The sequence below is a fragment of the Polypterus senegalus genome, chromosome 11 (assembly GCF_016835505.1).
Source record: "Polypterus senegalus isolate Bchr_013 chromosome 11, ASM1683550v1, whole genome shotgun sequence".
Lineage (NCBI taxonomy): Eukaryota > Metazoa > Chordata > Cladistia > Polypteriformes > Polypteridae > Polypterus > Polypterus senegalus.
The window spans coordinates 65,795,669-65,939,847 of record NC_053164.1 but is presented as its reverse complement, the minus strand read 5'-3'; the positions used below and the strand labels follow the sequence as shown (position 1 = coordinate 65,939,847).

Genomic DNA, 144,179 nt, shown 5'->3' with positions numbered 1-144,179 from the left:
TTTATAGCCCCTGACCCGGAGGTATTCCTGTCCCGACAGTCCATAGTTCCTTACTCCTTCCGGGTCAGGGCAATCAGTCCTTTTCTTTAACCCGGAGCACGTCGTTCCTTCCTGTCATGTGACCCTGACGTACTCCCGGGTCATAGGGCATAAAAGAACCCATAAGCCCCCCTACAGCGACTCCTGGTGGCCCCCAAGGTATCCAGCAGGGTTGTGTTAAAACACTACAAAGTCCATAAGGCCCTGCTGGACCTCGGGGCATGGTCCTGCTGTCGGGAGAGCTCCTCCTGGCGGCCTGGGGTGTGAACCGGCATGGGAAGCCGGCAATCCTCCACAGTCCCTCCCCTTAGCGGCGACTTCTGGGCGGAGCATCCAGCCCGAGGGACGTCCTCCTCCAGGAAGACGCGTCTGCCGGACCTTGGCTGCGTTGTCCCTGTCCTCTAGTGAACCTTGGGGGAACGACGTACCTTCTGTCCCCCCGGGAACAATGGCGCCACTCGTGGCCCGGCTGCCGCAGTTGAAGCATCGGCGAAGACCTCCTGGTTGTCCCCTCTGCGAGACCAGAAACACCTCGGGAACTCCGTTAGCGATATCTCCGCCTTTCTCTGCCAAGGAGTGTTTTACGGCCGCTTTACTGCTCTCAGCCTCTCTCCATTATATCGGAGACCCACCTTTTCTTTGGGGATTTCCCGTTTGATCTGGGGCTTGGCTCAGCCTGAGGCTCCCTATGGAAAAGAGAGAGCCTCTTTGCTGTTTGCACGCCCATTGTTCTGTTTTGTTTCGAAGGCGGCGTCATTAGTACCGCATCGCCCGGTAACAGCACTGTTTAGCTGTACCTGGGAGATTGGCACTTCCTCCGCCCCTCCGGTAACTAACGCCAACGCCTTATTACATCGGTCGGGTCTGGAGTGGCGACTCGCTCTGGAGCCACGCCACACGCATGCCTCGGATCGATCGCTTCCTCCCTCCCGGTCAGTCATCACTCCACGCTCCACTGTCGGGTTCACAGTGCTTTGACACTCGCTGTTTATTAATAGCGGGGCCGGATCGCACTGTGTCCCCTTATGATATACGGTACAGATTTCACTTACCTGCACCGCTAAATCACTCGAGACCGGGGCTTCTCGGCCTAATCGCCGCAGGTATTCCACTAGTCCTCTCAGCGGCGCCTCGGCTGTAGCTCCCAGCTCCTCTACACGAGCCTTCAATTCCTTCACTCCTTGGAAGAAACATACACGGGCTCGAGGTATTTTTCGAGCTGTTGTAAGTCCATAAAGTTAGTTATTTCGGCCGGGGTTAAGTCCGCTTCCGCATTTGATTTACCTACCGGCCGGAGCCAATGAGCACGTCCGCTCCTGGCACGTGCTCTGTTGGGCTTCGAGGAGGCTTCTGGGACATGGAGTCCGAAGAGGAACGGGTAGCCTGCCGCGGCGGACTGCGCTCTGTCTCTTTTAATTTGTCGGCAGACCGTTCCTCTTGATTCTTTTTAAATTGTGGCGCTGCTTCGCTCGCCGCCTCCTTCCCTTTCAGGAAGCTCAGACCCGTCGGGAATTGCTGACCTCACCGAAGGATCCTTCCTGACCGTCTTCCGGCTTCCATCGCGTGAGGTCACGTGGTGGCTCTCGCCGTATGGGCTTCTTCTCTGCGGACTCCTAGACTGGCCCGGCTTCTTCTTGTCGCGCCATCTTGCCTAGGTCTGAGGCGGGCGGGCTCTTTGTCCGCTTTGTGCAGACAGGCTTCTGCAAAACAAGAAAAGAAAGGCTCGGCGGTTCGAGGGCTCTCCCAGCACTTACCTCGGAACGTAGCCGATCCCTCTCCAACTCCCTGTAGTAATCTTCGGGAGTCTTAATCCTGCAAAGTTCCGGCTGCTCCCCCGCTCGGATTTGCTCTGCTTCAGCCTGTTCCCGTTCTTCCTCACCGCCTGTCAGGTAAGCCCACAGCGTTTCCAGCCCATCTGGGACCGAAGTCTTTTGGGTAGATCCCGTCTTCTTCCCAGATTTCTTCCCCATCACGGTCTGCTGTATTTTACAGCTTACAATTGCAGCGCTCTTAGTCGCGGGGGGAGTTTTCACCTCCGCGGTTCCAAGAGGGACCTCCCGGGGTCGTCTGCCCACACAAAATTTATTTTTACTGCAGGTCCCCTGCCAACAGACGGCCAGAGTATCCTGCCGACTACGCCAGTGTGGCAGTAGGGGGCGCTAGTGCTCCCTTGAACCCCCAGGTACAACTCCAGACACCGGGTGAAAGTCCAGACCCTTTTTATTTTGTTCTTCCGTGCACCAAGCACCCTCCACACTACTCATACAATAAACTCTATCAATAAACACTCCTCCTCGCCCAGACACTTAGCCACCCTTCCTCCCAGCTCAGCTCGTCGTCTGGACTGAGGCACCGTCCTTTTATAGCCCCTGACCCGGAGGTATTCCTGTCCCGACAGTCCATAGTTCCTTACTCCTTCCGGGTCAGGGCAATCAGTCCTTTTCTTTAACCCGGGAGCACGTCGTTCCTTCCTGTCATGTGACCCTGACGTACTCCCGGGTCATAGGGCATAAAAGAACCCATAAGCCCCCCTACAGCGACTCCTGGTGGCCCCAAGGTATCCAGCAGGGTTGTGTTAAAACACTACAAAGTCCATAAGGCCCTGCTGGACCTCGGGGCATGGTCCTGCTGTCGGGAGAGCTCCTCCTGGCGGCCTGGGGGTGTGAACCGGCATGGGAAGCCGGCAATCCTCCACACAGTCCAATCCCTCACACTCATGCGAACAGTGCTCTTCATCCAGGGCTTCTGATTAGTGTAGAAAAGTGCTAGACACACACAAGCCCATGTATAACAGGGGTGTCCAAACTTTTTTCACTGATGGTCACATACAGAAAAATATACGAAGGGCTGGGCCACCCATTATATACCTCAACTGCAGTATATTAAGTTAGTAAAATCAATCAAATGTGGGTAAATTATGCTTCATAATTGAATAGATAGATAGATAGATAGATAGATAGATAGATAGATAGATAGATAGATAGATAGATAGATAGATAGATAGATAGATAGATAGATAGATAGATAGATAGATAGATAGATAGATACTTTATTAATCCCAAGGGGAAATTCACATAATATGAATATGCTTAAAGAAAAAACAGCATTACATCTCTCCATTAATGGGTTTTCAATTACTGTATTACCAAAAGTGTTGGTAGCTTATTCTCATAACAGCATCCTCAGATTGCTTCTTAGTCAGGATGGGGATCCCCCCTCACAGTCCTGTACAGGGTGGTCCAGATCTAACTATGCAATTTTCATTACGCTATAACTTATTAAGCTTATTTCATAGAAAATTCACAGCTGAATGGAGGACAAGTGGGACATTACATGGAAAATCAGTGAATTAATTCAATGTAAGTCCATTTTCATTAATTACAAGATATTTCAAACAATTTTTTGTCTTGCATTGTTTTCCTGCATTGCATTAAAAGTTGCATAATTAGATCTGGACCACCCTATATGAAGGGGGTAAATAATATAGAAAAGGATGGGTATATTTCAACCTTGATATGCAAATAAGTTATTGAGGTTGTTAGCATATCAACTAATGCTTATTAGAAAATGTTTTCAACTTTATATTGGCTGAATTTATTAGGTAATTTGATTTATTAACACATGAATACTATGTAATATATATTTTAACTCACCTATAATGGAAACAGCAATGCACTCAGTGGGAATAGTGATGCTGCAATTTGGACTGAAGGATGGCTTGCAAGTCAGGAGTAAGTTGGGTGGCTGAAATGTGAAGGACATCACAGAGATGGCTGTCAGTCATTTTGGTTCTCAATCTGCTTTTGTTCTGATTTAACAGAGAAAACATTTGCTCACATATGTGTGTTGAGCCAAACAGACTGATCATTCTTTTTGCGTGGCGTCCCCTCAGAAAAAACTTGGCCTTTTCCAAGCTCTGGTAGAAGTCGGGTAAGGAGAGAAGCTTATGTTGATTCTTCAGAGAATCATTAGACTGTATTTCAATAAGTTCTAAATGCAGACTCTCTTCCACTTCTTCTTGATTCATCAGGAAGGGAGTTGAGAACAGCTTGATTTCTTTATCAATGACAGAAAAATCTTGGGAGCACTGGCTGAATTCTGTCATGAGAGATGTAACCACTGACAAATATTTCTTCTTATTAGCAGAAAGCCTGGCCTCTGGAAAAGTATGCTTTCATGTGTGTGTAAAAGTTGTGGGACAAGCTGGTCTTTGCCTTGTAGGCTCTTATTCAGTTTGTTCAGATGTTCAGTAAGATCAACTAAAAAAGCTAAGTCTGCCAACCATAGAGGGTCACTCAGCTCATAAAGAGGTCAGTCCTTCTCTTTCAAAAACTGGTCGAATAAAATAAAACCTTTGAAGCATGGACTAATGTTGTAACTGGCTAATGTGGCATTTTCTTGTGTTTTGATTGCATGGCAAAAATACTGTTGTTGAGCTGGCGGACTAGCTGCCAGTTGCTTAACTTTCTGTTCTTGCTTGGCACTAGTGCAGGTTGGATGTTTGGTTTCGTAGTGCTGTCGCACATTATACAGTACTCTTTCATCACTGCAATAGTTTCATTGCAAATCAAACAGACACACTTCCCCTTGATTTCTAGGAAGCCTACACAAGTAGACTGTAGAGCTTCCTGTGTTTGTAGTCCAAAATTGGAGTACTCAGACAAAACCTACATTGGTTAACTGTTAATGCAAAACTAAGAGAGGCATTGATGTCATACTTGCAAATGTTCTTGTTTTATTACTACTTTACCTAAACCACATGGTAGTTATTGCTGCAATTACATGTAAAATCTTTGCCAAGTTTAAATAACTACGTCAGTTGAAAAATATAAAAGGTTGAAGCTGTACTTCATTGAGTCATTTTCTGTATCTAAATAAAGCAATCAAACCCAGAATTGGTCAATATTTAAAAAATTAAACTTGTAGCAGCAAAATTTAGAACTTGCAGATTTCTTTTTGTACTCTGTGGAAAGACAAAGGAGAGAATTTTAGTAGTTCATTAGAGATTTAATAAAGGTAAGACATTAATTATACAGCATATTGTTTACCAAGAGCGGCATGGATGCGCAGTGGATAGCGCTACTGCCTCACAGTTAGGAGACCTGGGTTCGCTTCCCAGTTCTTCCCTGCGTGGAGTTTGCATTTTCTCCCCTTGTCTGCGTGGGTTCCCTCCGGGTACTCCGGTTTCCTCCCACAGTCCAAAGACATGCAGGTTAGGTGCTTTGACGATTCTAAATTGTCCCTAGTGTGTGCTTGTTGTGTGGGTGTGTGTATGTGTGTGCGTGCCCTGCGGTGGACTGGTGCCCTGCCCAGGGTTTGTTTCCTGCCTTGCGCCCTGTGTTGGCTGGGATTGGCTCCCTGTAGTTAGGATATAGCAGGTTGGATAATGGATGGATGGATGGATTGTGTACCAAAGTCAAACCCAGCAATATAAAGAGGTCATGATTGGTAACAATGACTACAGAAATTAAATCAGCTATTGGATGAGCAGTGCTGCCTATTTTTTTTATATTATTAATTTTTAAACAATTTATTAAATAAAGTAAAGCATGTTGATTTAATTTCTGTGTTAGATTTTATTAAGCTGAGAAAATATGTACAGTATTTTAAACAACTATAATGTTATTTATTTTGCAAGCACATTTGTACAGAACAGTTAGCTGGTTCTTTTCACTTGATTTTTGAATTGAAAAGAGTTATTATTCTTTACTTTTAATTTCTATTCTTACAAAATTGTTGTTTTTCATTTTTCTATATATGATATTAAAATCAATGCCTACAGTTTGCATTGGTTCTAATAATAATTGCCCACAGCAGATGTATAATCATTGAAACTAATAATATTAAATTGAGTAATCAACAACTTACATTTTACAAATCTAACAGCACATTGAATGCAAAATAATGTTATTACATGAGGAAAATCATACTTATTACATTCCAGTTACTATGATGTGTAAAGCCATTATACACTGTAAGCAGATTCCTAAACATAATAAAAAAAAAATTCATTATTCTATTTTACTTTTAATTACATTTATTAGTGGCACCTTGCAATCGTTTAGTAGTCTTATGTACTCCATTATGTCTACAAAGGATTAACATTGTAAAAATTAGTGTCACTGTACTCATCACTTTCCTTTTTGCCTTTTTATATTCATTTTGAATTTGTTACAAATTTATAGCTATTTTCTCCTTTAGCTTACCAGGTTTGTTTTTTAGAATCATAAATAAATTGAGTAAATTACCAAACAACAAGGTAGATAGAAGTAATTTGGGAATTTTAAGAGTGAAATTAATAATGATTGGTGTTCTGTAGTCGTCTTAATGGTCTTTCTTTTTAAAGTTTTTGTTATGTTATTCTTTTGATAATCTTCAAAATATTTAGGTGAATAAAGTGAGTGCTGCCATATTTTCCTGAACAAATGCTATATATAACATTAACTGATTAAATTAAAAAAAAATTCTAATTAAAAAAAGGATGAGCTAGTCATCTTTTTCAAACAGCAGTTAGAACAGAGGTTAGAGATCTTTATTGTTACATACACTGCAAGAGCACAGTGAAATGTTTTTGTCCCAGTTGCAGGAAGGGGGATACAGTGCAGGGAAGTATCTACAGACAGTAATATTGAATGAGAGAGTAATATAATACATAAATAAACACAGTAAACGTCAGCTTCTTCAACTTCAACTTTATTTTCATATGTACTCAGCACAATGAAAGTCATATTCTGCAAGTCATCCAGCAATAAACAAGAATACACAGCAACAGACAAGAATAAATAATAAAGAAAAACACATCAGGTGCAAAAAAAAATAAAAACCAGAAGTGTGCAAGTATGTAAATAAATTAACGATTCAGTGTAAGTTCTGCAGGTATATAGTCTGAAGAAGGCATGAGACATGAGAAAGTCTGCAGTGCTGAGGTGAGGGGCAGTGGATGGGTTTTATTTATAAGCCTGATGGTATAAGGGAGAAAACTGTTTTTCAGCCTTGTTGTTCTAGCTGATATGCTCTTGTAGTGTCTCCATGATGGCAGCAGTATGAACAGCTCATGTTGTGGGTGGGTTGTGCCCTTAATAATGTTATGGGCTCTCTGGAGAATTTTGGTGTTATAGATGTCCTTTACAGCAGGGAGTGCTGTTCCAATAATATTTTGTGCTAAATTTTACTACCCACTGTAGAGCCTTGCAGTCCCATGCTGTACTGTTCCCAAACCAGATTGTGATGGAGTAGGTGAGGATACATTCAATCCTGCATCTGTAGAAGTTGCTGAATATAGTGCTTGGCATACCAAACTTCCTCAGCCTTCTCAGAAAATACAAACACTACTGGGATTTCCCCACCAGGTCTGTGATGTTGTAGGTGCAAATGAGATTCTCAGAGATATTAATACCAAGAAATGTAAATGTGGCCACTCACTCCACCTCAGTCTCTACAATGTACAGTGGTGGGTGCTGCCCGCTCCTCCTCCATGTGTCAATAATTATCCCCTTCGTTTTGCTGGTGTTAAGAAAGTCATTACTGTCCTGACACCACTTCACAAGGCCAGCCACTTCCATCCTGTATGATGACTCATCGCCCCTTGAAATCAGTCCAATGACAGTGTTAATGCTGGTGCTATGCTGGGAAGCAATACAGTCTGTGAGTGAAGAGCGTGTACATCATGGGACTTGAAACACATCCTTGTGGGGTTCCTGTATGTATGGTAATTGTTTTGGAAATGTTGTTTCTCAGACTGACTGACTGAGATTTGTCTGTTAAAAGGGCCAGGACTCAGTTGCAGAGAGAAAGTGGCACACCTAGAGTGGGAAGCTTGATGGTAAGCTTAACTGGTATCACAGTATTAAAAACTGAGCTGTAATCAATAAACAGTACTTCAGCATAACAGTTCTTATTCTCTTTTTGTGTAAGAACTGTACGCAATGTTGTGCTAACTGTGTCCTCTGTTGACATGTTTGGTCTATATGAAGCTGTAGAAGGTCATCTCCTATTATTTTTGAAGTAGTATGGACAGTCTTTCAGAGGAGTTTGCGATTCTCTCAAATGAGGACACCGAACTATACCATGATGTAACTAGTCAAGATACTTTCATTAGTGCAACAGTAAAATCTCACTAGTGTTTTGGTTCTCACCCCAAAGCACTTTAGCCTTCACAGGGAAAAGAATCTCCGCTCAGCCTTTATCATTATGCTGGTGGTTTAGACAGACCAGACAGGAATTTGGTGATAAGGACACCCAGGAACCTAAAGTTGCTAACTGTCTGAACAGAGGAGCCACTGATGTGGAGTGGAACGTGACTACCTTTGCTCTTTTGTTTTTTCTGAAGTCAAAAATGATCTCCTTTTTTGTTAACATTCAGGGAGAAGTTGTTGTTAAAGCACCATACAGTCAAGTCTTTTATCTCCCTCTTGTGGGAAGCCACATCATTGTTGCTGGTGAGACCTGTAGCTGCATTTCTCCAGGGTTTCCAAGTAGTTCAAAATAGTTTCAAATACAGCTAACATAAAGGCATTCCAGCAGTTATGAAGACTCGTTTCCAAAAAAAAAACTTCACAGCCCAAATATCATTTTTTTTTAAATTTCAGTGAAACTCAAAGAAAAGAGTTCACACAAAAAATAAGGAAGAAATTTGATAGTTTATGCTGAAAAAAGGAAAATGTCTTGTCTATGAAATTCTATTTATTTTTTCAGTTTCTAGAGTACATTTCTTAAAGTTTCTATACATTATTTCATACATAAGGACCACACTCACATACGTACATATGGTAACAGTAACATTCAAAACTATATGCCCTTAATTCCCTATCTGTCTAACAGTTCATGTTTTTTTCTGGATGTCTAACTGTAATCTGAGAATTATTCCATTGTCACACAGAGGTAAACATTAAGAACATTCTATTACTTTTTAGCTTAAGAGGGTAAAACTGAAAATTCCACTATCTATGTTGAATTCAAATTTAAACTAAGGAAAAATATATGAATTTGCCATTAACTTAATGATGCTGCTCTGCTTGTGCTTTTCTATACAATCATAGGTGAATAGACTGTGTTGCAGTAGGCCGAGGCAGCAGCTTTGTCAGACACTGATGTTGGTGAACAGCATGGATGAGTTATTTTTGCTAGTCTTCACTGGCTGCGGTATGCTTGTCAATAAATGAAGCACCTAGCCGCAAATGGTCTCTGAGGTGTCTGAGCTTTAGCATCACACCAAGCTAGAAGGCATAGTGGTGTTTAAGGCAGAACTATAGTCACGTAACAGTATACTGACTTGTTGAGGTGTTTTCCTTTCCAGATGTCCCAAAGCAGTGTGGAGAGCGAGAGACACAGGCTCATCGACAGTTCTGTTATGCTGGTATGCAAACTGTAGTGGATCCAGGGTAGCAAGGATGTTGTGGCTAATGTAAATCATGATGGGTTTCTCCAGACACTTCATCACCATGGAGGTTAAGCGATGGGCCAATAGCCATTCATGCAGGAAACAGCAGACTTCTTTGGCATAGGAACAATTGTGGTTTTCTTAAAACACTACTGCAATGTACATAAAGACAGAGACAAGCTGAAGATGTCAGTGTGCACCCATGATAGTTGAGTGTCGCATGCCTTCTGGGCTCGGGACAAGATGCCATCTGGGCCATCTAACCCACTACTTTGTGGGATTTAGTAGATTTTTTTATAAGTAACTTTTACTTTCCATACAGTGTGTAGCCGACCCGGACAGAGACAGGCGGACATGTTGTTCTTCAACCACCACACGTTTATTATACAATACTATTTACAATAATGGTCACTCAGACCCAGTCCAAAATCAGTGCACAAACCCCAAACACAGTCCTGGCCACAAATGCCTTCTTCTCGGGCCGCCTCCACTCTCCTTTCTTGCCTTGTCCTTCTTCCACCCGACTCTAGCCTCGAATGAAGGGAGACGGCCCCTTTTATCCTCTCCCATCCTCTCTTCCTGGTGTGGCGGAAGTGCTGAGGGAACAGGTCACCCAATGCAACCCGGAAGGCGGCCCCCACGTGATCCATGGTGGGCGCAGACTAACATCCGGTCCCTCACGGCATCCCGGCCGGGTCGTTGCCCCTGGCATCCCTGACAACAGATACCATTTGTTAACATATAAATATGGAAAGGATTGTAGCAAAGACAAAATATCAGCTTTGCCCTATCAATAGATTTAAGCAATGTAGGAATCCCTGAACATGATTTAACCACTTTCAAAATGATTCATTGGGTGTATGTCAGGATAAGAATTTCTGGACATGATAACTCACAAGTAAAAACTCAGTGTTAATGAAATAAAAACCAAAAGCTGATTTTGAGGAAAGATTCTACTGTAGATTTTGCTATATAGAAGGCATACACACATGGAACAAGTATTAGGACAACATCAAAATTTCAGTTTTCCCAAGTATATTTTGACTATTTCAGTTGAGTGATGTCAGTCTATTGTGTACATGTTTGTCTGTGTGTCAGGATATGAGTATGTGGACATGATAAGTTTGATTTTAAAGTGTTAATCCAAATTAAAATTATCACAGTTACCTGAGATATACTTATTTGGTAATGCTTTGCTACTTTAACTCAGTCAGAGCTCAAAACAGTATATTATTTCCAAACCTTATTATCTGAAATAGTGCAGAAAAGTATCAGATTTTGAACTGCATTAATAATAATAAAATAATTAATAGAATAAAAACAAATTATTTTCAGTTACACTACAAATATACCAGAGAGTGCATTGTGAAAGGGTTACAGTAAACAGAGCTTTATCCTGCACAACACAATGTCATAGGACCAAACACAGAGTGTAATAGTAAAAAAACGTGGCACTGATAAATGCTTGAGGTTGCGCACACAGAAAATCGATACACTGCACTTAGACAGTTCTGTGCAATGGAAATTCATAAAATAGAATACAATTAAAATAAAATCAATACATTAAGTATTTGCTAAAGTCTGAATAAACCATTGTTGCTAGCACTAACCATGGTTCTAATATTTAATAAGTCATATGACAGCAATTTTGGATGCTCTCTTGAACTTAAAGATGAGCAATTGATCTTTAAAAATACAGGCAAGTGATTGATAGACGGATAGATAGTACTTTGTCCCAAGAGAGAAATATAGTGTTTTACAGAAAATCAAGAAATATTACTACAACCTCCTTCAAATACACACAATTAAAGAAAAAAAGAACAAAATTTCTGACTTGGCTAATGATAAGAAAGCAGTCACTGTGAGGCATTACTAATAAGTATTGCTGGAAGAGTAAAGGAGACCCATTGGTGTTTCCTGACACAACACTACTCAATAATTTGTTAGATGAAAGTACTTAGATCCATCAATCCATTATCCAACCCGCTATATCCTAAGCACAGGCTGACGGGGGTCTGCTAGAGCCAATCTCAGCCAACACAGGGCGCAAGGTAGGAAACAAACCCCAGGCAGAGCGCCAGCACACACACACAGACACACACACACACATCCAGACACCAAGCACAATTTAGAATCACTGGGTAGGGCGCCAACCCACCACAGATGTATATACAGTAATCCCTCGCTACTTCGTGCTTCGACTTTCGCGGCTTCACTCTATCGCGGATTTTAAATGTAAACGTATCTAAATATATAATCAAGGATTTCTCCCTGGTTCGCAGATTTCTGTGGACAATGGGTCTTTTAATTTATGGTACATGCTTCCTCAGTTTGTTTGCCCAGTTGATTTCATACAAGGGACGCTATTGGCGGATGGCTTAGAAGCTACCCAATTAGAGCATGTATTACATATTAACTAAAACTCCTCAATGATATAAGATATGCTTCCTGCACAGTGCTTGATTGTTTGCTTTTCTCTCTCTCTGACATTCTCTGCGCCTGACGGAGGTGGTGTGAGCAGAGGGGCTGTTTGCACAGAGGCTGTTTGCTTAGAAGATACGGACAATCCTCTAAAAAATGCGACCTTATCGCGGTGCTTCGGCATACTTAAAAGCCCAAAAGCACGTATTGATTTTTTGATTGTTTGCTTTTCTGTTGCGCGCTCTCTCTCTCTGACATTCTCTGCTCCTGACACGCATTCTTTGAGGAGGAAGATATGTTTGCATTCTTTTAATTGTGAGAAAGAACTGTCATCCCTGTCTTGTCATGGAGCACAGTTTAAACTTTTGACTAAAGGGTGTTATTTCATGTCAAGAGGGCTCTAATAATGTTAACAGTGTGGGAGAGTTTTTAAGGGCTTAAAATATATAAAAATAACCATACAAACATATGGTTTCTACTTCGTGAATTTTTATCTATCGCGGGGGGTTCTGGAACGCAACCCCCGCGATCGAGGAGGGATTACTGTATTATATACATTTCAAATTATATTTCACTAATTCAAGTTTAATCCCCATTAAGTGTAAAAGGAGTAATGTTACACAACAGATTGTTACACAAAGAAAAGAGTGTCATCTTTAAGCATGTACTTCAGCATAAAAACATGCCTATTCTGTATAGTTCACTATGTTTTTTGTAAAACAAAAGAATCCACTTGGAAGGAGTTTTAATTAGCATTTTCAGATATCACTGATGTTTGTAGTAATTATGTATTTCTTACCTTACTTCCTTACAGTTGCCGAAAATCGAACTGGCATTAATGGTTCCACTCATTCTAACATGTAAGTCCAATATTATTATTTTCAAAAGTATAATTGACCTTTTTGAAGTATTTAGAAAATACTACATTATTTTTCTTTGTTTTTATATTTTTGATATCTTTTCACAAGTAGAAAGTTCTTCATATATATATATATATATATATATATATATATATATATATATATATATATATATATATATATATATATATATATATATATATATATACTGTATATATATATATATATATATATATATATTGTGATAGATGGTGGTCGGCGTCTTTATCTGTTCAGGATGCTTCCTTAAGGGAAGGACAGGGGGTAGATGGCTTTTGAAGTGTGCTATCTCCCCCAAACTGTTATTTGGCAGCCCCCCATGGAATGTAACAGCCCTTCTGAGCCGCATGGGGCTATATGGGACTTGATATTGGTCTGCTCAGCCCTGTTGGGTTCCATGGATGCAGAGCCCTGCACTGGGCTTCAACCGCACCTGGGAATTATTCCAGACCTCCCTAATGAGGTCCTTCTGTGTGCACTTAATCTATCTATCGTATATACTTGTGGATAAGTTCTCCCATGGATAAGTCGGGACTTGATTTTAACATATAACTTTTTGGTATTTTATAATGTTGGTCGGATAAGTTGAATATGGAAAACTCACGCTATTGGTCCAAAGATATTATGATATGCTAACGCCCACCTGAGAGAGTAACCATGGAGCACACTGTTTTTTTTTCTATGTATTGTGCCTACGTGACCACACGGTAATACCCAAATTATTCAGAAGCAACCTTTGCACTGATTTGTGTTTTTTGTATCTTACACCCTCATACACCTTTATAGTAAGAGCATTCCTTATCTACGATGGAGCGTTCGATCAGGAGAAAATATGAAGCTGGTTTTAAATTAAACGTCATTGAAGTAGTGAAAGAAACTGGTAACTGTGTCTGAGAAACTGATGCAAGATTGGAGGAGGCAAGACGATGTAAAAAAAAAAAAATAAGTGTCCCATTTTTGAACGGTCGTATAAGTCAGGATCTGATTTTATGATCGATTTTTCTGGTTTCTATCTATCTATAGAAACAGTTGTGAAAGAGAGGGGGAGGTACTAAAACCTAAACTTTGTCACAACCAACACAGACACGCTAATAGTTTCAAATGTAATGATTTATTCTTTCCAGTACCTTTACAGGCCTTTCTAATATCCTTAGTATATCACAACACACACACACAATAAAGATTTTTTCCTTCCTTCTCTGCCCTACTCCTCTTCCTCTAAGCAAATGCTTTCCTCTGCCTCCCAACTCCAATTTGCTTGGAGGAAGTCATAGCAGCTTTTTTTATCTATGACCTCAGAGCCTACTGGAAGCCTTTGCAGGTCTAACAGAAGTCCCTGAAAGTAGGGATCACTAATCCGGGAAGTTCCCCTGGCAGACCTCACAGAACCCAACAGAGCTGCCCCACTGGACTACAGGTCCCAGCATGACGTGCAGGTGTCCGTGTGGGGATCCCAACCCAGGGATATTGCCATCTTGTGTATAGGGGAATAAAGGAACCAAACACTGTTGTCTCCCCGGGGTTCCTGTTCCTTCTTGGCTGGAAAGCCTGTCCACCTGTTTTTCTTTATTATGATGTCCGGAATGGGCAGGGAATCATCCTTTCCCATCTGTCTATTCACTGTGGTACTCACACAGTCAGTATTGGAATGATTTCAATGAAAGATAACTTCCCAAGATAAATACCTTACTTCTCACTATGAAAGACCTGTGTGCAGCAAATGCCGCCACGCACCAACAATGTCATGCTAATGACACAAATAAAGAGACACAACATCCATATGAAGCAAACTCCACAGCTCTGCAATGTGTGAGTGAAACACCTTAGCAACAGAGGGCACGGCTTGAAGTTTTCCCTAAAAACATTTTCTATCTGGAGATATTTTCTTGAAACAAAGATTCATAGGACTCATTTGCCAGCGATATGGCTAAGATATGGTATTGCCAGTGTGTTCTTACAAAAGCCAGCAGGGCAGCAAGCACTTTTTATTATAAGGATGTACTTTTCAGCTTTATGTGTGGCACTATGGGTGCTAAATATCTCAAATTACAAAGAAAAAACATTTTATATGGGCATCCTACATATGCAAGTCTCAAGGAAACTTTAAATTCTGATTTTCAAGATTCAAGTCAAGTTTTAATTTAAAATGATTACATTCAGCAAGTCTAGTAGAGCTACAGGGTTTAATTAAGCAGGTCAACTTGAGTCACTGGATATAATCAAGCTAGAGTCAGACAGTTTGTTTATAGCCCAGCAGATTAGACTGTTTAGACCATTACAGATATCCAAGCAGTAGTGTACTGTAACTTTGTGTTGTGCTTTTTATTGTAGAATTCAAACAGTCATGATTCAAAACTAACTTCACTTGAGATTTGTTCTTCAATTAAAGAAGTGATAAACCTCAACCTACGTTGTCCTTTGGACGCTCATTTCTACGGTGGCCCTTAAGTGCAGTGCACAAAACCAAATTAAATCATGCAAATACAAGTGAGACAAAATAAAAACAAATGTCAAACACACACACACAAAACAAATAAGACACACAAAATAATTGAACATGCAGAAGCAAATTAGAAAACACTAAAACAAATTAGAAGTGCAAATACAAATTATAAAGTACAAAAACAAATTGAATATACAAAAAAAAAACAGAAAGCAGAAAACAAATTGAAAACATACATATGGAAAAATATAAAATCTTTGGCAAAACCTAAATAGATAATCCACTTAATAAAAGATGATCTCATTTCCATTGTGGAAAGTGTTTGCTACATAGAAAAATATAGAGACGAAAACTACCCGCACAAAACAAAGCCACATTCAAAGCTTTGCTTCAAAAGTTCATCACTCTAACCTCTCTGTTGTGTCCTAATTAGCACTAATGTTGGCAGATTGTTTTAGAGAAGAGCCAGCGCTTAGATAACAAAACTAAACAGCAAACGTGAGAGTTTTTATAGTTTTTAATTCTAAATCTTGGACAGCAGTAATAATTTGCCACCATCTATCTACTATATAATAAAAGAGTGAGGTCTGTGAGTGCAGTCCCTTAGAGAAATCTGATTTGTCAGTTTAACTTTAATGACGCGATTGAAAGTGCAAGTGTGAGATAAACATTCTGAGAAAGTTGCCTTCAAAGATGTTGAGTATAAAAGCAGACATTTTGAGAAAGTCGCCTCAAAATGTCAGGGTATGAGAAGCAGGCTTTAATGACACATACTTAAGAAAGGAAGTGCTGGGGAAGAGAAATTAGTAAAGGCATAAAAGGCATGCTGAAAAAGTCACCTTTAAAGTCAGAAACTATAAAACCAGACATTAGGAGAGAAAGGTGGCTCCAAAATAATGACAGAATCAGGCTTTATGGGAATGCTTGAGAGAGGGAATGCTGGTGAAGAGATGTTCACACACTCATGGATACAGTGGAGAGGCACTGATGGTACACTAGGGCAAGAGATAGCAAAAAACTTTTTAATTATTTGATTACCTGTCTAAATCTTCAATAAAGTGGAAACACTAATGTCACACGTTACAATGTTATGTAAATAGCAACCAGCATTGTTACTAACAACCATATGTCTGTCACCATATGAAATAATTCAAAAAATAGGGACACCTTTTTATTATACAGTATATTACCTTCTCTCCCTTATTGACCAAAGGAGCAAATACATGGAACACCAGGTTTACTGGTTTGCATCTCTGTTAGCAGGGCATGTTGACATTCTGCACTAACTTCCTCAACACAAGGTTACCTGGCTGTGTGAGTGTGGTTCACTTCAGTGTAATATGTACATGGAATGATTTTTTTGAGTCAGCGCTATGTGGCTACAACAGAATTTTCATGACAAAACTGCCAGTGTTTCTAACAACCTTATATCTTTCCCAATACTCTTTTCAGCTCTTGTCCTCATACTTTTACTTTGCTGTATTACAGAAAAACCTGAAGTGTTCTCACCATATCAACACATTTAATATTGCCATTAACATTTCTATATTTAGCACTGCCTTTCTTTAGTGCAGGTTGAAATTCAAACAACATTTATTTATATGGCACATTTTCATAGAAGCAATGTAGCTCAAAATGTTTTACAAGATGATAAAAAGAAAGGCATATGAAATGATAAAAAATAAGATTAGGCAATAATGTAGAGCTGAATAAGTAACAAAGAAAAAGGTAATTCCAGATGACCAGGAGGACAGAAAAAAAAAAACCTCCAGTTAGGATGGAGAAAAAAATAAAATCTGTAGAGGTTACAAAGAGAAAAGACCACCCAGATCCCTTCTGGGCATTCTACCTAACGTAAATGTTCTTAAATCAGTCCTCTGGTTTTTCTGGTTTCACATGATAGTATTTGATTATGCTAGTCTTGTGGACAGCTGGAACACCTGCCTTTAATACATCAATGCAAGAGGATGCATGGTGCCACAAAATGTCATTACAGAAGAACCGGAAAAGAATAGTAGAAATTAGTACAGTTTGCACATCCCTAATTAATATAATAATTCTATGCCCATATAGTCTATCAGTAATACAAGTAAAATGTAGGTACTGTGGACACTAGAGGCGCTGTTGCCCCGTGAAACCCAACAGACAGATGTCCAAGACACACATTTAAAAGCACCAAGAATAATTTAAATATTTTTCTTAAATAAAGTGCACAAAGCACCGCACACTCCACAATTCTCCAATCAACAATAACAATATTCAATAATCACAATCCTCCACTCCCAGCAACTCCGTCACACTCCCTCCCAACTCCAGCTCTACCTGCTGGGTTTTCCAAAGTCCTTTAAATAGTTCATGACCCGGAAGTGTTCATTCTCCGGGTCAAACATCACATCTTCCTTCCTCAAGTATTCCGGGTAGGTGTAACAGGAATAGTTCCCAGGTTTTTGGTGAGCTGCCCCTGGTGGCACCCACGGCATCCAACAGAGCTGAAGAAATGGACTCCATGTCCCATGCTGCCCTGAGGGAATCTAGGGAAACTATTTCCGTGCAGGGGAGCTGGATGTAAGGCCCTGAAAAGGCTGCTTTTCTTCCTTTTATCTGTTGAGGGACATCCCGGCCAGACTGAAATGCTGGCTGTCCATCACAGTACTCCTCCCCCAGCTGAGCATCATGATGTGAAGCAGCCAGCCCCGCTAGGGTAATCCCCGGGATGGACTGTCTGCTCTGACCAGACCATGGCTTCTTTCTGAAAAACAGGAACAGGAGAACAACGGGGAGACATGGCACTTATGTTTTCTTATAACGACCTCCCTGGTTCTCCCTGGACAATCTCGCCATAAATGGCCTGGCCGATTGCATTCGTAACACAGCCGCCTCCCATATTGCATTGCCCTGCGGGACTGGAGGCAGTGTTGTAATTCCCACGTTGCTCTTTTGCCAGCTGAGGGTGGACTGTCTCCCCGCCCTTGCGGAGAGCGTCCCCTCCAGACATGCTCTTTGTTAGGCGTTCCCTGCTTTTCTTGCGGGTTCTCCTTTTCTTTCTGAGGCTTGCTTACAGTTTGGGTCTACCTATGAATGAGAGACAGACCCTTTACTGTCTGCACCCCTTTAGTTTTATGTGAGACCTGTGCCGATGTCTTAAGGTTTGGAACTATCCGTAAGTCAGCACTATCCCGCTGCTCCGATGGCCCCTCTCCTTCCACTGGACACTCAGTCATCACCCCCTCATCAGCTGTGGGACTTAAGATTACTTGGCAGCCAATACTAGATAATCACGTTTCCCTTGTAATCTGGGTCCCAACTTTTTGTATGGTACCGAATTTACCCACCTGTACCGCTGAATCTGTCATCCTTGGCAACTCCCATCCGAAGTGGTGTATATAATCTTCAACCCGCCTTAAAGGTGCCTAGGCCGACACTCCCAATTCCTCTACTATCTTTTTAATTGAGGTTATGACCTGAAAAAAAGCTCTGCACAGGCTGTATTAATTTTTCCTGCTCCCGCATATTAAAGTCCCCTTCTTGATCGGCTGGAGGCAAGCTCGGCTTCTCAAACGCCCTGCCTTCCAGCCACGAGCCGACAGGCTTTTCTTGCGCCTGCACAGTTTGGTCTCACACAGCCTTTTGGGATTTGGAGTTCTGGAGATTGGCTTTGAGCCGATCGCAATCCTCCTGACTCAATTTTTAGGCGGATCGATCGGTCACTCCCTGAACCTCGTTACCTTTATTTGAAGCATGCAACGCTTTGTCCGTCTTCCCCTCCCTTTTCAGGAAAACTGCGTCCGTCAGGGTATCTTGACTCCAGCCTACAGGCCGCAGTTGACCTTCTCTATCCTGTGATGCTTTGGGGCAGGTAAAGTGTCCATGGCTGTCCGACCTCATGCGGAAGTCCTTTGTGTTCATATTCCCTTCGTAGAGCACACAACTGTCTTTGGGATGATTTGTCGTCTTTATTACGACCTCCGGGTGTTTGCCATCTACAAGGTATGAGCACGAGACAAAGTGGTTATTTTAAAGATGTTTTCAATCCCTCCCCAGGCACATACCTCATCATGGTTATTGGCACCCTGAAAATTTTCTTCCCTTACGGAGGTGTCGCTCCATTGCTCCTTCTGGGAGCAGGGAATGTCGAACACCTGACTTCTCTCAGCACTGTCAGTCAGTTTAATTTTTACCTTTCCTATGATGGACTGGCGAAAAAAGTTTTGGCTGTTGCTGTGTGTCGCTGTCTGTGGGTTCTGTCCAGTTAATTTCAAAGGTTTTTCTGACCAAACAGACAAACAAGAATCCTGCTGACTACAACAACAACAACATTTGTTTATATAGCACATTTTCATACAAAAAGTAGCTCAAAGTGCTTTACATAATGAAGAAAAGAAAAATAAAAGACAAAATAAGAAATTAAAATAAGACAACATTAGTTAACATAGAAAAGGAGGCCAGGGTGGACAGAAAAAAAACTCCAGACGGCTGGACAAAAAAATAAAATCTGCAGGGGTTCCAGGCCACGGGACCGCTCAGTCCCCTCTGGGAATTCAACCTAACATAAATGAAACAGTCCTCTTTGTAGTTAGGGTTCTTACGGAGTCAATTGATGTTGATGGTCATACAGACTTCTGGCTTTTAATCCATCCATCATTGTTGGAACATCACGGTGCTTTGAGTAGATGGTGGTGGTTGCGCCACCACCAAAAGGACACCGGAAAAGGAAACAGAAAAGAGAGTAGGGGTTAGTACAGATTTTAGAGCCACCATGAATAGTTACTATAATGAGTTGGATATACAAAGTATCAGGATTTTAATTACAGTGAAGTTATGAGAAGGCCATGTTAAACTAATGTGTTTTCAGCAGTGTTCTAAAGTGCTCTACTGTATTAGCCTGGCGAATTCCTATTGGCAGGCTATTCCAGATTTTAGGTGCATAACAACAGAAGGCCGCCTCATCACTTCTTTTAAGTTTTGTTTTTGGAATTCTAAGGAGACACTCATTTGAGGATCTGAGGTTATGATTTGGAATATAAGGTGTCAGACATTCCGATATATAAGATGGGGCAAGATTATTTAAGGCTTTATAAACCATAAGCAGAATTTTAAAGTCAATCCTGAATGACACAGGTAACCAGTGTGACATCAAAACTGGACAGATGTGCTCAGGTTTTCTTTTTCTAGTTAGGATTCAAGCAGCTGCATTCTGCACTAGTTGCAAACGATTTATGACTACACCAATTCTGGACACTAGAGGCGATGTTGCCCCAAGAAACCCACCAGACGGATGTCCAAGACACACGTTTAAAAGCACCAAGAATAATTTTAACATTTTTCTTAAATAAAGTGCACAAAGCACCACACACTCCACAATTCTCCAATCAACAATAACAATACTCAATAATTACAATCCTCCACTCTCAGCAGCTCCATCACACTCCCTCCCAAATCCGGCTCTACCTGCTGGGTTTCCCTCAGTCCTTTAAATAGTTCATGACCCAGAAGTATTCCTTCTCTGGGTCAAATGCCACATCTTCCTTCCTCAAGTATCCCGGAAGTACTGTGGGCTTCCGTCCTCATGACTCCAATGTACTTCCGGGTTGGTGTAAGAGGAATAGTCCCCAGGTTCTTGGTGAGCAACCCCCCATCGGCACCCACAGCATCCAACAGGGCTGAAGAAACGGACTCCATGTCCCATGTTACCCTGAGGGAATCCGGGGAACCATTTCCGTCCAGGGGAGCTGCCATCTAGCGTCCCGGAGAATGTAGTACCCTGAAAAGACTGCTTTTCTTCCTTTTCTCTGTCGAGGGACATCCCGGCCAGACTGAAATGCCATCACAGTACGAAAAAGACAAATAATGGGATTTTAGCAGTTTTTAAAAATGATCCATAGTACTTGCCTGGTGAATTTCTACTAGTGAAGTATTTCAGATTTTGGGTACATATCAGCAAAAGGCTGCCTCTTCACTTCTTTTAAGTTTAGCCCCTGGAATTATAAGCAAAATTCCATTAAAAGATTTATGTTTACAACTTGGAGTGCAGGGTGTTAGGCATTCCAAAATATAGAACGAAGCAAATTATATAAGGCTTTGTACATCATTAGTAATATTTAAAAGTATATTCTGAGTAACACAGGTAAAAAAGTAAAAACACTAAAACTGATGAGATGTGCTCAAGTTTCTTTTTCTAGTTAAGATTTTGACAGCTGCATTCTGCTCTAATTGTAACCAAATGATGTCTTTCTTACGTAGTCATGTTAGGAGTAAAAACCGTGAACTAATTTTTCAGCATCTTGTAATTTAATAAGATGTCTAACTTTTGCTATATTCATTAAGTAAAAAAATGCAGTCCTAGTAATCTGGTTAATTAAAAATAATTAATAAAATCTAGGTCAGATTCCATAATTAACCCTAACTGTTTAAGTCTGTCTTGAATTAAAAAAAAGGGATCAACTATATTTGCAATACCCTTGCTATATTCATATTTGCCAATCACAAAGATCTCTGTTTTTTTCTTATTTGGTTTAAGAATGTTACTATTCATGTGATCGGAATTACTGCTAAGACATTGGATCATAGAGCCAAGTGCATCACGGCCATCAGGTGCCATTGATAAATAAAGCTCTATGTCATCTGTATAGCTGTGGTAGCTCTCTTTGTGCTATGAAATAATCTGGCCTAAGAAAAGCATATAGATTGAAAAAAGCAGAGGAGACAGAATAATACCTTGTGATACACCATATATAATATTATGGGTCTCTGAATTACCACAACTCACAAAAATTTCAATTAGTAGTTTTTAAGATGGGTCAGAATAGGCTTGAATGTAGCTTATCTTTCTGTAAAATTTAAATCAATTAATTTCCAAGCCCATGTTCACTGCATCAGTTGAGGGTGTGGGTGCATTGATTTTACTTAAAGGACCAATTCTCAGGAAAAGTCAAAATCCTTGAAAACTCAACTGCTAATCCAAAAACCTTAAGTGGTGAAGCTGTGTTCTTACCTGATTAAAGCATCTCCTATGAGTAGTTAACAGTTTATTACAAATGCAAATTTAATTTCCTTATATTACTCGCTCCAGTTTCCTACAGTACAATTTAAAGGTCTCTAAGTCAATCATTTTGATCACCTAGTTTTGCCTTTCTTATGTTGAAATTGAGTCATTCCAAAGACCTAATACAAGGAAGCAGGTTGGTGAGAGGGGCTCGCTTGACCACACTCATCAAGCAAGCCAGGAAACGGTGTCACAGAGTGGCCAACACTCCTTCATAAATGGCAGATATACCAGTGTAAATAGCTAAAGGCATAAGGATAATACACGTTTATATGATTGTAAAAGTGATGATTTGTGATGCCTTATTTTGCTGAAATTCAGACAGATATATTTTAAAAGGGGTTACTACATTTCTTTTTCTCACCAAATTCATTACACATTTTTATATAGTTCTGGTTATAACTGTTTATTAGTATATTTTGGTTGAAATCTTTTGCTTCTTTTCCTTACGGGTCTAAAGGACAATTTGAAAAGAAAACATGTACTTTTGTTTTGTAAAAGGTACATGGAGAAAGGTTTTATTTCACAAAGGAGTGATAACTATGTCAAGGTCGCCATCTTCTGGTCAAAACAGTAGGCTAATCAAATTACCAGGAAAGATAGTTACTGCCTTGGGAAATGATAATGGACACGGCAGTAGTACTTGACACTGAAGATTTTTTTTCTGTTTTAGTAAATATTTATGATTGCTACACATGTAAAGGGGAATAAAATATTTTTTCTGAGCTGAAAGCTGTTTACCCAATAAATTATATGTTAGTTATAGGAAATTTTAATTATCAACAGATGACTTAATGGACAGATATTTTTCTGAAATATCTATGGAGCAGCTAATTTCAATGAAACTATTAAAATATTTAACAACTGTAACTCTTTGCTAGATATTTGGAGAGCTTTAAAACTTGATGGAACACAGTACTCCTGCTTTAAACTAAACGGTTTAAATTGATTATAGATAGAGAGCACTTAATTTGTCCCAGGTTGGTTAGGTAGGTATTTCTGTGATTACTGAGATTTGTTAATTTGTTAATAAAGCTTCCATTACTAATACTCCATGAACCAAAAACAGAAAATAATAAAAATAATAATAATAAAGTCTTCTGAAAAATATCTGACCTATAAATAAATTAAATAAATAAATAAACAATGAAGAACTTCTTTATATTTCCCACTTCCATGTGGGGTTGATGTGCTTGATCAACGGGATCCACACAAATGAAAAATACTGTATTAAAATTAAAAGATTAATCAGTGAAGTAAAATATTATTCAAATTTAACAGCTTATCACAATAAGTGGGAAAATGTAAGATTAGGCAATTAAAATCAGCAAAATTATGTATAAGCAAAAAAGGGAATTTTAAAATAAAATAACACAAGATATCACCAGGTTGACATTAAATGAATCATTAAAGGAGCTAAGAGAGCATTTTATAAGATCCTGAGTCAAATCATATGAAGATGGGGAAATAATGTATACAACTTCAGTAATGTTGAAAACAGAAGACAGGAAAGGATTGCCATTTACAGCTTATATATTAACCAAGCTGATGATATAGCCTTGGGTAAACAATTTCTAAACCCAATCTACTCCTCAAATAACGTTTTTTTTTCCAAAAATTAAGCACCATATTAGACTGATTGATGTAATCTTTATAAAATAATGCAAGTCCAAGATAGGCATGGAAGAAGTGAATTTAGTAGTTAAAAGAGTTTTATTAATTGGGCTGCTACAGCTCTGTGACGTCACGTTGACCTTGCAAAGCATCGTGGGGTGCTAAAAAAAAAAAATGACTAAGGTGGCCGCAAGGAAAATTTCCAGGAAAATATTCGGCAAACAAAGTCACCATCAAACACAACATAAACACATTGGAGAATTTTGTGGATCAAAATTATCCATTGATCTTTTTGTCAAGTAAATATGAGGCTGGATTGTATTACACTCAGTTGAGAAATCAAAGAACAGAAACCTTGCATTTTTTTTTTGGTCTTTCAAAATGTTTTTACAGTAAATTAAGAAGTGTTGCTGTGGCAAACTCCTCCCCTCCTTTCTATGTCTCCAAATTGGGTTATTTTCTCTTAAACAAATTCTCAAAGGCATTCATAATATGCGAAGTGAACACCACCAATCTGAAGTCATTTTATGCTTTTGGTGTGTAGTTTTTGATATTGGAATAATATTTGTCCGTTTCTAGAATCTGGGCACTTGCTGTAAATCCAGAGACATCTCAAATAAAAAGTGGAATATCACAGAGAGATGCTTTGCACAGGATTGATGCAGACATCCACTTATTCTCTCTGGGTTGAGCTTTTTTATTTCAGTTTGTTAAATGACCTTTCTTAAATCACTCTGGTCAGAGAAAAGCTGACTCACAACTCCAGTTCTAAGTCTGGTCTTTTAGTAAATAAAAAATACTTTTGGATGAAGCACCTAGTTGTTTTTTGTCACATACCAGATATGAATGGTGTTAACCATAACTGGTCCTCATGTAATCATGGTCTGTATTTATTTTGAATGTTCTCCCCATGGTTGCACAGGTTTTTGTCCAAGTACTCAAAGTTTATCTTTCACAACATTAAAGATATATGGTACCTGCTAATTTGAAATTTGGTGTGCGTGGGTACAGAATATGTGTGCAAGGCTTCTAGGATAGACAGATACTCAATTCACAGTTAGTTCCTGTTAGGATATACTCTGTCCTACCCCTGACGCTGTATTGGACTGAGCAGGTTGAATAATGTTAGACTATGTTAAAGTATAATATAGGGTCAGGGAAATAAATGAATGGATGGATGGTAGATGAATCATATAACGTCCTGTAGTTATGTTTTTAAATGTTTTCATCCTGATTGCCATGGCATCCTGATCAGATTACAAAGTACCCAAACAGTCATCAATGTTACATACTATACATAATGTAAAGAGAGAAATATGAAAAGGTAATTTTTGAATCTGGATTTCCCCCTTTTTTGCACCAACATGTTGGGTGATAGACTGGCTCCCTTTGTGCTGCGACAGACTCCTGATCCCTGAAAATGTGAATAGGATAATGCAGTACAAATACAGTATACTTTACAAAAATAGGTCCAGGTATTGACTTCATAATGTATTTGCATCTCAATAGATTTTGTTCAAAAAAAGATAAAGATTACAGTTGACCTCCAGGTTCAAAGTGGGGTGAATCCTGAGGATCCAAAAGTCACTGATGCCATCTTAAACCAGGTATGGAACTTTCTTTGTAATGTGTACCAGTAATTCATTTTAAACTAACTATATCCCTTTTTAGGTAATGGATTGATTCAAATAATTGTTTGGTGAAACCATAAATACAACTATAAATGTTACATATTTTAGCTAAAGAATCTGTTATCAATATTCAGAAAAAACAGACATTTTATCATCAAAATTAAAAAAGCAAAAATTAAGATGTATTCTGACAAAATAATATTAGAATCAGAAAAATTCCATAAAGTTTTCAGGCTGTCAGCCTCATTTGCTGTAAAATGTGTCAGAAAGACAAATGAGAGATCACTTATTTTCTTTTCATTTTAGACCAGGTTTGTGACATTTAATTAATACAGTAACTGTTTTTTTTTATATAATAAACAAGGACAAGGATAATAACATTACAATTCATTCATTCCTTTTCAGATCAAGAATGCTCTTTTGAAGTAAAATATAGAAAATATTACCTGGCAAAAAAGAAATGGTTTTATTTTTACTAAACAAAACAATTAGATTCTCCTTTATTCTGCATTTCATTATTATCCCAAGAAGACTACATTATTTTTTACTCCTTGGCTGCCTCCAAATATATAAGACGCTTTATTTTTTTTCTCACTGAATCGTGTGCCCTATTATCCTAGCCCATCTTCACTTGTACACAATCTAAAAATATAATTTAAGAGGATTCTGATCTTATAATCTTAATTTTTTTGGCTCCAAAAGCTGCATTGAAACATCTGCTGAAAAATGACTCTCGTCTGACCTACTTTGCTGTTTCAGGTGGAGCTCCTTTTTTCAGCCCTACCCCTTCAGGTAGTGTCCAAAGAAAAGGTCTACAAAGAACTAATGTTAGTTCTTAATGGTGGTTCAAGAAACATCTTTGACAGTCTTCTATGACTTCACTGCTCTGCTATATTCACTCAGCTGAATTTGTAGGGGACATCCTACTTTGGGAATGTAAAGTCTGATATCCAGACAACTTGTCTAATAAACCTGACAGCTTGAGGGTTTCTTGGTTATGATTGGCTTGTTGATTATGGAGGCATATTTTGGACAAAATAAAAACATAAATATGCAAATAAATAAAAGCACTGTTAAATGTAGAAATTAATAACAAGAAATACATGAATACAAAAGTAAAACAAAATATATATTTTGTCCCATTTTGTGTTGTTTTGTTTATTGTCACATTTTATATAACTTTTATTTATTCGTATATTCAGTTGTTTATTAAATTTTGTTCAGAATGTTCCACCATAGTTTCTGTGCAATTTCCATTGCTTCATGGGGTTTCTTATTTGTCTGGGGATTTTTTTGTTCTGCCTGTGTGTTGACATTCATAAACCTTTCCCATGTTGTAATTGGCACTGACAATTGAATTCTTTCAACAGCAGGTTCCAACTTGTATGACTGGGTTCAATACATTGTATTCTTTCTGGTGTTTTGCTTGCTGTTTCTTTTGTAAGGAAAGAATAAATCAAACCACTTTTGTTTGAAAGAATCTAAAGAATCAAAAATTGCCATTGTCAGAGACTTTCGTGAACTTCATTGTACTCTGTCAAATGCACTGAAGTAAAATGAATACTCGTAGTTTTGAGTGGAATATAATGGTGCGGTGGTCTTTTACATATGCCTGAGGGCTAGTGAATTGTCTACAAACTATACTGGATGGATTATTGTGAGCAAAAACTAGCAATAAATAAAAAAAATATATATACACAGTTAGGGCCCCACTGCACTGGCCATCATGTTTACCCTTATACTTTTGCTGCAGACTTGAAAAAAGTGCCTTTTTTGTGAACTTAAATTTATTAATAAATTCATATTTGCTCCTACTGTTATTATTACACTGCCTGCAAAACACAAAATTAAGAAGCCATTTCAAAAACAATGTTTGTGTTTTAATTAAATGAAAAACAAAAATATTATTTGTTCTAAATAAAATCAATGTTTTACTAGTTCCTGAATTTCTTTTTTTTTATTTCATTGATTTTATTGTTATCATTCCATACAAATAGATCAATTTTTACAAAAATAAGATTGAAAACAAATCAACCCCCACCCCTGAGAAAGAGAGCATGACCAACAGAGTAAAACTTAAAGCTAGTAAAAACAAGTAAATCGATGATTTTAATAAGTGGATAAAGATAAATGGAGAAGAAAAAGAAATGGGGAGAGAATCTGCTTCGTCAGTGCTTTAAGAGCTTAATCTAAAATATTATTGATTAGATCCTGCCAGGTTTTTAAAAAGGTTCTGCACAGATCCTCTAAGTGAGAATTAGATTTTTTCTCATTTCAAATAATATAAAACATCAGTTACCCACTGACTTAAAAAAGGAGAGTTAGTATTCTTCCAGTTGAGCAAGATAAGTTTACATACAAATAGTGTATTAAAGGCAATTACAGTTTGTTTCACCTTCTCCACTTTAAGCCCATCTGGAAGTACACCAAACACAGCTGTTAATGGGTTAGGAGGGAATGTGTCACCAAGGCTGTCTGAAAGGCATTTAAAGATTTTTGTCCAGAATGATGTTAATTTGGCACACACCCAAAACATGTGGCCCAATGAGGCTGGAACTTGACTGCAACGTTCGCAGGTTGGATTTTGCCCTAGAAATATACTGGACAATTTTAAGCGAGAGATGCACTTGATATATAATTTTGAGTTGAATAACTGAATGATTTGCAAATATAGAGCTTGAGTGAATTCTCTGCATTGCTACCTTCCACTCCTTTTCTGAGATGTTGAGTGAGAGAACCTTTTCCCACTGTCCTCTTGGATCTTTGAAAGGGAGGGACTGTAAAATTGTTTTATGTATTGCAGAAATGCTGTCTGAGTCCTCAAAATTGAGCAATATTTTTTCCAGCATAGAGGAAGGTGGGAGGTGAGGAAAACCAAGCAGGATCTAATTTGAAGATAGTGTTGCTGGAAAGTTAAGGCATTGTCTATGTTCAGATCTCTAAGTGATTTAATCCCAAATGTTTTCCAGATATTAAAAACTGCATATGTTTACAAGGGTTGAAAAGGGTGGTTCTCGTGCAGAGGTTCCACAGATAAAAGCTTCTCTATCTTAAAATTCTTCCTACATTGGTTCTATATTCTGAGTGAGTGACGCACAATTGGGTTGTTAGTATACTGGCGATAACTTGCATTTATAGGGGCACAAAGCAAGGAATATAAAAAAGTACTGCAGGATTTTATTTCTATTGCGGACCAAGCCTGTGTATGTTCATCTATTTCTCTCCATGTCCAGGTTTTATAGCTTGCATGTTTGCTGTCCAGTAATAATACTGAAAGTTAGGTAGAGCCATGCCACCTTCCACCTTAGGTCTTTGTAGGATCATTCTTTGGACACGTAGATGTTTTAAATTCCAAATAAATGAGGCTATGGTTGAATCTAATTGCTTAAAAAATTATTTGTTGATGTATATTGGAATGTTTTGAAATAAAAAGAGAAGCTTTGGCAGGCTATTAATCTCAACAATGTTAATTCTTCCAGCTAGAGTGAGATAAAGGGTTGACCATCTAAGCAAGTCTTGCCTAATTTTTTCCATACATAATTTTGTTGATAAAGAGCTTTATGTTTACTTGTGATGTTTACCCCTAGGTATTTAAACTGATCTGCAATGATAAAAGGGAAGGTGTCCAAATCTAATATCGTATGCTTGAGAATTCACTGGGAAGAGCACACTTTTATTCAAATTAATTCTGAGACCAGAATTCTTTTGAAAGTCTGTTAGTGCTGTTAGGACTGCAGGCACAGTATTTTGTGGGTCTGATATATACAGTACCATATCATCTGCATTTAGAGAAATTTTCTGTTCAAGTCCTTCTCTGATAATCCCCTTTATCTGATAAGCATTTCAACAGTGAACTGCCAGTGGCTCAATGGTGATTGCAAAAAGTAGTGGTGACAAGGGGCATTCTTGTCTGGTACCATGTTCTAGTTTAAAGTATGCTGAATTAATTTTGTTCATACAAACTGAATAGAAAAACTTCAACAACTAAAATCCAAGTCAATTTAAATTAAAGAAATATCATATGTTCAATTAGCATTAGTGATTTCTTAACCCAGCCATAGGGGATGCACAAGCCAATGTATTTCTTCGTGCCGGTCCCAAGACGGGAAAATGGGCAGGGTTACGTCAGGAAGGGCATCCGGTGTAAAAACCTGCTGAATCAATATGCAGACAACAATACAAATTTCCATACCAGATTGGTCGAGCCCCGGGTTAACAATGACCATCACCAGTACTGTTAGCCAACAGGGTGCTGGCGGAAATTGGGCTACTGTTGGCCGAAGAAGGAGAAGGGGGGGAGACGTGTCCAGAGGCAGGAGGAGAGGAGGAAGGTAAAGAGATTGGAACTGAGGGTAGGAACTTTGAACGTTGGCAGTATGACTGGTAAGGGGATAGAGTTAGCAGATATGATGGAGAAAAGGAAGGTTGATATATTGTGTGTGCAAGAGACTAAATGGAAAGGGAGTAAGGCCAGGTGGTTCAAAGGAGATTCAAATTTTCTATCATGGTGTGGCTGGGAGGATAAATGGGGTAGGGGTTATTCTGAAGGAACGGTATGTCAAGAGGATTTTGGAGGTGAAAAGAGTGTCAGAGTAATGATTATGAAGCTGGAAATTGAAGGTGTGATGATGAATGTTTTTAGTGCATATGCCTGACAAGTTGGGTGTGCGATGGATGAGAAAAAAGATTTTTGGAGTGAGTTGGATGAAGTGATGAGTAGTGTACCCAAGGGACAGAAAGTGGTGACTGGAGCAGATTTCAGTGGACATGTTGGTGAAGGGAACAGAGGAGACAAGGAGGTGATGGGTAAGTATGGTGTCAAGGAGATGAATGAAGAAGGTCAGAGGATAGTGGATTTTGCCAAAAGGATGGACATGGCTGTGGCAAATATGCATTTTAAGAAGAGGGAGGAACATAGGGTGATGTACAAGAGTGGAGGAAGCTGCACACAGGTGGATTACACCCTATGCAGAAGTGTCAATCTGAAGGAGACTACAAAGTGGTGGCAGGGAAAAGCATAGTTAAGCAGCATAGGATGGTGGTTTGTAGGATGACGCTGGAGATGAAGAAGAGGAAGAGAGTGAGGGCACAGCCAAGGATCAAATGGTGATAGTTGAAAAAGGAAGACAGCAAGGTTGAGTTTAGGAAGGAGGTGAGACAGGCACTGAGTGGCAGTGAAGAGTTACCAGAGAGTTGGGCAAGTACAGCAGATGTAGTAAGGGTGACAGCAAGAAGGGTGCTTGGTGTGACATCTGGACAGAGGAAGGAGGAAAAGGAAACCTGGTGGTGGCATGGGGAAATATAGGAGAGTATACAGAGGAAGAGGATGCCGAAGAAGAAGTGGGATAGTCAGAGAGATGTGGAAAGTAGATGAGTGCAATGAGATAAGGCGCAAGGTGAAGAGAGAGGCGGCAAAGGCTAAAGAAAAGGCATATGAGTTATATGAAAGGTTGGACACTTAAGGAAGGAGTAAAGGACCTGTACCGGTTGGCTAGACAGAGGGACCGAGCTGGGAAAGATGTGCAGCAGCTTATGATCGATAAAGGATAAAGATGTAAACATACAAGTGAGGAGAGTGTGTTGAGCAGATGGAAAGAGTACCTTGAGAGGCTGATGAATGAAGAGAATGAGAGAGAGAGAAGGTTGGGTGATGTGGAGATAGTGAATCAGAAAGTGCACCGGATTAGCAAGGAGGAAGTAAGGACAGCTATGAAGAGGTTGAAAAATGGAAAGGCTGTTGGTCCAGATGACATTCCTGTGGAAGTATGGAGGTGTTTAGGAGAGATGGCAGTGGAGTTTTTAACCAGATTGTTTAATGAAATCTTGGAAAGTGTGAAGTTGCCTGAGGAGTGGAGAAGAAGTGTACTGGTGCCGATATTTAAGAATAAGGGGGATGTGCAAGACTGTAGTAACTACAGGGAGATAAAATTGACAGCATGAAGTTATGAGAAAGAGTAGTTGAAGCTAGGTTAAGAAGTGAGGTGATGATTAGTGAGCAGCAGTATGGTTTCATGCCAAGAAAGAGCACCACAGATTGCTCTGAGGATGTTGATGGAGAATTTTGAAAAGGCCAGAAGGAGTTGTATTGCGTCTTTGTGGACCTGGAGAAAGCATATTACTGGGTGCCTCGAGATGAGTTGTGGCATTGTATGAGGAAGTCAGGAGTTGCAGAGAAATATGTAAGAGTTGTACAGGATATGTACGAGGGAAGTGTGACAGTGGTGAAGTCTGCAGTAGGAGTGATGGGTGCATCTAAGGTGGAGGTGGGATTACGTCAGGGATCAGCTCTGAGCCCTTTTTTATTTGCAATGGTGATGGACAGGTTGACAGACGAGATTAGACAGGAGTCTCCATGGACTATGACGTTTGCTGATGACATATTGATCTGTAGCGATAATAGGGAGCAGATTGAGGAGACCCTGGAGAGGAGAGGAATGAAGGTCAGTAGGAACAAGACAAAATACATGCATGCAAATGACAGGGAGGTCAGTGGAATGGTGAGGATGCAGGGAGTAGAGTTCGCAAAGGTGGATGAGTTTAAATACAGAGTAACAGGGAGTGTTAAAGAGAGGTGAAAAAGAGAGTGCAGGCAGGGTGGAATGAGAAGTAATTTGTGATAGACGTGTATCAGCAAGAGTGAAAGGGAAGGTCTACAGGACGGTAGTGAGACCAACTATGTTATATGGGTTTGAGACGGTGGCACTGACCAGAAAGCAGGAGACAGAGCTGGATGTGGCAGACTTAAAGATAACTAAGATTTGCACTGGGTGTGACGAGGATGGATAGGATTAGAAATGAGTACATTAGTGGGTCAGCTCAAGTTGAACGGTTGGAAGACAAAGTCAGAGAGGCAAGATTACATTGGTTTGGTCATGTGCAGAGGAGAGATGCTGAGTATATTGGGAAAAGGATGTTAAGGATAGAGCTGCCAGGTAAGAGGAAAAGAGGAAGGCCTAAGGCGAGGTTTATGGATGTGGTGAGAGAGGACATGCAGGTGATGGATGTTAAAGAACAAGATGCAGAGGACAGAAAGATATGGAAGAAGACTATCTGCTGTGGCAACCCCTAATAGGAGCAGCCGTAAGAAGAAGAGAAACTAAAACTAAATAAAAATAAAAGTGATATGTGAACAAACTAAAATGAGAACGAAAATTGAATAAAACTGAAAAAAACAGCGATAGCATTTTCGTTCAATCCGGTTCATTTGTGCAGAGGGGTTGTTTGAACTCTGTGAGCGTTCAGTTACGTTGCACTGTTACTATTCGGTGACCTTGCACCTTGGGCCTACTATAGTCATTTAGTGTAACTTCCATAAAGGACCGTTGTTTGTTGAGCACATTTGGTTCATTAGATTGAAGCAATAAGTATGTGTGGTTGACAATGGCGAGTTTTGCATAGCTGTTTGCAGGTAGAAAGTGAGAAAGTAACATGTGGAAATACTTTATTTACAGCGCAGATGATAATAAAAGCAAATATAGCGTGCAAGATGAATAAGAGTGAGATTATTAGTGGGAAGAATAGTATGAATCTGAGGACTCATTTAGCTCGACATCAACGATTTTGTGTGCATTTGATGAGGAAAACAAGACTAAAGCTGAGAAGAGCAAGAGAAGGTAAGCAACATACAGTCTGCCTGCGCCAGTGACTGAGGACCTTGTCTGTGCACCTGCATGTTAGGTGTTTGTTGGGCAAATATTTTTACTGTGTGGCTGTCTGTGCAACAGACTTCGTTCCAACAAGAACAAATCTCTTGAAATGTGTGCTTGTTTAAAGCTTAACAGACTGGTCCCTTGGGTTGAAACATTTGATCTTGCTGACTATACTCATTAGGCCACTTAATCTGTTTGATCATTGATAGTCAAGCTGTGTTTAACGGCATTATGAACTGTAAGTGTATTTTGTTGACTGAAACATAACTTACATTGAAATATGCGTAGGCCAGCGTTTGTTGTTTTGCAACAGTAAAAAAAAACAAAAATTGTACTAATATTATGTAAAAAGGCAGAACCAAATGAAATAAAAACTATAATTTTAAACACAGAACTAAATAAAAATAAAAATTAATGTTATAAAATAAAATAAAAACTAAAACTTCAATTAATATCAGAACTGAAATATCAATATGGCATACTGTTTTATATACTTTTTACAGAGGTGTCGCACCGCTCGATTCGATTCAAAAATTTCCCTCACACCTCTCACTTTGCGAACCATTAGTGTGTGCTTTAGGAATCATGGAAACAATTTACACATAGATAACTCAACAAGATAACTGCATTCAGTTTAAATGGAAAAACATGAATTTAAGTAAAAGGCAACATTAAAAATGACATATTAAAAGTGTTAGAAAATTATTTTTTTTAAATCACTGAGCATTGATTTAAATTTGATGACCCTGATTTATTATTGTTTTTAATCATTGATTGAAGAAACCTTCTGGGTATTATCATTGTTTGTTTCTTCCACTGACTTTCTCGAAGTCCATGTTTCACAAACATACATTTCTGTCAGACCAAGTGTAACATCTTAGAATGTTCACCTTGGTTTTCATTGTTATGTGTTATGCATGTTTACTGCATAAAAGCAGCAATCCTTCTCTTGATTTTCTGACCACTTCTACCATCTTTTATTAACATGCCACTGAGGTAACAAAAGTTATGCACATATTTTTCTTCTAACTGGGATTCTGGTGCTACTTTGCCTTTACACATACCATATTAACTGATTCCTTGCAATTCTATGTTAGTTTCTTCTTTTCAGTGTCTTTGACTACTATATTTATCATCTTCTGTAGTTCTTCATTTTCAGCAATAAATATTATTCATCTTCAAATTGCACATTAATAACATAGGCAACTTCCTCACTTATTCCTTTCTTCTATGTCCCTTTGAATCATTTAAATGTACATTGATGATTTACCTGTCGAAAGAACACAGCCTTGTCATAAAATACAATACAATACAATACAGTTTATTTTTGTATAGCCCAAAATCACACAGGAAGTGTCGCAATGGGCTTTAACAGGCCCTGCCTTTTGACAGCCCCCCAGCCTTGACTCTCTGAGAAGACAAGGAAAAACTCCCAATAAAAACCTTGTAGGAAAAATGGAAGAAACCTCGGGAAAGGCAGTTCAAAGAGAGACCCCTTTCCAGGTAGGTTGGGCGTGCAGTGGGTGTCAAAAGTAGGGGGTCAATACAATACAATATACAGAACAGAACAATTCCTTAATACAGCATAATAATAAAAATTTTAGAAGTACGGTTTAACAGTAGATGATATGACATAATTAGGTTTGGATATTTTTAGAGTCCTGGAGACCTCATCCATCTAGCTGCCTCCCCATTTGGCCATGCCACGGCTGACACGTTGCTCCGATGAAAGGACCCATCTTTCCCATGATTCCTGTGATCCTCCATCAGGGATGACTTTATCATAGGCAGGCAAACAACTTGGCAGGTGGACCGTGGCACCAATTGCCACATTTGGGTACCGAGAAAAGAAACAGAATAGGTGAGGGTTAGTATTCAAATATAATTATCATGTTACTTATGTTTTAGTGCAAATGACTAACAACAGAGATGCAGTATGTACATTTAATCAGCAGCTCTAGTCAGGATATGCTAAACTGAAGTAGTGAGTCTTCAGCCGGGATTTCAAGGCTGAGACTGAAGGGGCATCTGTTATGGAAGCAGGAAGACCATTCCACAGTTTAGGGGCCCGGTAACTAAAAGCTCGACCTCCCACTGTTATTTTATTAATCCTTGGAATTATAAGCAGACCGGCATCTTGAGATCTTAATGTGCGCTCAGGTTTGTAAGTCATGATAAGTTCAGACAAGTAAGCCGGACCTTGGCCATTTAATGCTTTATATGTTATGTCATGCACCTCTCCTTATGGACTTTCATGCCCCATATTCTCCATTGAACCTTATAGCTGCTGTTTGTTCTGAATATAGTTTCTGTATCATTTATCTTTCTTCAATTTGCCCCTCGTTTTCATTTCCTCAGAGTTGTGGTCAGTAAATGCTTAAAGGACCCATTCCCCACGTGAAATTAACAATAATAACAAATATGATTGATAATCTTAAAATCACTGTTATGTTTACTTTACAGAACTGTGTTCTTTTCTCAGACTGTTGTCTAATTGCAGTTGCCCAAGGTTGTTTTTGAACATTCCTAACAATACTGAGTTTAAGCCAATGCAGGGTTTAAATCAACACCTGGAAGTTTGCACTGCTATCACATAAAATATTTAAACAGTTCAATGTTTTGCTCAACAGGTAAAATTTCAGGTGACCTTTAATCACTGTTAATTTTATGGTATTCCATCTGAGAGGTAAAATGTGAAGTCCAAGTTCTACTTTAGACAGTGTTTAGTTAATTATTGAGAATTTGAACATTATTAAAGAACTCTTCAGTATGGCTTGATTACAATGTGATAAGCTGAGTCTGCAGACAATTTAAAAGTAAGGTAATGAAGAATTATTAATTATTATATCACAAATGTATGAATAGTAATAGAGGTGACTAGCACTCCAGCAAAGAATAATGCGGTAGTGGGGTAAAATCACACCGGCATTCGGTGTCTCCTAGTGAGTCGCTCAACTGATTTGGAGGACTCTGTGTTGGGAAGCTTCTCAGGGCTTCAACTATTATGACGTCAAGGCTTGTATCCAAAGCCGCAATGTGATTCCCAAGTACACTTTCATATTGAAGCAGCCCAAAGCTGTTGTAGGAGGAACAGAGCTGAGTGTTAAGTTTAAGAGGTTGCTGGTAGAAAAGACAGGGTGAAAGTTCATTATGTAACTTTCTGCCAGGTGAACAAGAGCTGGCACAATGTGGCTGCAAATTCATACACGCAGGAACAAAGAAATCTAGTGGTTTGATATTGTGCAAAATTCCCTGCTTTATGCTTAGACTAGCCAAGACACGCCCCGTAGGACTATTGCACATACAAGGTGTAAGGTGCTCACAGACTCTGCCTGCTTGTTTGTGTTTTCAACTTAAAAATTGCTGCTACCTTTTCTGTGTGTTTTGTGAATTACAGCCAAAGTAAGTTGTTTTCTTTCTTTTAGTTTTTAATGTATTTTGATATCACAGCGAATGCTTCAACTTATATTAATGTTTAGTTTTCAGATATACAAATGTGTTAGTATGACCATGTTTGCTGTTCGCGAATGAACATGTTATTAAATGTATTCACTATTAACCTTTAAGGAGAGATGCACTGTACTTTACTTTTCTCCTGATATCAACATATTTTAAGTGCACAAAAATGTATTAAACAGAAAGTATTTCTTTTGTATATGAATGCTGTCTTGGGCCCTATGTTTTGCCCTTTTTCAGGGTAATTGTGCCATCTACTGGTTGGCTTAAAGAATATTTAAAGTTTGGAGGAACTGATGTTTAGCGATTGCAATTGCTCTTCTTCAGTAATCTATAATGTTTCATTTTTAATACTTGATCAGTTGTTTGTATATGTACTCCATATGTACTTGAGTACTTACTGTATTTATGCATTTCTGTTTAGGTAACACACACATATATGCACGTACATAATAATAATAATAATAATTAATAATAATATATTTTATTTATATAGCACCTTTCCCATGCTCAAGGCACTTCACCGAGTTTAAGAAAAAGCGGCAGGATATAGAGTATATAGCATTGTATTAAACCAAATAAATAAATAAAGAAGAGTAAGATAGTAAATTCAGAGAAAAGCCGAACAGACAAACATAATTGATTATCTAGCACACATATACAGGTTACATGAGCATCTTGACACAGAGGAAAACTGAGAGAACGGTAATAAAGTCAGGTAGAGCTAAAAGCCTTCCTGAACAGATGAGTTTTGAGTTGTTTTTTAAAAGAATTCATGGAGTCAGCTGATCTGATTCATTTTGGTAGGTCATTCCAGAGTCTGGGCGCTATACAGCTGAAGGCCCTGTCACCCATGGAGTGTAGATTAGTGTGGGGCACAACAAGAATCAGAGGACCTTAGTGGGTAGACATGCACATAGCAATGGAGAAGGTCACTGATGTAGTTTGGTGCAAGGTCATTTAAGGCTTTGTAGGTTATTAGTAGAATTTTATATTCAATTCTGTAAGACACAAGGAGCCAGTGAAGATGAAGCAGGATGGGTGTTATGTGCTCGCTGCTGCTGGTTCAAGTAATGACTCTTGCAGCTGAGTTTTGAATAAGCTGGAGCTGTGATATAAGATTAGAAGGGGCACCTGCCAGTAGGGAATTACAATTATTGATGTGGGATATGATAAAAGCATGGACAAGTTTCGCAGAATTAGAAAAGGAGAGGAAGGAGCGAACACAGGATATGTTACGGAGGTGAAAGTAAGAAAGTTTCTTAATGTGATTTATGTGGGCGGAATAAGAAAGGGAGGAATCAAAAATGACACCAAGATTCTTTGCAGTAGAGGCAGGTCTGATGAGATCACCGCCAAGATTGACTGGGAAGGAGCTCATTTTATTAAGTTGCACTTTAGTCCCAATTTGCAGGAGTTCAGTTTTGTTGTAATTTAATTTTAAACAGTTCTCCATCCGGGTTTTAATTTCACTGAGGCAAGTTGTGAGCTGAGAAAGCTCTGATGAAGTTCCACTTTTACATTGAAATAGAGTTGAGTATCGTCTGCATAAAAATGATAACCCAGTTCAAACCTACGAATAATATGGCCAAGGGGAAACATATAAATACAGAATAGAAGAGAGCCAAAAACAGAGCCCTGAGGAACTCCTTGTGTGACTGGCGCTGAGCTGGATCTGCTGTTGCCAAGACTAACAAACTCTTGCCTATTAGTCAGATAGGACTTGAACCACTGGAGGGCAGTGCCAGAGATAATCAGCATGTTCTCCATTTTGGACAGTAGAATGTCATGTCTGACAGTGTCAAATGCTGCACTGAGGTCTAACAGAATTAATATGCTGGTTTGTCCAGAGTCTGTTGCCATAAGCAAATCATTGGTTACCTGTAGCAGAGCAGTTTCACAGCTGTGCTGCACCCTGAAACCAGACTGAAAGGGTTCCATCAAATTATTAGAAGTTAAGTAGTTGGTGAGTTGGGAAGCTACAACACGCTCAAGAACATTTGACAGAAAAGGTAAGTGGGAAACAGGCCAAAAATTGTTAAGATTGTCAGCATCAAGACCAGACTTTTTTAACATTGGGGTTACAGAAGCAGTTTTAAAAGTCAAAGCCAGTGTCACGGGATGAGTTTATTAATGTTGTAATAGTCGGGATTATGGCATGAAGGCAGGATTTAAGTAGTGTGATGGGGATGGGTTCCAGGACACAAGTAGTCGACCTCATCTTACAAAGCAGGTCATTAACAAAAGCAGATGCGACAGGTGAAAACTTAGAGAAGGAGTTGGATGGAGTGGGAAAACAGGGAAAGATATAAACAGATGATGTATTTATGTTAGTTGAATTATTTAGATCTTTAATTTTGTTACAGAAAAAGTGGAGGAATTTCTCACAGACTTCAATAGAAGAGGTAGTTGGGCCAGATGTGGGTTTGAGTAGTTTATTAATACTAGAATTACCAGAACCAATGAAAAATCTCTTAGATCCGGCCCACCTTAAATCCGTTCACACCTCTACCTCAGTGTCTTTTGTACTGTAAATGTGCCAATAAGCAGCAAGCAGCACGTAGCCTACTATTCCATCCCCCCACCCACCGCCGCATCCCATCCCCCCACCTACCGCCGCAGTTCAATTTGCAAAGAAGTTTCTCAGTGCTCAGTGTTTATCTTCGACTAAACTGCTGGAGCTTTATAGGGTAAAAAAGTACATTGTCATTTGGAATACATACATTTCATGTGTGTTCAGTGTCATCAACAATTTCTGTTAAACGTTGTTAACATAGAAAGGTTTTTCATGTATTAGTAATAACTGACAAAATGTACACATGAAATGTATAATGTGTGAAGCCTGAAATACAAATATGAAATAAACACTTTCACAAAAGGTACAAGTATAACAAAATAAGTGCCCTTTAATTCAAGAATTTAACCAAAGAAAAAAGAAAGCAGGTTACAGTAGGCAGCTGATACGACAGCTATGCTAAGAATTGCTGCCTTTCAATCAAGAGGTCGCGGTTTCGATATCAACTGCTTCCCAAATGTACCATTTTGATTAGTGAGCTGCTCTTATTGTTTATATCATACAATAAAAACATACATTTGATTTGCATCTATAAATTTATAGAACTTGTCAAATTTTTTTTTTTTTCAGTTTTATTCTGTCACTGACATTCCAGCTTACACACACACCCATCTGATGCTGTTTTCAGATAAAGACGTGATAGGTAAAACTTGTTTTGTTATACCCCCTCTTCATTTGAAAACCGTGTCAGATCTTGTGTGCAAATGAGACTGGGAAAACTGTGGACGTAGGTGTGAGTGTTGTGTGTTACTGAGAATGACTGTGGATGTTAATTTTTTTTTATTCAGTTTTATTCTTGAGTGTTCCTGCTCACGCTGAATTATTATGCGCCTTCTGATCCATGATGTCGAAGCCACTCTGACAAAAAAGGAGAGACTTAGATATATATGACATTTGGAATAACTCATTTTATGACCTGTAAATTTCATGGGTGCCAATAATGGTGACCTGGGGCCTCATGTATAACGTTGTGTAAAATTCACACTAAAACATGGCGTATGGACAAAACTAGAAATGTGCGTGAGCGATGTTCTATGCATTTTCCCAATCAGTGTGAATTTTAATGCACATGCACAAGTCTACAGAAACACCCCGACTCCTCCCAGAATTTCACCTATTTGAATATGCAAATCAATATAAATAGCCCCTTCTGTTCAGTGTTTAGTTAAAAGACAATGGTAAAGGCATGTATAAAACAGAAGACTTTCAGCGAATGCAAAATGGAGGTCCTGCTCAGTGAAGCATAGGCAAAGAAAAACGTACTATTTAGTGGCATAGGCAGTGATATAAGCAACAAAAGGAAATTGATTGAGTGGCACATTGTGGTGGAGGCACTCAAAAGTTCAAATTCAGAAAATTGCACAGTGCCCGAAATAAAAAAGAAGTGGTCAGTTATCAAAGTTAATGTGAACAAATGAGTCACAGCCCACCATCTGAGTGTCAACACCACTAGAGGAGGTAGTGGATTTCCGGAACTCACACTTTTTGAGCAGCAAGCTGCTAAAATTAGACATTTATAACCAGCATTTTAATGTCAGCCATGTCTTCAGCAGGTACCCACTGTCACCTAAGTAATCATGCTATATGGTTATGCCATACAGATAACTTGGGGTAATATTAAATGTCAGCCATCAAACATAACACCGTTTCCAAGTTTGTTCCTAACACTACTATTTCTCAGAATGAATGAATCATGAGTTGACCCAGGCCATCTTGCCACAACATTAATGAGACTCATTTATGCATCATAGATAATTGGCACATTAATAGAGTGGAAATGCCTTAAATTTACATAAGCAAATTCATTCTCTAAAGGCACCTTTATAGCAATGTCCACAGTGTAAGGAAATTTTACCTATCTGAATGACAAGCAGATAAAAGCATCCCATAAAGCTGGCATGGCGTGACTCAGTGATGACTAAGAAATACCTCATAATATCAACTTAGAAGCCAGTCATCATCATGGGACAAGAAATCAGTATGATCTCTAAATATGTGCTCTTTTCTACCATTTTCAATGTCTTCTTGGAATGCTAAAGCAGCCATTGTAGTCAAAATAGTTTGGCTATTCCGTCCATTACTATATTGTTACATAATGATTACAATCAAGTGCCTTAAATTTGTAAAAGATATGCAATTAATTTTGGTTTATTTAATAAAGCCCGCATCATGGATGAGTATCTAAAGAAGAAAGGGAAACCACACAGAAACAGTAGCACTGTTTTTGAAGCTGGGTGCCACCTAATGTTTATAAAATCGAGTAGAAGTGTACATGAGCATGGTCTGAGACTGCCATGAAAAGCAACGTACACATTTATTTATTTTTCTTATTATCATTTTTTATCTTTTATTGAATGTATTAAAAGCATATATCATTCTATATAATCAAGTCAAACTTAACAAAACTAAATGCTTTTTCTAAAATATTATTGATTAGGTCACTTCCAGGTTTTTAACATATCCTCTAAGTGAGAATTTGATTTTTTTCCAATTTCAAATAGTATATAACATCAGTTACCCACTGACTTAAAAGAGGTGGGTTAGGATTCTTCCAGTTGAGTAAGACAAGTCTACAAGCTAGTCATGAAGGAAATGCATTTACAGTTTGTCCTTCTCCACTTTAAGCCCATTTGACACTACATCAAACACAGCTGTTAATGGATTACGAGTGATTGTGACACCTAGGCTGATCTGATAGGCATTTAAAAGTTTTTGTCCAGAATGATGTTAATTTGGTACCCGCCCAAAAAATGTGGCCTAGTGAAGCTGGAGCTCAATTGCAATGTTTGCAGGTTGGATCTTGCCCTGGAAGCATTTTGGACAATTTTAAGTGAGATAGATGTGATTGTAGCTGCCTTCCACTTTGTTTCTGAAATGTTGAGTAAGAGATACATTTCCCAATGTACTCTGAGATATTTAAAAGGAAGGGACTTTAATATGTTTTTATATATTATAGAAATGCTGCCTGAGTCCCCAAGACTGATCAATATCTCAACTGGAATAGATATATAGTAGGTGGAAAGAGAGGAAAATTGGGCAGATTTCATTTAGAAAAGTTTCTAACTTGTGCAAAAATTTTGTTGTTTGGAGACCAATTTTGGATTGTAATTGTTCATAGGATGTGAAGACATTATTTATATATAAATATCTAAATGATTTAATCGCATTCGTTTTCCAAACATTAAAAACTGTGTAAGTTTGAGAGGGTAGAAAAAGGTGATTATCATGTAAAAGTGCCACAGATAAAATATTCTCTAGCTTGAAGTGCTTTGTACATTGCTTCCATATTCTGAGTGAATGAAGGGCAATTAGGTTGTTAGTATATTGATGATACCTTGTATTTACTGGTGTACAAAGCAAGTATTGCAGACCAAGTTAGTGTGTGTTCATCTATTTACAGTATGTCAATGTCCAGGTTTTTATAGCTTGTATGTTTGCTGCCCAGTAATAAAACTGAAAATTAGGTAGAGCCATGCCACCTTCTGATTTAGGTCAATGTAGGTTTGACTTTTGAATGCGTATGTTTTTCAAATTCCAAATAAATGAAGTTATAATATAAGAATATAAGAATTTCAGCGAATACCAAGTGGAGGCAAAGAAAAAAGTGCTATTTGTTGGTTTAAACAGTGGTATAATCAACAAAAGAAAGTTGATCAAGTGACATAGCGTGTTGGAGAAACAAGCTTAAGTTCACAAAGTCGCACAGTGCCCGACATAAAAAAGAAGTTGTCACATATCAAAGTCGCTGTGAAAAGGCGAGACGTAGCCCACCATCTGAGTGTCATATGGAAGCTTATTAAGGTACAGTGAGAAAAAAAGGCACAGATTAGGAAACAAGCATGAAATGTTAACTACAATCTCAAAATATCCACTTTAATCACATAGTTTATTTTGTCATTAAAGTACTGTAGAACATAAACTTCATCTTAAATTACTTAATTTACTAGTTTCTCAAATCCCATCGTTACTAAAGTAGCACATTAAATGCTTTGTTTTGTATTTGATCTTCTATGTACTCTATGTGTGTGAATCACTACGTGCTTCTGTTGTTTCTCTTTCCCGACAGGACACAGAATCCATTACATTCGTAATATTACAGTTCTCTGAATAATTAAAATACTGAGATGTATACGTGATGTCATTTTCATGATGATTGGAATGAAAGCATGTTATTAAACGGATTAAATATTAAATATTTATTGTAGCAGTACTGTCTCTTTCAAACGTACTAACCTTTAATTCTTGTCCTTACTTTACTTTCCCCAAATACCCAATCGCCACACAATCAGCTCTGTAATAGACGTTAAACCATCTGTAAGCTTACAACGATTCTTCAAAACTGTTAAGGAACACTGAAATATCTTCATAGTACGTGTTTAATTATTCTATTCATCTATCCTTCCAGTGTCGCACCAGTCTCAGCAAATATATAGCGCAAGGCAAGAACAATACGTGAGCATGCAAGTGCTGCGGCACGTGTCCTCACATGTTTAATTATTAACAATACAGATTATTTAAATGAAGTTAAAGTTTTATCTGTATAATATAATCAACATATTTTGCTGCATTTCATCTTACAAATGATACCGTTATCATATGTAAATACGTGTTTTATAAAGTGGTGTAGGTTGTGTAATATTATAACTGTAGTGCAAGTTTACAGTGTGGTAATTGTATTTATAAGTACAAACAGTTCTACCAGGAGCAATTGATTGAGTGCGTTTATAGTTCTTGGGATGAAACTGTTTCTGAACCGCGAGGTCCATACAGGAAAGGCTTTGAAACCTTTTGTCGTGGCTGAGGCAGCGTGGGCTTGATGCTGTATACCGATAATTCTCTTTCCGATCAGCTGCTGCTGTAATTCCCCACTCAGATTCAGTGATATAAATACTCCGAGTGGTGCAGTGAGAGTAATATGAAAAAAGACGATCCACTGTGGCAACCCTTAAAGAGAGCAACTGAAAGAAGAAGAAGAAGAAGAAGGTGCAGTAAGAGTAACAATACTAAAGCAGTTATGGTATTTGGGATACTATGGCTATTCCCTGGACCATTATTTTGTTACAAGTTAATTGCAATCAGATGCATTACACTAATAAACAATATGCGGTTAGTTTCGGTTTATTTATAAAGCCGCGTCAGGAAAATAAACCACACAGGAACAGTAGCACTGCTTTGACGCTGGGTGCAGCCAGTCTGCAAAACCGAGTGGAGAACTTGTGTACAACAGGGTATGAGGTACCGTGGAAAAGTGCGTGGCTTTACGCCAAGTGTAGGTTTTATACATTGCGATTTGAATGTGGAAAAGTTCTTACACAACATTTCTGTGCGTATGCTCCATTCATACATGAGGCCCCTGGCGTGTTCATGATATATTCTGGTGATTTCACTGATTAATTCAGAGACCTTCTTGGTTTCCAATTTGTGCAAGAAATTGTTATATATAAAATAATAATCATTTATTGAATATCAATGATGGGTTATGATCAATTAAAAACTATGATTATTTTTGCAGTGTTAGATTTTGTCATCACTGTAGCTGAAGTTCAGGTCAGGATTTAAAACACAAAGTCTCCGGCCATTATAATTTTGTATTCAAGTTAGGAATGGATGCAAATACATTTTGGATGAAGTCTCTATCATCCACATTGGGTGCATATATATTTATTAAAATCACTTTACAATTAAATAAATTACCCATAGCCATCACATATCGCCCCTCAGGATCTAATACTACTTCTGATACTACAAATGAAATTGTTCTGTGAATTAAGATTCCCACACCTCTAGTTTTCTTTGTATAGGTAGTGTAGTATATTTGGCCAGTCCAGTTTCTTTGCAACCGAAAATGATCCTTGTTAACTAAAGTGAGTCTCCTGTAAAAATGCTATCTTGGCATTTAGACTTGTTAGGTGAGATAATACTTTCTTCCTCTTTAGTTTGTGTTTGAGACCTTTGACATTCCAGCACACAAAATTTACTATTTGGTTATAGAGGCATTGCTTCTGATCTTTTGTTGTCATTTTATAATCTTAAATTAAGGTTGTACATTATTACATATGATAGCTTTAAACTTATTTTCCAATATTGCAAGGAGTTATGGCTATGAAGCCTGTTGTTGTGTTGACACAATTGTGGGGATGAAAAAGATAGATTAGAAATAGCTTGCTCTCTTTCGCTCATCCCCAAAACCCCCACCACCTCAATTTTGCCTTCCCAAGTGAGGCTAGATCACACTTCACGAAATCCCAGTCCTCTGACATGCCTAGAGACAAAGCACGTCCCGAACAAAACAAGACCTCAGGAGGGAATAAAGTAGAGATATCTATTGGCAGTACAGTACAAATACTAGAAGCCTAGAATATGATTTTAAAAAGTCTTGAAAGAATAAACTCAGATCTTCTGGGGCTCACAAAGCATTTGGATCAGTTTTGGAAACAATTTAAAAAGTAACTTTCATTAACAGCTAATTTGGAGATTATTTCGAGTGAAAATGGTAATCCTCCAGGACCGTTTAAGACCACTCAGTTATCTGTCCATCTGTTGGTTTGCTTTAAATCTCTTTATTGCTTGGCTATCAGTTAAGGAAAAGAAAATAAACAGTTAAACAAAACAACAATAACTGAGGCAAGATAAATATGTTAAATTAGCTAGAGTGTGTGGTTATGAATTAAGAAAGTGGCTGGAATGAAAACCTGCAGCCATGGTGGCCCTCCAAGAGATTTACACCCATTTTGTAGAGTGTGTCCAAAGACAATAAATAAACTGGATTAATAACAATATTTTCATTACTTACACAAAAATAATTATAGAATGAACTAGTAACATCAGTATTAATTTGATTTTTTTTGTTTCTTTTTGTGCGTTCCTGGGTCCTCATGTTTAACATGGCGTAAGCACAAAAGCCGAAATGTGCTTATGCACAGAAAAATCCAGATGCAGGAATCTGTGAGTACTCCAAATTCCACGTTCTTCCGCTACATAAATCCCAGTCAGCGTGAAAAGTAACGCTCATGCACGCGCCTTATGTCTCGCCCCAACTTCTCCCAGAATTACATCTCTTTGAATATGCAAATCAGTATAAATCGCCCTTAAGCTCAGCCTTCTGTGAAAAAACAATGGGAAAAGCACGGGGGAAAATATAAGAATTTCAACGAATACCAAGTGGAGGCAAAGGAAAAACTTACTATTTGTTTAATTAAACCGTGGTATAATCAACAAAAGGAAGTTGATCGAGTGACATAGCGTGTTGGAGAAACTTGAAAGCTCTGATATCAGTCGCCATGAAAAGGCGAGTCGTAGCCCACTGTCTGAGTGTCATATGAAAGCTTTTTAGAATACAGAGAAAATAAAGGCACACAGTGGGGAAAAAAGCACGAAATGTCAACTTCAATTTCGAAATTTCCACTTTAATCATGTAGTTTATTTTGTCATTAAAGTAGAACATCATAAACGGTATCATAAAATTGTCTAATTAACCAGTTTCCCAAATCACATCGTAATTAAAGTAGCACGTGCTCTATGTGTGTGAATCACCACTTGCTTCTTAAACTGGCTCTCTTCCTCCGAGTGGACACAGAAGCCATTACATTCATGATATTACAGCTCCCTGAAAAACTAAAATACATGATATAATTTTCATGATGATAGGAGTTAAATCACGTTATTAAACATGGGTTTCACGGCGCAGTGATTGTGCGTGACCTTCAATGAAATTATTTATTGCAGCAGTACTCATGGGCGGCTCTAGGCTTGTGGCGGCCCTGGGCAAAGAAAGAATCAGTGGCTCCTTCGCCCGCCAATGCCAATATGGTATCTTATGCACGGTGGATGGCCACGTCCGTTGCGGACACTGCATAGCTGCCTCGTGCTCATGACACAAGCATTTAACTTTTGTCGAAATTTTTCGCTGCGTTTTTAGCTGTGTCGTTATTTTCTCTTTCTGTTTTATATTCAATATATATTCGTGTGACCGCCCCTGCAGTCCTTGTTTTTCTTTCTCCAAGTAACCGGTCGCCACAAAATCAGCTCTGTAATATATGTTAAGCCATCTGTAAGCTTAGAGCGCCGATTCTTCAAAACGTTTAAGGAACATTAAACTATTTTCGTAGTAGATGTTTAATTATTCTATCCTTCACACCAGTCCCAGTGAAGAATATAGATTATTTAAAAGAATTTAAAGTTTTACCTGTATAATATAATAAACATATTTTGCTGCATTTCATCTTAAAAATGATATCGTCATCATATGTAAATATGTGCTTTATAAAGTGGCTCAGGTTGTGCAATATTATAACTGTAGTGCAAGTTTACAGTAAGGTAATTCTACTTATAAGTACAGATAGTTCTACAAGGAGCAATTGATTGAGTGCGTTTAAAGTTCTTAGAATGAAACTGTATCTAAACCACAAGGTCAGTACAGGAAAGGCTTTGAAACGTTTTGCCGTGGCTGAGGTAGCGTATGCTTGAAGCTGTATACTGATAATTCTCTTTCTGATCAGCTGCTGCTGTGATTCACACTCAGATACAGTGATATAAATACTCCGAGTGGTGCAGTGAGAGTAATATGGAAAAAGATGATCTGTTGGCTTTACGCCAAGTGTAGGTTTTATACATCGCAATTTGAACATGGAAAAGTTCTTATGCAACATTTCTGTGCGTACGCACCGTTTATACATGAGGCCCCTAGTCTTTTTTTATTTATGATTCTTATGTGCTTTCTTTGACTTTTCTTTAATTTGTCATGAATGTAACCTTCAAAAAATAAAGTTCAACTTGGGAAGATGCTGTGGATTACTGCAGAGAAAGGAATTCTGATCTCATCAGCATCTAATCTCAGTTGGAGTAGGATACAATAGCTGAACTAGTGAACACCACCAGTTCATCTAGCGTGTGGCCGGGGCTGAGGCAGAGCCGCCTGTTTGGATTCTGGTTGTGGATTGATGTTATGAGTTATGAGAAGTGGGTCCAAGGACCTCCCTCACAGCTCCCTGCCCCCAGCCCTTGTGCTGTCTCGAGAGAACAATTTCAGTTGGACTAATGTTCCTTGTTGAGACAAATACAAGTTCATCTGTAGGTATCAATAAAATTAGCACTAACCCTAATTTTAGTGTTTTCAATTATTTTCATAGCATACTGATGAGTACCAGAAGCTCTTTGCAAATTTTCAATAAACCATTCTTCAATCAAATGTTGATATATCCATGTGTTTAGAGCTTACCTAGGGCACACATCCCCCACCTGCACACTTTTGCTTTGATTGACTTTCATTGTATAACGACAATCTAAGTTTTACCATACCTACGCCTTTTCCACCCCCACTGAAATCTTTGATTGAATCTCAGTAAATTACACTGAAAATTGCACCATTACTTTAAGTACTGTTTATATCAATGTTTTGCTCTTTGGAGTGTTATCACGCTTTACTTCTTTCATTGCTGAACCCGGTTTCAGGCTGTTATCTTAGGCATAGATACATTAGAGAGTGTGACTGAAAATGTGGCCTGCATTAGACTGGCATTCAAAACAGTGTTTTGCATCTCTTTCCTACATTTCTCTTGAGTTTGGCACTGGCTGAAAGATGCTTGCTTCAGGTAATGAATAATTGTATTGTATTGTATTGTAGTTTACAAAGGCGGCACAGTGGCGCAGTGGGTAGCGCTGCAGCCTCACAGTTAGGTGACCTGGGTTTGCTTCCCAGGTCCTCCCTGCGTGGAGTTTGCATGTTCTCCCATGTCTGCGTGGGTTTCCCCCGGGTGCTCCGGTTTCCTCCCACAGTCCAAAGACATGCAGGTTAGGTGCATTGGCGATTCTAAATTGTCCCTAGTGTGTGTGCCCCTGTGGTGGGCTGGCGCCCTGCCTGGGGTTTTTTCCTGTGTTAGTTGGGATTGGCCCCAGCAGACCCCCGTGACCCTGTAGTTAGGATATAGCAGGTTGGATAATGGATGAATGGATGGATAGTTTACAAAAGACATATACTGTAAGTAATTATGCTAAATGTGATATTCAATTAATGCATTCTAATGTATAATTTAAATATTATTTTTCTAAATGTAACTGATTATCTTTAATAAACTGTTCATTCATCACACTGTCTTGCCTTTGGGAAATTAATGAAATATGTTTCCTTGAGTTAATACTTTATATCTTCAATTTATTAATTACTAGCCTCAGCACCCAGCGTTACTCCAGTAAGTAATTTTAAGCTCTTATCCTTTTGCTTGCTAGTCTACGTTCAGTCTGTTCTGCTGTTTCTTTTGCTCTGAGCCACTAGGTGGCACTATCCTGAAAACTAATTGTAGTAAAATGGAAATAACCCTCCCAAAGGTACCCCCAGGGTCAAAATGTTGGATTTGAAGTAAACTATGGTCTCTTCCTGAAAAAGTGACATATGTGTACCACATTTTGTTGAAATTAGACCAAAGGTGTGGAATTGTTGAAAGAACAAACAGACACACATTGAGCTTTACATATCAGATATTATTGGTGTTGCAATTAGATAGTGTGGATATCCAAGGAATAACAGGTTAGTACAATCACAGCTATTTGGGATGCCGGGCTGGTTGTCTCCTTTTACTTACCAAAAAAAATACAAATAAAATAATGCACAATGGCATTTAACAATCATATGAAAAAAAAACAAGGTTGCCCCTCAGCGATTGGATAATTGATGCTTTTTAGTCAGCTTGTGGAGTTCCTCTGCTTGGTCGCTTATGCCATAATTGATCCCTTTTCTCAGGGCAGTCCCAAATTTATAGCCTTGGGAGGAGAAGGGGTAGAGTTAGATGCCATCACTGGTTGTTTTTTCCATGCTACCAAACAAGCAGAAGACCAGTGGCAGCACCCCCTCTTGGCTTGGGGTGGTATCACCTACCTGTAAAGAACTTGAAACATTACCCTCTGACATACATGTGTAACGATAGATAGATAGATAGATAGATAGACAGATAGATAGATAGTATTTTGTCTGTCTATCCCAGGAAGAAATTTAGGTTTTACAGACGCTCAAGAAGTATAGAAATATTATAACCAAAAAAAAGACCATCCCTACAACACACACGAGAATTACAATAAAGAAGCAAAAAAAAGTCTGAATTGGCTAATGATAAGAGACCAGTCATACTGAGACTTTATAAAGGCATATTGCTATAGTAGCATTTCGTTGCACACTTCTGATTAATTTGTTGGCTAACAGTACTCGGTGATGGTGTCAGAAAGAGGATGTTCAGCATTGTTCACAATTACATTCAGTTTTACTCTTTTTCTCCTCTCCAATAACCTCAGCAGGTTGAGGGTGCATCCCATAGCTAAGTCTGTCTTCTTAATTAGCTAGATGATTTGGTTGGCCTCTCTTGAAATGTTAAAGGCCTAGCACATTACAAAATAAAAAGTGAGGTTTCACAGAGTTCAAGGACATGTAAAGTATGTTACTACCCACATTAAAAGAATGCAGTCTCCTAAGAAAATAAGACTCTGCTCTGCCCTTTCTTATATATTTCCTCGGTGTTACTATACCAGCCCAACTTGTCTGAAGTGTGAAAGAGGCACCTGACTGATCCGCTCGCAATTGCATGTGAGTGTGTGATCAGCCAAGCACCCCCAATCAACCCAGGAGTAGCGTGTGGTCAAACACCTCTGGGATGTTAGTATTTCTTTTAAACTACACTCTTATCACATTCATTATTATTTTATTAGCCCGTTAGAAATAAAATAAATTTGTGGGCTTTTTTTACTCATAAAATGTGATTCACTTTAGAATGCAATATAATGTGGCAAATTAATATATACAGTAATTGTAAAGAAATAACTTTGAATACAGTAACAGGATTAAGAAAATACTACATTAACATTAACTATTTGGCACTTATGCACCGCTCTATGCATTCTTTTAGTAATTTAAAGTAAAACACCAGTTTAAAATGTGCCTCATCCTTTCAAATTATCTAAAAAGTACACTTTAGCATCTAAATGGTTGAGAACTCACTTATTTAAAAGTTGAATGTGCAATATGAGTTTTGTGTATGCACATTATACTGTCTGTATAACAAAGGACATATACAGTAGTTCACTATGCCTGAAGACAACATTATATGACACTGTACCATTCTTAGTCATATTCTAAATTAACACTTGTATGTGCCATCAGCCTCATCAGATGCACTGATGTGGTTTTGCAATTCCTTGTAAAATTTTCTTCACTCTGATTTTCTTAACTAGGCAGCTACTTCTGTAAGAACCTTTTGCCCCAGAGTGTTTGTGTAATAACATATTCAAAGTTAATCTCTTAAATCTTCAAAATGTTCTACCAAGTTCAGAATCATCTCATTTTAAATTAAAACTGATAATGACTCCAGTGGGATATGATTTCCTTTAGAGAACAGTGCCAAAACCATTTTATGTCAGGTTTTATACAATTTGAAAGTGTACTTTTGATTAGTACACTGAGAATGCTTAGTTGTATTCATTGATTAAACTGAGCAATGCACTTCTTCATTTAGATTCCAACTTCTAAAGCAAGTTAAAAACAGTGGATAAGAAAAAAATATTTTTCTTTAAATTCACAAAAACAGTCTATAAAGAATCCACATGCTGAAATGAAATAGGCAATTCTGTTCACACCTAGCTCAAAATGACTTAATTTTAAATTGGAGTTTGCATGAAATGTAGGTATTATTTTTAACATGGGCATAATCTTTACATTTCCATATTTTCTAAAACATGTATTTCCAGCAGAAAAGTAAAAGCCAATATAAGTAAGTTAATATTAATGTTAAAATTCACATTTGTGCTTTCCTAATTTGAATAGAATATCAGTTTCACATAGTTACTTAGATAATGGTATAACCCTTTACCACCTTTAAGCTAATATGTAAAACAACTTTCTTAGCTATTTTGGTTTGAAAACCACTGGCTTAGATAACAAGGGGTGTCAATCACATAATTTGGTTGAAGAAAAATACAGTACTTGTTATACCTTTTTAAAATTAATCGCTTACTGTACATTAAGACTTTTAACTTTGATAGCACTAGTTTACTCCATCGCATAAAATATGATTTCAAGATGAAGCCTGTTTACACTTTTAGGAACACGTAACAACAACATTCATTTATATATTACATTTTAATACATTAAAGTAGCTCAAAGTGCCTTACAATATTAATTGCTAAACATAATTAAGAAATATAGTAAAAAAAACAAATAACTTATTTATAACAGCAGAGAATCTTAATGTCCAGCGTACTTACAGTACATACTATACTCAGGTAGCCAGGGAGAAGAGGAACATAAAAAGTTCAATTGTCAGGATGTTGGAGAAAATAAAACTGTGGGATTCTAAGGCCAAAAGACCACCCAGAACAACCAGTGCATTCTATAGTCCATGAATGTTTTACCATTAACAGAATACTCATGTGGAGCTCTTTTCTTCTTCTCAGCATCTTAGGTAGGTGCAGAATACTTAGGCTAGTGGGCAGTGGTGCATAACATACTGCTAAAGCTACACTGGAGTATTTAAAGGGAAACATTTAAATGTCTTAAAATAGCCTAGTCAAAGCCCAGACCTGAATCCACCTGAGAAACTGTGGCATGAGTTTAAGATTGCTGTACACCAACACCACCCATCTAACTTGAAGGAGTTGGAGAAATGTGCAAATATTCTACTGGCTAGATTTGCTAAGGCTAATAGAGACATTTCAAAAAGACTTACGACTGGAATTGCAGCAAAAGTTGGTTCTACAAAGTGTTGACTATTTTGTTGCTGATTATTTATGCACACTCACAATTTCTGTTTTTTTGTCTTAATTATTGTTGTGTGTCACAATAAAAAATATTTTGCACCTTTAAAGTGGTAGGAGTAGGAGGAGGAGCGCATTGCCGCACCCACTACACGACAATCCCACTCAGGATCCAGATTAGGACCCAAGTGCAGCCAAGCAACGGGTGACACCTCAGCACCACACTAGTTCAGGTGGAGTGGAACAGTGTGAGTTTTTTTTTGTGGTGGCTGGAGTGCCAGTTCTGTTTTTCCCTGCAGGTCGGAGGGCCCACATGCAGGGATGGATGCAGATTAACATCATACTCAGGACAGAGCAATTGCAAGTTAAGGGCTTTGCTCAAGGGCCCAACAGAGTAGAGGCATGTTGTGTAAATACAATGGTGCTAAATTCTCAAAAAAAAATCAATTTTAATTCCAGATTGTAATGCAACAAAACAAGACAAACATTGATGGATGAATACTTTTGGAAGGCACTGTGTTTCTCTACAAATAACAAACATAAAAACAGTATACTTAACTAATCAGCAGCTCTGATTAGGGTATGCAAGACTAAAGTTCTAAGTCTTAAGCATGGATTTGGGGACCGAAGGGGCATCTCTCATTAGCTGTCAGATAGTTTCACAGCTTCGGGGGCCTGTAATTAAAAGCTTGACTTCCATCTTTTGTTTTATTAATCCTTGGAATGATAAGTAGGCCGAGGGGCATGGGGGCACAGTGGTAGCACTGCTGCCTCGCAGTTAGGAAACACGGGTTTGCTTCCCGGGTCCTCCCTGCGTGATTTTGCATGTTCTCTCCATGTCAGCGTGAGTTTCCTCCAGGTACTCCGGTTAGCTCCCACAGTCCAAAGACATGCAGGTTAGGTGTATTGGCGATTCAAAATTGTCCCTAGTGTGTGCTTGGTGTGTGTGTGTGTGTGCCCTGCGGTGGGCTGGCGCCCTGCCCAAGGTTTGTTTCCTGCCTTGCACCCTGTGTTGGTTGGCTTCAGCAGACCCCCGTGACCCTGTAGTTATGATATAGCGGGTTGGATAATGGATGGATGGATGGATAAGTAGGCCAGATTACCTCAAATAAGTAAGTAGGGCTTTGGCCATTTAAAACTTTATAATTAAAAGGAGAAATTTGAAATTGGCCTAGTTTTGGATAGTTTTATAACGTGTTTAAAACTGGCTTGGTTGTATCAAAAATAACACCTAAATTGCATGCTGATTCACTAATTTGCATTTAGTGACTTGTATTAATTTTCTTCTTTTGTTTGTAACACTACACAATTCACTGCATCCAGCTGTTTTTTTGAGTGGATGCACAATAGCAATTTTCACATCGTGCATTTGGTATACCGCGCGGGTACTTATGGATGTATGACAATAATGAGATGTTCTTCTTGCAATGACTTTCTCTGCAAAGAACATTCAACAACTGAAGTGAAATATGATACGCGTTGTCACACACGTGCGCATGGGAAACAGCTAAAGGGCCTACAAAATGGTAATTATACGCCAGACCAGGGGGCAGTGGAGTGTGCTAACTGTCTCCCTGAGTCTCTTGCAGACCATTCTCGGGAAATCCTACTTGGTTCCGGCGCCGACAATGACTTCACTTCCGGTCAAGAAAACGTCACTTCCAGTTCCGTCATCGATGACATAATTTCCCGTTTTATCATTTAAAACCGCCATCTTGTCTCCATGCAATCAGTTCTGTTCTGGACTCTGTTCTACGCACATCATTCTACTTTATATCAACAGTTGCTGCCGGGAAAAACAATATATGGGTGGCTGCCCCAAATCTTTATGATGTCTTTGACTCTTTCTTATCACAGGGTGCAAATCCTACAGTGGATGAAAATGCGAGGTGATGAATGAGCACTGGAGAAGCGGATCAGGTTTTTTTTCAGATAGTCCTAGACTATCTCTTACTATGCAGTAATAAGATATTAAATTGCATTAAAAACATGTATAATTTAAAATTATTGCAATATTTTATACTACAACCTCACATTGAAATTGCCATTTTAACACAGGTGCATAAAGTAAACTATGCCAGTACTTATGAGATGAGAAATGATGCGAGTAGTTAAGGGGTAAGAAAAGTTTGTGAACTCTGTGTGAAAATCAGTTATCAAGATGGGAATCACCTCCACTAGCCAGCATAAACTAAAACATAACATTCTTAATCTTGGATCAGATTGAATGATTTGTGCTCTACTCTAATGTCCTATTTGCACTTGGCCCTACCCATCTCAGTCTTTGTAATTATGCTGTAGTGGTAAGAGAAATAAAAAGATTAGTCTGACTAGAGCTCTCTCTACATCTTTTTATTGATTTCCACCTTGTACTTTACTGTAGTTTGCACAGCCTGCTGAGCATGACAGAGCAACTCTCCACTGTCCTTTTGTGTAGCTTAACTTCTTCACCACAGAAGGTGATGACTGTCTTTGCCACACCACCTAACCATTACATCAGTGTAGTTTGCCCCACAGTGTACCCTCCTAATAAGAAGATCCATATAGAAGTTTTTCTTTTGTATTTTAAGTTCTGACCCAGACACATGTCATGATTAACATTCTGTTTCAGGTCTTTTTTTAAAGCTATCATGCGAGTCACGTAAACTTCTGCTTTTGAACACTGGCTTGGATCTGATAGTGATTTTTTTGTTTGTCTTTTGTAAATATTTACATAAAAGATTTTCTGACTTCCTTGTTGCGTTGTTTTCACTGACAGTTTCTCCAGTTCTAATCAAATTCACCAGTGCCACCCATTATTGAGCCACAGGATAAGAAAAATTATGTTTTTAATTCCCAGTCCAGCTAGTATAGAGGATAGGAGGATAGTAAAGAGATGCTTTCTTTGCACACTGCTTTTATTTTATTATACTTTGAACAGCTCTCTTACGTGCTTTCTAAGTATATTGTGAAGGTGCATTATATTAAAGACACTACATAATGTAAAACAAACTCACAGATAACACTGGATGACAGCCCTATCCAGATGTACAAAAGAACACTCACTTTCCTTAGTAGGTATTGTGATTTTCACCTTTATTTATGTAAATACTGTTACTATACTACTGGTACTATTATTATGTCAGATTAGAAGGAATTTGAGGTCATGGAGACATGCTGGAAGTCCTACTTTAAATAACAGATGGCTGTAATAATTTTAAATGGCTATTAGAAAAAAACACAATAGTAATTTTTTTACATGAACATATTTTATTATACAAAACAAATAATGTTATCATGGAATTTGACTACAGCTAACATGAGCCTGGCAATTGAGTATTTTTTTAGTCATGCCAGCAAATACTTTGCATTTCTCTATTTTTCTTCCTCAGTCAATTTCACATAGCTCACTTCCCATTAACAAGCTTACATGAAATTAACATATTTACAGATATATTTAAAATAAAACACAAACCATCATGATGTCTGTAAAGCAACGTTCAATTTTTTCAAAGTAATAAGAACATAAGAAACATGACAAATGAGAAAAGTCCCTCCAATCCATCAAGCTTGTTTAACTAATAACTAAGGAAAAGGAGAGAAGGAGAGGATGGGAGCATGAGCTGATACAATGTATGTGTTTCATCATTAAGTTAAAAGAGTTCTGCTGGATCTACTTTTTCAATGCCTTTGAGAATTTTGAACACCTGGATTAGGTTGCAATGCAGTCTCTTTCTGTTCGAGACTAGACAGGTTTAATTCTCTTAGTCTGTCACAGTACAGCATGCCTTTCAGTCTTGGGATGCACTTGAATGCTTTCCTCTGCACAGCTTCAAGTGAGGCTATATCTTTCTTGCAGCATTGTGACTAGAATTGCCCACAGTATTCCACATGCAGTCTCACTAGTGTGTTATATAGGCTGAGTATAACATCCCTTAATTAATATAAAACTGATTTTACAATTTAATCATTAACATTTTATTTGCTGTTTAATTGCTTAGATGATGAAAATGTTTTGTCAAAATAAACCCCTAAATCCTTTTTACACGTTGCTTCCTGTAGGACAGTATCTCCCATTTTGTATTTATAACTGACATTCATTTTGTCCATGTGTACTTTCGAAGCAGTTCCAAAGCTTGTCCAAGTCTTTCTGATTTATTTTTGCTGCCTCCTCAGTGTTTGACATGCCTCAAATTATAGTCTGCAAATTTCACAGGTTTAGTAACTATACTGAAATCTATGTGATTATTGTAAATCAGCAAAAGTAAAAGACCCAGGGCAGACCTCTAATGGACTCCACTGATAATCTCACTCCATATGGAAGATTCATCTTTTATCTGTACTCTTTGTCGCCTGCCAGTTAACCAACTGGAGATCCATAAATGTACATAAAAGTAAGAATCTTGTTGTGTCCGAGTGTAATTTTCTCATATTTCCAGTTTGTTTTATCATTTTATTCAGTCTTTAGAAAGTCAAATAGTTACCAAGACAAAAGGGTGTACCTAAGAAGAAGCACTTCACATTCTACAGCAAACATATAAGAACACAATTCCTAAAATGTTTTTCTTGTAACTAAGTTGACACCCCTTGAAAACTCAGTTCTTCCCAATAAACAAGGTTGTCTAAACTGGCAGAGTAATCACAATTCTTTTGTAAACATGTACTTTAATATTTTTATTCACACTATTATTCTTATACTTTAAAATTTTGTTTCAGCACCATTTTGTACCGAATTTGTCTTGCAGATTCTACCATTTTTCAAATTATTTCCATGACAGTCATATTGTTGTTAGCAAATGCATTGGTTACTTGCCAAGTGATCACTGATGCCATGACATGTGAGGTGTTACTGTTGTACATTCTATGGATCAAAAACCAAAAAACAAGTTTCTCTGGTTTGCATTTTTAGTTAGGAAAAGGCTATAACAGTAACATTAAGATTTCATGTTATGTTTTTTGATTTTAAATTTTGACTGTGATTTTTTTCAGCCATATCTCTGGTTTTAACCTAACCTTTATATTGACTCTTTTTAAAACATACCCCTAAATCACTGACCGAATATTCAGCATCTATGCTTTATGTACAAGAACATGTGTGCTGCCATCTCTTGGTGTTCCTTTACTTTTATTTCACACTAAAACAATGTTTTCGTCTCCAGAAAATTATTTTGAAAAAATGTATAATTTGAAAATGCAGGGTCTGGTGAAGCATTGTTGAAAGGGAAAAACTGAGCTTTAGAAAACACTGACATTCAATTATCATGAGATCAGGCATTGACTTCAGTTTGTTCTGAGAATTTCTTTTGTAATCTTATCTTCACTGGTAGGATTAGAATTTCCAAAATTTTCTGTATCAGCTGATGGGCTCTGTGCCTTGAAACACTTTAGTATTTCACAGTAACACAAAAAAGGCCACACAAAAAACCTATTTTGTTTTCATTTGACTCTTACACCATTGACGTCAGATTTCCTCTGTTAACAAACAGTGCACTTGAATGAAAAACTGTGTATGACTAATAAGCAAGATTTACACATTTTCCATGTAAATTTCGGTATGCATGAAAGACTTTTAGAAACATTGTAAAGACACTTGTGCGGATGAAAAAATGTATCTGTGTTAATGTGGACTAAGCCTTACAGCCTTGTGTAGCCCATTAAGTTTCTCACTCACTTCAGTTAATGAATTAATGAAAATATTATTATTACTCTTTTGCTTTTAGGATGTTCATTATAGTCTATGTATAGTATTATATACTGTATATAGTGTTATGTTCTGAGCTTTGGGAACCCTTCATTAATTGTCTTGAATTGCTCAAATATATACAGATGATAATGTTTTGGATTGCAAAAGATTGTAGTCCATTTTTTAACAATTTGTCAATTAAGTTTCTGTTTGTGGAATATTTTTGGAATGAGGCAGTCTCAGAAATATGAAGTATTTTTTTTTAATACATTCTAAATAGGATGAAGTTGTATGGAATTTGCTATTATAATAATACCAAAGACAGGCTTTTGAAATTAGTGCAGGGCTTGTTGCTGGGAATTTTCAAGTTAATGCAGGAATCTTTTATCTAACATTTACTGTAAAAAAAGTAATGTTAATATAATAAAAGACATGACATTAAAACTCCATACATATATTGTCTAAGTTTGTTTTTTCTATAAGATTGCAGGGAGACACAAATTTCACACTGCAGTATTAAGCATAAGGCAGCCAACCCTGGATAGACCACAAGTCAATAATTACTCATTTACTCAGATCCATACAGGTCTTTGAGATGTTCAAGGAAAAATGGGAGAGCATGCTTATAGAGATAGTGATTTGCGTAGGAATCAACCCATTCAGAGAGACAGATTTAGCAGATTCATCCATCCATCCATCCATTTTCCAACCCGCTGAATCCGAACACAGGGTCACGGGGGTCTGCTGGAGCCAATCCCAGCCAACACAGGGCACAAGGCAGGAACCAATCCCGGGCAGGGTGCCAACCCACCGCAGTTAGCAGACTCATAAGGTTTTAACACTAGAATTACCAGAGCCTACGAAAAAACTCGTAATTCCGTCCCACCTTAAACTGCTTCTTAAATCCCTTCACACCTCTCCGCCAGCGCCCTTTGTCTTCTAAATGTGCTGATAAAGAGAAGCCGGCTATTCCATCCCCCCACCAATTTAGAACGTGCACGAACTTCTCTCAGCTCATGCCTTGATTGAGTATCTGGGAGTGAAGTGGAGTTTTAGAGTGAAATAATAGATCATTGTTTGGAACACACGCATTTCATGTCTGTTCCGTTTCTACAGTAATCTGTGTCAACACATTGTTAAAACAGAAACTTTTTTTATATTCTAGTAGTAGATGACAAAATGTAGGCATAAACTATATAATGTATGAAGCCTGAAGTCCAAATAGCAAAGAAACATTTTCACAAGAATAACACAATTGCACTTTTATTCAAACATATAACTGCAGAAACAAAAAGCCGCCTTAACATGCGACATTGACACCAGTTTACTATAACTGACTCCGTGGTTCAATAGATCAGCCCCGCTTGGAATCAAGGGTCAGGGTTTGATCCTGCGCCTCCGTTTTGAGAAGTAAACTGCTCTTAGTCTTACTGTTTTAGAATAAAAACATACATTTGATTTCAGTCTGTAACAGCCGGTGCAATTTATGATCTTTGTAAAGGTTAGCTTTTTTTTTTATTCACTTTTCACTCTCTCAGTCGTTCAGAATCAATCCATACAACCCCATCTGACACGGCTGTTTTCACTAAAGACGCGCTATAGCTCTGCAGTGTACCACGATGCATACTAACGCCGGTTCTGACACACAACGCTGGCGAAGCTGCCTTCTTCGTATCTCACCGTCACTTGCTTTTCTTTTTATTCAGTTTTATTGAGTGTTCCTGCCAGTCCCGCATGTTGCTGTATGCTTTTTCTTTTGCACCCAGGACATGCAGAAGAAAGAATGGTAAAGACCAACTTCGGCGCTATATGCAATCATCAGACACTCCCCATCTGCCCGTGTCGTTCAAACACAGGAACATATATTGGTGTAAAAGTATAACAAAAGTGCACTTTTATTCAAGTGCACTTTTTCCATCGCCTTTTCCTGTAAGAAGCAGTGTACACACTTCTCTCTATGCTGTGGTTTCTATTACACACCTGAAAGAAAGAGACAATACATATGAACATATCCAGCATACAGCAACATGCGGGGACTGGCAGGAACACTCAATAAAACTGAATAAAAAGAAAATCAAGTGACGGTGAGATACGAAGAAGACAGCTTCGCCAGCGTCTGTGTGTCAGAACCGGTGGGGCGTTAGTATGCATCGTGGTACACACAGAGCTATAGCGTCTGTATTCTGTTTCTTTTGTACTCCAGGCACGCAGAGGAGAGAATAGTAAAGAGCAGTAAGTTCGGCGCTATATGCAATCATCAGACACTCTCCATCTGCCCGTTGTTTTGTTATACTTTTCAATACTTTTATACTGCTCAAGCGGGCATGCTCAAAAATACACGTGTAATGCCACGAAAAGTGCACGCAGACACTTCATTTCGCAAACAAAACAAGTGCACTTTTATTCAAAACTACCTGTATAACCGAAGAAAAAGAAAGCAAGTTACAGTAGGCGATTGATACGACATCTTGCATGGTGCAATGCTAAGAAGTGCAGATTTTCATTCCGTGCTATATAAAATCATCACATTCAAATATTAACAGTTCCCACACACCCAAGGACCGTCCTTCCTACATTTACGACCGTGTACTTGTTGCCGTGTACACACCTCTCTGTGCTATGGTTTCTATTACACTGAATGAGCACCTGACACTGTACTTTCTTCCCTGGGGAAGGTCCGCATCAGAGAATTTCCAGTTCCTGCATAAATTCACACCCGATCTGACGCTGTTCGTTTTCAAATAATATTGCATTAGTGCGATTATATTTTCACATATATTGTCTCTTTCTTTCAGGTGTGTAATAGAAACCACAGCACAGAGAAGTGTGTACACTGCTTCTTACAGGAAAAGGCGATGGAAAAAGTGCACTTGAATAAAAGTGCACTTTTGTTATACTTTTACACCAATATATGTTCCTGTGTTTGAACGACACGGGCAGATGGGGAGTGTCTGATGATTGCATATAGGCCGAAGTTACTGGTCTTTACCATTCTTTCCTCTGCATGTCCTGGGTACAAAAGAAAAGCATACAGCAACATGCGGGGACTGGCAGGAACACTCAATAAAACTGAATAAAAAGAAAAGCAAGTGACGGTGAGATACGAAGAAGGCAGCTTCGCCAGCGTTTGTGTGTCAGAACCGGGGGTGGGGGGGCGTTAGTATGCATCGTGGTACACTGCAGAGCTATAGCGTCTTTAGTGAAAACAGCCGTGTCAGATGGGGTTGTATGGATTGATTCTGAACGCGACTGAGAGAGTGAAAAGTGAATAAAAAAAAAAGCTAACCTTTACAAAGATCATAAATTGCACCGGCTGTTACAGACTGAAATCAAATGTATGTTTTTATTCTAAAACAGTAAGACTAAGAGCAGTTTACTTCTCAAAACGGAGGGGCGCAGGATCGAACCCGTGACCCCTTGATTCCCAAGCGGGGGCTGAGTCTATTGAACCACGGAGTCAGTTATAGTAAACTGGTGTCAATGTCGCATGTTAAAGGCGGCTTTTTGTTTCTGCAGTTATATGTTTGAATAAAAGTGCAATTGTGTTATTCTTGTGAAAATGTTTCTTTGCTATTTGGACTTCAGGCTTCATACATTATATAGTTTATGCCTACATTTTGTCATCTACTACTAGAATATAAAAAAGTTTCTGTTTTAACAATGTGTTGACACAGATTACTGTAGAAACGGAACAGACATGAAATGCGTGTGTTCCAAACAACGATCTATTATTTCCACTCTAAAACTCCACTTCACTCCCAGATACTCAATCAAGGCATGAGCTGAGAGAAGTTCGTGCACGTTCTAAATTGGTGGGGGATGGAATAGCCGGCTGCTCCTAGCTTCTCTTTATCAGCACATTTAGAGAACAAAGGACGCTGGCGGAGAGGTGTGAAGGGATTTAAGAAGCAGTTTAAGGTGGGACGGAATTACGAGTTTTTTCGTAGGCTCTGGTAATTCTAGTGTTAATAAACTTATACACATGAATTACTAAATTAAAGAGTCAAAAGTAATACCAGAAAATAAAACTTTTTAAAACCTGTCATGACTCTTTTGTAATAGATATTGTAAATGAAAAGACTAAGTCTTCACCGCATGTAATGTCAAAGTGGAATTTATTAAAATAGTAACTAAAAGATGCTGGCATCTGTTGATAGCTCTATAACTCCGATGAGTGTAACAAAATAAAGCCAGAATAATGAAGGGTCAGTGGAGGGCTGCCTGCCTGGGCAATATTAGAACACTCTAGATGAGAACAGGCCATTCAGCCCAACAAAGCTCGCCAGTCCTATCCACTTATTTCTTCCAAGAAAACATCAAGTCGAGTTTTGGAAGTCCCTAACGTCTTATTGTCTACCACACTACTTGGTAGCTTATTCCAAGTGTCTATCGTTCTTTGTGTAAAGAAAAACTTCCTAATGTTTGTGCGAAATTTACCCTTAACAAGTTTTCAACTGTGTCCCCGTGTTCTTGATGAACTCATTTTAAAATACAAGTCTCGATCCACTGTACTAATTCCCTTCATAATTTTAAACACTTCAAAAATGTCACCTCTTAATCTTCTTTTGCTTAAACTGTATAGGCTCAGCTGTTTTAATCTTTCCTCATAATTCAACCCCTGTAGTCCTGGAATCAGCCTAGTCGCACTTCTGTGGACCTTTTCTAGTGCTGCTATGTCCTTTTTGTAGCCTGGAGACCAAAACTGAACACAGTACTCAAGATGAGGCCTAACCAGTGTGTTATAAAGGTTGAGCATAACCTCCTTGGACTTGTACTCCACAGATCGTGCTATATAACCTAACATTCTGTTAGCCTTCTTAATGGCTTCTGAACACTGTCGGGAAGTTGCTATAGCTTAGAGTCCACTATGACTCCTAAATCCTTCTCATAAGGTGTACTCTTGATTTTCCGACTGCCCATTGTGTATTCAAACCTAACATTTTTACTTTGTATGTGTAATACTTTACATTTACTGGCATTAAATTTCATCTGCCACAAATCTGCCTAAGCCTATATGCTATCCAAGTCCTTCTGTAATGATATAATGGATTCCAAATTATCTGCTAATCCACCTATCTTGGTATCATCTACAAAATTAACCAGCTTGTTACTTATATTCCTATCTAAATCATTTATATATATTAAAAATAGCAGCGGCCCTAGCACTGACCCCTGTGGAACACCACTCTTAACATCGGCCAGTTCTAAAGAGGTTTCTCGCACCATCACCCTCTGCTTCCTGTGTCTGAACCAATTCTGCACCCATCTAAAAACATCACCCTGAACTCCGACTTCTTTTAATTTGATGCCCAACCTCTCATGTGGCACTATATCAAATGCTTTCTGAAAGTCCAGATAAATTATATCATAAGCTCCATTTTAATCATATCCTTTTGTTGCCTCCTCATAGAATTCCAGCATATTAGTAAAACTCCCATGCTGACTGTTCAGAATAACTTCTGTCCTTACCATGTGTTGCTCAATCTTATCCTTAATAATTCCTTCCATTAATTTTCCTGTGATGCATGTTAAGCTTACTGGCCTATAGTTGCTTGGATCTGCCCTGTCACCCTTTTTATATAATGGGACGATATTTGCCATTTTCCAGTCCTTCGGAATCTCTCCAGTGCTCAGTGACTTCCTAAATATATGTGTCAAGGGTTTATATTATGTACTCACTAGCCTCCTGAAGAACACGAGGATAAATATTATCTGGGCCTGGTGATTTGTTTGATTTCATCTTATTTAATCTGAGCAGCACTTCTCCCACTACAATTTCCAAATCCATCAGTAAGGAGGTTGTGGTTTCTTTTCACGGTTCCTCTCTGTGTGGATAGCACTTTGAGTACTGAGAAAAGCACTATATAAATGTAATTAATTATTATTATTATTTACCTCCTTAGTAGTTGCATTTACCTCTGAGAGGTTATCCACTTGCTCACTCGTAAACACCTCAGAAAAATGTAAGTTTAGGGCATCCAGTATTTTATTGTCTGTATCTTTTAATTCCCCTTTACTATTCCTGATACACTTGACTTCCTCCTTGACTGTTCTTTTGCTACTAAAATAATGAAAGAATCTCTTAGGGTCTTTTGCCTTATCTGGTATATTCCTTTCCAACTGTCTTTTAGCCTCCCTGATATAATTCTTAATGGTTGCCCTCATGCTCTCATATGCTCTATGATTCACTTTGCAGTCATTAGTAAATTAGTATTATGCCTTATAAAGCAGTTTTTTTCCTTTGCAACTTTTTTTAAAATCTTTATTAATCCACTGTGGAGTTTTTTTTAGTTTCCTATTAATTCCAAATGTAGGTATGTATCTGTCTTGCATTACATATAAAACATTTTAATACCTGCTCCTTGACTGTCTCCACACTTAAAAGCTTATCCCAGTCTATCCTCCTTAGACTTTGTTGCATCTGCTCAAAATTAGCCCTACCAAAGTTCAGCTTAACAATTTTAGTCTTTGTATCTGTACTCTTACAAAATACTGAGAATTGTATTATATTATGGTCACTTGACCCTAGTGACTCAATCACCTCTACACCCTCAATTCTGTCCTGATTATTACAAAATAATAAATCCAGACAGGCTTCACCCTGTGTTGGTGCTTTAACATGCTGTGTTAAAAAACAGTCACTGATTACTTTTAAAAACTCCTGCTCTTGTACTCAACAACAACAACAACATTTATTTATATAGCACATTTTCATACAAAAAAATGTAGCTCAAAGTGCTTTACATAATGAAGAATAGAAGACACAGTTAGAAAATAAGTCAACATTAATTAACATAGAATAAGAATAAGGTCCGATGGCCAGGGTGGACAGAAAAAAAAAAAACTCCAGATGGCTGGAGAAAAAAATAAAATCTGCAGGGATTCCAGACCATGAGACCGCCTAGTCCCCTCTGGGCATTCTACCTAACATAAGTGAAACAGTCCTCTTTGGATTTAGGGTTCTCACGGAAGGACTTGATGATGATGGTCATGTAAACTTCTGGCTTTTAGTCCATCAATGTTTGAGCATCATGATGTTTTGAGTAGGGGGTGGTGGCGCAGGCCGCCACCAGAAAAAAAATGGAAAAAGAAAGAGAAGAGAGAGCAGGGGTCAGTACGGCTTTTAGAGCCAACATGAATAGTTATTATGATGAATTGAACGTACAGAGTAACAGGATTAGGTTAAAGTGAAGTTATGAAAAGGCCATGATAAAGTAAAGCGTTTTCAGCAGTGTTTAAAAATGCTTGACTGTATTAGCCTGGCGAATTCCTATTGGCAGGCTATTCCAGATTTTAGGTGCATAACAGCAGAAGGCCGCCTCACCACTTCTTTTAAGTTTAGCTTTTGGAATTGTAAGGAGACACTCATTTGAGGATCTAAGGTTACGATTTGGACTATAGGGTGTCAGACATTCCGATATATAAGATGGAGCGAGATTATTTAAGGCTTTATAAACCATAAGCAGAATTTTAAAGTCAATTCTGAAAGACACAGGTAACCAGTGTAGTGACATCAAAACTGCAGAAATGTGTTCGAATTTTCTTTTTCTGGTTAGAATTCTAGCAGCTGCATTCTGCACTCGTTGCAAATGATTTATGTCTTTTTTGGGTATTCCTTAGAGGAGTGCATTACAATAATCTAAGCGACTGAAAACAAAAGCATGAATTAATTTCTTAGCATCTTTCAATGATATAAGAGGTCTAACTTTTGCTATGTTTCTTAAGTGAAAAAATGCTGCAAGGTTATCCCAGTTAATATTGGGATAATTAAAATACCCCATGACTATAATATCTCCCTGTAAACTTGCCTTTTTGATATTACTAAAAAGATGTTGTGGAGACTGGCCCAGACACAGACAGGGAGACACATTCATTTCACCCACAAACATGTTTAATTACAACAACTATTATTTACAAGTCCAAAGTGCACCACAAAACCCCAAAGACCCAAAGTCCTGGCCTCACAACAATGCCTCCACTCTTCAGGCTGCCTCCTTGCCTCCTTCAGCTCAGTCCACTCTGCTCCCGACTTTCACCTCGAATGAACAGAGGTGGCCCCTTTTATCCTCACCCAGATATACTCCAGGTGCTCCCCGGCAGTCACCCGCCGACACGCCCCTGTGTGGCGGAAGTGCTGGCTGTACTCCTGGAAGCATTCCGGGTGTCCCTGCTTTTCTTCCCCCCAACACTTCCTGGTGTGGCGGAAGTGCTGAGGTCCAGGGCTCCAAAGGCATTGGGGCACCCTCTGGTGGTGACCACGGGCCCCTAAAGGGTTGGGCTTCCATGCCTTCAACCCGTGGCCCCCAAAGCAACCAGGGTGGCGGCCCCCACATGATCCAAGGCAGGCGCATGCCCTCTTCCGGTTCTTTATGGCATCCCAGCCGGGTCGTCGCCCCTGGCACCTCTGACAGTGCCCCACTGCCAGCGAAGACCACTCGGGAGGAGAGGCACGTCCCGCGAGGACAGCTTACCCCTGAAGCGGGTCGTACTCCTGGGAAGCCAGGGTCCAGCCCTGTTCTTCAAACAGGCATGGGGCAGAGACGCCACCTGGACACCACCACCTGGCGTCCTCCTGTGCCTCGCACAGGCTGCGCTCCCCCCTCTTACCAGCACCCCGGGGCCCACTCCTTCAACACCCCCTCCGACGTTTTCTTGCCCCTTTGGTTGGAGCCACTCGCCCCCTCGTAGCCTCTGCCAGCCGTGGCGGCACCCCCTCGCCAGCGGAGAGTCCTCCCATCAGACGGCTTGTCGCACAAGGGCAGGTCGCCAGCAAAGCGGGTCCTGTTGCACGTCCAGGGTCCAGTCCTGCAACAAACATAAAGACGGGGGCAGAGCCGCTGCCTGAGACCCTTCCCTGGCTTTCCCTTGTGCCACACTCCCCCCTACAGGTTTTGGCTTCCATGCCCTCAACTCGTGGCCCCCAAAGCAACCAGGGTGGCGGCCCCCACGTGATCCAAGGCGGGTGCACGCCCTCTTCCGGTCCTTTATGGCGTCCCGGCCGGGTTGTCGCCCCTGTCACCTCTGACAATGTGTAGCTGCCGAAATAAGGTATGGTCAAGCATGGGTAAAACGCTTGTCTAAAGAAATCTCACAGTCCAAAAGTTCGTTTTGAAAATATTTAGTGAAAGTTAAAAGCAAATAATCCACACAAGAATAAAAGAAAAAATAGTTACACACGTAGAGAAAAAGGCAAAAAAAGGGGAAAAATGTATCTTGTCTTAAATTTAGCTTTTCTTGAGAAACTTTAGTTATTTCTGTACTTAAAAGTTCTTTACTTTTTGTTCTCTACTTAAAGATTCTTAAATTCTTACATACTTAAAGATTCTTAGCTTCTTCTTCTGTATGCTTTTAGCAAACGGCACAGCACGTGAATTAAGTGCTATTTTCTTACATATTTACTTCACGCACTCAAAAGGCTCGTAAGCCGACTGGCACATAGATATGTGCCCAGGCACAGTTTAAAACCATATGCCTTCCATTCCTTACTCAAGGCAAATCTGTCACTAACTGAAGAATATTATTTTAGTGAAAGCTGTTAGAAATTGCAGGAAAATACCAACACAATTCTACTCACGAGGGTTACAGGACCCTCCCATATTTTATGCATTATCAACTAGTAAAATATTCATGAATTTTATAGAACTAGGAAAATGGCTCTTACAAGATGTGTGTTGAAATTACTGTCTGAATTGGGTGGTCTATATAAGACCTGTTTCCCTAATATTTTCAAGGCAAAGCCACATGTCCTCACTAAGATGGGGCTCATCATCCAACTAAAGAGGTCTTACATTTAAATCCTGTTTGGCATAAACAGTCACCCCACCTCCTTTTCTGTTCCGTCTATCCTTCCTAAAAGATATGTATTCCTCTATGTTACACTCATCCCCATCTTTGTTATTATAGTCTTCCATCACTCTGGATGGCAGTATACATCCAACATTGCTCCATGTTTAAATCCTGTGGTGCTGCATTGGAGTTGTAGTTACAGTATACAGCTCAGTTGGCGGCCCTTAGAGCTGCTGAGGGGAGTTGTTGGTGGACTGGCTTCCTTGTCTTCATCCATCTGATCTAGAAGCACTTCTGGGATATGTTTCTGGTGTTCTGAAATACTTACACATGCCGCTTTAATAAGAATCTTCTCCCCTGCCAAACCTCTCCCCCAACCCCCCAGACTAGTGAGCTTGGATTCAGGAGTGAAGAAAGACCAAGGATTCACCTATTACACAAGGAGAGAGTAATTCTCAGTATTTTGAGGTAACATATTTTATTAAGGTACAATTGTACAAAATACTTTTTTTAACCAGAAATTGGTCTACTTAGTTCCTTCTGTGATATGAGGGCTTTAGGGTGTCCCCATATATTTATACCATACATTTTGAGGATACAACAAATAATCTATCAGCAAGTGGACTTGAAAACAGCACACTACGTACAAAAAATATATAGTAAACAATTAATCCATTTCATCATATGCAGATCTTTCCACTTGAACCTGGAGCAATGGCACGTGACTCCACACTGCGTTGGACATTCTCCTAAAAGACTGGTAAGGTTGCTTCCAACTTTCAAGTCCTTAAATGATCGATGGAAGGACTTAGACATTTAAAAGTACATTATTCTTCTGTTTTAGTATATTTTCCTCACTTCAAACTTTATTATTGCCTTTCTTTTGATTCCTGAATACTTTTTGTTTTTCAATATTCATATTAAACATTCCCCAAAAAAATTTGCAAATGTTGGAGAAAAACTGCAGTGATGGGAATGTATCACATTATTTTTTACCAGAAATGCCACCCTTATGCAAAGCTAATTCAAATTTCACACTTAACTCACCATAAATATGCTTCAGAATAAAATTAACAGAAAATCTAGCAGAAGTCTCTGGCACATTTTAGAGTTTATTAGGTGAGTCAAAAAATTTCTGTGTGTCTTTATTAACTATGTTTCACAAATGATGGAAAATAAAATATGTCTAAATGATGTCATAATTTAACCTATACAGTTAAGAAATGTTGCTCTAAGTTTCTGTTATTTTACAATATTTTTTCCAGTTAGACATTATAGGAAACAGTATATTGTTTATGTATAAAGTTGAGGATTTTGCAAGCCATAATAAGAGCAATTTTCAATCCAGATCTATTGAGGTTAATTTATGTCAGAAAAAATAACTATATTTGAAAGAGCTACACAGTTAAATAGTTTCCTTTTTATACAGTAATAAAGTAATGTGAATTTTAATTGAAATGTGTACTGATTCAATCAATATCAAATCTTCTAATACCACTAAACTGATTGCACATATAATTTTAAAAATGTTATTTTTAGGTTGTTGTTAATTTCATCTCTCTTTTCCAAAAATGTAAGAATACAGCAAAATTAAAAGTTAAAAAATCTCAAATGAAATATTCTGGGAACAGAAGAATAAGAAAAAGAGCTTTATCCAAGAAAGGTCAGGAAAGAATTTTCATATTAAAGAATTACATCTCTCCAACAATAAGTGGAACACAAAGTGTTACAGACTTTGTTCCATCTGAGTAAATTAAGCAATGAACTAGCAATACAACAAAAGAAATTCCACTGATTAGTGAGATTGGACTTTCCATATTTAAATTCTAAAAATGACATGGGCAATGTTGCATTGAAACTGCAAAGTGAAACTAGATGGTCTAAAAAACCTTATTGTAAGCCAATACACAAACACTTATGATTGAATAAGTGTGGTGTATAATCACATCTGTCAGCTGCTGGGTATATTTTACATTACTAGGTGGAGGCGAAGGTCTGTGATACGGCTTGCATGTTTGTAGCTGAAAATCCACAAAGGGAGAAAATTAATCAATTTTCTATTCTTAAGCTTTCAATTCCTCTCAGGAATCATCATCAGAGGAATATGATTAGACTTACTGGGACCCAAGGAAATATATAGCAAATAAGTAGGGGAGGATGGGAGAATGTCAGAGGGAGGATTGATGAGTTGGGATTCAGATGGTGTTGGTCAGAGTCTTATTTATTATGTGCATGTTGTTCTTTTCAAGTCTGAATATGCTGGGTTCATGTCAAAATGTCTGTTAATGGATTTTTCATTGGATAGCCACATTTCAGCCAGTTCTTTTATGTTTTTAGTATTAGTCTAGAATTTTATTTGCAATGAGTCCCATTTAAATATGTGTCTGGTTGAACTTATAAGTGTGCAAATCAGAGACCATGGGCCCTTTCTTCTGACTGCTTTGCAATGTTCCTGTATACACGTGGCAAGTATTCATGATGTCTAACCCATGTATACCGCTGGGCATGCATTACATGGTATGATATGAATCATGTTCCATATCTCTGCTGCTGGTTTCTTGCTTTTAGCATTAAAAAGGACTGTGCAGTGTGTATGTTAGCTTGTGTGCTACTTTGATGCCAACTCTGGACAGGATAAGGGATGCACCTTCTGGTACCCCGTGATGATAAGAAAGTGTATGCCAGGTGGGATGGGGAGTCAAGTCAGTTGTTTGCTGGGGTCTCTGGCATCTCCTATGTAAGCATTGTCTGATAAATGTATTTGTTTATTGTGAACAGTTGGAAAAGACTTTGTCTCATTCTTTTTAGTTTCCTTGGTATTACAGTGGGTGTGAACTCTTCTGAACAGAGTCTTAACACAGCTCCTTTTATGCAATGACGGGTAATTGCTTGCAAAGTATAATATTTTCTCTGAATAACATTCCTTATGATAAGCACCTGTAACCTGGATGCCATTGTTATCTGTTTAAAACCCCTTAACATGCACACGTACCGGTCCCGGTACATAACGACGATTGGACGATGTCACAATCATGTCACAGCCATGTGTGCATGCCCCTCTGTCATGCACCTCGACATACTACACATCAAATGAAAATTCAGAGTCTCGTCTTTCCGATGATATAAACCATTTTGACACACAACAACCACAGCACTGACACTAAATCCTTTTTTACAGAGAAGTAAATACTTTTAAGAGCTGACTTTTCCTACCTTTGAAGGCTCTCTGCAAGTCAAACATCAATATTTCCGAGCAATATTGATCTCATTCTGTCCGTAAGGCTCCAGGGAATATAATCCAGTAAAACGATTAGGTCCATAACACACGATAGATCCTCAAAGGGACAAAAACTCCAGAAAACGTTTTTTAACTCGAGACTAGCTCCAACATTTTTTTTCATTTCTATTTGTCATATCAGACGTAATTTGTTTCTGTCGGCAATAACCATGCTAAAGCATGTTACACGGAAGTGTTAGCTTCTGATTGACACCTAAGTTGGCCAATTACGAGGGGTCTGGGGGGTGACTGGCACCTCGTATAGCCAATGAGTGTCGCAGACAGCTGAACGATGACGCACAACTCCAAACCCTGGTAGAATCTACCAGTATGATTGGACGCTGTGAGTGACACTCCAAACTTACAGCCAATGAGCAGCTGAGCACATTAATATGTAACTTGCCATACCAACTTGTAAACAAAACCGATCGGAGCTGCGCGAAGCTGGCATTTGTGCCAGTCTGCAGACCTTGTGCGTGGTTGTTTATTGTGATTTCACCTAGTTTTTTCGCATTTTAAATATGGATAAACGTACAGATAAACGTAAATACACTCTCAATTAAGTCGTTGACGAATGTACGCGGCGTCACAGTTTTCAATCGGACAATGGATATGTCTAATGGCAGAGAGCGACATGTGACACGCCCTTGTGGTTTCTGCCAGCTAGGGATTGCTACAGTCAGTGGCACATGGAAAAACGTTGAGCTGTGTTGTAACAGTTTGTAAAAAATGTATATAGTTTGTGTGCATTTTATTTAAAAAAAAGTAAAAAAATAAAATATATATATTTTTTTGGCCCATAAGACTTGTTTTGACTATTTTTATATTGAAATGTGTATTTTTTATTGTTTTTAGTATGGAATATGAATTTCCATAACTAATAGAGTGACACTGTGTGTAGATATAGATTCCTTTAGGTGTAAGCTTTCAGTAGAACCCTCATTGATATATGTGGGTTGAAGCATTCAAAAGTTATTACACTTTTTCCATACGTTCCAAAATGTGGATAATGGATAAACCATAGGTCCCTCTAAAAAGCACCTGGACATGCCCACATAAAAACTGGTGTAAAAATATCATTTTTACAGGTATTCTTTTCAAATTTGAAATGTGAGTAGTCAACAAGTTATTCTGTTGGTACATAGCATGTTTCTGTCCCCACCTACCTACTGCAGATATAAAGGCCTTTATTTTCACAAAAAAACTTAGGCGAGAACAAAAAAATTCATTTTTTCTGTGAGTTCTAATGTGCATAACTTTTGATCAGTCACACCTACAGTGATTCTGACTACTAAGGGTGAAACTAGAGAATGTTACCTTTACAAAGAGACCAAACATGTATTTATACTCCAGGTAGTTCAATAACAGCAATGATTCTAATTTGGAGAGGTCAAATTACAAGCGATTTAGCAAAAATGACCCCGCTTGATAAAAGGATTTGTCCAGGAAATTGCTGCATTGGTTTATTTTTATTTTTTTTCTATAGTGAACTGGATTGAAGGGATTATTGCGTTGATGTGGTTTTGAAAATTAATCAATTGGTCATTTTTTAATCTGATGAATGTGTTCATCAATGTAGCGTATCCAAGATTTCGGTTTGTACTGAGTCAGAGCCACATTTTCGAATCACTGCATTACCAGTTTCACCAAGAGTCCCATTGGCATACAGTGATCCCCTGATATATAGCAGTTCAGCTATTGTGCCCCCGCTACATCACAGATTTATTAATATTATTATTACTAGGGGGCTCCGACCCCTGGTCACTTCACTCACCCACCCTCGAGTTTGGTTTACCGGATAAACAATTTAAAGAGATTGTTATTCTCATAGGAATTGTTACATATGCATTATTTTCATTTTTATTTTAAAACTTTTGTAAAACAATATTTGTCCTTTATTTCCTGCCCTGGGTGGGGGTAAATCTCTTTGTCGCAGGACTTATAACGCTGCTCACGTTGTGAAGAGGGGGTCTGAACACACGCTAAAGAGATGCAATCGGTTCAGCTGGTGTCTTGCTGCTGCTACTGGCCAGCTGTGTGTTGTACTTGTCGCATTTTGCGTCAGTCACTTAAAAGCCTGTACAGCAGCTGTCCTTTTGCCACTTCACATCTCTGCCGCTAGTGTTCTGAAGGAGGAGAAGCAGGAGGAGGTGTGTGTTTGTGAGGGCTGAACGCATGCTGGCTTGCTGCAGCTGCTGCTGGCAAGCTGCATGTTCTGCTTGACGTTGTTTTAAGAGCTGGAGCACCTGAAGTTTGTCTGCCAAAAGCATTTCAACAACTGCTAGGTTAGATGTCAGTGAACTTGTTTTAAAGTGTTTTGTAAGTAGGGTGTGACGTGCAAAGGTCACCATCTCACCATCTCTCACCTTTGTTCCTAAGGTTGTAATGTCTAGTCTTGTGTGTCGTCAAAGTGTCTCTCCGAGATGATCTGGTCTCAATCACTTTGCTCAACCCCCCCGGAGGCAACAATCCTGCTCGCGTTGTGAAGGGGGGGAGCATGCTAAGCAGAAATGGACGGATCAGCTACAGGCTTTGCGCAACTTCTGCCAAGATGCCTGTTCTGCTTGTCGCTCTGCGCGTCAATCATTTAAAAGCCTGTACAGCAGCTGTCCTTCTGTCTCACTGTCTTGTCTTGCGTGACAGTTAAAATGTCTCTTGTGGGATGTCAAATTGTCTTCTGAGAAGATCAAGCCTCGTCTCCCTGCCAAGATTTTTTTTATAATAAAGAGATGTTACTCATATCCTTAGCCCAACATTAACATATCACATGTGTTTACAAAGTGTGTTTTAATATGTTTACATGTGTTTAAAGTGTATGGGAGGGGTATTTTAAGGTTTAAACTATAAAATGTTTATTTATATGGTCTTTCTATATCGTGGATTTTCACCTATCGCTGATGGGTCTGGAACGTAACTTCCGTGATAGGCGGGGGATCACTGTACATTTTTTTTGTCTGTATAATTTTCAATTAAAATGAAAGTGAGTTTTCTGGCAAAGTGAAATTAGATGCTTTAAATCGTTCATGTTGTTATGGTGGGGTCCTTATTTATCTTTGTTTAGAGTTTCTATGGCCAGATGAACTGGACTCACTGTGTACAGTGACACGATATCTAATGAGACCATGATTTCATCCTCAGCAATAGATATATTATTAAGACGCTGTAATGTCATCTCAGTGCTATTAACAGAATATTCTGAATCATATGGTTAATATTTGAGCATATGAACAAGTCCTTTGGATAAGTTATAACTTAGACCACATTGTAGACCAAAAAATTCAGGGCAGCTTGCATCATTGGATTTAATTTTGTAATATTCCAGTGAGTTTAGACAGTTGATATTCTGGACCTTATTCAGAGTGGTGTTAAAGATGGTTTTAGTTGGGTCGCTGGTTAGTTGTTCGTAAGTGGTGGTGTCACATAGAATTTCTTCTGTTGCTGTGGCATAATTTTATTTATCTAATACAACTGTTGCATCTCCATTGTCGGAGAAGTTGTACAGTATATTCTGGGTTGTAGTTCATTAGTATTCATATTCCCAGTGAGTTCATTCCATTTTTTGTTAAGTGTATTCTATCTATTTTGGTCTAAGCTGATCCAAAGCTGGAAATAATTCATAGTGACAAGTTAAGGTTGCTTCAGGAGTTACATGTTACATTTGAGTCTACAGTTGAGAGGAGTGTTGGTGTAATGGCTAACTGGAGGGACTATTCTAGGATGATATGGCAGAATATAAGACAAAGAAATAAAACTTCTCACTGATATTTGGAAATGGAGAAAATACTGCACCAGAAATACAAAGATTCAAACATGTATTTGTATGTCAATAAGGCAGCAGTTTTTATTTTTTCCAAACCCATTGTTATTTCTTTTCTTCCTTTTTATAACTTATTTGAGTGTGTGTGGGGGTGTATGTGTGTGTGTACATTTTATTATCATTGACTCTGTTGGTATTGTTTACAACATAAGAAATGTGCTCTTCTTATATAATACTCTATTCTTTTAAAATCAAACTGCATTGTCTACATATACTATGGATTTAGTCTGGCTGGCAAGGATATGTTAAAGGCAGAGATGGCAATGTGGTGGGTACTCGTTAAATCATCGAAAGCGAGAAACTAACACCCTGACCAAAGTGTCACGGTGTTAAAAACCCATAACAAAGGTACCTATAAACATACATTTAAATATAAATGTATTAATTTAAAATCCTCACAATGCCAAACAAGAAATTAACTCTAATGGTCTGGCTTGCCTTGTAGACATTATTAGACTTTTTTGAAAAGTCCTGTTGCATTATATGGGGAAAGTTACAGGGTTATTCACTCTTTTATTTTTCTTTAAACATTTGAATAAAAACCTTCAGGACAGATGATGATAAAAATTTAATACAAAGTCTTGTCTCTTGGATTGACACAGACAAAGTACATTAAAATGCAAAATTTGACTTAACATGTACTTCAACAAAATTTACCTTTAAAGTTTTTAAAGTTTTGTATCGTATGGCTAACATTTAATTATATATATTTTTTTTAACTTTAGCTTTCTTATATGGAGACAAACATGATAGCAGTTCTACTACTCACAGGTAAGTCAATATTGCACTCATGAAATATATGGTGCATGTTTTCAGCATAAATATGTTTCTGAGGTTTTGTTGCATCTTTATTCTCCAATGTCAAATGTGCAAGTTTCAAGCCTTAGGACAGAATTATTTAAACTCCAAAAGTCTTTGCCTTATGCTGCTGATTTTCTCTGTTGCTTATTTACAATGGAGATTGCGGTGCTGGTGGCAGTTGCTTTATCTTGTGCTGGGTTGGGAAGGATGTGCAAGTTAAGCTCTGTTATCCAGCGCTGTCTTTGGATACTATGCTTTATATAGATACCCAGGCTTTTCTTTCTTACTTGCAGTTGTCCAGTTTTTACAATGGATTCTATGTGTGTGTGTGTCCTGCCCTTTAATGTCTATGATCTAGGCTTGTATAATTGATGAGTGTTTTGCTTGGATTAGAGGAGATTCATCAGAAGGGTGCAAATGTGACTTGAAAGAAACACATCTCCACCCCCAGGGTGTTTGCCTTTGTGTTATTGTAGTTTCTTGATGCATATATTTTAAAATGTGTGGCGCACTCTTTTTAAAACTGGTTGTTGTCTGTGTAGAGTATGTACATCCTTCTTGTGTCTGCACATTTTTTCCTTTGGATATTCCAGTTTTTGTTCCCCTTTATTAATAAATGCAGGTTAAGTTATTTTGTGATCCTAACATGACCAAGTGGTGGTGTTTGCAAATGGGTCTTGTGATAGACTACCACTATGCTCCTGCTTTGCTCCTAGTTCTGACAGGCTGTTCCACTGAGTAACCCTGAATTGGATGAAGCAGGGTTTGTGAAGGTTATTTTACATTTTATGTTAAATACATTTTAGGACAGAATCATGTTGGCCATTTTTAATTCTTTTGCAAACTCTGTGCAGTGTCATTTACTGAATATTATTTTGGATGAAAACTCTATTCTAAATCCTACTTTTGAGCCAGGTCTCACATTCTAGTAAAGTGCTTCAGTCATTTTGCAGGGATTGGCCAGTTGTTACCATTCTGCCAAACTCTGAACTGACAGTTTCTCCTTTTTTTAATGTTTTCATAAAATTTAACCTAGAATTCACTACATGATCACTTCCTAACCTTTAAGGCAAAGGGTAGACACACTAAACATGGATTGGATTTAGATTTTACTTCTGTTAGGTCACTTTGCATTTTGTAAATATTTAAAAATAACCAATGACAATTTATATTTGTGAAAGCATTCTTTTTCACGCCTGCCTGAAACTTTTGCACAGTACTGTATGTCTATAAGATAAATTATATTCAGTTTATATCTTTCTATTCCAGATGTTTTTTATTAGACAAGTATTTTTCACAAGAAGAAATTTAACTCTTTATCAGTATAATGATATCATTTCCAGTTATCAATGAAGGCTACAACAATACTTGGTTCTTTTCAAACTTTACTAAGAGGCTTTATTGTATTCTATGAAAATAATGCTAATAGTTGTGTTACTCAACATGAGTATAGTTGCTTGTCTGTATGTTACTAAAATAATTGCCAGTTTTTTGGGAGACATTGTAGGTCTCAAGATCTCAGAAATAATATGCTGTTCATTCATCTTTACACATATTCAATAATGACTACGTACATAAAGGTATTGACTAAACTCCTGCCAAAATAATAAATCAAAGTCATTCATAAATTGCTCCACACTGACCAATAAGTTTTAATTTTCTCCAGGTCTGACACTTTTTACAGACTATTGTGTTACAGAAACCTCAGTCTTCACAGAAATACTTCTTTTCCACGATACAGAACCACATTTGACTGTTTGAACTGATCTTTCTATACTTAACCTCACTGGCTTTGGAAAAACTTTTATTATTATGCTAAAAAAATTAAAATTGCACAGGGGAGAAAGTAAGCATATCTTCTTTACTAGTTTAAAGAACCTCCCTACACGTTTGGAAAATGCTCCTATTTTAATTTGATTTGTAAGAGGTATCAAGCAGTTTGTTCAGAATAGTATATAACTGCTACATTTATAGATATTCAGCTCACATCACCTCCCTCCATACTAGTGATATTTTATAATACAAATAACCCATGAGACATTTCACTTAATTTATTTGTCAGATCTGAGACAATACAAGAAGACATTGTGAGGTTTTTGAGATCCCAAATCTCCCCCAGCTGCACAGTGCACCGAAACTCTGTCTATGTAGACAGGGATTGCTTGTCCCTTGCCAAGTCAACTGCAGGTTAGCGGCCTCACCATATAACATGCTGGCCACCCGATAGTTTATATGGGCAATATTCTATCCTGGCTACTAACCTGGCCCTGTTACTGTTTGGTTGCTGTGTCTGTGTGTATTAAATTGTTAACTCCCATTTGAATAAAAACCCTTACTGTTCCTTTTTTGAGAGGAATAAAGCTGGTTGTCTTAAAGCCTTTGGACTTAGCATCTTTTCTCAAGTGAAAGACAGTGACTCACGCATCACAGACATAATTAATTGGTGTAAGCTTCACATCACTTTAAGTTCCATTACTAATTGTACCTTCTTCCTCTAACTGTTCCTGTTGGTTCCCAATTCAGACACTGCAGGTGTAGAGATATTTCCTCATCTAAAGACACCCACTGCTTCTAATTACCTCTGTATGTTACATGATATTTAATTATCTCTTAGCACCTTGGCAGATAGAGACTTCTTCCTGCACTCATTACAGCCATCAATATATTTGTGAATTTTGATCCAATTGATTACTACAAATATAATTTCTAGTTTGATCATGAGATGCTATAAACTACATCTAAGCTCAGTTCTTTATCTGATTTATGGCTTAACCAAATAGAGTTTAGGCTAAAATAACAGAATTAATCTTTCCTTTTTGATAACAATGTTAATACGTGGACACTCTTGGATAATTTCCTTCATCAATTCTGTTGTAGCCACAATGATAAAATTACAGCGAGCGGGCAGACATTTTAAGTGTTCAGATCAGGAAGTGAAGGGGTTTCTATAAGGACAAGACAGGAGAAAAGTCAGTGGCCATCCAGAGGTGCAATACATATAAAGACAGAGAAATACCCATCAATGATGTTTAAAACAGAAAACAAAAATCATTGTCAATACTTGAAGCCAAATGTTTTTTCATACTCTACTAGTTGCTTTCCTTAAATAACCTAACACCACAGGTCAGGTATCCTGAGATTAATTTAAAGCTAGTATATCAACTACTGTGTGCCACCAATTATATAACTTTAATATAATATTACAATTTGCAACATTCTGTATCACGTGATTGGCAACAGACATGGGACTTACTTAAGAATGTTGCACAAAATGGCATTGCCCGTGGTAAAAAGAATATTCAATTGGAAATACAATAAAATTAATGCACAAAAAGAGTAATTACGTAAATACAGTGAAAAACAGGAAATAATGTATATGAATAGACACACGACAATTTCAAGGTATTCATTTATCATGCTATATTTTTTTAAACTTGTAGGCTGTACTGTTAAATATCTCCACCATCAGTATTAAATCTATTCATACTCTTTTTTATTGTTTAATTTATAACTTAGGTCAGTCCTAAAATCCCTTGATTTGAGTCTACATTTAAAACTACCTTTTCACCTCATTTACACTCTTTACACTGATACTGATCCTATATGAGCTATTTATTGTAATCTGCTGAATGCATCCTTCAATTCACTTCCCAGAATATTGACTTGGGACATGTCCTGATACTGGAGTGTGAAATTTCAAAACATCTCCTGATGGTCTACTTAGCTTGTGCAGAGTTTATTTCGCAGCCACCTCATAACATACAATCACTTCATTAGGATTTTTGTTATTTTTGCACACTAAATCTTTCTAAATCTCTTTTTTTGCATATGTGCTAATATCATCCACATGTTGATTATGTTTGGCATATTTTTGTCCTTAACAGATTTCTGCGGCGTACAACTGTTTCTAAGCTTGTTTTGACAGCGACACTATCCCTTCATAGACAGTGGATCTGTTTCACTACAGCAATTAATTTTGTAACTTGTCTATGCCTTAATTGACTTTTCTCTAATACTCTATTAGATAAATGATCGTTTTAGCATTACATAGTTTTGCAGCTTAAGTGGAAAGTATGTGGTTCAGAGGATGGTTTATTTCTGATTTAATATTATCACAATGAATAATTGGGGCGGGACGATGGCGTGGTGGTAGCACTGCTGCCTCGCAGTTAGGAGGCCCGGCTTCGCTTCCCGGGTCCTCCCTGTGTGGAGTTTGCATGTTGCTCCGGTTTCCTCCCACAGTCCAAAGACATGCAGGTTAGGTACATTGGCGATCCTAAATTGTAGTTGGTGTGTGTATGTGTCCTGCAGTGGGCTGGCGCCCTTCCTGGGGTTTGTTTCTTGCCTTGCGCCCTGTGTTGGCTGGAATTGGCTCCCGCAGACCTCCGTGCCCCTGTAGTTAGGATATAGCGGGTTGGATAATGGATGGATGGACAATTAATAATTGCTTTTGATAATCAAAAAAAGTATCACAAAAAAATAACCTTTCCTTGTCACTGGATGCCAGCCTGACCTGAAACAAAGATTGGCAAACAGTTAAAATCTTATATAAAAATAATGATCTATAATAACAAAAGGAGCAAAGAATGAAGATTTATGCAGTAAGCAAGAAAGTAAACTTTATTTTTATATATTACCTTTCAGGGCCATATAGTCGCAAAGTGCTTCACATAGATAATAAATAAATACATATATTCATGCATAAAACAAATAAAAAAGCTGATAAAAATTCCTGTTTAAAAAGATTTGTCTTCAGCTTTCTTTTAAAATTATTTCTAGTAGCCTTGAAGGGCAGGGTCAGAGGAAGTGAATCCAAAAGTCTTGGAGCCATCACCTCGAAAGCCTGATCACCAAGAGTCTTTGACTGAGTCCAGGGCATAGTTAGTAAACTGACCAGAGGACCTAAGAGTTTGACTCTGAGAGTAAGGAAAAAGTTCTATCACATACTAGCTCATAAAGTAACAACATTCCTGAGCTCCAGCACATACTCGAACAATAACCCATGCTTAGTGATAGAATACGTACAGCAGGACCCAACCTGTCCACAGTGGTGCACTCTCTAATGGTTGATGGGAAACTTGTCCCTATAAATTTAAGAATAGTTTCCTGCTCATAAGTAAAAACTTCCAGGGAACTTCTCCTGTCTCTGAGGCACTCAGCTACCTGGTAGCTGCTGACCTGCATTTCTACTTTTATGGATTCCTCTAACTTTAAATGGAAAAGCTGAACATCCCTGTAATGGTTGTCAGCTCACAATAATTTAGCAATGTGTCCTTCTAATACATTACTGACTATCACTCTTTTGAATCCTATCAACTCTTGGTCTACAGCACCTCCTAACTCTGGCACCTCCTTCCAAGACTGGCAACCTATCACATTATATAAAAGAAATATTACATAAACTGTAGTAATTTTTAGTTTTCTTTTCTTTTTAGTAATTCTGGTTTATTTTTGTTTAACATAATTTGTCCCCACGGGGAAAATAAAGTTCAATCTATCTGCTCTCAGAAAGATTTTATCATATAATTTACTTTTGAAACATACCCTAACAGATACTGTTTCAGCATTCTTTATTAGGTAAAGCTTATTGTCTGGACAACAGTTTTCAAAAATGTTTATCCTGCTTTATATTTATTTATGTTTCTGTGAGAAAAGCACATTTTAGTGTGGTTATGTTTTTAGGGAGTTTGTATGATAGCTATGCAAAGCATATCATTCCAGCTAATATCATAGACATCTTGTTCTTAGAGCAAAATATGGTGATTAATCATGTTCAAGTTGACAGAGTTTGCATTTCTTGTTATTAGCAATAAGAAGAGGAAACTGACATTGGAAAATATCAATAATTATTATAAACTTTACATAATGTTTGTTAAATATAAGTAACTGGTTATGAATTATTCTTTGATGGGGCAATAAAGGCAACATTTACTATAGTTAGAATGTAGTGGTACAGTATTTCCTGCTACAGAATAATGTAACAAGTTGGATTGCTTAAGGAAAATCTCTCACTTTCTTATCCAAGCAACAATCTGGATTAATGGAAAAATGTTAGCACAATATAAAACAATACAATAAACATGAATTTATTAATTCTTCTGAATCTTGACCACATACTTTTTATACAAAGCAGGATATGAACAATTGGAAGGGGAAAAGCAAAGGAACCAAATTACACTTGTTGAAAGAAGAAATTAATTAGGTATTTGTTTATTGAATTAGGAATAAGCTAATCATACTTAATGATTGTTTTGATCTTGACAATTGAACGTAAGAAGGGAAAAAAGGAAATCCAGTACCAATATATCATGCATGTAAGATACGAAATACAGCACAAATCAATTTAAGGTATTTTTACTTGATTAAATAAAGGCTTGTCATAGCCCTTTCTAAATTTCTTTTAAACAAATTCTTTATTACAGGGTCATACTCAATGATGTCTTGCAGTGTCACCCCGTTTACCTTTGTATCAAACAACCAGACGTGGGATGCTGCCCAGAGTTATTGCAGAAGTACATTTACAGACCTGGCAACAGTTGAAAATGAAGAGATAAATCAGCAGCTGGTAAACATCTCTCAAGGGAAATCATTCTGGATTGGTCTGAGACGTAACAGAGACAACTGGCAGTGGTCAAGTGGGGAAAAATTTACTTATACTAACTGGAATAGAAACTTCTTCTGTGCATTTGTTCAATCAGATGGATTCTGGAATGATACTATCAGCAGTACCAAAATGCCTTTCATGTGTTACAATGGTAGGCAATCAAATAATTATACAGATTGTGGATACCTATTATTAGGAAAAAGTTAAACAGAATTTGAATGGAGTAGTTTAAAATTATAATTTAGTGAATAAAAAAGACATTGGTTGAGGAACATGGGATGGCTGATAGTTGAGACTGTGAAAATATAGAATTAATTTTTTGTCCAAAGCACTTTTGCTGGTGGAATCTGAAAAACTGAGTTGCAAAGAGCTGCAAATGAACATTTATGGGGTTTCAGCAATTTTCAGCTTGGTGATATGTAATTGAGCACCTCTAGAACTTTATTTTGATTGATTGGCCAAGTTAGGTTCACTTCTAATATACATTTTAGCATTCCAACTAGCAGTAGCATGGTGTTGTGCCACATTAACCAATAAAATGTGTCATTTTGCTTGACTTCTCATTGCATCCCAACCAGGAAAGAGAACACCAACCATCGCGGAAATGCCCTTTCATCCATACTGTCTAACCATGGTAGCTTCCTGGCTGGAAAAGGGAATAACAACTCTTTTGGTGAGGATACCATTCATCCCTGCTGTCTGTCCATTATGATGGCCCAAATGGGTAAAGAGACACTATCTATCCTGGCTGGAATGCCACTCCATCTCTGCTTTCTATCACAATATTCAATATAATTTTCTTTTACTCTGCACTTTCCCAGAGCTGACATTACTTTTTCAGCATATTCGGTAACAAATCCTAGAAGGGACTATAATGCTCCCAAAATGAATCCATCCATTCACTAATTCAGAACCCATTTTAGCAGCACTGTTGGCAAAGCAGGAACCAACCCTGAAAGGAGTGTTAGTTTATCACAAAGAATACCCACAAACCATTGTTAATTTTGTGACAGATAAGGAGCGCTATCACTCCCTTGAACCCTCTGATCAAACGTCAGACGCCACATAAAAGTCCAAATATTGATTTTATTAATAATGTTCAGTGCACAAAGCACCATCTCCACCACTATACTCATTAAATAACCACAATACTACAATAAACAATCCTCCAACTCCCAGACGCGTTGCCCTCCTACCACCCAGCTCAGCTCGCCGTCTGGGAGCTGTCACAGTCTTTTGATAGTCCCTGACCTGGAAGTGTTCCAATCCCCAGGTTATGTGATCCTTATCACTTCCGGATCAGATAAAAAGTCCTTTTCTTCATCCCGGAAGTACGTCACTTATAGGACACATATGACTCTCTATTCCTCCCTGCAGCGTCCTCTGTTGGCCCCTGGGGTATCCAGTAGGTTTGTAAGGGAAAACTCCATAGTCCATGATTCCCTGCTGGCATCCGGGGCACCTCCATGCTGCAGGGAAAGCTCCATCTGGCAGCCTGGGGGTTTTGGCCATGATGACAAGCCGGCCATAGACCACAATTTATAATAAGTGCATTTAGAGCTGAAAATCATACAGTACGTTGGCGCATCTTTGGTTTATGGCCAAAAAAAGAAAGGAGGTCAGGTTATACAGGAACTGGACTGGGACTTGAAACCACTCTGTGGGAGCCTAAAGCAGCAATGGTTTATGAAAGCTCCACCACACCACCATATCCAGCCCTGAATACAGAAAGTGGTTTGGTTTGACTTTTCTATATAAATAGTCAATGAAATGGTCTTTGGGGATGGCATATTTAATGACCTACTTAGCACTACTGTCTCATATCTGCTGGACATGCACTTTGTTCTGTGCCTGAGTGTATTTTCTCTGATGCACTTTTCTTCTCTACCAGGTCGACATGGTAGGCTTGGTAGGTAGGCTGAGACTAAATAAATATTAGTAACATTTTTGCTGTACTGTTTACTTTTGTCAGTACCCTGTATCCTTCTGTCTTATTGAATTATTATTATTAACTTTCCTACATACAAACACACTTACTGTGTTTCTATGGTTGACAATGGATTAATATGAAATAACTGCCTTTCTTAATTGGAAACACCCTGAGAGTATTAAACATGTACAAAGATTTTTAGTGTATACTAACTACAGTACTATAACCTCTTCATTAAAAACATTTGTTTGGTAATAGACACTATTAATTCATTAACAAAGAAGAATCATAAAAGATTCATTTGGACCCTAGATGCTCAAGAGGCTTTTGAGAATCATAAGTACTGTATTTACTAGAGTATTACAACATCAAGATCCTAACTTACAGCTCATGGTAGAGGTGGATACCTATAGTACAGGGTTCAGTGCTATTCTCAGTACTCAGTTTGCTTATAGAAGTTTAATTCATCCTTGTGCAGAAACTTATGACCACTGAACAGAATTATGATGTGGGAAATTAAAAACTTTTTGCAATCAAATTGGGTTTGGAGGAGTGGAGGATTGAGGGAACCACTTTTCCATTTATGATTTATAATGATGATAAGAATTTGACTTATTTAAAGGAAGCAAAATGATAAATTACCATTAGTAAGATTTTCTTTGTTGTCTAGTCATTTTTATTTGTCCTGGAAGTAAAAATAGCAAGGCAGATGCTTAACCTAGACTTTACAAGTCAGAATATTTATCAGCAGACCCTGAAACATATATTACCTTATGAGAAAATATTTAGGAATTACCCTAACCATGACTTTAGATGATTTAGAGGAGTTGATTAGGTAGGCCAATGATTGAGCCATAGAAGTTTCCTGAAGAAATTTGTGAGACTGAGTCTTCTGAGATTGTTGTGAGTGACAAAAAGACCAGGGGCCTCATGCTTAAATGGTGCGCACGCACAGAAATGTTGCGTAAGAACTTTTACACGTTCAAATCGCGATGTATAAAACCTAAACTTGGCATAAAGCTACACAATTTTCCACGGTACCTCATACCTTGTCGTACGCAAGTTCTCTGCTCGGTTTTGCAGACTGGCGGCACCCAGCGTCAAAGCAGTGCTACTGTTCCTGTGTGGTTACTCCTTATTTTCCTGACATGTCTTTATAAATACACTGAAACTAACTGCATATTTCTTATTAGTGTAATGCATCTGATTGTAATTAACTTGTAACAATATAATGGTCCAGGGAATAGCCATAGTATTCCAAATACCATAACTGCTTTAGCGTTGTTACTCTCACTGCACCTTCTTCTTCTTTCAGCTTCTCCCATTAGGAGTTGCCACAGCAGATCATCTTTTTCCATTGTGGACTGTGCCCAGTTGTTTATCCCGGTCAAGACTCCCAAGCCTCTTGAACTGATTCCAACAGGGCATCATGGACTTTGGAGTTGTAGTGCACAGCCCTGGTGGATAACGTCGGGGCCGCCAGGCATCACTCCAGAGAGAACCAGGGACTGCTATTTGCCCTATGCCCCGGGAGTACTTCCAAGTCACATGAGCGGAAGGGATGATGTACTTCCGGGGTGAAAAAAAGGGCTTTTATCTGACCCGGAAGTGATAAGTAATTATAGACTAAAGGATGAGAAACACTTCCGGGTCAGGAACTATAAAAGGACCATGGGAACTCCCAGACAATGAGCTGAGCTGGGTGGTAGGAGGGCAACGTGTCTGGGAGTTGGAGGATTGGTATTGTGATTATTATTATTATTATTATTGTATTGGTTAATGAATAGTGTGGAGTGGAGGGTGCTTGGTGCACGTAATTATTATAATAAAAAGAATAATTGTAGCACTTTTACCTGGTGTTTGGCGTGGTACCTGAGAGTTCAAGAGAGTGATAGCGTCCCCTACTGCTATACCATATTACTCTCACTGCAGCACTCAGAGTATTTATATAACTGTATCTGAGTGTGAATCACAGCAGCAGCTGATCGGAAAGAGAATTATCGGTATACAGCATCAGGCACACGCTACCTCAGCCACGACAAAACGTTTCAAAGCCTTTCCTGTACGGACCTTGTGGTTCAGAAACAGTTTCATCCCAAGAACTATAAACGCACTCAATCATTGCTCCTTGTAGAACTGTTTGTACTTATAAGTACAATTACCTCACTGTAAACTTGCACTACAGTTATAATATTGCACAACCTGAGCCACTTAATAAAGCGCATATTTATATATATGATGACGATATCATTAAATAATAATTTAATAAAGATAAAATGCAGCTAAACATGTTTATTATATTATACAGGTAAAACTTTAACTTCATTTAAATAATCTATATTCTTCACTGGGACTGGCGTGAAGGATAGAATAATTAAACATGTACTACGGAGATATTTCAATGTTCCTTTAACTTTTTGAAGAATCAGCGCTCCAAGCTTACAGATGGCTTAACATCTATTACAGAGCTGATTGTGTGGCGATGCCAATATATATTGAATACAAAACAGAAAGAGAAAATAACGACACAGCTAAAAACGTAGCGGCAAATTTTGACAAAAGTTAAACGCTCGTGTCATGAGCATGAGGCGGCTATACAGTGTCTGCAACGGACGTGGCCATCTGCCATTCATAAGATACCATATTGACATTGGCGGATGAAGGAGCCACCGATTCTTTCTCTGTCCAGGGCCGCCACAAGCCTAGAGCTGCCCATGAGTACTGCTGCAATAAATAATTTCATCGAAGGTCGTGCACAATCACTGTGCCGTAAAACCCATGTTTAATAATGTGCTTTAACCCCTATCATCATGAAAATGATATCATGTATACATCTCAGTATTTTAGTTATTCAGAGAGCTGTAATATCACGAATGTAATGGATTCTGTGTCCAGTCAGAGGAAGAGAGCCGGTTTAAGAAGCAAGTAGTGATTCACACACATAGAGCATATAGAAGATCACATACAAACCAAAGCATTTAACGTGCTAATTTAATTACAATGTGATTTGAGAAACTGGTTAATTAAACGATTTTAAGATGATGTTTATGATGTTCTACTTTAATGACAAAATAAACTACATGATTAAAGTGGAACTTTCGAGATTGAAGTTGACATTTCGTGCTTTTTTCCCCACTGTGGGCCTTTTTTTTCTCTGTACCCTAATAAGCTTTCATATGACACTCAGACCGTGGGCTACGACTGGCATTTTCACGGCGAATTTAATATCTGAGCTTTCAAATTTCTCCAACACGCTATGTCACTTGATCAACTTCCTTTTGTTGATTATACCACAGTTTAATTAAACAAATAGTATGTTTTTCCTTTGCCTCCACTTGGTATTCGCTGAAATTGTTATATTTTCCCCCGTGCTTTTCTGATTGTCTTTTCACAGAAGGCTGAGCTTAAGGTTGATTTATATTGATTTGCATATATCGATAGTTACTTTCCACGCTGACCGGGATTTATGTAGTGGAAGAATGTGGAAGTTGGAGTACGCACAGATTCCTGATTCAGGATTTTTCTGTGCGTAAGCACATTTCGGCTTTTGTGCTTACGCCATGTTATAGTGCGAATTCTACACACGGCGTTATACATGAGGCCCCCTACACACGGCGTTATACATGAGGCCTCAGGGGCCTCATGTATAAATGGTGCGTAAACACCAAAAATGTTACATACACCATTTGCAACCATCACTCCGAGATGTATAAAAACTAAACGGTGTAAAGCCACGCTCATTTTCATGACAGCCTCACACTATGCGTACAAACTTTTCTGGTGGGATCTGCAAATGCACTGCACCCAAAATTAAAGCATTGCTACTGTTTTAGTGTGGTATTACTTTCTTTTTTAGAGTCACAACCATGAGGCAGGCTTTATCAAATACACTGAAATTAATTGCATATTGTTTATTAGTTTAAGGCATCTGATTGTAATCAACCTGTAACCATACAATTGTGTATGGAATGGCCAAACTATTCCAAATACTATAGCTGCTTTAGCATTCTTACTATCACTGCTCCACTGAGAGTATTCTAACCTATTTTATCTGATTAGTGGTGTCTCAGCTCTAGAGCATCTGATCAGAAAGTTGCATAGCAGGTTTTGTCATTAATGCAGAGGATTATCAGGATACAGCTTCCAGCCCTAGAGTACATTTATAGCACACATTGCCTCAGAAAAGAAGCCAGCATCTGCATGGACTCCACTCAACCATGCTACAGTCTATTTGAACTTCATCAATCCAGCAAATGCTTCAGAGCCTATCCTTTCTCATTGTAGCATACAATGGCAATAAAGTAATTCAATTTCATTCAGTAAAAAAGCATGTATTTATAGATAATTATGACTGGCTTCTAAATCAATTTAGATTCCTAAGAGCTATCCTCTTGGAGCTGTGTACTGTTAGAATACTAGGACATATAATTTATATAATGTTTATGATGAAGTGCATGTTACATTTTACAGAAGTGTTAACTTAATGTAAATAATTTATACTGTTAATAATTAAACACGTGGGAGTATGATGGCGCACTGGTAGCAATGAGCTAACGCCCCATTCAGATATTGTTCCTGCTTTGCACTTTATGCTTACTGGGACTGGCACGACCCTAAATGGGGCACCAGCTGGATGGAAAAACATGTATAATTAAACATTTTCAATGTTCCCTAAAAGTATTGAAGAATCAGTGTTCTAAGTTTATAGCTGATTTTATATTTATTACAGATGCTTATTGTGTGGCATGTGGTTACATGGAGAAAGAAAATAGGACAGGAATTGGGGTTTGGTTCATACACAGCCCTAGTGCAATAAATTACTCCATCCAAGATCTCGCGCTTCTCACCTAGCATTTTGCTGTAGGCAGGAACAATACCTGGATGGGTACTGCTGTGCCACGATGCCCCAACAAGTTTAATACATTACATTTAAGGCATTTCATTATGAAAACAGCATCAAGTATACATCTTAATATTCTAAAATGTTCAGAGATATGTAATATTATGAATGTAATGTATTCTGTGTTGCAATCATTGTCTGCACATTCCTGTCGGTGTAAAAGAAAGCCTGTTTAAGAAGCATCAACTGGGGTGGGGAACCCTAATATGCTCCCGTATGACACTCAGACACTCGCCTTTTCACATCAACTTCAACATCAGACCACTTCTTTCTTACTTTGGGCACTTTGCAAGTTTTTGAACTTGAATTTTTCAGTGCCACACCATCAATTCCCTTTTGTTCCTCATATGACTGCCTAAGTATGTTTTCCTTGCCTCTACTTCGCCTAAGCAAGATCACCACTTTGCATTCAGTGAAATTCTTTGTTTTTTACAGATGCTTTTGCCTTGGTCTTTTAGCAAATCACTGAACAAAATGGGCAATGGAGGTTGTACATGGGAATGAGTTTGCCAAATGCAAAACATTTTGAATATACTGTATATTTTAAATCACTAATATTTACAATGTTCACTTTCAATATGTAGTAGATATTTAATGCATGTGTTAGCATTAAATTGCTATCATATGCATTACATTTCACTCTGCAGTCAGCTTTTTAAAATCAAATCAACTCTGGATTGTTTTTACCTCCTTACAACTTTGGATGTGTTGTCAACTTGATATGTGTACAGTAATGCAGTTGTCATTATACTCTCATCTGTCCAATACTCTATATTTTACCATTGATTGAGCTCCTCCTGTATAAAATGTAATGTACTTTGCCAAATTTCCTCAGCAAATGCAGTTGGGACTGCTTATAGTGAGTCTTCTCATTCCGGATGTATATAGGTATAAAAGAGCTGACAGTCCACCATTACAAACTATAGTTTTAAATAAAAAAAACATGTTCAGCTTATCTGAACATAACAAGAAAAGCTTTTGACCATCATCAATAAGGTGGGATATCCTGTTCACTTGTCCACACACAACGTTAGATTTAACTGTAACTTTGTTATCAGATGGCTTTCACCTTGTGGAGTTTCTTTTATCCAAAGTTCTAGAAACATTTCTTGGATGTAGGATGACCTCTTAAGAGTCCCATGTATCCCTAAAACTCTGGATGTTCAGTTTTCCTTAAAGGGACAGATTTTTCTTGCCGCCTCTGTGCCATTCACCAGTAATTTTTAATTCGTTTTCAGACTATACACTGTGTCTGTAAGTCAGAAGATGCTTTTAACACCTTCCTAGCAATCTTGTGTTCTCTTCTTGGCACTCAAAACAGAAGGTTAGGCATTTCTGCAGCATATACTTTATACATGTCAAGATTCAACAAAAAATCCAAATAGTATGTCGAGAAGACACAGAATATGTTGCTGAGTGAAAGAGCATTTGAATAGCAAGAGAAAGTGAAAAATGTTTAGCATTAAACCACAAAATGTCTGAACTGCAAAATGGAATATAAGACTTTAAGGTACAACTTTCAATGACCATTTATCCACATTAATAAGATCTGTGTTTGTGTGTGTGTCTGCTCACCTTGCAGTGGACCAGTTGCCTGTCCAGGGCTTGTTCCTGTCTGCCGCTACCCTGCAACTCTGCTCTAGATTAGCGGGTCTAGAAGATGGAAGGATGAATGTTAGGAGGCTTTTTTGAATCCACCGTTCAAGATAAGTCACGCCACAGCAATGCAATAGGACATAGGTTTGAGGTGCCTATTCCAAAACTATCTGCCTATTTTCTCTGAACCATTCTGTTATGTATTTCTTTGAATATTTTGGATTACAGTAATCCCTCCTCGTTCGCGGGGGTTGCGTTCCAGAACCCCCCGCGATAGACGAAAATCCGCGAAGTAGAAACCATATGTTTGTGTAGTTATTTTTATATATTTTAAGCCCTTATAAACTTTCCCACACTGTTAACATTATTAGAGCCCTCTAGACATGAAATAACACCCTTTAGTCAAAAGTTTAAACTGTCCTCTATGACAAGACAGAGATGACAGTTCTTTCTCACAATTAAAAGAATGCAAATAGATCTTCTTCTCTTCAGGAGCAGAGAATTTCAGAGGGAGAGAGAGAGAGAGAGAGCAAAGAAAAGCAAACAATCAAAAAATCAATACTTGTGCTTTTAAGTTTGCGCGCATTTTAGAGGAGCGTTAGTATCTTCTAAGCAAACAGCCTGTGTGCAAACAGCCCCTCTGCTCACATCTCCTCCGTCAGGCACAGAGAACGTCAGAGAGAGAGAGAGCGAGATTAAAGCAACAATCAAAAAATCAATACGTGTGCTTTTGTGCTTTTAAATATGCCGAGCACCGCAATAAAGCAGCATTTTTTTAGAGGAGCGTCAGTATCTTTTAAGCAAACAGCACCTCTGCTCACACCCCCTCCGTCAGGCGCAGAGAATGTCACAGAGGGTGAGAGAGAGGCAGAGACAAGCAAACAATCAAGCTCCGCGCGGGATGCATATCTTATAGCATTGAGGAGTTTTAGTTAATATGTAATACATGCTCTGATTGGGTAGCTTCTAAGCCATCCGCCAATAGCGTCCCTTGTATGAAATCAACAGGGCAAACAAACTGAGGAACCGTGTAGCATAAATTTAAAGACCCACTGTCTGCAGAAATCCGCGAACCAGCGAAAAATCTGTGATATATATTTAGATGTGCTTACATTTAAAATCCGCGATAGAGTGAAACCGCGAAAGTCAAAGCGCGATATAGCGAGGGATTACTGTATTGTTTTTGATCAGCATCAGTTTTTTGGCAGATGGTCTTTGATTTTTTTTTCATGCCCTCTAATTAATTGAGAAATTTACGGTTGCCTCAATGACAGCAAGCTGTCCAGGCCACCTGAAGCAACAAAGCAGTCCAATACCAAAAGGCTTTCAGCATCATTCTTTACAGATATTGGGCAGTTCTTCTGTTCAATTGCATTCAAATCGTATTATGTAATATCACCTACTGTTGAATTCTTCTCTGTACTCATAATATTTCTATTGCACTATTGTATTGTATTGAGGATTACTTGTGTTCTGTTTTGCGTATTGTATTGTATTGAGCCCCTTTTTTGACACCCACTGCACGCCCAGCCTACCTGGAAGGGGCCTCTCTTTGAACTGCCTTTTCCAAGGTTTCTTCCATTTTTTTCCCCTACAAGGTTTTTTTTAGGAGTTTTTCTTTGTCTTCTTAGAGAGTCAAGGCTGGGGGGCTGTCAAAAGGCAGGGCCTGTTCAAGCACATTTGTAGCACTCCTTGTGTGATTTTGGGTTATACAAAAGTAAATTGTATTGTATTGCATTGTAAAATAATCTGTACATCATGTCATTATTCCAGAACATATTTTTCCGGAAATATTGTTTAACAAGCAGATTATCAAGTTCAGTCATAAATTTCTCAACTTTTTAAATCAGGTGCTTATTTTTTTTTATGTCCCATGTTTACTCAGGCTATTTCTAAGAGATGACTTATGTACCTTGACTTTCACTAGGCAAGAGATACCTTTAGATACTTTTAAGTTAACTCGGGATCCTTAGTACTAGGATGCTGTACCATGTTAGCCATTATGAATGTAGTGAAAAGTCAAGCAAAATGGCACCTTTTATTGGCTAACTAAAAAGATTACAATATGCAAGCTTTCGAGGCAGCTCATCTTGCCTGAAGAAGGAGCCTGAGTTGCCTCAAAAGCTTACATATTGTAATCTTTTTAGTTAGCCAATAAAAGGTGTCATTTTACTCTGGATCCTTATAAATTCTTTAAGCATCTTTCTGTGCTGATTTTGAGTTTCATCCTTTTGTAAATAATCCATAGCACAGTACAATGATTAACATTAATTGTTTTAAAATTGCTTTGTGCCCCATTATAGATACAGTGGAACCTCGGTTCACGAACGTCTTGGTACACATACAACTCGGCTTACGACCAAAAAGTTTGCCAAACTTTTGCCTCAGTTCACAACCACACACTCGGTATATGAACAAGCCAGTTTCCCTTTAGGTTTGTATATGTTCAGTCTCTCCCTGTGCATTTCCTGTGCCGCGAGCAAGAGAGAGAGAGAGTGACACACACACACAGGCGGGCGCGCGAGAGACATACACACAGAGGCGCGAGAGACACACACACACACACAGAGGTGCGTGAGACAGAGTCACACACACACACACACACACGAGACAGAGGCACACACACACAGGCGCACGAGACAGAGGCACACACACAAGCACTCCAGGCTCGTGAAAGAGACACACGCACACACGAAAGAGAGACAGAGCGAGCAAGCGAGAGAGGGAAGGCTGGACGCATAAGGTAGAAAAGACATGTTTTTGTTTTCAGTTCTGTTTCCAGCGATCGATTCATAGCGTGCTTTGTGGCAATGTTACTTTTCTTGGTGATTTATTAAATTACGGATTTTTCAAATGTTCATTTTTTTCCCTGTGCTCAAAACTCATAAAAAAAAAAAGTGTTTTTAGCGAGCGGTTCCTAGCACTATAGCGCATACTATTGCAGTGTTAGTTTTCTCTGTTGTTCAAGGTTTTCTCAGTGTTATTCAATGTTTTTACATATAGTTTACTATTACCCTGCGCATTCTATGGTATAATTAACTATATTTGTGCTTAAAAACTAAAAAAATATATATTTACATACAGTTTGTACGGTCTGGAACGGATTAATTGTATTTACATACAATCCTATGGTGGAAATTGCTTTGTTTCACAACCAAATCGGTTTACGACCAGAGTTTTGGAACGAATTATGGTCGTGGACAGACGTTCCACTGTACAAAGACACCAACAACTTTCTTCTGGGAGACTGTAGTAGCTGTTGTGGCGGACAGCTGGGGATCCTGCCCAGCCTGGATGCCTAGAAGGACCAGCAAAGGGAAAATACTTATCCTGGACCATGAGAGGGCAGCTGCCCTGGTCTGCATTGGAGCCATGGGATCACTACTTAGAAGCTCAACCCTGTCAGGGCCTGTGGCCACCACTAGGAGGTGCCTGGAGGATTATACAGCCCTGGACTGCAGCAGGGTGGCACGGTGGCGCATTGTGTAGCGGTACTGCCATGCAGTTAGGAGATCCGGATTCACTTCCCGGGTTTCACTTGTCCATGTTTTGGACATCTGGTGTCGTGTCTGTCTGTGTATGGGGGCTGTCTGGCTGTCTTATCACACTGTACTAATATTGGCATAATGTTTTGCATCGGCATAGTGGTTAGGATTACTACCCTGTAGATCCAGGACTCTGGATTTTAATCTTGTTTCCGTCACAACCTTAGTAGAGTACACACATTCTCTCTGCATCTGCATGAGCTTTCTTGGGCCTCTGGTTTACCTCCCAAATTCTAAAGATTTGTTTATTAGGTTATTTAGTGTCTTTTACTCTTGATCTTGTGGGAGTGAGAGTGTCCTGTGGTGAACCATTCCACCATTCCAAAGCAAACTTCTGCTTGACCCTGCTAAGATAGGCTCTAGACTTCAGTGACCACAGATTGTAAAGTAAGTGATGAAAATTAACTTATTGTTAGGAAGTAACCCTGGTGAAAAGCCCCAAATCTTTTATTGTATATTAAAATCACAATAAAAGATTTTTTTATTGTATATTAAAATCTATTTATTTTAGTTGAAGAGAATTTTTAAGAACAATAGTAACTTAAATTATCAACAGCATGTAAATTACCAGCATTAATCGGTTAACAAAAATTAAATTAATGAGCAGTGACAGATTAAGCAGATGCATAGCATGTAATCAATGTTATCAACTGAGCAGACATTACACACATACTGTACATTTAGTTTTAGTTTCAGGTTATTAGTACTTGTGTCTCAGTGTGGGCAGTGCCTTGTCACAAAGCTTCATCAACAGAAAATGCAGTTATCTTAATATGTTTAATATGCCACAGCATTGCAGAGTTTTTAACAGTGGATCGTGATGTGCTGTGCTTGAAGGCTCATCAGTACTGTCATTCTAAAGTAGGCCATCAGTTTATTTTTAAAAGAGTAATGTATCAAATCTGCTCTATTGGCATTGGATCTGTGCATAGCAGACTTTCTTTGTCTAACATTGCTGTGCTTAACATACAGCTGCTCAGGAGTTAAGCTCTGGAACTACTTGATTCATTGCAGACTGCAATTTCAAAATGTCACTCAAAGATTAAAAATAATCTCAAGGAGTTTGCATCTGTAAGTGAGATGACAACATCTGTTATGTTTACTTTACAGATCTTACCCTATTCTTTATTGCTTTTCACCATGAGTAATTGTAACACCTACATTTATATTCCTGCATGTAAGTGTATAAAAATTGTATTATTTGTTCCTGGCTTTCTTCTTTTTTCCCCGTGCTTGCTTCTTAATCTAAACGTTGACGTTCAACTATTTATTCATGTTTGATATTAGTTTGTATCCTGTTTTATTAATGTCATTGTTGCTATTGTATTCTTTTGACTATTTTTGAAGAGGTTTGCATGTTCTCCCTTTACATATGTGGACTGAGTGTGTCATTAAGCACTCTCAATTGCCAAAATCTGTTTACTGTATTCCTACATATGTTGTTAGTCTAGTTTAGGCTTACAGGGAGTTCCCCAGGTTTTGCATGTTGCTTATTAAGTGAATGACCTGAAATGTTGCTATGACAGATGTTCAGTATTTGATGTATATTATATGCCTGTAGAAATGCAGTATATACAGTACATGGAAACATTTTCATTTCTACTTCTGCTATTATAGTTATGAACACTGTTCAAGCAGTGACTTCAATAGTATTTTAAAAAATAAGCAAAGTAGATAGATAGATAGATAGATAGATAGATAGATAGATAGATAGATACTTTATTAATCCCATGGGGAAATTTACTTACTCCAACACAGCATGCTGATAATAAAGATAGTAAACAATATTAAATTAAAGAGTTATAACTATGAAAGTATAACAGATAGACAATAATTTTGTGTAATATTAACGTTTACCCCCAAGTAATAATTCACTGAAAAAACACTCTTTCAAAGTTTTAAAATGAGTAGATGACATATAGCCTGAATTATAAGGTATCAAAAATAAATATAAAACGAGTCTATATGTGTGCAATGATCTTACTTCTCGCAAAGGAACTTTTAATAATAAAAAAGAAAGCATGTTTGAAATTTGCCATTTGCTTCAAGTAAGAAATGGCTTCAGAACACACTTGTTATTTGATTCTGGCATTGTCTGACTATGCTGGAAGTATTGAAAGTCACATTATCAGGAGAAAATGGAGTTCTGTCACAGACAATAAAATTTTATGGATTAAGCTGATAGGTACAACATGAATGACATACTTTGACAACTATAGAGGAAACTATGTTTTACACTTGCAAACTACATATGTCCATGCGGACATTTTTGGTGTGACAAAAACTAAAAGTTAATTGCTGAAAACCCATAACTAAATATATAAAAAAAATAAAACTAAAATGACAAACTAAAATTAAAAACTAAAACAATAAATACTAAAAAAAATGAATAACTAAATAAAAACTAACATTAGAAAATGGCAGAAAACTAAAACAATAAATGCTAAAAAAAGAATGAATAACTAAATAAAAACTAACATTAGAAAATGGCAACAAAAAAAAACTAAAACTAAATTTAAGCTAAAAAATAAAGTCAGAAACTAATACAAACTAAAACTAGATAATATCAATATTACATAAATACATCATAAATAAATAGTCCACAAAAGATTTAAATGTAAAATTGCCTTAATAGTCCTGTAAATTCCTTGGTAAATTATTAAAGTTCTTCATGATTTATTTGAGCAAAACTAATCAGTTGGAAAAAATGACAATTTTATTCTCCAGAACAAAAATGTACATATTTTTTTTTAAATATAAGAAAGTGGTGTCACACATGTGCAATTAGGAGGCAGTCAAAGAGCCTAAAGGTGAGTGAAATATCGCGAGATAAAGGGTCATCACGTGGTACTTACCCTAACCTCTTTTCATCAACAGAAAACCTGAAGAAAAATAATTCCCTCAATTCCCTCCGGGTTCCAAAATGGCCACATTGACGTCACTTCCGGCCAACCATGATGACGTCACTTCCGGCACCATCAAAACACCTCACTTCCGCCGCATCATGATGACGTTGGTTCTGGTTCCTGCTGCAACGTCACTTCCTGCCAACCATTTCCTGTCCCATAATCATTTTTGTCACAAATCCACCATTTTTCTCCTGTAAAATGTTCATTGTTTGAATTAAAACTGTGAATCGCTTTATTTCTTTATTGTCTGGACGACTATATACGGGGACGGTCCCCAAAACTTTGTTTTTGTAGCGTATTATTTTGTCAAGAATAATCACCACAATTGCTGTAGTCGGCAGGATTGTTTTTCGTCTGTTAAATCAAGATGTCCGAAGAACAGGTCCTGAACACCAATCTGAACACCATCATGGGCGATCTACAAACTTTAAAAATACAAATGGGCGAGATGAGGACCCAAATAGCCGAAGCCGAGGCTCGTGCTGCTGCAGGAGTATGGACGGAGGTTGCTCGGTCAAAGCTTATTTTATTAACTACCCTTACAGACATCAAAACATATTTTTTGATTTTTGAGCGTACTGCCAAGGGGAACGCATGGCCGAGGTCGAAGTGGGCGTACCAACTGGCTCCTTAACTGAAGGGAATGGCGCAGAGAGCCTACTATGATCTAACTGAGGAGCAGGCCACTGATTATGACGCTCTGAAACTAGAGGTGTTCAAGCGCTACGCGTATCTCCGGAACAGCAGGTGAGAGAATGGAGGGAGTAGCAGTTCGACCCTTAGAGGCCACTAAGAACCCAGGGATTTGAAGCTTGAGGGAAAGTTGTTGCTGGCTACAGCCGGACATTAAGTTAGCACAAAATGGCCGAGCTTTTAGCGTGTGAGACTTTTATACATGCCCTCCCTGAACATATCACCCAGCAAGTCCGGAAGCATAACTTCGAAGATATGAACACCTTAATAAAAATCGCAGAGCGCCACTGGACGGCTTGCAAATCAGGGCAATCAGAACGGTTCTCTCGCCGAGCCCAACAGGATGTGGGGCAGCTCCTGAGCCCACCCGAAAACCTCCTGAACCTGCCGTCAGTAAAAGGGACAGACCAGCTAGTCTTCCCCGCTGTGTCAAGTGTGGGGAGATTGGACATCTGTCTCCCAACTGTTCCTTCGAGCCCATGGATTGCTCATTAGTCAGGGGAGAAAGGTATTGTGCCACGGTGACTAACCCTTTCTCTCTTCCATATACAGGTGCAGTTATTATAAATGGCAAGAAGGTAAGGGCAATGTTTGATTCCGGGAGTAACATTTCCATTGTTGCTGCCCATTTTGTTTTACTGCAACAGTGGACGAAGATTAAAACTAGTCTTAAATGTATTCATGGGGATATCCGGTATAAAACATCTAGATGTGTGGTATCAGTGAATCATAACCTAATGAGCATGGCCATGGCTGTATTACCAGATCCCCCTTTTCCAGTCATACTAGGTAGAGATTAGAATAAAATTACCAGCGGTAATAACGTAACTGTACCTAAGAAACATTTAAGCTTAATGATGGAGAATACTGCTCTGACTGTCTCCACGGCGTGTCCCACAGTAGCACGGACCCATACGGGTACCCAATGCGAAGAAATCGATGTCCCATCAACCTCTGCGGGAACTAGTAGAGTTAACGTGGAGGACGTGGCGACAGAGGCCACTTCCCTTGAGGTCGCACAGGACCCAATTCAAGATTTAACTGCCCAATTCCTATTAAATGAAATGAAATATCACGAAATAAAGTGTCATCATGTGGTACTTACCTAAACCTCTTTTCGTCAAATGAAAACCTGAAGAAAAATAATTCCCTCAACTTCCGGGTTCCAAAATGGCCACATTGACGTCACTTACGGCCAATCATGATGACGTCACTTCCGGCCCCATCAAAACACCTCACTTCCGCCACATCATGATGACGCTGGTTCCAGTTCCTGCTGCAACGTCACTTCCTGCCAACCATTTCCTATCCCATAATCCTTTTTGTTATAAATCCACTATTTTCCTCCAGTAAAATGTTCATTGTTTGAATTAAGACTGTGAATCGCTTTATTTCTTTATTGTCTGCACGACAATATACAGGGACGGTCCCCAAAATTTTGTTTGTTTTTGTAGCGTATTATTTTGGTAAGAATAATCACCACAGTGGATAACGATAGATTATGTTTAAAATGTTTATACTATAATTGCCATACAACTGTTCACCTGCATTATTCTCATACAATGAAAGATGGTTCTTACTTTGAAATGTTAAAAAGTCTTTTTAATTAGCTTTCTTAGGGGACTGAGTTAGAGTTAACAAACCAAAGCATGGCCAGGTTCTATAATTGATGGACTTAAAGCAAATTGGAAGTGGTAGAGCGTTGCAAAAGTCATATCCATTTTCAATTAATCTCAGCAGAAACCAACAAAACACTATTTGTTTTCACAGTGGGGAGTATTCTACTTCTTAACACCATTACATAGTACCTCGAGAAAAAAAAATCCTGGCAATTTGTTTTATTGTGGAATGGTCCTATGTCACAATATTTTCAATTTGAAACAGTTTCTTTTGTAGAGCTTAACACAGTGTCTCAAATCCTCACTATAACCCATGTATGTTTACAGTTACAAGTCTGTCACAAATTGAAACAAGCAGGAGGGAAGTTTTACACTTTTATTCATGTATTACTGGCAACTTAAGATTCCTGATGTGTCTAAAACAGTAGCAAATACATTAGAGTGACATTAATATCAAGAACAACCTGGATGGATATGAGCTGTTCCTGCTAGGAGTCTAGGTATTAATATGACTAGATAAGCAGGTGTCTCTTCATCTATGTAAGCAAATTGGTCTTTGTATGGATGGAATCATAGAGAGATACTTAGTTTCTCTGTTATCCTAAATTTATGTCTATCTTGCACTTGATTGATGCATTTATTGGGCCAATGTAGCATTGTAGTTTATGTCCACTCTTTGACCAATCCTGTTTAGACATGATTTATGTCTTTGATACTTTTACCATCTCAGCTTTTTAATGTAACCTTTGGGCTAAGTCAAGTTTTTTTGTCCTTGCATCTTTACACCTTATGTGTTGAGGTTTCTGATTTTTTTGTTTATACTAGTTCTGATCTGATATTATCCAAGTAGAACAGGCTTCTTTTAAGATCTATGTATTACTGCTTAATAGGATATTATCTTTCCCTGAGTAAAGGAGGTTTTCAAAATTATTAATATTATAGTAAAGCCTCGCTATCCGTAGATTCTGTTCCTGTGGATTCACTTATCCACATTTATAAAAGTATAACCCATTTTGCAACACCCAGTGTTTACTTGTGGCTAATCATGGCCATACACAGTACAAAAAAATTTCAAGAAAACTATTGCATATAAGCAACACTTGAGGTTGAGCAGGACTGGTCTGTGATGCCACTAGATATCCAGGGTTGCATACAAGCTAAACTGAATGGATTAACATATGCTTACCTGTTGCTGAGAGGTGTGGGTAAGGCATTGAAAACCATTCATTGATGTGGAATGTGGCTTGCACACTGTTTCACACAAACAAAGTTATAAGCTCATACTTATTAAGTCTCTGCCCTGTGCACACACAGCCCATCACTACTGCTGATTGGATGGTTTAGTGAGATCCTCAGATCTGTTATAACCTCTGCGGATAACTGTAATTGACTGTATATGTAAATAAGAAAGCATCCTCATGTCACAGGTAAACTCAGGTTACAAAATTCAGCATTACAGCCCAGAAAAGTTCCTTGGTACAAATTTTTTTTTTCTCTGTAAATTGAAAAAAAAAAATAATAACAAATTTCCTACTTTACGTGGAATATTCCAGGACATGCAAATCAAATTTCTTTTTTATAAATGTTCATGCATAGGTGCCTCTCTGGTATGTGTAGATACTATTTCCAGTGACTTATAAAAAGGAATGTAAAACAATAAAAGCATAACTTCCTAATTTGTAGACAAATGCAATGAAAAATTTATTCCATATTTATAATGTAAAGTGGAAATCCTTATATACTGTATGGATTAAGTAAGGAGAGTTTAACGACTTGATATACATACAAGTACCAATGTACATTTTGCCATTCTAATATAATTTAGAGTTATTCAATCCATTACAGAATTCTTTTATTTGGCTGAGCTAATTCAACATTTTATTTCCACAGAAAGCAATAACATTAGTAAGAGGTATTTCTGGATAAACGAGAGCCTGACATGGAGTAGAGCTCAGAACTACTGTCGCGTGAACTACACAGACCTGGTCAGTATTAAAAATGAAACTGAAAATCAGGAGATAATGAAGAATGCAAACAGCTTCCCCTTTTGGATCGGCTTATTTAATTACCCATGGAAATGGTCTGATGGTGGGAATTCAACATTTCAAAACTGGAGAGATGATCAGCCAGATAATTGGAAACTAATGGAAAAGTGTGCGGCATTTTCACAGTCAAATTGGAATGATGAAAAATGTAGTTATCAGACCTACTTTGTGTGCTACAATAGTAAGTTTTCTATATTACTGTACTGTATGTGACCTAGATGAGTATCTCTTAAATCAGATTCTAAGCTGCCCAAGAGCTGTAAGAATAATTGAAAAACCTATAAAATTATCTATTTCTAAAATTAAAATACTCATTGAAGAGTCTTTTACAATATGCTTTGCAGGCTACTTGATATTACTGTAAATATTTGAATTTGTACACAATGTTTTTCAGAGTCTTGCACTCCAATCTCCTGCACCAGCACATACATCTTTGTGCAGTATTTATTGTCCTGGGATAATGCTCAGAAGTACTGCAGAGCAAACTACACAGACTTGGTGACAATTGAGGACCAAACATTGAATGACCAACTGCTAAATAAGACAGCACGGCGATACTCTTGGATTGGACTTCGCCATGAAAATGACAACTGGCGTTGGTCCAATGGAGAACCTCTAGCCTACACAAACTGGAAACGGGAGTTTTTCTGTGCTGTGCTCCAGTCAGATGGCTCTTGGAATGACTTGGTATGTGGTGAAGAACATCCTTTCATGTGCTTTAAAGGCAAGTTCAATTAATTTCAAGTTAATTATCTATACTAATAAAAGGCAAAGCCCTCACTGACTGACTCACTGACTCACTGACTGACTCACTGACTCACTGACTGATCACTAATTCTCCAACTTCCCATATAGGTAGAAGGCTCATTCCTTACAGCTTCCTTACAAAAGTTGGGCAGGTTTCATTTAGAAATTCTACGCATAATGGTCATAACTAGAAGCTATTTTTCTCCATTTACTGTAATGGAGTTGAGCTCGAAAGCCGTGGGGGCGGAGTTTTGTGTGACATCATCACGCCTCCCACGTAATCACGCAGTACGTAGAAAACCAGGAAGAGCTCCAAAAAGCACTGAAGAAAACATGCATTATATAATTAAGAAGGCAGCGAAACAATTGGAAGCGAGCGAGTGACATGTAAAACCATATTCAGCGGCTCACGTGAACTGACGCAGTGCGCAGACAAAAAGCAACAGTTCCAAAGAGTGCTGAACAAAAACCGAATTATACTGCTACGCTCAAATAGACAAACCACACGCCGTGGCGCAATAGTAGAGGCTTCACCTCTAGCGCAGATGTCTGAGGTTCGATTCCCGAGAGGGGATGCATTAAGTATGTATGCGCACTTCTCGATTCAAGTTCTATTTAGTCCATATGTGTCAAACTCAAGGCCCGCAGGTCACATCCGGCCCGGCGTTTAATTATATCCGGCCCGCAAGATCATTTTATATATTATTGTTATTAATGGCCCGGGGATATGAAGCGCTGGTAACACAATAAACTACAGATCCCATAATGCAGCGCTTCAGCTGCCTTGCCAAACACTTACTGCGTTAATCAAGTCTAGCTTATGATGCTGCAAGTTATTGCGAAGCTAGCCCACACGATGCCGAAGAGAAAAGGTGATTCTGAACATAGAGCCTTTAAAAACTGATGGGAGGCTGAGTATATGTTTACTGACATTGCCGGTATACCTGTGTGTCTCATTTGTGGAGCTAATGTGGCTGTAATTACAGAATTTAATCTAAGACGGCACTATGAGACAAAACATCAAGATAACCTGAAAGACCTAAATGCAATGCACAAGATACAGAAAGCAGAAGAGTTAAAGAAGAATCTGACACTTCAGCAGACGTTTTTACAAAGTGATTTCAAGTGAAGCTACTTTTATGGGAGACACAAATGCACCTGTGCAACTTGCCCCACTTTCCCTGTTGCCAAGTAATGTTGAACCAAGTCCGCACAACGGTGTTCCCAAATACGCACTTTGCTGATAAACTGAGCGCACTGTGCACTGAGTTTGCACGGCGCTTTGGTGACTTTGAAGAACAAAAAAAGAATTTTGAGTTGTTTCGCAACCCATTTGCCGTTAATGTGGAAACTGCACCTGTGCAGATTCAGATGGAGGTAATGGCACACTGAAGGCAAAGTACGATACTGCACGGCTCGCACAGTTTATTCACTCCATTCCCGCACAAATGCTCCAGCCCCGTCTACATGTGGCTCGAACCTTATGCATGTTTGGTAGCACATATCTGTGTGAGAAGCTCTTCTCAGTCATAAAGACTAACAAAAAAGCCCACAGGAGTCGCCTCACTGATGAGCACCTGCAGTCCATCCTGAGAATCTCCATAACACAGAACCTCACACCAAACATAAACAATCTTGTTTCCAAAAAAAGATGCCAGGCGTCCAGCTCTGATAAAATGACATAAGAGCAAAGACAACTGAATGATTTGATTTGTTATTGCTGAAAAGAACAAATTTTATTTATATTTCCAGGTTTTGTTATGCACCATGTTCATATTTGAATTTGTATAATTTTGACAGGATATATTTTTATGGAGAGCAAAATCTTTTGGGATATTTAAAATGTAAGTTTATTTTTTATATAAAATTACATAAGAGTAAAGAAATTTGAATGTTTGTTCTTTTAACGTTTACTTTATTTCTAACTTGTATAATTTAGACAGTATATACAGTATTTTTATGGAGAGCAAAATATTATAAGTTATTTAAGGTTTGAGTTGATTTATTCCGGAATAATATTCTGTCGACTAAATAAAAATTCCTTCTATTTAAAATTTAAATAGAACTTGAACAGATATGATAGTTCATAATATCCATGCAGACTTGCACGTAAGAGCAGGAGTCATCCGTTTTAACAAACAGCGTATTGCACTGATACGAAATAGCCTGCCCATTAAATTATTTAGGAATGGATAAATAAATTAAGATTTTGTACAAACAATATTTTTCATTTTTCTTCCTTCATGGATTCTGGAACCCCCAGCAACAGTTGCTCGCACCCCAAAGACTGTATATATATATATATATATATATATACTATATATATATATATATATGTGTGTGTGTGTATATGTATATATGTATGTATATATATGTTTATATATGTGTGTTTATGTATATATATATATGTATCTGTGTGTATATATGTGTGTGTATGTATATGTATGTGTGTATATGTAAATATGTGTATATATATATGTATGTATATATGTGTGTGTGTATATATATGTGTATATGTATATATGTATGGATATGTATATTGTGAAAAGGCACTATATAGCGCCCGACCCGGCACAGACTACGCAGAGGCACGTGTTCACACTCAAGGGTTCTTTATTTTTATTTCTTCAGCCGTGGGCACGCATCTTCCCCGTGTCCCACAGGCCCAACACAGTCCAAGCACAAAAACCCACACAAACCAAACTTTCCTGCTCAAACACTCCTCCCAGGCAACCTCGTCCTTTTCCTCCCGATTCTGGCCTCGAGTGGAGGTGGCTGGCCCTTTTTATACCCCAACCGGAAGAGTTCCAGCTGGTTGACCACCTGGTCCTAATTGCCTTTCCGGGTGGGGCTAAAAATTCAAGCAGCCAGGCGGAGTCCATACAGCTCCCCCTAGCGGCCACCTGAGCCCCCAACCAGGCTGTGGAGGACTCCATCTCCCATGGAGCCCTGCGGGTGGTTGGGGAATCACCGTCCGCCATGGAGGCTGCCACCAAGCGTCCCGGGGGAGGTACTGAACTGTCCATGGTGGCTCCCCCGGAATATACACAACAGGGGCGCCCCGGCCAGGCTTGGGACCCGGCTGTCCGTCACATGGCCCCTCCCTCAGATGAGGCTTGTGGGGCTCATCGGCCTGCCCCGCGAGGGCCGGTCTTCTCTAGGACGGGGAGTCGGCCTTCCTGGTCCCGCAGCTGCGCCCTGTGAAAACAAAATAAACAGGTCTGGGGGCGTTGCCCCGACGTCCCTCGGGACAACACCGCCAGACATGGCCACCGCGGCCACAGTTATAACACAGCTGATCCCCTCCATTACGGCCCGGTACATACGGAGGCAGGCAGGGAACGCCTGCCCCTTCGCCCCCTCCGAGGAGGGCTTGTGACGGTTCCGCCCCCCTGCAGTGCAGCCCTCCTTCGGTTCCAGGCCGTCAGGCATACACTGCGCTATGTACGGGGTTTCCGGTTTCCTCTTCCGGTCCCCCCTTTTCTTTTGGGACGCACTGGCGGTCTGAGTCCCCCTATGAGAAAAGGAGGGACCCCGCACCGCCTGCGCCCCTTTGGACTGCTGCAAGACCGGCGCTGGCGGTCGGGGCGAGGTTGTTTGGCAGCCGGTTTCCACCTGCTGCCTCCCCACACGCTCGTTTGCCTTGCTGTCAGTCATCACAGCAGCTTGTCGTGTGGTGGGCAGGTCCGCCTGACAGGCAGTACTGAGCAACACTGCTGCCATCACGTCCCACCCCCTTTTCTCTGCGGTACCGGCTTCACTTACCTGCACCGCTCTGTCCTGCCGGTGGGAGGCTGGCCACCCGCCACAAAGCCATTCAGCCAGGGCCCCGCACGGGATACCTAGCTTCTTCTCCAGCCCCTCCTTCGCCTCCGACAGGACCTGAAAGACTTGTAAAAGGGACTGTAGGGCGAGGACAACGGACTTCACCTCCCCTACAGCCCAAGAGATGTTAATAGCGGCGGCCGGCGGTGGATTAGGGCCCTCCTTGTCGCCCCCAGCTGACCGCGTCTCGGCCAGACCCTGTGGATCCCCCACGGGCCCCTTCGGGTAATCGGAGGAGAGGGAAGGGAGTCCGTGATCCCCGCCGACTGATCCTCCTCGGCGGGTGATTGAAACACGCCCTCCCCCCCTTTACCTGTTTCGCGGAGCCGCTCCTGCCCCACTTGCATGGGCGCCACGCTGGGAAGCTCGTCCGGGCTCTCCTCCGCCAGCCACTGGCTCAGGCCGAAGGGAAGACACAGCTCCGCCTCGCTCTCTCCCGAGCTGGCTCCGCCGTCACGCCATGGACACCCGTCCCCCTGCCCGCATCGGGTGCTTCGCCCCTCGGCGTCCAGGAGGTAGGTCGACCCACATGACGAGAAACAAACCCGTGGCCCGTCACCTACCTCCGGTGACATCCCGTGCGGCGGACTGGCGTGGCGGCGTCTGCCAGTTGGCTCCTGTGTCCGCCCGGCTTTTTTCTTCCCCATTGCAAAGGCACCTGCAGCAGCTCCTTGGCGGCTTTGGTTGGGTACTCCCGCGCTGAGTGGCGCATGCCTGCGCTGTACCGCGTGTGCTGGCTTGCGGCCCCTGCCGCGTGTGCGCGCTTCAGTGCGCTGTGCTGTGCAGTCCTGACTGCTTGCCTGCAGCTGCGTCTGGTGCAGGTTCCGACCCAACTGGATGGACCGGAATCCTGTCGACTACGCCAGTGTGAAAAGGCGCTATATAGCGCCCGACCCGGCACAGATTACGGACAGGCACGTGTTCACACAAGGGTTCTTTATTTTTATTTCTTCAGCTGTGGGCACACGTCTTCCCCGTGTCCCACAGGCCCAACACAGTCCAAGCACAAAAACCCACACAAACCAAACTTTCCTGCTCCACCACTCCTCCCAGGCAACCTTGTCCTCTTCCTCCCGATTCTGGCCTCGAGTGGAGGTGGCTGCCCTTTTTATACCCCACCATGTTTTGGGGCTGAAAATTCAAGCAGCCAGGCTGCAGAGTCCATACAGCTCCCCCTAGCGGCCACCCAAGCCCCCAACCAGGATGTGGAGGACTCCATCTCCCATGGAGCCCTGTGGGTGGTTGGGGAATCACCGTCCGCCATGGAGGCTGCCACCAAGCATCCTGGGGGAGGTACTGAACTGTCCATGATGGCTCCCCCGGAATATACACAACAGGGGCGTCCCAGCCGGGCATGGGACCCGGTTGTCCGTTACAATATATATATGTTTATATGTGTGTGTGTGTATATATATATATATACTAGCAAAATACCCGCGCTTTGCAGCGGAGAAGTAGTGTGTTAAAGAAGCAATGAAAAAGAAAAGGAAACATTTTGAAAATAACGTAACATGATTGTCAATGTAATTGTTTTGTCACTGTTGTGAATGATGAGTGTTGCTGTCATATATATAGATATATATATATACAGTAATCCTCGCTATATTGCGCTTTGACTTTCGGTTTCACTCTATCGCGGATTTTAAATGTAAGCATATCTAAATATATATCATGGATTTTTCGCTGGTTCGCCGCTTTCTGCGGACAATGGGTCTTTTAATTTAGGTTACATGCTTCCTCAGTTTGATTGCCCAGTTGATTTCATACAAGGGATGCTATTGGCGGTTGGCTTAAAAGCTACCCAATCAGAGCATGTATTACATATTAACTAAAACTCCTCAATGCTATAAGATATGCTTCCGTGGCTTGTTTGCTTCTCTCTATCTTTCTCACTCTCTCTGCCTGACGGAGGGGTGTGAGCAGAGGGCTGTTTGCACAGAGGACACGGACGCTATTCTACAAAATGCCGCTTTATCGGTGCTTCTGTATACTTAAAAGCATGTATTGATTTTTGATTGTTTGCTTTTCTTTGCGAGCTCTCTCTCTCTGACATTTTCTGCTCCTGACGGCGCTCCTTTAAAGATAAGATATATTTGCTTTCTTTTAATTGTGAGAAAGAACTGTCATCTCTGTCTTGTAATGGAGCACAGTTTAAACGCTTGACTAAAGGGTGTTATTTCATGTCTAGAGGGCTCTAATAATGTTAACAGTGTGGGAGAGTTTATAAGGGCTTAAAATATATAAAAATAACCATACAAACATATGGTTTCTACTTCACTGATTTTCACCTATCGCGGGGGGGTCTGGAACGCAACCCCCGCGATCGAGGAGGGATTACTGTATATATATATATATATATATATATTTACACACACACACATAAACATATATATATATACATATCTATACATATACACATATATAAACATATATATACATATACATACATATCTACATATATACACACACAGCTATTTCGTATCAGTGCAATACGCTGCTTGTTAAAACGGATAACTCCCGCTCTTACGTGCAAGTCTGCGTGGATATTATGAACTATCGTATTTGTTCAAGTTCTATTTAAATTTTAAATAGAAGGAATTTTTATTTAGTCGACAGAAATATCTTTGGTAGGAATGGTAAAACAGACAGGAATATTATTCGTGAATAAATCAACTCAAACCTTAAACAACTTATAATATTTTGCTCTCCATAAAAATATATCCTGTCTAAATTATACAAGTTAGAAATAAAGTAAACGTTAAAAGAACAAACATTCAAATTTCTTTACTCTTATGTAATTTTATATAAAAAATAAACTTAGATTTTAAATATCCCAAAAGATTTTGCTCTCCATAAAATATATCCTGTCAAAATTATACAAATTCAAATATGAACATGCTGCATAACAAAACCTGGAAATATAAATAAAATGTGTTCCTTTCAGCAATAACAAATCAAATCATTCAGTTGTCTTTGCTCATATGTCATTTTAGAGCTGGACGCCTGGCATCTTTTTTTGGCCACAGGTTCGTTTCTGTTTGGTGTGAGGTTCTGTGTTGTGGAGATTCTCAGGATGGATTGCAGGTGCTCATCAGTGAGGCGACTCCTGTGTGCTGTTTTGTTAGTCTTTATCACTGAGAAGAGCTTCTCACACAGATATGTGCTACCAAACATGCACAAGGTTCGAGCCGCATGTAGACGGACTTTTTGTTCTTCAAAGTCACCAAAGCGCCGTGCAAACTCAGTGCAGCTCAGTTTATCAGCAAAGTGCGATTTGGGAACACCGTAGTGACGACTTGGTTTAACATTACTTGGCAACAGGGAAAGTGGGGCAAGGTGCACTGGTGCATTTGTGTCTCCCATAAAAGCAGCTTCACTTGAAATCACTTTGTGATTGTGCACGGGTTAAAACGTCCGCTGAAGTGTCAGATTCTTATTTAATTATGCTGCTTTCTGTATCTTCTGCATTGCATTCAGGTTACCCTGATGTTTTGTCTCATAGTGCCGTCTTAGATTAAATTCTGTAATTACAGCCACATTAGCTCCACAAATGAGACACACGGGTTCAGTAAACATATACTCAGCCTCCCATCGGTTTTAAAGGCTCTATTTTCAGAATCAACTTTTCTCTTCAGCATCGTGTGAGCTAGCTTCGCAATAACTTGCAGCATCATAAGGTAGACTTGATTAACGCGTAAGTGTTGGCAAGGCAGCTGAAGCGCTGCATTATGGGATCTGTAGTTTATTGTGTTACCAGCGCTTCATATACCCGGGCTTTAATAACAATAATACAGTATATAAAATGATCTCGGGCGGATATAATTACACACGGGCGGATGTGGCCGCGCCCTTGAGTTTGACACATATGGACTAAATAGAACTTGAAAAGATATATTTTTCAAATGTGATCGCGCAATTCAGATAGAGTTGACGCACTACAGCCTGCATGCCTCAATAAGTCATCCTCCCTCGCTCTTACTTTTTTACCGTTCATCTAATGAATACACTGAGTATGGCTTTACCAAAACAATCATTGATGGCGAATAAAGTATCCATTATTCGAGTATGTAGATCGGGATATATATATACATATATATATACCCGCGTATCGCAGCGGAGAAGTAGTGTGTTAAAAAAGCTAGAAAAAGAAAAGGGAACATTTTAAAAATAACGTAACATGACTGTCAATATACAGTATTTGTTTTGTGAGTGTTACTGAGTGTTGCTGTCATCAAGGATTTGATTATCATTATTTCTTTCAATCAGGTTCGTATTTGTAGGATGTGTTGTGTTCAAGTTACATTCCGTGTTTGTCAATCGTTGTAAAGATGACAGGTTTCATTCATCGATTCGTTTCTTACTGCATCAATAAACAGCTCGTCTTCTTCTTTATCTGAGACCTGACACACTGCATGCACGGGTCTTCCTTTAGCGGGACATTGACTTTTTCCAACGTGTGCTTTGTTTCCGCAGTAGTTGGATTTATGAATATGCTTGTAAGTATCAGGCGCTTCATATTTTTGCTGCCTTTTCAATTGTGTAATTCGGTTTTGTTCAGCTCTTTGGAACTGTTGCTTTTATCTGTGCACGCGCGTCAGTTCACGTGAGCCACTCGGTGTACATGCATCGAAGGTTCCCAGCTGTGCTGGTGCCATCTCGTGCTATGTCCATGGCTGTATTTAATGTTACCTTAGTCCTGGCACTTAAAACTTTCTCTCGCAGTTTCGCTGAGATTGTGTCAAACACCACCCTGACCATCTCATCTTCCTCTCCATAAGCACAGTCCTTCACCCGTGAATATTTACCCGTGGCAGTTTGCTATTGGATTGCCGCTGACGGACGGCCTTATATGGGCAGGCACTAAATTACAAACGCCAGCGGCAGCCTGTCTATGAACTTAATTTAAAGTGTAGGTTTACATCGTGCTTTGTTTCCGAAGTAGCAGAACTCATGAATATGGTTGTATATGTCACTCGCTTGCTTCTTATTGTTTCGCTGCCTTCTCAATTATATAATGCATGTTTTCTTCAGCGCTTTTTTGAGGTCTTCCTGGTTTTCTATGTACTGCGTGATTACGTGGGAGGCGTGATGATGTCACACGAAACCCCACGGCGTTGAAGCTCATCTCCATTACAGTAAATGGAGAAAACTGCTTCCAGTTATGACCATTACGTAGAATTTCGATATAAAACCTGCCCAACTTTTGTAAGGAAGCTGTAAGGAATGAACCTGCCAAATTTCAGCCTTCCACCCACACGGGAAGTTGGAGAATTAGTGATGAGTGAGTGAGTGAGTCAGTGAGTGAGTGAGTGAGTGAGTGAGTGAGTGAGGGCTTTGCCTTTTATTAGTATAGATATATATATGACAGCAACACTCATCACTCACAACAGTGACAAAACAATTACATTGACAATCATGTTACGTTATTTTTAAAATGTTTCCTTTTTTTTTCATTACTTCTTTAACACACTACTTCTCCGCTGCGAAGCGTGGGTATTTTGCTAGTTTTTTATAAAGAAGACTTCCATTGACAGTTTCCGGAAGCTGTAGACATTTGCCAAAATAATACATCTAAAATAAGGCATAAAGCAACATGGAGCAACACATAAAAATACATTGTTAAGCCCAAAAACACCATACAATGATATATTTACACAGAAACATGTATATATTTATGTAAAAATTAATAAGTAAATACAATCAATTCTTCTTATCTGTGAGGGAGCAAAAAGAGGGGATGGAATTTGGAGGATGTGGCTGTCCTCTGCGCTCAACCCTTGGGGCTCATTCTACAGGTTCACCAACAGAAACCATGTTACATCTTTTAATTCCTCTGTACTCAAGTTCAATCATCTTCTAGTTTCTCTGCCAGAAGCTATGAGCTACCCCAGATCGGCTGATTTTCACTAAACCATCCAGGCAGTTGTACCAACGGGTGGTGTGTATAAAAGGCATGGATTTAATAAGTGGAAGTTTATGTGCCACACTTACCATGAATTCATTGTTTATAAGGAACAATTGCAAAACCCATCACAAATAAACTTCAATGGCTTACCCATGCTTCTCAGCACCAGGTATACAAACAATGATCTATTCAGTGTAGTGCACGTGAAGCCCTGGACATCTAAAGTCATCACAGACCCGTTATTGCTCAAACTCACATTTTGCTGCTTCATAATAGGCCCCTCTTAATATTTCATGTGCTGTTCATGGCCATGGATAAGCGCAGCTGTCACAAAATGGGTTACACTTTTATAAAAGTGGAGAAGTGACACCTTGGATTTACTTTATATGGAAAAGTTTTAAAATTTAAGAAATTTCCAAAACTCAATTGAGCATAGAAAAAGAATATTCCAAGCTACACAAATTTGATCTCCCCTTAGATAAATGCTCTACCCTGGTCATTTCATTGAGGATCTGGATTCAAGTATGTCATCCATCCATCCATTATCCAACCCGCTACATCCTAACTACAGGGTCATAGGGTTCCGCTGGAGCCAATCCCAGTCAACACATGGCACAAGGCAGGAAACAAACCCCGGACGGGGTGCCAGCCCACTGCAGCAAGTGTGTCATACTCCTGTTTTATTACACACAGATAACAACAGGGGACTGGTTCATCTCTTAAGCCAGTTTGCAGATTTGCTTGTAAAGTTACAGTCCAACATTTCCAAGTACTAAACAGGGCTTTGAAGTCTTCTACACACTATTTGAAGGAGGACCACCTTTAATACTTTAAATGAACCCCTGTAATAACTTAAAAGACTTTAATTTGACACGTCAGAGATAGTTGAAGAATAGGCAAAATTTAGGGTATTGGTGAGACTCCAATATTTTGCTGCTTAAATTAAAGGAACATGTGGTAAAGCAAGTTAGGAGTCTGTGGTAGTGTATTAGTTTTAATAAAAATGGTATGGCTCAGACCTGGTGGGTGTGGGTACAGTTATGGGATGTTTAATGTGGAAATTGGCTGATTGCGTATTCATGTGCAAATGAGATCAGCTCTGCCAGTTTCCTTATTGACGCTCTGCACAACGTTAAGCAAAGCACCTGTATCCATGGGGCATAGAATAGAGTCTGACTAGGACAGAGGAAGGATCAATAAAAAAGGATTTTGAGTGAGAGAAGAAAAGATAAGAAATTGGAGTTAATCAAGAGACGCATTTGGAAAGAACTAAGAGGATAATTGGGAGAGCAAGCACTGGATGGGAAGCAAGGTGATTGAAAGGGGCAACGAAGGAACTGTGGTCCAGAGGTGTGGCATAAAGGGAACAGGAGTGGTCGGATACCACTCAAACACAACAAGTAGCAGAAACCAAAAAAAAAAAAAAAACCCAAGAGAAAGAAAATAAATGTAAAAAAACCTAGAACACTAAAAATACTGACAGGGGAACCCTTTGTTAGCATTATACAGCAATAATATGTATTTAAGTTGTATAATTTTCAAATAGTCAACTGACTATTGTAAATTTGCACTATATACACGCCCGACACAGATTGGACACGGAGGCACACGTATAAAATAAATAAACTTTTATTTTATTCAGCTGGAGGGCACATCTTCCCCGTGACCCCCAGCCACAACACAGTCCAAAAAGACCAACACACAAAAGCAAACCACTCTTCGTCTGCACCACCACTCCTCCCAGGCAACTTCGTCCTCCTCCATCCAACTCTGGCTGCTGAATGGTGGTTGCTGGCTCCTATTATTAGGCACTTCCGGGTGTGGTGAAACTAATGCCAAGAAGTGTCCAGCAGCTCCTACTGTAGCATCCCCTGGCGGCACCTGCGGAACTCAACAGGGCTGCACAAAACTCCCATGAAGCCCTTGGGGAGTCCGAGGGACCGCTACAACACAGGGAGGCTGCCATCTAGCGTCCAGGGGGAGATGTTGTGTTTCCCATGCTTGCTCCCCTGGTACATATGCTACAGGGGTGTCCTGGCTGGGCATGGGTACTGGCCATCCGTTACACTATATACAGTAATTCTTTTTTCATTTCCAGAATATATTTTCATACACCAGTTTCTATTTTTAGGTAATTTCATTCGTGTTACATGGTCTGATTGATGGTCAAAAAGTACATTAATCAGTTTTATTTTAAAAGGCATACACTATTCACAATTAATCAGCCAGACTGTCATGTTTTTAATCTCTTAAGAAACCAGTAACATCAGTGAGAGATACTCATGGATAAATGTTAACATGACATGGAACAAAGCCCAGCAGTACTGTCGTGTGAATTACACAGACCTGGTCAGTATAAGAAATGAAAGCGAAAAAATGGAAATAATGAAGAAAGCACAAGGCAATCCCTTCTGGATCGGTCTGTTCAATGACCCATGGAAGTGGTCTGATGGTGGACAGTCAAAATTTAAAAAATGGAGCAATCAGGAGCCAAATAATTGGAGTCTTAATGAAAAATGTGTGGAGATTTGGCCAAATGGAACTTGGAATGATGCTGACTGCAGTTTGCAGAAACCATTTATTTGCTCACAAAGTAAGTTAATCTTTTTTATTTTCATGTTTATTTTTATGTGGTTTATAAAGATGTGTATTACTTTTGCACAAACAAGAAACATGAAAATATCTTTGAAAATGTTTAATACTTTTCATGACTGCTCCAGACCATATGCAAAGCAAAAAGTTTATAAAAATTCTTAAAGACTTTTTTTCCTGCACTACTGTGTCAGTTTGTCCTTTACTATTAGAACATAATTTGTCAAAATGTCACATTTACAAAAAAATTGATTTACAGCTATGTGACAACCTTTCTTTGGTTTATTTTGTTAATTTGGATCAGAGACAGGTAGAGTTCAAAAATATTTTCTATGATTGTTTTGTAAATCTAAGTAGATGTTTCTCCAAAATACCTGCCATGGAGTGGAGCAGTCTTGTATACAGTATATTATATGATGGTGCTTATTTTGTACACCATATTGTACAGATAAAACCAATAGTTTTTTTTTTCATTTGATTCATTCAGCCTTTTGTGTTATCTGTAAATTAATGGCTTACCTAATGTCTCTACAAACAAACTCAGGTGTTTTTCTTATCCTGCTCCCAAACCTTCCAGAATAGGCTAAATAAAAAAAAAAAACGAACAAGCAGTATAGAAAAAATTGTATATAAAAATAAAGTGTCTTAACAGGCAGGGATGCATGTCTTCTTGTAGAAAGGCAATACAATAAATAAACTGATCTACAAGGACTAGCAAACACTAATGCAGGAATCCTGTAGGAGATCCATCATCACCACCCAAGAATTATTAATTCAAGAGGCTGAGAGTTCAAGGTGGATTGAATTGTGGAATAATAACAGCCGGTTATTTATGCTGAGGTTATCCCCCTTGAGGTTCATACAGCTTTAGCTGCAATAATCCTAATAGCCTATTTTGTTGGTAAGTGATTGTAGGACTGGATACATCCAACAATATATAGGTGTAAAGGAAAAAACAGAACGGATCTCATAATGCAGAGAGTAGCAGTAGAGCAACAGACGATCAGAAAAAACAGGACAGAATCAGAAGCAGGGCAGTTTGGGAGTATGCACTGATAGTGCGTTGCAGCCCCCACCGCATTACAGACCACCTGGATTGGAACTCAGTTGCAGTGCGTGACACCTCAGTACCACACTGGAACATTGTGAGGTTTTTTACAGTGGCTGAAGTGCCAATCCTGCCACCAACCCCTAATTTTTCCATGCAAGTTGGAGGACCTGCTTGCAGGGTTGTATGTAAATTAATGTCATACTCAGGACAGAGCAATTGCAGGTTCTTAGGGGCCCATTGGAGTAGAGTCACTTCTGCCGTTTACAGGATTGAAACTGGCAACCTTTCAATTGTCGGCACAGATCCCTATCCCCAGAGCCACAACTCTACCCGAGTCAGAACATATAAAGAAAAGTCCCAGGGACATTTAATGAACACAGGTTTAAATACAGGTTAAGTATAGGTCTGAAGATGTTTACATGGTGTGGCAAAATCTATAAAACTGGTATATTGGTATACTGATGAATATCTGGAACATATTTCATTATTCTTAAAATTATTATATCAATACTATGATCATATTATTATTAAGTGATTTAGTAAAAGAGAAGGGTAAAAGAAAAGCAGACAGTTTAGTTAGACACCATACGATTTAACTCCAGAGGTTAATTGTATGTAAAAATAAATAAATAAATAAGGAAGAGGGCAAGGGTATGTGATAAGACATCCATAAATCCTGAAATGAACTCAGTCTACAGCTATCAAAGACATCCCTCAATATCTGTCTGCTCTGATTAATGTTGTAAGTAAAATTGGTTAATCAATGGTACAAAATATTCTTAAAGGGAACAGGGAGATACCTGTATATAAACAAGATCTTCTTTACATTGTTACATCAACTTCAGATTAGAGAAAATTCCCTTTATAACCTTTGCCGGCATTTAGCTGTCAGCATTCCTAAAGTCTTGTTCTAGGTAAAGGACAACAAAATGACTCTTGAGTGCCCTACTCATTATATATCGCAGCATCACCGGCTTTCAGGTGGCTTTCAGGTAACAGGTCCCGACAACATTCCCAGAAGCAATAACAAATAATAGAACAGATCACGGAAAGAGTGTATAAAAACAATTAAGTAAACCCTGACATAACCCACATTGAGAATGTAAACATCTCCTCTACCAAAGCATTACTGAAAAAACCTAAACATTGCCACTGTTCTGCTGATTCCAACCCACCTATCCAACACCTTCACATACAACACCCACCAGACACCCATTACCTTTTATGCAAAAAACATCTGCTTAGCAAATCCAATCCACTCTCCCAAGCCTTAAAGAGGTGTGAAAAATCCTACATAATTACTACCAAAAATTGAAAAAGCAAAAGATAAAACTAAAGGCTAAGAGAAATTACCTTGGGACGCAACCCCACAGGAAGACAGCCTCATTGTCTGTAACCCCATCCCTCCATCCTCCTGCAAGCTACAACTTTAAACATAACAAGAGCCTACCATATATTACTATATCAATAAAAATATGAATACAAAATGTAAGAGAAAATAAAACTGCTTCAAACATTCTTAAACTAACAAACCACACAGAAACATAAAATCAACTCAACTAACATACTCAACTGGAGCCCGGCCGGGACGCCCAGGAGGACGTGAGGAGGGCTTGTGCCTCCTCCAGACCGCGAGGGGGCGTCCGTCCTGGTTCTGTTGGGGCCACGGGTTGAGGGCATGGAAGTCCTTCCTGTAGGGGCCGTGGTCACCGCCAGGCGGCGCCCGATGCGGTTTATCCCGTGCGGTTGCCGGTCGGGCTGGAGCCCGGCCGGGACGCCTTGGAGGACCGGAGGAGGGCGAGTGCCTCCTCCAGACAGAGTGGGGCGTCCGTCCTGGTTAGGCAGGGGGCCTCGGGTACAGGGCTTTGAAGCCCAGCCCTGTAGGGACCCGTGGCCACCGCCAGGCGGCGCCCCGGTGCCTAATTATCCGGGAGCCCGGCACTTCCGCCACACCAGGAAGTGCCGGGGGGAAGACTTTGTGTGGCACCCGGAGAGCTGCCAGGAAGACAGCCAACACTTCCGCCACGCTTGGGCGTGGCTAAGGACGGAACACCTGGGGCTCATCCGGGAGCCTTATTTAAGGGGCCGCCTCCCTCCAGTCATTGGTGGAAGTCGGGAGGAAGTAGACGGAGCTGGAGAGAGGACAGGAGGCGGCCAGGACAAAGGCACAGAGACTGTGGGCCCTGGACTTTGGGGGATTCAGTGCCAAGGGCGCTGGGGTTGTGTGAGTGCACGTGACTTTGTATATTGTATAATATTGTAAATAAACGGTGTGTGGGGAGCAAAATATGTCGTCCGTCTGTCTGTGCTGGGGCCAGCGTTCACATACTTCATAAGCTTTTATTGCCAAAGTACCTGGGAAAATTAAGTTACTTTACAGGCCTACAGTTTGCATCTCTTTAATTGAAAGTTCACACATTTTCCTTTTTTTGCAATTACTGTACTGAAATTTTGAAAAAATAGAGCAACATAGAGCCATTATGTAGAATTTTGGAGCAGCCCTCAGGACCCATGATCTCTCTGTGTAGAAAAGAAACTTCACTGTTAAAGGGAAACTGTTTAAAAAAATGAAATTCTCCTGAACTTTATATGCTCAAGTTACTCTCATTACTTCACTTTCTCCAAGCTGATCATAATAATCTATACTTACCATGAGCAAGCAAGTACAGTCAACATAATGTTTAAAGTTTAAATCTAACAAGATAAATACAGTGGTGTGAAAAACTATTTGCCCCCTTCCTGATTTCTTATTCTTTTGCATGTTTGTCACACAAAATGTTTCTGATCATCAAACACATTTAACCATTAGTCAAATATAACACAAGTAAACACAAAATGCAGTTTTAAATGATGGTTTTATTATTTAGGGAGAAAAAAAATCCAAACCTACATGGCCCTGTGTGAAAAAGTAATTGCCCCCTGAACCTAATAACTAGTTGGGCCACCCTTAGCAGCAATAACTGCAATCAAGCGTTTGCGATAACTTGCAATGAGTCTTTTACAGCGCTCTGGAGGAATTTTGGCCCACTCATCTTTGCAGAATTGTTGTAATTCAGCTTTATTTGAGGGTTTTCTAGCATGAACTGCCTTTTTAAGGTCATGCCATAGCATCTCAATTAGATTCAGGTCAGGACTTTGACTAGGCCACTCCAAAGTCTTCATTTTGTTTTTCTTCAGCCATTCAGAGGTGGATTTCCTGGTGTGTTTTGGGTCATTGTCCTGTTGCAGCACCCAAGATCGCTTCAGCTTGAGTTGACGAACAGATGGCCGGACATTCTCCTTCAGGATTTTTTGGTAGACAGTAGAATTCATGGTTCCATCTATCACAGCAAGCCTTCCAGGTCCTTAAGCAGCAAATCAACCACAGACCATCACACTACCACCACCATATTTTACTGTTGGTATGATGTTCTTTTTCTGAAATGCTGTGTTCCTTTTACGCCAGATGTAACGGGACATTTGCCTTCCAAAAAGTTCAACTTTTGTCTCATCAGTCCACAAGGTATTTTCCCAAAAGTCTTGGCAATCATTGAGATGTTTCTTAGCAAAATTGAGACAAGCCCTAATGTTCTTTTGCTTAACAGTGGTTTCGTCTTGGAAATCTGCCATGCAGGCCGTTTTTGCCCAGTCTCTTTCTTATGGTGGAGTCGTGAACACTGACCTTAATTGAGGCAAGTGAGGCCTGCAGTTCTTTAGACGTTGTCCTGGGGTCTTTTGTGACCTCTTGGATGAGTCGTCTCTGCGCTCTTGAGGTAATTTTGGTCGGCCGGCCACTCCTGGGAAGGTTCACCACTGTTCCATGTTTTTGCCATTTGTGGATAATGGCTCTCACTGTGGTTTGCTGGAGTCCCAAAGCTTTAGAAATGGCTTTATAACCTTTACCAGACTGATAGATCTCAATTACTTCTGTTCTCATTTGTTCCTGAATTTCTTTGGATCTTGGCATGATGTCTAGCTTTTGAGGTGCTTTTGGTCTACTTCTCTGTGTCAGGCAGCTCCTATTTAAGTGATTTCTTGATTGAAACAGGTTTGGCAGTAATCAGGCCTGGTGGTGGCTACGGAAATTAAACTCAGGTGTGATACACCACAGTTAGGTTATTTTTTAACAAGGGAGCAATTACTTTTTCACACAGGGCCATGTAGGTTTGGATTTTTTTTCTCCCTAAATAATAAAAACCATCATTTGAAAACTGCATTTTGTGTTTACTTGTGACACATTTGACTAATGGTTAAATGTGTTTGATGATCAGAAACATTTTGTGTGACAAACATGCAAAAGAATAAGAAATCAGGAAGGAGGCAAATAGTTTTTCACACCACTGTATATAAAGCAGCATATTTACAGGATCTGATAATTAACTGTGTCATAGACAGAGAAGGGTTCAAGGAGGATGAGGACAGATTGACATTTTGGCAGCTCTAGCCAGCCATAACGTCTAAACAACAGTAGAGTCTTCTCAGTGGAATGGTCCCACTTAAAGCTTAACTAGTTAGGATCAAAAATTACTTCTGTAGAAGGAAAGGAGAGACTTGTTTAAAATGTTTTGAATTAAAAGGAGAGGAAAGAGATTCGTTTGTACTTGCCTACTTGAGTGTGGGCTTTTTAAGAAGAGGAGGTATTAGGGCCTGTTTGAACAGAGTAGGAGAAGTGCCTGTGTTGAGTGGTGTGTTTATTGTATGTGTGATTGCAACAAACAGTAAAATAGAGAAATCTTGGTGGAGGTGTGAAGTGATGAAGGTCTAAAGAACAGTTAGTGGTGCAGCTAGTGAAGGGTTTAGAAGCATATGTGTTGGAGAGTGGAGAGAAGGTGGAGACAAACGATAGGATTTGTCATGGGAGAATGGAGTTGAATCCCTCTAGCACAGTTTCAAATGACTGCAGATTATTTATGTAGGTGTTATTATTTTGACAGATACCTATATATGCTTTACATTCTTTAGTAATACATTTTGTGTAATTTCTCAGGATACAACACTCAAATTTACAGTAAGAATTTGAAACTGGTAGGCATCAGTGTACATCTGAAAAAGTAAAACAGAGCTGGAAACACAATATTTCATTTTTAAGCCTTCTTTAGGATTATGTCAAATCTTTTTTCTATTTCTTTGCGTGTGTACACATCTGCCACCAAATTAACTATGTGACACAATGTGATTATATGTGTATGTAACTCAGTACTTACACCAGAATTTCAAAATACTGTAGCTTAATCAAGTCATACTTTTTCTCCTAAAACGTGCCTCATTTACAGTCAAGTGCCATGTTGCATCATCCCTTACAGTTTTCACTAAGAAAGCCAACCATTTTTTATTTCATTTGCATTCACTGTCAGGTCTACCATGTCTGTGAAAACCCTGTGAGTGAGCTGCAGTCCACCACTGCACTCTTCACTCGTTGATGGATTGTTCCATCCACATGTTCTCACTTCCCCATATCTTTTTCATGCTGGCTGTGTACTTCATGTTCCACACTGTGTGAAAAACATTTCAAAGCCATATCCAGTGAGTTTCGAGTTGTTTCTTACTTAACTGAAATAACTGGAGCACCCCCAGTTTTAAAATTTGTTTTTTTTATTTATCCTGTGCAGTGGGATCAGTGAAAAAACAGAGAAAAATATCATCAGTCATTAATAGAATTTCAGAGTTGCAACAACATGGGCATTTAAACTGCAGCATTTTAGAAAAAGTGAAAAAAGAACACAAGCATGACATATATACTGAATAAATAAAGATTTAAAAAGAAAACAGCCACCACTCTTTTAAGTTTTATCGTTGTACATCTGGTGCCTCTATGGGGAGCTTGAGTGCACAGTTTGAGAACAGCTGCTGTAGAGAGTTGTCCTCCAGAAAAGTGGTGAGATTTGAGAATTATGTGTGACCACAGTTGACCCAGCATTACTCTGACTGCTGCCTGTGGGAAAGCTAACTGAGTCAGCTGAAGAAACTGACAAGGTAGCCCTATACATGACATCATTTTATGTCAGGGATACCTGGTGGTGCAGGGTGAATACTGCTGCCTGACAGCTTAATTCACATTTTCAAACAAAATAAGCAGTTTATCATAGTTGGCAGACATGTCTCTAGCCTTCATAACATGAAACTGACTGTTGCACTATTGTAATCCACTCAAAATTTTATCAGTCTTTCCATATAAACAAAAATGCATTTTATCAAATTCTTTAAAATTACCAAACATTTCCGTATTTAATTTAGAAGGGCTCACTCATCATCAATATTTAACCAGGACTCAATTTCTTAATTAAGGAAATATAAATTTCTTTCTTTCTTAGGTGTTACAAAAAATACTTTTTGTGTTTAAAATCTATTGCTACCTGTTGTAGTTTGTACTTCAATCAAATATACAGCAAGGGAGTTGAGCTCACAACTCGGAGGGCTGCAGTGGCTGCAGGCTTTTGGAGCACATTTTCTGTCATTTTAATTGAGTTACTTGTTTTTTAAGATTCAGAAGCCTTCATTTTTTTTTAACCAGCAGCCAACATGTAATAAGATGCCAAGTGAGTAAACAAATGACAAACTAAAGTGATCTGATTTGCACATGTATCCATCATATAATTTCTGTTTAATAAAATATTTAGAAACAAAAAATCTGGTCTAAGTAATATATCATTTATCGTCCATCCAACATTTGGATAGTATTCAAAGAAAAAAGAAAACAGTTTTGGAATAACTGAACTCAAAAGCCAAAGAATTTAACAACAGCTTTAACTAACAGCAATGACCGACTTATAATTAAGAAACTGGATACTGGAAAATGTTACAAATTGGTGTAGCCAGAGCAGTGATGGGGCTTTTCACTAGTTCTGCTGGGTATAGGGTCCAAATAAACAACAACAACACAACAACAACAACAACATTTATTTATATAGCACATTTTCATACAAAAAATGTAGCTCAAAGTGCTTTGCATAATGAAGAATTGAAAAATAAAAGACACAGTAAGAAATTAAAATAAGTCAACATTAATTAACATAGAATAAGAGTAAGGTCCGATGGCCAGGGAAGACAGAAAAAACAAAAAAAACTCCAGAAGGCTGGAGAGAAAAAATAAAATCTGCAGGGATTCCAGACCACGAGATCGCCCAGTCCCCTCTGGGCATTCTACCTCACATAAATGAAACAGTCCTCTTTGTATTTAGGGTTCTCACGGAAGGACATGATGATGAAGGTCATGCAGACTTCTGGCTTTCAGTCCATCAGTGTTGGAGCATCATGATGCTTTGATTAGATAGTGGTGGCGTAGGCTGCCACCACAAAAGAAACCAGAAAAAGAAACAGAAGAGAGAGTAGGGGTTAGTATGGATTTTAGAGCCACCATGAATAGTTATTATAATGACAGAGTATTAGGATTAAATTAAAGTGAAGTTATGAGAAGGCCATGTTAAAGTAATGTTTTTTCAGCAGTTTTTTAAAGTGATCCACTGTATTAACCTGGTGAATTCCTATTAGCAGGCTATTCCAAATTTTAGGTTGTCACACACGTGCGAGTAGGAGGCAGCTAAAGGGCCTGAGTAATTGTAATAAAACATCAGACCGTAGGCGGCGGAGTGCGCTGACTGTCTTTCTCAGTTTCCTACAGACCTTTCCCGGGAAATCCTGCAAGGTTCCGGCGCCTCAGAAGATGTCACTTATGAAGCCGGTCCCTTTGATGATGTCACTTCTGGTTCCGGCCCCTTTGATGACATTAGTTCCTCTCAAGACTTATAAAGTCTCCATCTTGGGCTACTATAGCCAGTTCTGTTTTGGACTCTGTGATATGCACATCGTGATTAAGAATACCCTTTTGCAGCTGGGAAAAACAATATACGGGTGGCTGCCCCAAACCTTTCTAATGTCTTGGACTCGTGTATATGACAGTGGTGTAGCCGGCAGGATGAAGTCCCAGAAGAAACCAGGGCTTGGAAATGTAAATAACCAGGTAGGAAAGTACCGGGGCCGAGTTTCTGGTGGGGGAGTGCGTTTGGGGGTCAGGAAGTACAGGCTCCGCTCCTCAAATACAACCCCGGGCTTATAACTTACCAAATAGAGAATGTGAAGGGGACATACAGGCGTAGGCTGGTTTCTGGGGATGAAACAAAAAGGGCTTATTATGTTCTTTCGGAGGAAAGAGCTGAGCCGCCCATTGGGACTGAGGTCCCAAATAAATATGGGCTATCCCCAGTCCAGCAGGCAAAAATAATAAAAAACTGGGTATTTGATCCAGAGAGATCAGCCCAGGAGCAGGCTATGGCCCTGTGGGAGCAGGTGGCTGTGTGGCTAAGGCCATTTGAATTAACCACCTGCCAGATAGTTCAACAGGTAGCCTGCCTCCTCTTTTTTAAAGGCCTCCCTAAAAACTTTGCCCAGTTGGACTGGGGTGACTTTCACTCTGTGGAAGAGCTTATAAAGCTCATGAAAACACCCGAGACAGTCTCAAAATCTGGGAGAGCAGACTGGCCCTCTAGTGGATTTCCTAGAGATCACGTCCTACTAAATAAGTCTCTTGCACATACATCGGAGCCTGTTTCTGAGTTCCCGGGCCACTGGGCGTGTGACCTACCCGGGAGCGAGGCGGGATGTAGGTGGAAGGGGGGAGATAGTTTGTATGCTTTTGCCAACACCCTGACGTGTTCAAATACAGGATCAGTGATCATTAATGGTTATAAACTCCTTGCCCTGTTTGATTCTGGCAGCAACGTTTCCATTGTTGATTGCCGATATGTTTTACCGCGACAGAGAATTAAAAAAAAGACCAGTATTAAATGTATTCACAGAGACATCCGGATGTACAACACTGCCCTGTGTTTCGTGAGTCAGGGAGAATCGCTAAAAACATTTCCCAATGCGGTCCACATAAATCCTCCCTTTTCAGTGATTCTAGGGCGAGACTGGTCAGAAAATAAATGCGGTAAACTATTGACTACTCCTGATAAAAACTTAGGCCTAGTTATAGATGGGGATAACTCGTCTCAAGCTGTCTCCATGCCGTGTACACAGCCGACGGAGAGAGATAATGAGGACGAGGAGATTCCTGGTCCGTCGCAGGCGAATACGTCATCCACCTGCGCCTCAACGATTTGGGAGGAATCCCCTCCCCTTGAGGTCAGACCGGACCCTCTCTCCGACATTTACTTTCAATTTAAACAAACAACGGCTTCTTTTAAAAGGGAGCAGTGGAATGATGACTCCCTAAAATTTGCAAAAAATGCAGTAGTCCTTGTCAACGGCCAACGCACACACCAGCCCATGCCACAAGGACCTCACTTTGTAATAGAAAATTATCTATTATATTGGGTCGCGGAACATGGGGCAGAGGTTCGGAAACTGTTGTTAATTCCACGAACCTACCGGCGGCAGGTTTGTGAATTAGCTCACACCCACCTCCTTGGAGGCCATTTAGGCTCTGAAAAAACTTTAGAGCGGATTAAGCTCAGATTTTATTGGCCGGGAATTAACAAGTAGGTTCACCGTTTTTGTATTTCTTGTCCAGAATGTCAGTTGCGGCAAATTCCTAGGAGGGACAGTGCTCCTCTCGTTCCCCCTTTGAACAATCGGAGTCGATATTGTAGGACCCTTGGAGCCCTCAGGCCGAGGACATAAATATATATTAGTCCTCGTGGATTTTGCGACCCGACATCCGGAAGCTGTTCCCTTGCGCTCAGCTACATCTAAAGCAATCGCACGGGAACTAGTAGGAGTATTTGCGCGTGTCGATATTCGTAAAGAAGTCCTAACGGACCAAGGAACACCTTTTACCTCGGAGACGTTCAGGGAAACGGCCAAGTTACTGAAAATAAAGCACTAAAAGACCATGGTGTACCATCCTCAAACCGACAGTCTAGTGCAGAGATTTAATCAGACCCTCAAGCAGATGCTTCGCAAGGTGGTTAGTGGGGATGGGAGGAATTGGGATCAACTCCTCCCCCTCATTCTCTTTGCCTATCGGGAAGTCCCACAAGCCTCTACGGGGTTCTCACCTTTTGAATTGTTATACGGACGACAACCCTGAGGTATATTGGATATTTTGAAAGAAGGTTGGGAAGGAGATGCTCTTCCCTCTACAAATATTTTGGAATATATCGCACAGTTACGCAATAGATTTGAGAAAATTCAACCTATTTTAAAAAGTCATATGGAAGACGCACAAGCAGCACAGGCCCATTATTACGATTGTGGCACGACACTCTGAGAATTCCAGCCGGGGGATTGTGTCATGGTATTAGTTCCCACCTCTCATTTTAAATTGCTCGCCCATTGGCAAGGCCCTTATGAAATTAAGGAGAGAAAAGGATTGGTCGACTATTTGGTGAAACAATCCAATCGTAGACCAACTGAGCGGGTTTATCATGTGAACTTGCTGAAGCCGTGGAAGGAGAGGGAACCAGATCCCTCCTCCGCTCAGTCCTGCTCATTCTTTGCTCACATAGACACCCTTAATTTTGGCGAGGAATTAACTTATAGACAAAGACGGGAGCTGGAATCAGCTATCCTGTCCGTCTCAGAGGTGGTGAGTGAAAAACCCTGAAGGACCTCTCTAATTGTGCACGACATAGTGACTGAACCAGGGGTCATAGTCCGAGAGTGCCCCTATAGACTTCCTGAGGCAAAGAAAACAGAAGTGGAGCTGGAAATCAAGCGGATGCTGGAACTAGGAGTGACTGAGGAAAGTTATAGTCCCTGGTCCAGCCCAGTTGTCTTGGTTAGTATGTCTGACGGCAATTGGAGGTTTTGCAATGACTTCTGTCGGCTTAACCAGGTCTCCCTTTTTGATGCTTATCCCATGCCTCGCGTGGATGACCTCCTTGAGAGACTTGGACAAACAGAATTTTTGACCACGCTTGACATGACAAAAGGGTACTGGCAGATTCCTTTAACGGACTCCGCAAAGGTCAAAACCGCGTTCAGCACTACTAGCGGACACTGGTAGTATCGTGTTCTTCCATTCAGGTTACACGGGGCTCCTGCAACTTTCCAGCGTCTGGTGAACAAAGTGCTCCAACCCCATAATGCGTATAGTGCTGCCTATCTGGATGACGTCGTCATCTAGTCCAGCACATGGAAGGAACACGTACAGCAGGTCACTGCAGTATTGCGGACACTAGGAGAAGACGGGCTTCGTATTAATCCCAAGAAATGTTTCTTTGGATTGAAAGAAGCTAAATATTTGGGCTACCTGGTGGGCCAGGGTACTGTGAAACCACAGTGTTCAAAAATAGATGCCATTGTTAAATGGTCCCGTCCGCGAACCAAGAGGCAAGTGCAAGCCTTTCTCGGGTTGGCCGGGTACTACCGCCGGTTTGTACCTCGGTTTTCAGAGAGAGCGGTGCCCTTGACTGATCTTACAAAGAAGAGGGCTCCTAATCATGTGGTATGGACTGACAAGTCAGACGCTGCATTTAGTGACTTAAAACAGGATATTATGTCAGCACCAATATTAAAAGCTCCTAATTTTTCTCTCCCTTTTATTCTCCAGACGGACGCTTCAGACATAAAGCGTCGATGGTGTTGAACACCCCATCATGTACCTGAGCCGGAGACTATTGGATCGGGAGACCAGGTATGCAGCGGTGGAAAGGGAAGCCCTTGCGATCAAATGGGCGATTACGCAGTTGAGGTACTACCTCTTGGGCCAGGAGTTCACTCTAGTGATGGATCACCCTCCTTTACAGTGGATGGCCCTTAACAAGGAGTCAAATCCACGGGTCACTAGGTGGTTTGTTGACCTTCAACCTTACAAGTTTTCGCTTATTCATCGTAAGGGTTCTCTCCATGCCAACGCTGATGCTCTCTCTCGTGCCCACGACCTCTCGGTGCAGGACGCCCGACCCGATGGGTCTGGGCTGATGGGTGGGCCTTGTCACACACGTGCGAGTAGGAGGCAGCTAAAGGGCCTGAGTAATTGTAATAAAACATCCGACCAGGAGGCGGCGGAGTGCACTGACTGTCTTTCTCAGTTCCCTACAGACCTTTCCCAGGAAATCCTGCAAGGTTCTGGTGCCTCAGAAGATGTCACTTCTGAAGCCGGCCCCTTTGATGACATCACTTCTGGAACTGGCCCTTTTGATGACGTCACTTCCGAAGCCGGCCCCTTTGATGACGTCACTTCTGGTTCCGGCCCCTTTGATGACATCAGTTCCTCTCAAGACTTTTAAAGTCTCCATCTTGGGCTACTATAGCCAGTTCTGTTTTGGACTCTGTGATATGCAAATCATGTATTTGATTACGAATACCCTTTTGCAGCTGGGAAAAACAATATACAGGTGGCTGCCCCTAACCTTTATAATGTCTTGGACTCGTTTATATGACATGGTGCATCACAGCAGAAGGCTGCCTCACCACTTTTTTTAAATTTTGCTCTTGGAATTCTAAGGAGACACTTACTTGAAGATCTAAGGTTACGATTTGGAATATAGGGTGTCAGACATTCCGATATATAAGATGGAGCGAGATTATTTAAGGCTTTATAAACCATAAGCAGAATGTTAAAGTCAATTTTGAAAGACACAGGTAACCAGTGTAGTGACATCAAAACTGGAGAAATGTGTTCGGATTTTCTTTTCCTAGTTAGGATTCCAGCAGCTGCATTCTGCACTTGTTGCAAACGATTTATGTCATTTTTGGGTAGTCCTGAGAGGAGTGCGTTACAGTAAACTGAAAACAAAAGCTTGAATTAATTTCTCAGCATCTTTCAATAATATAAGAGGTCTAACTTTTGCTATGTTTCTTAAGTGAAAAAATGCTGTCCTTGTGGTCTGATGAATATGCGATTTAAAATTCAGGTTACAGTCAACAGTTACCCCAAAGTTTTTACTTCCGTCTTAACTTTTAATCCTAATGCATCAAGTTTATTTCTGATAACCTCATTGTATCCATTATTGCCAATCACTGAAATTTCAGTTTTCTCTTTATTTAGCTTGGGGAAATTACTATTCATCCATTCAGAAATATTGTGTTAGTGAATCAAGAGAGTCGGGGTCATCAGGTGCTATTGATAAGTACAGCTGTGTGTCATCAGCATAGCTGTGGTAGCTCATGTTGTGGCCTGAGATAATCTGACCTAACGGAAGCATATAGATTGAGAAAAGCAGCGGACCCAGGAGAGAGCCTTGTGGAACACCATATAGGATATCATGTGTCTTTGAGTTGTGATTACCACAACTAACAAAGAATTTTCTCCCTGCCAGGTAGGATTCAAACCAATATATGACACTGCCAGAGAGGCCCATCCATTGACTAAGGCGATTTCTAAGAATATTGTGATCAATGGTGTCAAATGCGGCACTCAGATCTAAGAGGATGACAACGGATAAATGGCCTTTGTCTGCATTTACCCGCAAGTCATTCACTACTTTAACAAGTGTAGTTTCTGTGCTGTGATTTGTTCTAAAACCTGACTGAAATTTATCAAGAATAGCATGTTTATTGAGGTGGTCATTTAACTGCATAATGACTGCCTTCTCTAGAATTTTACTTAAGAAGGGAAGGTTAGAGATGGGTCTAAAATTTAAAAAAGCAGAGGGGTCAAGATTATTTTTCTTGAGTAGGGATTTAACTACAGCAGTCTTAAGAAGACCCCCGTATTTAATGACAAATTTACTATGTCAAGAATATTGTCAATTAGCACGCCTGATATTTCTTTGAAAAAACTTGTTGATATTGGGTCAAGGACACAGGTGGAGGTTTTCATTTGAGAGATTATTCTATGTAAATCACGTAAATCTATCCTGGTGAAAGAATTTAATTTGTTTATAACGGAGTACTGGGGCTTAGGAGGATCCGCAGTGTTGGGGAGATATACTATGTTATTTCTAATATCATTCATTTTTTGATTAAAAAATACAGCAATAGCCTCACAGGTTTCACTGGAAGTATTTTGGAGGCATTCCTTTGTGTTACCTGGGTTTAGCAGACGATCAATCATAGAAAATAAAACTCTGGGATTACTAACATTGTTATTTATAATCTTAGAGAAATAGCAGCGCCTCTCAAGACGGACTGTGTTATTGTATTCTGTTATGTTAACCTTCAATATCTCATAGTGGATAATCAGTTTAGTTTTCCTCCATTTCAGCTCTACAACATGTTCTCCTTAAATTAAACACTCTTTGGGTCTTCCATGGTATAACAATGCTAGAAGCAATGTTTATAAACAGGTAGTAGGTTTCATTCAGAAATTAAAATTTAGAAATGAAAGTGCTAGAAAGCAACAAACAAGAAGAAAAATGCTGGAGATTTTGCTTTGTTCCTAGAACAAAATGATTCACTTTTTGGTTCACCATCTCAAAAATCTTTATGCAGGGGTGTATGGAAAGAGTGCTTAATATTGGAAAGTTCTGGACTTGAGAATGAATGATAAGGGGAATAATGGTTTATTATAGAGCACACAGCTTTAGTGGTCATTAGCTCATTGCTTGGTGTGTAGTATAAGTTAGCTTATTTTTTTCAGTGGTAGAATTGTAGTTAGGTGATTATATCATCCATTTTGTTTTTTGTAAATTTGGCATTCATAATATTTTTGTGTGCTACTGTTTTGGTAACATAGCCTAATTAGTTTTAGTTGTTTATGTGGGTAATACTGGCCCACTTTTAACTGAAATTGAGATATTGTACTACTACTGTGATTGGCAAACAAGAATAACAAGTTATTATTTGCACCACTCTGACTTAAACATGGTGCCACAGGTATGAATCTAATGGAATATATTACAAATGTTGACCTGCCATAATTATAACATGTCCCAGAAGTAAATTATATTTTACCATTCATTTTTAGCTGTTTTATCAGAATTCTAAAAAACAATTGAGTTCACACAAAATCAGAGTTATAGAACTACTAAATTATAACATAACAGAGAAGATAAAACAAGCACCTCCTTAATTAACTAGAAGCACATACACATTAAAGAACATTATTTATAAGAGAGCCAAACATTATGTGCTGCTGCTGTTTTAATGTAAGTGTTCAATCTCAAAACACATTTCTGTTTCAGTACTAAATATCTTGTGTAATATCAAAAAATGACCTTTAAAAAGATATAGCTGTAAGCAAAATTTATTCATATTGGATTTTTTTTTTCCTGTCAAGTCGAAAGTCTAAAATTCAGAAGAGAATATGATATAAAAATGTGGAAATTCCTCATTATAGAAACGCATGTGTAAAAACACATGAATACATTTGCCAATTTGACAACAATATTGTATGTTAAAATTACAATTAATTTTCATTCTTTTTTAGATTTGGTGGATAAGAGGATAAAGATGAGAGTCCGTATAGATGTACAGAGTGGTCTAAATCCTGAGGATCCAAAAATCAGTGATGCCATCCTGAATCAGGTCCGGAGCCCTGTGTCTGACTCAGCAATGTTTATAAAGATTTAAATTATACCTAGGCTTGCCTTCACTTTTAGTATTTGTGATTCAATATGCATAATGTATGAATTAAAAGAACCTATTTGTACTGTAATTCTTTACCTCAGGTTCTCTGCTCTGAATAATTGAAAGAAAACTTTAATGAAATGAGTATGCTAATGTACTTCTGCCACACAGCCCCAGGAAAACATTCAGAACATAGCTAGTCAGTGTGCGGAGTTTACAAAGTCTTTCCATGGCTAATTGATTTTTTCTAGTCATTTTGCCTGTTTTCTTACCACATCCTGAACACATGCAGGTATTATAGGGTGTGTAAATGGGACTGATATGAATGAATCGTGGAGTGAATGAGTGTTTACCTGGCGATACACCAAGGGTTGGCTCCCCTTGCTGTTTAAATACCGTAAATTACAGCTCTCTATTTTAATTAGTTAGTTAAGTTAATGGATGGATGCAAAATGGCAAAGACTTCTATAGTTAGTTTGCTTTTCTTTTGCAGATCAAAGAGAATCTCCTGAATCAAAATTTGACGGGACATCTTCAGTGGAAAGAAACGAATGGAAATATTTTCAATGTGATAAATAGTGATGAAAACAATAACACTGGATAGAAATCAGCTTGCAGGTTTATTTGGACAACATTCTGCTTCTCTCATTTCTATGATGCTACTGTAAAATTTACAATAAAGTAGTATCTCAGACTGCTACATTATATGTTTTTAATGTATAAGCTTATTGTTGGGTTTTGGGTCAGTTCCTGGACCTTTATACTTTGTCAATGAATATCCATCCAACCCGCTATATCTTAACTACAGGGTCACGGGGGTCTGCTGGAGCCAATCCCAGCTAACACAGGGCGCAAGGCAGGAAACAAACCCCGGGCAGGGCACACACACACACTAGGGACAATTTAGAATCGCCAGTGCACCTAACCTGCATGTGTTTGGACTGTGGGAGGAAATTGGAGCACCCAGAGGAAACCCACACAGACACGGGGAGAACATGCAAACTCCACACAGGAAGGACCCGGGAAGCGAACCCGGGTCTCCTAACTGTGAGGCAGCAGTGGTACCCACCATGCCACCATGCAGCCCGTCATTGAGAATCACATAATGAGATTTTTGAGAAAGGTCTTTGAGTCCTCATATACTGTATAGGGGGGTTAAAGTAATAGATTACATTTACTTCTGTTGCTGTACTTTTTTGTAAGGAAAATAAGTTTTTAAAGTATTTTTAAATGCAAATACTTTTAATTTAAAAAGTAAATTTGAAAATGTGACAGTCTTTGTTACATTTTCAAGGCAGGTCATTAGAAAGTATAATTGATTGGCTATATTCAAAATTTGAATTTCAACAAATGGTTTTGGGGGCAGGTGTGAAATTTATTGTGTGCCCCAATGGTCTAAAGTTGCTTGAAGCCAATAAGTATCATTACACCCTATTGGCTGTAGGGTTTGGACAGAGAATATATAAATTTGCTTGCTTTACCCTTCCCTATCCCTCTCTTATCAACTGATGAAGGAGCATCTCACTCACCATGAACTGAAAAGTACAGCACAATGAAGAGCACAGCTCGACAGCCATATTGAGACAGCTGGCCAAAAATGAGGACTTAACCAAAGACATTTTAAGCAACTAATAAGTCTAACAGTGGTAAGTCTGTAAGATTTGAGGCATTCTGACAAAGGCTACATATTAACAATACAAAAGAGGAAAGTAGAGCAATATATTACTCTACCAAGACAAAACGGATAACATGTAACATCATGTATGAAAAGAAGCTCCCTTTCAGTGCATAATACACAAATTTGATGCATTTAGCAAATACAGTGATCCCCCGCTATATTGTGTTTCAGCTATCGCGCTCCTACTACATCGCAGATTTATTATTATTATTATTATTATTATTATTATTATTATTATTATTATTACTAGGAGGCTCTGCCCCCTGCTCGCTTCACTCTTTCACCCCCGGATATGGTTTACCGGATAAACAATTTAAAGAGATTGTTATTTTCATGGGAATTGTTACCTATGCATTATTTTCATTTTCACTTTAAAATATTTGTAAAAACAATATTTGTCCTTTATTTCCTGCCCTGGGCATGATTAAATCTCTTTCTCGTTGCACTTATAACGCTGTTTACGTTGTGGGTGGGGGGGTCTGAACGCACGCTAAAGAGATGCGATCGGTTCAGCTGGTGTCTTGCTGCTGCTGCTGGCGAGCTGTGTGTTGTGCTTGTCACACTTTGTGTCAATCACTTAAAAGCCTGTAGCAGCTGTCCATTTGCCACTTCGCATCTCTGCCGCTAGCGTTTTGAAGGAGGAGGAGGGGGAGGAGGTGAGGGCTGAACGCACGCTAAGTAGAAGTGCTTGGATCATCTGCTAGCTTGCTGCAGCTCCTGCTGGCAAGCTGTATTTGTTCTGCTTGTTGTTGTTTTAAGAGCTGGGAGCACTTGAAGTTTGTCTGACGAAAGCATTCCAACAACAGCTAGGGTAGATAGGTTAGATGTCAGTGAACTTCTTTTAAATTGTTTGTAAGTAGGGCATGATGTGCAAAAGTCACCGTCTCATGGGTTTTGCTTCCTAAGGTTGTAATATCTAGTCTTGTGTGTCGTCAAAGTGTCTCTCCTAGATTATCTGGTCTCGATCACTTTACTCAACCCCCTGCCCCGGAGGCGCGCTGCGCTCCTGCCACTTCGTGTCTCTCCTGCTCATGTTGTTAAGGTGAGGGGGTTAGCTGAACAAATGCTAAGCAGAAGTGGATGGATCAGCTACTGGCTTTGTGCTGCTTCTTCCAAGATGCATTCTCTGCTTGTTGCTCTGTGCGTTGATCATTTAAAAGCCTGTACAGCAGCTGTCCTTCTGTCTCACTGTCTTGTCTTGCGTGACGTTAAGATGTCTCTAGCGGGATGTCAAATTGTTTTCTGAGAAGATCAATCCTCGTCTTCTTGGTCTCCCTGCCAAGATTTTTTTTATAATAGAGAGATGTTACTCATATCCTTAGCCCAACATCCACATATCATATGTGTTTACAAAGTTTACATGTGTTTAAAGCATGTGGAAGGGGTATTTTAAGGCTTAAACTATATAAAAAAAAAATGTTTATTAATATGGTCTTTCTATATTGGGGATTTTAACCTATTGCTGATGGGTCTGGAACATAACTTCAGCGATAGGCAGTCATTTGCTGCATAAGAATAACGGTGCTTGCAAAATTGTGGTTTCAAAAAGTTCCACATTGAGAACTGTAATGACAAGTGCATAGCACCTGACTTTGATGGTATATTTGACACCTAAAAACTGGTCACACTAAGGGTTTAGCAAAAAAACTACTTTAATGTTATATTGACATCATAATGCTATATTCACCTAAGCACACATTTCAACTGAACAACAATTGACTTAATATACGTAGTTCTGCTTATCTTCTGAAAACGTCTGTAACACATTTTTTTTCTTTTGCAGCACTCATGTATTTAAAGATGTGTGTCACAATCACAAGACTTTTACTGAATTTTGCTCATCAGTTTTCTACTTTGCTATTTAAAGATAGCATATTACCTGGGGTTTTGAATTTTTCAAATTTCCTTCTAGTTCTATGCAGATTGTACTTGCCTAGTAATGTCAACATGATCCAAAAGCCTTGTGTCTGCAACTTAAGTCTTTACTGTCTCAAATTATTTTGCATGATGATAACTGCGGACTAGAGACATTTAGAGATTATTTTGATTACTTTCTTGCCATACCTTTGTTGTCATGATGTAATTTTCTGAATTTTTTACTATATGAAATATATCATTTGTATGATGTACACTATTTGTGTAATAGGCTGAGATGTGTTATTAATAACATTTTAATAACAAACTAAATAATATAGCAGCCTTACTGATTTCAAATTGTGATTAGTATAATGGATATGTATTAATAAAAATATATTGACTCGTTTTCATACATTTAAATCTCATTCTGGTGGCGGAGAGTTTGGGATAGTTTGCAGTTGTTGTAAGGCCCAGTTTGACAGAAGTACACTCTGACAATTATAGTTTGAAATAACCATCTCTGCTGTGCTCTTTATGTGGATTTTGGTTTGAAAATGAAAATCTTTTCATTTCCTGAACTACAGTAGAAAGCCATAAACAAAGTGATGACACTGGATCTTTCTGTCATATTTGTTCTCTGTTTGGAATTTTAGCAGCCATACTACATGCACTTCAGAAGAGGTCAAACACCTAAAGCTAAGCATATTTGGGCTAGCTAGTACTTCCCGTAAGTGGGAGACCAACTAGGAACAGCTTGGGTTGCTGCTGGAAGAGCTGTTGGTGAGGGCAGTAAGGGCCACTTAAGCTATGGTCTATATGTGGATCCCAATGCCCCAGTTCAGTGATGGGGGGACTGTGCTGTAAAAATTGTGCCATCTTTTGGATGTGACACAAAATTGAGATGCTGACTCTCTGTGGTCATAAATGATCTTTGGACACTCTTCATAAAGAGCAGGGTGTCTCCTAATGTCCTGGCTAAACTGCCCGCTACATTCTAGTCATTCTGGCCCCCTAATTATCCAATTATTATTGTCTCTAATTGGCTATCTCTCTTACCACTTTGCCACCTAATAGCTCACACTGGCACATAAATGGCTGCTGCTGCATCTTCCAGATGGATGCTGCATATTAGTGTCAGTTGACGTGACATCCCACTAACTATGTAAAACACTTAGAGTAGTGAGAACAGTGCTATATAAATGTGAATAATAATAATTATTATTACTATTATTTAATCAATCAATTTTTGACATTTAATAGAAAAATTGACAATATCAATTTTCCATGTAAGGTAAGTAAGTTTATGTACATGAAAACATTTTTTCAAACAAAATCTAAAAAAGAAAGCAGCCTTATGTTTTAAATGTCATTGTGTACCTTCAAGCAATAAAATCTGTGATCGTTTTCCATAAAAGTAAATGTTATTCCAGTGGAAGGGAATACAATGTGCTTTGCAAATGATTTTGGGCCCCTTTTGTTAAAGTGTACAATATTAATTACAATCAATAAGGCTGCTATGCGTTTTGTTTAGATTTTCTTAAAAATGTTTATTGTATTTCATAAACATATATATATTGTGAGACTTGCCCGGACACCACCAGTCGGAGACCACATCTTTATAAAATTCACACGTTTATTATTCATTTAAATAAACACAGGAATAAAGTCCCGAACAACACACGATGCACACAGCAATCAATTACCACAATGAACTCTTGTCTATCTCTGTCCTTGGCCGCCAATCTCCTCCTGGGAGCTTCGTCCTGCTCCATCTCCCGACTCTAGCTCCCCGATTGCTGGAAGGAGGCCCCTTTTATTCCTGCCCGGATGTGCTCTAGGTGGCTGATGACGTCCGGCATCCAGCATTCAGCACTCCGGGCGTCCCTGGCAGGTTCCTCCGCCATCTTGTCGAGTGTGGCGGAAGTAACTATTTCCAGGTCCCACGAGGTTTAAGGCGCCCTCTGAGAATCTTTTCTCGTGGTCCTTTCTTATTCTAGGGCGGTTTCCCCCTTGTGGCCCGGAGCTATTCTTGCCCCCTTCCTTTTAGGCATCCCGGCCGGGTAAGAACCCCAGCCGTCTGTGACAATATATATTATAATTGTATGCAATGAAATAGCCACATAAAGAACGGTATACCATTTATTCTCGTTCTCTCCATATACAGTATGTATATATAATTTATATGTATTTGATACATCGAACCTGTGTTATTGAATTGTATATTCTACTTATACTTACCAAGGCACAGAACAGGCATTTGAGGATATTAAATAATTTAATGTCATTTTTACTAAAGTAGATTTAGAACAGTACATTGCACTTTTATTTAAGGATTTTTTTCCAGGCCTATTATTTTACTTTTGCTGAAGTAGTTTCAATGTAAGAAACAATTGCTTTTATATAAGTATATATTTACCTACATAATAATACTGTTTGAGGAGATTTTCCCCTTTTTTCCACCTCTGATCATATACTGTATAATTTGGATTTATATTCTTATAAATATACTAGTTGTACATTCTGGAGATATGAGCTTTACATTTGTTGGAGCCACAGATTCTGACAACCAGTAGTGGTCACAGCAGATCTCAGTTATCACAGGGCCATTAGCATATACACCACCCAGTTTAGAGACTCACAAATGAATGAGTGTTCTTTTCTATACTACTTAATATTTTGTTTTGAATTCACTTTCTGTTGTTTGTAATGTATCACAATCAACTCTCTGAGGGGATGAAACATGCAAGTAAGAATATTACAGTGCTGACATGACAGTAAATTTAAAATTTTACTTGATATCTGATATGTTTTCAAAATATCATTCTGTCATTTATGAATAGCATCAATGTGCAATACAACCTCTCCACAAATAAGGTGGGAATACTTTGTGAAGTCCTCATTATGTCTCAGCTCAATGACTACAATGCATTTTTAATTGCATTTGCAGTAAGTACAAAGTGACAATGGATTACTTGACTATATTTTTGGGAAATATAATCTTCACTAACTTATCAATGTAAAATTTAGCTTAACTGCTTTATTGCTTAGTACCAAAGTCACACATAACTCTTGTTAAAGCTCAGTCACTTTTGTGCTTCTTACTCACTGAAACTCCATACATAAGTCTGCCCACAAATCTTTATTTGCTAAAAATTAAAAATAGCACCCAAAATCTTTTTATTATTATTATATTTTGACCTTTATTTAGCTGCCTGTTGTTGCAAACTGTATGCTGACATGTGCAATGATTGTGTTTCTTTCTAAAAATACATTTAAATAAAAGGTTTTGCAAGTTGCCCAGTTGTTTTGAAGTGTATATTGTCACATTATTGTATTTTTGACAGATCTTTGGCTCTTTCTTTTAAAAGTGATTATTGATGAGAAATAGCTCGGATCCATTACATTGATATCTGAATCCTGAAATATTGTATAATTAGTTTGTCTGATGTTCATAGACAGTAACCCTTAATTAAACCTGGAGTCCTGGACATACATATCCACACTCATATAGTTTCAATTTAGAATTGTCAATAATTTTAACATGTATATAATTGAGATATGGAATAAATTCACACATACACAGTGTGATAAAATAAGAGCACAAAGGCACAGATTAAATGTTGGGGAGCCTCCCCGTCTACTGGCTGTAGGATCCAGTAAAACGGTCAAAAATAAATCAAGCATTTGACAAAACAAAATGAGTTTTCACAGGTTTTATGGAGTCGACAGGAGAAGTGCAATTAACTGGGAGGAAGTGAGATCAACAACGGAGGTGTCGTAGACAGTAGTAGTCAGAGATGATGTCAGAAGTGGAGGGATGGAACTGAAGTCATCGGGAGGAGACCCGTAGTGAGGTAATTCCACAGGGCCGGAAAAGAAGTCTTCTGTATTGTCTGGATGGAGGTGGATATTGGAGCATTACGTCTGGTAGGAGCATTTTATTCCTGTGTCTTTCTGTAGATGAAAGGAGAGAAAAGCATTGGTGCCTCGTTCCAGTTCCCCATCTCTTGTTCTTTCACACACTGTCAAGCCTTTTGACTGTCCTCTAATTGCGCGTGTGTGACAACAGGTAAAGTGTGTAAAATTCACAGTGCTGCACCACCATGTTGCTCTTTCTTTAGTCACTATTAATGATTTGAAAATAGCATGGCAGTTTTATTAATATTATTCATTCTTGAAATTGTTGCTTATAAGCCTAACAATGCAATGTCATTATTAAGAAGCATTCATTTGTTCTTTGGAAGTGGCTTTAGATAAAAGGAAAACCTTTACTAAAGGGAATAAAGACTTCATAGAGATTAGTGTTGATTGTACTATTGTAGGGTAACCAGAAGGTGAAGTTAGAAAATGGCTTAACATTCAGGTGCATTCCAAATTATGCTTTTCTCAGGATTTCATACATATAATAGTCATCCGAGCTGCATTTCTATTTTCTTGCTTTTTATGTAGGTATTTATGAGTTTGAAATGGTGAGAGATAAGAAAATAAATGCATCAACACTATCAGCACAACCAGTCCTTGAAAGAGTCCTTGTCATTGATAGTAGTTTACAACTCAGAGAGTAACTTAGAAGTAGGCAGCAGGGAAACAAACGATGAACAGTGCAGAGTGACACTTAATGAATGGGTCATGAATATTATGGGTTGCAAATGGCAGAGCAGCTTTGTTTAACTTTCTCAAATGGAGAAAACATATTAGTTACTTTTCTGCTCACAAGTGAAAAAAAAGATCTCTGTTTTCATCATAAAAATAAACAAATATATGTTAATTATGGTCATAGAGATGTTATAATTCAACTTAGTCTACAAATACAGAAATAATGAATATGGCCTTTGTTTTGCAAATGTGGACCTGTCATGAAGCTCAGTGTCTAAAATATTTTATTTTCTACTTTAGTAATAAGTCTATGCCGGCTTTTAGCTTTATGCAATAGATGCAAATTTCATATGACTATGGCTTTTGTGTTTTTTAAAAGCCACATTGCAGACAATGCAAAGTACTGTATTTCCTGATAATTTGACACCTTGTTCTTGGAAGTTACAAATATAATCAGTTCATATTGTTTTGTGTTAGAAGCAAATTAATCTTCTAGTAAAAAAGAAATATCTTATGAAACTTATGAAACTTGTAGCAGAAACTTTTGTGATGGGCTGTTAGGTAGCTGTGCTGTTTCTGCACCAATAACCTTAAAAAGTAAATACTGGTCACTAAAATCATAATACGAAATGGTACTAAATAAGAAATGGCAGAAAATAAAGAATTACTACTGTTGTTTTGTAATTAAATAAAAAAAGCATAGTGTGCTTCACTGTAAACACAAAACAACTATCACTGAAAGGAAAAAAAAATAGTTGTTTAGGGAACAGCCTTTATCTTTGATATTGTTGGTGATAAGTGCATGTAGAAGTGGACACTTTGTGCATTTTCATTTTGCCAAAGACCGTGTAAACCAATACTATTAACTAATGTGCTATCATATTTGAATGCAACAAGTCTAAATTCTCCAATTTCATCAAGTTGGAAATGACTTCCTATGACTGAAACATCTACATAATGTTGTTTGCCTTGCATAAAAATGGTGAGGAATTAATCCTAACCTAGCTCTGTCCAAAATGTGCTATCTTGATTGTTCTACTTTACTCGCACGAAACTGATGGAGGCTGTGCACTTTGCACACTTACGGCTTTGTTGGTATATCTGGTGCTTGGCACATTTTGTGCAGAACTGCATCATGCATTATATGTAAGGGCAGACTTATTGATGAGCAGCAGTGAAAGTGAAACATACCTGACAAGTTTGAAATCAAATTCTTGCCACTGATGTAAATAACAAATATATATAGCTATATACATGTAAAGTGATAAGATGTTTATCCATCTGGCATCTCGACCCTGGTGTAATGTCAGCTGGTGCCAACAAGAGGGTGGCAGTGCCTAATGAACAAAGGCAAGTGGCCAGTGTAAGATCGTAAACTGTGCATCGCACATTCATGTGTCTGTGTGTCATGTCATCTGATGTCCACAACAGGGTTGGAATATTCAATGGCCAACAAAGAAAGGCAACAAGAAGAAAAATGGGTAAAGACATATACAATGAACAGAGGATCGTAAATGCACAATGCAATTGATCGAAACAGATGCCGAACTTACAATTTTACTGTTAAGTCTGTTTTAATAAATGCTAGTACTACATGCTATTTCCAATTTGCAGAAAGTTCACATATTAAGTTCACACTTGTGTGATTTTGGGCTATACAAAATACATTTTATTGTATTGTACTTGATTGCCAGGGAAACAGTATGACTGTTAAGTCTCTTGAGCTCTTCACAAGCAACGTGAGAAAAGGCACTGCTGACAATATGTTCATATCACTTTTCACAGTGTTATAAATGAGCCTTTCCCTTTTTGTGCTTAGGAGTAATGGCAATGTATGTGTGCAGGAACAATATCTGGAGGGGGTGCCAGCCCTATGCTTAATACATGCTTTAATTCATTTCATCATTACAATAATATCAAGCATATATCTTAGTATTTAAATTGTTCAGAGAGTTGTAATATCATGAATGTAATGTATTCTGTACCCTGTCGGCGTAAGAGAAAGCCTATTTAATAACAAGCAAGTAGTGATTCACATGCATAGAGTACATAGAAGAACACATAGAATACAAAGCATTTAACGTGCACTTTAGTTAAGACTGGATTTGAGAAACTAGTAATCAAAAGATTTTAAGAAAGTTTATGACAGTGCAAAATACCAACAGACATAAGCAGCACAGACTTATGAACTTTTTCAATGAGAAAATTAAAAATATAAGATCCCAGATCTCAGCATCACAGTGCAAACTGCATACTAGCTTGCCAGACCGTGTCTCACTTTGCATTCAACACTTCAGAACTTTTAATCCTGTAACACAGCAGGATGTCTTGACTTTAATTTCAAAAATGAAACCCACTACTTGTTCCCTAGATCCAGTGCCAACAAAACTAGTAAAAAGTACAATGGATGTTCTTGTAGCACCTATTCTTAACATTATTAATAGTTTATTATTGCATTGCACAGTACCTGATGCACTAAAATTGTCAGTCATTAAACCATTCCTTAAAAAGTTAGAGCTAGACCCACACATATTTAATAATTATAGAACCCATTTCAAATGTCCCCTTTCTCTCTAAAATACTAGAAAAAGTAGTCACCAATCAGCTTTAGTCACAATTTATGCATCACATTTTATTTGAGAAGTTTCCAGTACTGAGCCTGACACCATATCTCAGTTCTGTGTATAATGATAGAGTACTGACAGAGTAAAATGATAAAGTAAACTTAAGAAAGGCTTTGATGTCATACTTGCAAATGTTCTTATTTTATTACTAGTTTTCCTACACTACATGGTGGTTATTGCTGCAATTACATGTAAAATCTTTGCCAATTTGTGATCACTATGTCAGTTGAAAAATGAGCTTGAAGCTGTACTTCATAGAGTCAGTTACTGTATCTAAATAAAGCAATCAAACCCAGAACTGGTAAATATTTAAAAAATGAAACTTGTAACAGCAACATTTTTAACTTGTAGATTTCTTTTTGTACTCTGTGGAAAGACAAATGAGATAATTTTAGTTCTTCTTTAGAGATTTAATAAAGGTATGTCATTAATTATACAGCATATTGTGTACCAAAGTCAAACCCTGCAATATAAGAAGGTCACTATTGGTAAGAACGACTACAGCAATTAAATCAACTATTGGATGAGCAGTGCTGCCTATTTTTTTAAAATAATATTACTTCCTTAACAATTTATTAAAAAAGAAAAGTATGTTGATTTCTGTCTTAGATTTTATTAAGCCGAGAAAATATATACAGTATTTTAAACAACTATAAAATTATTTATTTTACAAGCACATTTGTGCAGAACAGTTAGCTGGTTCTTTTCACTTGATTTTTGAATTAAAATTATTATTATTCTTTACTTTTAATTTCTCTGCTTATAAAATTGCTGTTTTTCATTTTTCCTTTTTCTATATATGATAGTAAAATCAATGTGTACAGTTTGCATTGGGTTCTAATAACATTTGCCCACAGTGGATCTATAATCATCGAAATTAATAATATTAAAATGAGTAATGAGCAACTTACATGTTACAAATCTAACAGCACATTCAATGCAAAATAACGTAATCACATGAGGAAAACCACATTTATTACATTCCAGTTACTATGATGTGTAAAGTCATTATACACCGTAAGTAGATTCCTAAATATAATAAGAAAACAATGATTTAACTTCATTATTCATTATTTTTTACTTACATTTGTTAGTGGCACCTTGCAATCATTCAGTAGTCTTATGTACTCAATTATGTCTAGACAGGATTAACATTTTAAAAATCAGTAAGTTTCACTGTCCTCATCACTTTCTTTTTTGCCTTTTTATATGCATTTTGAATTTATACATATGTTTAGCTGTTTTTTTCTAAATAGGTTTTTTGTTTATAATAATAAATAAATTGAGTAAATTAACAAGCAAGTATATAGAATTAATTTGGGAATCGAGATGCTGAATTGATTTTTTTAAAAGAGTGAAATGAATAGTGATTGGTGTGCTGTTCTGGTCTTGTGATAATAATTGAGTCCAGACCTCATAAAAAGGTAATATCCCTGGCTGCAAAAGGCTTTTTAGTAACAGAGATGTTCACCAGACTGAGTCCAAAACAGAACTGATTACATGTGGCAAAGATGGCGGCTTTAAAGGCCTGTATAGGAAGTGATGTCATCAAAGGGGGCAGAACCGAAAGTGACGTCTTCGGAGGTGCCAGAACCTTGTAGGATTTCCCGGGAAAGGTCTGCAGGGAACTGAGAAAGACAGTCAGTACAACCTGCCGGACCCTGGTCAGATGTTTTATTACAATTATGTAAATCCTTTAGCTGCCTCCTACTAGCATGTCTGTGACAAGGCCCCCCCTCAGCCCAGACCCATTGGGTCAGGTCACCTGCACCAAGAGGTGGTGGGCACGAGAGAAGGCATCAGTGGTGACATGGAGAGAGCCCTTACGATGAATGAGTGAAAACTTGTAAGGTTGTAGGTCAAGAAACC

At 38.8% G+C, this 144,179-nt stretch overlaps 1 protein-coding gene across 1 annotated transcript; it reads left to right on the top strand.

The window, feature by feature from the left end:
- Positions 1–69,023: 69,023 nt before the first annotated feature.
- LOC120539115 (secretory phospholipase A2 receptor-like) lies at positions 69,024–132,399 on the top strand. Its single transcript, XM_039768886.1, has 8 exons — positions 69,024–69,087; positions 76,147–76,192; positions 82,645–82,977; positions 101,909–102,244; positions 102,458–102,787; positions 114,795–115,133; positions 131,416–131,513; positions 132,049–132,399. The coding sequence occupies exons 2-8, from the start codon at positions 76,156–76,158 to the stop codon at positions 132,157–132,159; spliced, it is 1,584 nt and encodes a 527-aa protein (XP_039624820.1). The 5' UTR covers positions 69,024–69,087; positions 76,147–76,155; the 3' UTR covers positions 132,160–132,399.
- Positions 132,400–144,179: the final 11,780 nt, after the last annotated feature.

Coding starts and splice junctions, on each gene's coding strand:
- LOC120539115 (XM_039768886.1), top strand. CDS start 76,156: ATGGAGACAAACATGATAGCAGTTCTACTACTCACAG. Junction 102,788..114,794: donor TCCTTTCATGTGCTTTAAAG/GCAAGTTCAATT, acceptor TAATCTCTTAAG/AAACCAGTAACATCAGTGAG. Junction 131,514..132,048: donor GTGATGCCATCCTGAATCAG/GTCCGGAGCCCT, acceptor TTTCTTTTGCAG/ATCAAAGAGAATCTCCTGAA.